The sequence below is a fragment of the Amphibalanus amphitrite genome, unplaced genomic scaffold (assembly GCF_019059575.1).
Source record: "Amphibalanus amphitrite isolate SeventyFive unplaced genomic scaffold, NRLGWU_Aamphi_draft 001318F_arrow, whole genome shotgun sequence".
Lineage (NCBI taxonomy): Eukaryota > Metazoa > Arthropoda > Thecostraca > Balanomorpha > Balanidae > Amphibalanus > Amphibalanus amphitrite.
Window position 1 is genome coordinate 20,989 of NW_024882811.1, and position 144,179 is coordinate 165,167.

The window sequence follows — 144,179 nt, forward strand, 5'->3', positions numbered from 1 at the left end:
GTTTTACCATTATCTTTTGACACCCTTCATGGGTGTTACCAAGCGATTTACACCTATAGGTGTTGACACCAAACAAACACCCCGGGAACTCCCAATGGGAATCTTTTGTTTTTCTCCTAAAAATTCCCATTGGGAATTCACGGGGTGTTTGTTTGGAGTCAACACCCCAAACACGCTTTTAAGTGTGTCAACGAGATAATTGAACACCCCAAAACACCTCTAAGACTCTGGTGAGGTGTTCCCGAAGTGCATCATGATGCACTTCGGGAACACCTCACCAGAGTCTTAGAGGTGTTTTGGGGTGTTCAATTATCTCGTTGACACACTTAAAAGCGTGTTTGGGGTGTTGACTCCAAACAAACACCCCGTGAATTCCCAATGGGAATTTTTTGTTTCCTTCAGTTACACTTTGGGAACACTTCACTGGAGTTTTAGAGGTGATTTCGGGGTGTTCAATGATCTCGTTTACGCACTTAAAGGCGTTTTTGGGGTGTTGACACCAAACAAACGCCCCGTGAATTCCCCATGGGAATTTTTTGTTTTTTCAGTGTACTCGTAAGTGCCGTAAACTCCAGCTAGCGCTGCCAAATCCTATTTACGGCATTGGTAAGATTGGGCCCTGTATTCACCAGTGCTGCCATATAAGGTCGATGGCCAGGAGTACTATCGTGTTGTTTGCAGTTCGGCCTCCGTGATGAAGTGAGTCACGCGATAACCTTGAAAGGCGACCCGAGACGCTGATACCCAATCGGCCGTGCTTGAAAAGAGGAGCATGTCGGCGATATTCTAACCCTCGCCGGACCTATTGGTTTTCTACAGGGGTGAAAAAAAGCTCCGACTCGCCGACGCACGCAGGTGACAGCTTATGACATTTGATGAGACAGCTGGCGGCTTGTCAAATTGATAGTTGACAACGAAAAGCTATAAACAGTCATCACGTCCGCAACCCCTCACAATTCACATTCATTCCAAAGCATAATACATATCCTACTGTGAAGTCACGTTAAAATCATACCAGCAAAAATATAGCAGGCGCGTCCACCAGCTTCCGACATCCCTGCTGGCCAATGAAAAAGGCCGGCCGTGTCGTGAGTATACCGGTGGGTTCGATGGGTCAGCTACAATTATGGCGCGATTCTTATAAATAGTGGCTAGTGATTTGTTGCACCACATTTTATCACAACGTAAATGACGTCATTAAATTTGTGAACTATTTTTTTTCATCTGTAACAGTCCATGTAAAAGCAGTTATTTGTTACATATTTAGATTGTTTAATCCCAAAGTAATGTTTTCATGTGCTTTTTGAGCTATTTGCTAAAATACTCATAAGTTTTATTTGTCAACGACTCGCGTTTTTCTAGCAAGCAGACCAAGTCAACTAAAGAATGCACGCTGTTTCTAGCAAGTAGGCAGTAGCCAGTAGGTCACATTTTGAATCATCCTGAAGAAATCAACTTATTCAAATGGGGCGACCCGTGCTCACGTGAATGATCGCAGCAGATCGCAGACTCTTTGTCATGTTTGTGTGGCGGGATTGTGGCCGTTGGCGTTTTTGGTAATTTTTGTTCCACGTGGTTGTGCTCCACTGAAGATGGGAAAAGCCAGACATCGGACACCAACACAAACACCACGAATGATGCGAGTGGTGCCTCTGCATCTGTCTTATCTCAATCTCAGTCTGCTGCAAACATGTCATGTCAGGTAAGTCAAAGCATTTGGTTGGCTACCATTTTGCACGAAACCAATTACCAAGCCGATCTTCTAGGGCGTACAGGGTAAATATTTCTCTGCACCCCACCAGCCACATCGCATCTCTCCGGGCCGCGCGGCCCGGGCCCATGTAGCGTAATTGGTAGCGTCTCGGATTACGGATCCGTGGGTCGTGAGTTCGCATCTCGGAGGCGACGCATGTTTATGCGATGAAGTTCGAATCAGGTTTGCATTATAAAGAGGAAAAGTGTTTAACGGTGAACGTATGTTATTTGTAATACCAGCTTGATCCTGAGGTCGATAACAAGTAAAAGTGCTATCTTGTTCAGCAATATCAAACAATCTCGTTACGTTTTTTTTAGCTAATTGTAAATTAAATTAGCGGGGTATTTGTTAACGGTGATTCTATTCCCGGAAAAAAAACACTACAGATGCCCGATATAGGTACTTACGATGTTATACCAATGCGTAGCGCTAGTCACAATTCCTCTGCGCAATACTCGGCCTCACAACCGACACAACGAGGTTCGCTCACTAAGACTTTTCAAATTCGACTGACCAGTAGAATCTTCGGGGAGCCATCGCCGGCCCCATAAACAGGCCTCGGACGTTGTGGGACGGTAGGACTGAGACTCCGCCGAATCGTCATAAACCGTGGGCAAGGCAAGGCCGTATAACAGGGACAGGGGACGGCGATCCTCGCCGCTCGCCATGGGCCTAACAACCGTAGGTATCTATTGGTGTCTCGAACAAGCTGAGGTTGTTGGTGCTACATACTAATCAACTACTCTCTAACCGAACCGAGTTTTAGAAGGAGCATGCTGGACGTCACTCGACGAGAGCCACCCGTGTTTTGAGGATTATGATTTATGATCAACCGTTGTTCCATCTCCTTTTCTGGAAAACATTCACCTAAATGGAATTTTGGATGATCATCTTGTTTGTGATGTTTCTCTTCGTGTCGAAACGACCTCAAGCCATGCATTAAATAGAACGAAAATTTGCTTCCGCTTTGAACGGACAATACACTCAGCGCTCCTCTACAGCTTCTTCCTTTTATCTACGTGTCAGTCAGTAGCGGCGGAACACCTTCAATTAAGGGGGGGGGGGGGCACTGCCGACTTTTGGTACCATTCTTTCTAGTGATGTCAATTTCAGAAAACATATGTGCAGTGTCTGTCCAATGTCCAATACTTACGTCGACCGTCCGTCCAAAAATGTCCAAGCCAGCCATTTGTCCAAAGATGTCCGACATCTACGCAGTAGTTTACGCTCAACACCGTTATTTAATTTGCTTTTAATGTATCGCTACCAACTCAAAAGTGGTAATCATATCGAAAGCTAAGCTTTCTAATAGCCAATCAATGTTAAACACGATTACTTTATAAAAATGTTGAGGTGTAGCAAGCGATTGTCCAAAGTTGTCCAAGACCTGCTGTCATTGTCCAACCGAATTCCGAATTGGACATTGGACAAAATCGGAATTCCGAAGATTCAAGTTCCGATTGACACCACTAATTCTTTCCATGCAACGCCTATAGGGCTAATGTTAAAATGCCAAAATCAAGGGGGGCACGGTGCCCCGGTGCCCCCCCCCCCCGTTCCGCCGCCTATGGTGTCAGTGGTTTGTAATTCCAATAACTGCAGCACAATGATGTGAGTTATGACTGTCAAAAATTGATTATTTCATGATAGGCGTACCTTGAGGTCCTCAGCGCATCTCAAACTTCATTTAGCTACTGCTCAAATGTCAAAATTAGGCGTGAGTCAGCTGGACCTTCCGTCGGTGACAGCCTGAGACATTTTTTCACCCCTGGTTTTCTAGTTACATACGCGCCGGCCGAGGGGGGGGGGGGGGGGGCGGGTACGACCCCCCCTCACCGTTTCGCCCCTGGTGGAGCTAGCGCGTCGCGGAAAAAGAGTGTGTGCGCTGTTACGAGACACAGAGATTGGTACCCGATTTTAAGGTCCTATGTCAACCGGTGACCTCTAAGGTAAGGTCAAGTGCCCCAAGGTACGGTTCTGTTTTTGGTGAATAACTTCGCAAAAAAAACAGCCGCAGAGCCGCGATTTTGGCAGCATCGTGTTCGCCTCGCTCAGGCGCGTCGAATGCTATACTTTTTGTTTGCGTCAGGTCAGCTTAGGGTGTTGACCTCAGGTCACGGTCAGGTCAGCGCCCCCAGGTCACGAAGTTGGCCGAAAGAGGTCATGTCGCATATCATTCGATTCGGCAGGTCTTCCTGAGTCCATTGGTGGCTTTCCCGACTCGCTAGCTCTATTTGATCGGGGATTATTGACTAAAAACGATTATGACCTTGATGACGTCATAAATGACGTCACGCAAGGTCAACATGGCAAAAGTGACGCATTTAACCCGCGCCCCAGTGTCAGTCTGGATTTTCCACGACCTGGGCCTCGTTTCATAAAAGGAATTACTTACGGCGTTCCGTCAATTATGCCAGATTTGGCGTATTTGATGCCAATTCGGTTTCATAAAGCCGGAGACCGGAGTAATTCACGCCATCGAAATTACGGAGCTTCATTTACGGCAAATGCTCGATTCCAGACCAATTGATGCCATTTGGGTTTCATAAAACGACGTAATTAACGCCAAATATTTTATCAAGTTCTTGATATCAGTGGTGTAAACTACGCACAAAAATGTTGCGTGAATTTGAATTAATGTGAAGATTCGAAGCTAATTTTTAATATATTTTATAATGTTGAGCCCGGTGAGGAAGAAAGAACAGCCAAAATGAGAAAAAGAAACTGCAAATCTTCTGTACCAGTCGCTTTTTGTGGCAACTATCGGAATTTTGTTTATTCGCCGCACCGCGCCACTTTCGTAGTAAGGCACTTCTGCTTAGCTGGCTTTCTGCTGTTTTCAATATATTGATTTAATAAAGGATGGTCATCAATATCAATTTTGTTTTTTCATAAATAATTTTTAAGATTAAAATTCAACATAATTATTTTATAATTTCTCGTAAAAAAATAAGTGTTGACACGAAATTGTAATTTGTAGGACGCTTGATAAATTACGGTAACTGCGCAAATGTGCTTAGTTACGGGGTGTAAACAATTCCAGTTGTGGCTTTGTGAAACCGCTTCATTTGCGCTCCGTAGTTTGAAAGGGTGTGAATTACGGAAAGGTGTAAGTTACGGCAGAGTTTTATGAAACGAGGCCCTGGTGTGGGGGGTGTTTGAACACCCCCCCCCCTTCTAACTCGGCTCCTGCAGGCCAGGTAGCGACACGCGGTAAGCGGCAATCGAAAGAAAAGAACGTCAAAAATAAGGACGAAAACACTCCGGTCATTTTTTGGGTCAGGTCAAAGGTCAGGTCACCAGAGGTCACCAAAAGTAAAATGTTGACTATTTCAACATTTTGGAAACTGCCAACGGCTATCTCAGGAACTGATAGAGCTACAGCGCCCCGGAAAAGCGCATTCGATAGCCCTTTTACAGACCTTTCTGAGTAATGTTCTCAGATTTGACCTCAGGTCAACGGTCTAGCCTCCAGAGGGCAAAAGCTCCAAAAAAGCCGTTTTTACGAAAATCGGTTTTTCGGCGATTACTTTTGACTCAAAAGAGCCATGACATTACTTTTGCCAGCTGCGTATTCCTCACGTCGAGACGCGTCGAATGAACTATAAGTTGACCTTTAAAGGTCAACTTGAAAATTTGACCTCAGGTCAAGGTCATGACCTGACCGGAAAAGGTCATGTTGCATATCAGTCGATCCGCAACGTCAAATCGAACACATCTAAGGCGTTTTCAGCGTTCTAGCACGCCTCTATCAGAAGTTATTAGCGAAAAACTGTTAGATTCTGTTCGTGACCTGAGATGACCTCGGGGACATAACGAGGGGTCAGAGTTGCCATTTTCCGGTTCAGTGTGTCAATTTTATCTACATCTAGATGTTTGAGAGTGTCTAGAATAGCGTTCGTGCAAAACAGACGCTTTTCAATTTTCTCCCATTGACTTATAATGGAGAGGCCGCAAAATTGACCTGACCTTAGGTCACCGATATCAAAATTCCGAGATATAAATGTTATAGATACTGTTACCCTCATCAATCGCTGAAAGTTTCAAAGTGATCGGTCACTCGGTGTGTCTATGGCAGACATTGAAACTTTTTATGAGGTGAGGTCACTTCAAGTGACCTGGTGACCTGACCTTGAATGACCTTGGTCTGAAATTTTCACAACATGTGTAGAATTGATGTATGATAAGGTGTACCAAAAACGGCGGCGCGGAGCGCCGCCGTTTTTGAGATATCTGCGAAAAACCGCAGGGGGGGGGGGTGTTCAAACACCCCCCACACTTGGGCGCGGGTTAACCTTGCAAGGAGTGCATCAAATCAACGTTCTGTGTGCTTGAGATAGTTGGAGATCGTTCCCGGCACCAAAATAGCAGTTTGAATTTTTCCCCATTGACTTATAATGATGAGTTTGCGAAAATGACCTGACCTCATATGACCTTTAGGAAAAATCCGAGATAAACAAGTTGTGAGACTCATAATGGATACTAGATCCTGCAAGCTTCATTTCCTTGTGAAAGCTCCTCTGGCAGTGAGGGCGTTGCGAAGTTGCAACATCTGAAGACAGCGCAGAGGTTCACTTATGACGTCATAGGTCAGTGACTTGACCTGACCCGAAAATGCGGTTGGTGTTCAAAGATCCGGCTTGAATATCAAAGGTCAGGTATGCGAAATGTAAGATCTCTATCTCCAGCGTGTTAGGGGCTATCGCAAATAAAAACATATGTGGGGGGGGGGGCGGCACCCGCTCCCCCTCCCTCGGCCGGCGAGGGCTAAGTAAAGGTCCCAGTCAGCCGTACGTACCCACTGTCTGAAAGATGAGGCTCACCAAAGCCATCAGAAAGACTAAGCATCGCAATGGTGGAGCATTTGACAGTGTCGCCAATGGCAGGCTTTGAAAGGAAAAAAATCAATGGCCACAGTGACACCTATAATGTTAGAAACAAGGCTCGATGTTTCCATTTTTGATACTTTTATATCATGTTTTACATGCACTTATTGCAAGCTGTTACCCTTACTAAAACATTGAACATAATTTCAAGTCTTGAACGATATAGGTACATACATACAGTACTTTGGTTCCCTACTGGCAATAACAGCGACGTGAATCAAGAAACTTAGCCGTTTGCTCTCCAGACAAAGACACCGTTCCAAATCATCACTAGCAGAAGCAAGAGTAGCATGGGCAGCATGCATACCTGCCCAATGCCTATTTACGGGGGACGGCTCGCAGGAAAGCCTTGTTCCCCTCCGGTGTCAGCAAGAAGGCTCTCTTGTCGAGCGGCATCGGTGGCTTGGGCGTGTTCGGGCCGGGCTCCAAGCGCGTCTCACGCAGCATCGCAGCCAGCGCTACCTTGGCCTCAAACAGGGCGAACCGCATGGCAATGCAATTGCGCGGCCCGCTGCCGAACGGGATGTAGGCGCAAGGGTGGCGCTTCTCCTTCTCCTCCGGCAGGAAACGGTCCGGGTCGAAGCGCATCGGGTCCGGGTAGTGGTCCGGGTCACGATGTAGAGTGAAGATCGGCATCTGCACCACGGTTCCTTTAGGAATGGTAACGTTCGTTCCCGGCAGCGTGTACTCCTTGCTGGAAAGACGCTCGATGCGCGCAGCTGGCGGATAGAGGCGCAGGGTCTCCGAGATGGCTCGGTCAAGCTGGTACATCTCTCCGAGTGCCTCGTAGGTCAGCTGACCTTTGTGGCGCTCCAGGACCTCGTCAATCTCGGAGAGGATGCCATCCTGCACCTCAGGATTAGTAGCGAGACAGTAAGCGGCGAACGTCAGCAGCTTGGCAGTCGTGTCGTAGCCGACGATGAAGAAGAGCACCGACTGGGCGATGATGCTGGAGTCGGTGAGAATGCGCTTGCCGTCCTTGTCTTTAGTGTCCAACAGTAGCTGGAGGAAGTCCTTGCGCCGGTCCCCCGTTTGGCGCTCATTGATGGTGCGGTTCACCACGCGTGCGAAGAATTGGTTAACAGATTTCAGGGGATCTGGCAGAATCTTCTGCACTATGTTACCCAGAAGCACCAGCAAGGTCAGTCTGACGGCGGCGAAACCCGTCGGTGCCTCGAACAGAACGGCTGCATTTTTCGCGAACTCTGTGTTCGGGTCTTTGAACGAGTTGCAGTTGACACCGAACGCACAGGAGGCGATGTTGTCCATGGTGAAACGACCGAAGCAGTCCTTTATGTCGATCTCCCCTCCTGTTCGCTTCATTTCCGCCTTCACATAGTCATTGAGGTTGGAGGCGTTATCCAGACACAGCTGGTGCATCGCACGAAGCTTGCTTGAGGAGAACGTCGGAGACATAACAGACCTGGTGTCTTTCCACTCTTTTCCGTTGAGCACCTGTAGCATCTCCATGAAATCTTCGCTGATGGCCAGATCTCGCCGGTCGGTGAAGCTCTCAAAGTCCTTGATGGTGATGGCACGGATGAGGTCGAGATCCCCGACGTACAAAACTGGACGCGCCATCTCAATGTAACCACAAAACTTCTTTCCGCCCTGCGTGTTGTAGATCCACTCCTCGAAGCCGATAAAGTCAGCTAGCGGCGGCCCGAACTCGTTGCCGTAGGGGAATGTTGGGGTAGGACCCGGCACGCCACGAGCCTTCCAGAACCCGTAGTCCTTCGTCATCAAGTAGTAGATGGTGGCCATGGTGCAGGCCAGCACCGCCAGAGGCAGTGGAGTAAACACCCATTTCAGAACGGCGCCTAGCACGCCGAGCAGCGTACCGATCATGGCGAGGGCCACCAAAAGAGCTCCAGAAAGCAGAGGAAGAAAGCAGGCTCAGAGAGATGCGCACCGTCCGCCGTCCACAGCACCAATGCGCCGCCGCCGCCGCCGCTCGCGCCCGCCGAGGCCCGCCCCCGTGTGCCAAGGTCACGCACTGAGTGGATCCACAAATGTATGTACTTGAGCGCGGCAGAAGTGCTGCGTCACTGCGGTGTTCGCCGGCTGATGTCACGGCCCGTATTTGGGCTGTGGCGGGCAACGCCACCAGAGGGCCGGGTCCGGGTCTTTGCAGACGTTACACTATTGAGTACTGAGAGCACGCAGACACTGCCCAGTGCCCACAGGTCTCTCTCCTGGAATGGGTTGAAATGATCCTCTGCCTGAAGCTGAGTGCGGGTACTGCCTATGTCGGTCTGTGTGTCAGTGGCTGGTCACACAACTGTAGGCGCGTGTGCGTGAGTGTGTCGTCAGACGCCATGCACGTTTCATCAGCAGTCAGCTCAGCTGGGCACTGGGCAGGATATCCGTGACATCACCCGGGTACACACTGCGGTGATGTACGGCAGTCTGGACATAAATTGCATGTCGTGGCAACCGATAGCTCCTAGTAGCAGAATAAGAGGTAGCAACAGCTCGCCTGCTAGCCCGCGCCCCGTAGAGCTATCGCCCGCGCCCCGTAGGGCTATCGGCGGACCCTACCACCCGTAGGGGGGGGGGGGGGCGTTTCGCCCCCCCCTAAGATCTCGGAAATTTACGGGCCGATTTTCAAAATTTAAACGGTGTTCGATAGCCCCATCGGGGAACTACCGTAAGACCAAATTTCATTGACCTAGGTCAAACGTCACAGGTCAGGTCAAAGGTCGGAGATTCACCGTTCACAGACATTTCAAGAAATGGGTTGTGAAATCGAGTAAATTGGTAAGTTATTGAAAACCATCGATGGTACTTTGTTCTTCAAACACATACTTTGCTATCTGAGGTCACTGATACCAGGTCAGGTCACAGAGGTCAGGTCACAGGGGGTCACAATATGAAAGTGTCGTGTGATATATGTTTAATGGTCTATTTTACATGACAAAGGCGATTATGTGGGTCAGGCAGCCTTTGGGGCCAGTTTAGGTCACGTTTTGGTGAAGGTCAGGTCAAGGTCAGGTCAAATTAGGTCAAATTTCAAAGTTGATATTTTCGCATAAAATGGGAGTCGATTCGATGCAGCTCTACACGGGGAGTCTAATTATGGTCTTTGTTTTGCCCTACGTGGTCTAGAATTGCCAAAATTTGAGTTTGAAAATTTGACGTCATCATTTTTGAAGTTTTTTTTCGCTATAACTTGGCCAAAAAACGAGATATCCCTCTGAAATTTGATATGTAGATAGACGATGGTAGGTACTATCACATATATTCCTTTTTTCGAAAATAAAAAAAAAAGATTTTTTGGGTAATATATAATTTTTTATTTTTAGGGTCGAAACTTAAAAATTTTAAAGATCCGAGATAGCAATTTTGTAGCCCTGTCAAGTGTCAACTCTACACCTTTTATGTCTCGATTATTGTTCTGTATCTTCAAAGCTGTAAGCCTGACAGCTCTTCTCGCGAAAGTCTTTTTTTGGTCGAAAATGGCAGAATATGACGTCATTCTGACGTCATTTGTGGCCAACCTAATACCTATCATAGCCTCTGGAATTTTTTTTTTGTAAAAAATGCAAAATTGTAAAATAAAATCACAACGTGTAAAACTGATGCCCGGAGAGATCCTGAAAGTTTGCTGGGGTGATATCTCCCGCGGTTTAGAAGATATCGACGGAAAAGGACAGTGGGGCCGTTTCGCCCCCCCCCCCCCCCATACGCGGGGCGGGCAAGCCGATATCGCAGCACTCCAATATCATTGGCTCCGATCCGAAAATGTTCCCGATTCCATTAGCTTCCTAGTCTACCAATCTACATAATAGACCTCGTTTATATGAGTGTTTGAAAAGCCTTGTCCAACAGCATGGCTTAACCCTATTAGTGGCAGGCTCCTGGCTACCCCCTATTAGTGGCAGGGGGGGGGGGGCTGTTTACGACCCCCCCTTGATATCTCGAGATCTAACGGGCCGATTTTCAAAATTCAAACGGTATTCGATTTCGCTCAACGAGATCTACATTTCTAAAAAAAAAATAAAATTAAAAAATGTCAATAGGGGGGTAGAGGGGGGTAAAAACGGGCAAATTGCAGATACATTTTAGACTGTTTATCACGGCCAGGTTTCTGAACCAATCTTAACGTAACTTTTGCCGATCGATAGAGAATGAACCAGGAATTCACATGGATCCTAAAAATATGCATTTTCAAAAATCATAGGCGGATACAGATCATTGAGATTGGGGGTACACAAAAAGTATAGTAAATAAGGTTTTTGTTGGTACTGTTTCTAAAAAGGGTGGCAATGGTCTTGTTATGTTACAATTTTCTTATGAGAGAACGACTAAAATTGTATTGGTCATGCATAGGCGGTGTCAGGGCACCTATGTTGGGAGGTAAAAAATAACCCCCTTTTTGGACGCCTGGATCCGCCTATTACAGCAAAAACGTGTCAAAAGAGGATGCACAATAACTTTGTATATGTTATCACATGATACCTTTCATTCACTGTTCGTAAAACTGGTGCAGCATCGTGATCTTCGCCCAAATGACTCGCTTCACGAATAGGACCCCCCAATTCCCAGTGCTCTGGAGCCGCCCCTGGTAAAGTTATGAACTTGAAATTTTCAGGGAATGTGCCCAATTTAGTTTTAGGAAAAGTCAGAAAATTTCAGCATCTGAGCTTCAGCGGTTTCGGAGATATTCCCGAAAAACCTGAGGGGTGGACAAAAACAACCCCCCCCTGCCACTAATAGGGTTAACCCGCGCCCCGTAGGGGAGGGCCGAAACGGCCCCCTCCTGTCCTTTTCCGTCGATATCTCCTAAACGGCTGGAGATATCGCCACCAAACTTTCAGAACCCCTCCGGGCATCCATCAATTTTACACATTGTTACCAAAAAATTTTCCAGAGGCTATGATAGGTTGGCCACAAATGACGTCAGAATGACGTCATGTTCTGCCATTTTCGACCGAAAAAAGGCCTTAGCGAGAAGAGCTGTCAGGCCTACAGCTTTGAAGATACAGAAAAATGATCAAGACATAATAGGTGTATGTAGAATGGACAGGTCTACAAAACTATCATCTCGGATTTTCGAAAGTTTTTAGTTTTGACCCAAAAAAATCAAAAATGCAATTTTTTGGATATAATAGCCAAAAATCCAAAAAGTTTTTTGTGTTTCGAAAAAAACGGAATATATGTGATAGTATCTACCTTCTTCTATCTACATACCAAATTTAAGATCGATATCTCCTTTTTTGGCCAAGGTATAGCGAAAAAACTGTTCAAAAATGATGACGTCAAATTTCCAAACTCAATTTTTGCAATTCTAGACCACGTAGGGCAAAACAAATACCACCATTGGACTCCCCGTGACGAGCTGCATCGAATGGATACCCATTTTATGCAAAAATATCAACTTTGAAATTTGCCTTATTTGACCTGGCCTTGACCTGACCTTGACCTCACCTTCACCGGAACATAATCTAAACTGACCCCAAAGGCTGCCTGACCCCAATTTTCGAAAAGAATCCAAGAAATCTAGATTTTGAATTAGAAAATCCTTGCATCTAGACATTTTTTACATTCTAGAAATTTCGAGATAGACATTTTGTTAACCATGCTTTTTATATCTACGGTTCATTTTTTGAGTCGCTTAATTGAAACTCTGATTTTCTGCGATTTTTCTCCGTGAACAACTTTTTTGACGAAAAATCGCCGAACATAACCTAAGCTTGACCTCTATAGCTCGTGATCTGGGACCTAATTTTTTCAGTTGTTTACAATTTATGTCTGGAGAGGTACTGAAAGTTGCAAGTCGAAATTCGCAGCCGTTTCTGAGTTATCTGCGAAAAACCACAGGAGGGCCCTTTGCCCCCTTCCCCCAACGGGTCGCGGGTGAATAACGGATATGCGCCCACATTATTCTTATTCAGACATTTCAACACTTTTCTTTCAAAAGGGAAGGAGCGAAACTTTTGCTTCATTTGTACGCCGCGCACTGACGGAGGTTGGTTATCCGCTCCCTCATATTTTTCGCAAATGGCGGAAAAAGCGCGGCGATTAGTGCTGCGAATTTCGGTATGCTTATTTCCTCATCGACCTCATACATTTTGTGCAAGTTTCAGCCTCCAACCTTTTAAGGTCAAGTCACCAGGTCACTTTGGATGACCCGACCTCAATTAACTTTTTTTTTAGAAATAGAACCTAACTACGGTGTCAGAGCGAGGGCCACAGTACCTAGAAGACCGAGCTTTCCGAAAGTTGCAAGACGTAATTAGGCACTCGGCGGAAAGTTCAGGCCACCAGCAGGGCGCAGGTTAACGCCATCTTATAATATTTTTGTGTATGTTTTGCTCATTTGTAATGTTGAAAATAAATGTGTATGTGTATGTATTAGAGGTGGCAAAATGTGGACCCGAGGACCCGGTCCAAAGAACCAGTCTGGACCCATATGGGTCCAGACCGGTTCCTGGAAATTTTCTGACGGGTCCAACCGGGTCCTACCATACATACACAAATGATTGCAAAATATGATGTGAATGGAAAGAAAACATTTGCTCATGTATGTATGTTTCTTTGCACACTGTACCTCATGAGTATTTGCAGTGCGAAAAAGGCTATTTTACATGATGTAATTAATGCTACCTACGAATAGTTTGCATTAATTGACTTTTGGGAGACGGGTCCAACTGGTTCCGATTCCAGCTTGGACTGGGTCCGACTGGTTCCAGAAATACCCAGTCGGGTCTGGTTCGAGTCTGGTTCCCACAATTTTCACCTTTTGCCACCTCTAGTATGTATGTATGTATGCCATCAGATTTTCACGCTGTGTCATGTTATTCCTTTTGCCATGGTCGGTCCTGTCCCATGGCCGCTTCCAGTGGGTTTCATCGGGTCCGCATCTGAGCAAGGCAGCCGCCCCTCAGTCGCATGTTGATTCAATCAGCGCATGACCTTGGCGCCCGGACGCGGGGCTCGGTGGGCGCGGGACTCGACGGGCGCCGGCAGCAGCTCCGCATTGGTGCTGTGGACGGCGGACAATGCGCATCTCTCTGAGTTCGCCTTCTTCCTCTGCTTTCTGGAGCCCTTTTGGTGGACCTCGCCATGATCGGCACGCTGCTCGGAGTGCTGGGACTGGGAGCTGTCCTGAAGTGGTTGTTCACTCCGCTGCCGCTGGCGGTGCTGGCCTGCACCATGGCCACCATCTACTACTTGATGACGAAGGACTACGGGTTCTGGAAGGCTCGTGGAGTGCCGGGTCCTACCCCAACGTTCCCCTACGGCAACGAGTTCGGGCGGCCAATGACGGACTTGGCCGGATTTGGTGAGTGGATCTACAACACACAGGGCGGAAAGAAGTTTTGTGGTTATGTACATTGAGATGGCGCGTCCAGTTCTGTACGTCGGAGACCTCGACCTCATTCGTGCCATCACCGTCAAGGACTTTGAGAGTTTCACCGACCGGCGAGACTTTGTCATTAGCGAGGACTTCTTGGAGATGATACAGGTTTTGAACGGAAAAGCGTGGAAGGACACAAGATCAGTGATATCCCCCACATTCTCTTCAAGCAAGCTTCGTGCAATGCACCAGATGTGTCTGGATAACGCCTTCAACCTCAACAACTACCGGGTGTTCATTAATGAATGGAATAAAGTAGGTAGGCACCAGAAAGATATATATTCATCTCACGTTATCAAATCACACAATGCATTTTCAGGAGGGCTTATCATTTATGATGACATCATCGCGATCACCGCTTGCCACTTGTGTCTCCTACAGGACGTGCTCAAAGTAACACCTTCGCTCGCCGCTCGGCCACGCACGGTTCTGCCCGACGCTGAGTGTGCCGGACCATCTTCCTCAGCTGCTCCTTGCTTATGTTCTGGCGAAGTCCTCCACGACCTTCTTCAGTTCTTTGATTGTTTCTCCGGCTCCGATTCCATCACGCGATCCAAAGCTTGGGTCCAGAACGAGAAATCCAGGCAGGACAGGTCGGGACTGTATGCGGGCCAGTGCAGATGGCACTTCCGCGCGAGTTCGTTGAACTTCGATCGAGGAAGGCCATGACAGAATTAGGATCTTCAATACCTTTCCAATGGACATTTAAGCTCTTCGTACGCCAGCCGAGCATGAGCTGTGGCATTTTTCCGGAAGAAATCCTTGGCCTGTTCCATTTCACCAGGGATCATCGGCTGGTGCCCAGAGCGCACACATGGCCGTGTCGCTGCAGCCATCCTAAATCTTTCCACCAAACGCTGAAAAGCATTCAGATGTGGTATTGCTGCTGGTTTTCTCGGAGAGAACTTAAAGGGACTATCCCACCTTTAACATGGGGTTTGAGTTGAGATAGCCAAGTTTGCGGCGAGGTTCAGAAACCACTATCTATCTAGGTTGCAACCCCCGCGGCCTCTTGGTGTTGAAGAAATTCGTTCCCTTCATTTGAAAATGGGCCTTGTACAAGGCCCTATCTTCAACATGGAGCGACCGTTAGTGTGACGTCACCTCGTTTAGTCATTCTGATTTAAATGGGTTTGTTCGTTGAAAAATCGCTTAAAACTTGGTCTGAACTTTGTTGTGGTGCCTACAGAGTAAAAAGAATCAGCTTTATGACAGTAATGTGGCCTGGGGAAGGAGGTAATTTTGGGCTGTGACGTCACATATTTGAAAGTTTGTGTTTGGAATATGGGAAGCCTAAGATGTTTAATGAAAAATAAATGCCAGAATGGTGTTCCTGGTCATCCAATCTATAAAGTCGGGCACAATTTAACTGGTTTTAACAACATTTTAGAAGGTGGGATAGTCCCTTTAAAGGGACCCTCCAACCTTAACATTAGATTTGAGTTGAGATAGCCAAAATGGGGTCCCTGGCTCACAATTACCGGTTTCGGCACTCACAACATCGAGAAATGCCTTAAGTCGGAAATATTGAATTTCAAAATTGCAGCATTTTGATTCAGAGGGGCTAAGGCTTAGGAATACCCCTCTGAATGTGTGACGTCAGCGCTGATATCTAACGATTTTTAAGTGTTTGACTAAAACGTTTTGTAGCACGCGGTGGTATATGCTATTTGCGCGCAACATCTGCCGCAAACGCCGCACTTCTAAAATAAAGTCGCTAGAAACAGCGGAGATCCCAAAAAAGTAAACAAAAGTAAAGGTCTAATATCTTGAAAACCGGTGAATACTTTTCGATGAAATTTGGTAGATATTCGTTTTTGCTCTATCTGAACCGAGCGACATCACTTTCATGCCGATTCATTAACTTTTTTGAAGGTGGGAGGGTCCCTTTAAGGCGGAAAGCCCGCCTAACCACGTTAACCCGCGACCGCCTGGGGGGGGGGGGGGTCGGATCCGACCCCCCCTCCGTTTTTCTTGAATAACTCATGAACCGCTTGCGCTATCAACTTGAAACTTCGCATACCTTGTCCCCCATCAATTTGACGTCTCCTGTGCAATTTTTAAGAAAAAAAAATCAAAAATTTTTGAGATATATCGATTTTAGTGATGTAACTACATGGCGTTTTCAGTCAAAAAATGGTAAATGTTTAAAAAATCGCCAAAAATCGAGGTTTTAAGCAAATTGCAAATTAAGGACATGAAAAGACGCAGCTCAACGAGTTCTTTAACATGGCTATCTCGGATTTTCCATAAAATGCGTTTTTCACCCCTAAAAATTCAAAAAACTGTATTTTTTGGAAAACAGCTAATAAAATCCAAAATTTTGAGTATTTCCAAAAAACCGGAATATATGTTATAGAGCTCTATTAGAACATTAGATGTCCCAAATTTCAACTTTCTATCTTGATTTTTGACCCCCAAATTGTAAAGAATATCTCCAACATGCATAGGGCATGGTGACGTCATAAGCATTTTCGCGAATTAGAGGCATTTCTGAACATCGCATGTGAAAACAAATGGCACCACTAGATTCCTGGGACAAAGCTCGTCTAGAAAAGTGCATTTTGATGTCAAAAATAAAAAGTTGAAAAATTGACTTTTTTTCTTAGCCCTCGTTTAGTTATGTATGGAATTAACGATTTTTTATGCTTTCAATGCACACTTATCACCAGCACAGTGACTTGGGGTCACATATAACCATTACCATCGGATTTGGCGTGAAAAATAAGCCATAAAACATGTGTCGCACGCCCATGTAGCAGAAAGTGAAAACCGTGACCTTTCGTGACCTGACCTGACCTTGACCCGTACTTAGTATGACCCCTATACGCACATGGTGCCTTCAATAGGTCTTTGAGGTCATTTGTGGTGAGTTTCGAGCAGCAGCTATCGATTCCGCTGTCCGTAAGCCTAATCATGCAAAACCCCTGAATTTGACCTTTGACCTGACCTTGACCCGAAAGCTGACCTCAATCTTAAAATCTTAAGAGTGCTTTGGGAAGGTCTCGTAGAGACCTTTCGAACGCCGCCTCGCGGGGCTCGATACGACCATTGGTTCTCGAGATAACAGGGGGGGTCGGATCCGACCCCCCCCAGGCTGATGTGGGTACGGAAATAGCCCAGGCGGTGCCGGGTTAAGACTTTCCAACCCGGCACACTGCTCCACAACCCAACCCGCTTGTTCATAACTGAACGGCGAGTTTGTCTTGAATTGCCGATTTGGGCTCTTCGAAACCAGAGCCATTCACAAGCGTTTGGATGACACCGTGATTAAAGTTATCATGTATCAAAAAATGATAAAGCCAATGCTTCATATTTACAAGGCAAAAAATGCGCGTGCATGATTTATTGTTATCACGTGACGTAGCAACTTTATTCCATTCATTAATGAACACCCGGTATGTGAAGGCGGAAATGAAGCGAACGGGAGGAGAGATCGAATTGAAAGACTGCTTCGGTCGTTTCACCATGGACAACATCGCCTCCTGTGCGTTCGGTGTCAACTGCAACTCATTTAAAGATCCGAACACAGAGTTCGCAAATAATGCCGCGAAGCTGTTCGAGGAACCAACGGGATTCGCTGCGGTGAGACTTATCTTGCTGGTACTGCTGGGTAACGCCGTGCAGAAGATTCTGCCAGACCCTCTGAAGCCTGTTAACCGGTTCTTCTCAAGTGTCATAAAACGCACGATCAATGAGCGTCAAACAAGCAACCAGCGCAAAGACTTCCTCCAGCTCCTTTTGGACACTAAAGACAAGAACGGCAAGCGAGTTCTGACCGACTCCAGCATCATTGCCCAATCAGTGTTGCTCTTCATCGTCGGCTACGACACGACGGCTACGCTGCTGATGTTTGCTGCCTACTGCCTTGCTACTAACCCTAAGGTGCAGGAAGGCATCCATGCCGAGATCGACGAGGTCCTAGAACGCCACGAAGGTCAGCTGACCTACGAGGCACTCGGAGAGATGCAACAGCTTGACCGAGCCATCTCGGAGACCCTGCGCCTCTATCCGCCAGCTGCGCGCATCGAGCGTCTTTCCAGCAAGGAGTACACGCTGCCGGAAACGAACGTCACCATCCCCAAGGGAACCGTGGTGCAGATGCCGATCTTCACTCTACATCGTGACCCGGACCACTACCCGGACCCGATGCGCTTCGACCCGGACCGTTTCCTGCCGGAGGAGAAGGAGAAGCGCCACCCGTGCGCTTACATCCCGTTCGGCAGCGGGCCGTGCAACTGCGTCGCCATGAGGTTCGCCCTGTTCGAGGCCAAGGTGGCGCTGGCTGCGATGCTGCGCGAGACGCGCTTGGAGCCCGGCCCGAACACGCCCAAGCCACCGATGCCGCTCGACAAGAGAGCCTTCTTGCTGACACCGGAGGGAAAAACGGTCTTCCTGCGGGCGACTTCGCGTGACCATGAATCGGGAAAGTCATGAGGTCGCAGGTGCCGCTCTCGCTGACGGTAGTGATGAAAATTTTCGAGATCGTAGTTTTCAATGAATTTTTTAAAAAGAATTAAGCCTTATTTGTTTTAATCCTATTACTGGAGGGGGGGGATCGGCCCCCACCTGTAGTTTTTTTTTTTGCTCTCGACGGAAAACCACTCTAGCTAGGGACTTTAAATTTAGTGACTTTTCCTTGCCATTCATTGGCCACATTGTGTCAAATTTTTGAGTTTCTAGCTTGCGCAGAGGCGTCTCCAGGACGAGTTTCTCAGGGGTAGTTTTAGCCACTAGCTTTGACTGTTTCGACATTTGCCGCTAAGCAGCGACTTACTTAGGTTTATCACGCGCAGTGGAAGGGTTGCGAGTACTACGCCCAGTGGAAGGGGGGCGGATGTCGCCCCCCCCCTAAGATCTCAGCTCCCACTGGAGCTAGAAAGTCGAAATTTGGAGGGTAGGTGGGGGCCATGGGGACCTCTGTTGTGTGTGAATTTCATGACCCTAGGCCAATATCTTCAAGGTCAAATGAGGTCAAATGTGGTCAAATCTGCCATATTAGGGACTTTTTTGCGTTTACACGCCGATACCTCAAAAAGTTACCGGCCGATTTTTTTTAAATCTTTCACTATACGAAAGAGCAAACATTTGTGAGTATTATGGTGAATTTCTAGATAATCCAACAATAAATATGGCAGTTAGAAGCCTGCTAAGGGTAAGATGTCGCCGGCTGAAGCGGCATCGGCCGACGCGGGAAACGCGGCAATCACAATTTTGTGTTTACACACTCATAACTCAATTTGTTACCGGCTGATTTTCAAAATTCTTTGACCATATGATTGCCTGTACATTTCTCAGTCTTCTCACCGAATTTGACGCGAATCTAATATAATCAGCGGTAAGGAGCGCGATGTAAAGACTGAACCGTCCCGCCCCGGCACAGTCTACAATTCAGGCGGCGCGTAACGGCTAGCGCCGGCCGCCGCGCCGCCGCGGCGGCAGGATGTTTGACTTTACACCGCTATTACTAGAAAAGTTGTGAACCGATTTTCTTACTTCTTGCGCGAGAAGATCTGCAATTCAATTCTGGACAGGTAGCCGAAATTTCACATTGATATTATGCTTGCGGCGCGAGTTATTGGCGAAAAACAGGAGGGGTGGGCGAAATCCGCCCCCCCCCCCTTCCACTGCGCGTGTTATACTGGTGACCAGTGGCACCACCGGTCATATGTATGCACCTATAGACTATGTGACGTCATTCTACAATGAAAATATTGGAATAGGCGGACCCAGGTACCTGAGAAAGGGTACCTAATCTCAATGTACTGCCCCCCGTCTTAGCATGCCTGAATCCGCCTATGCTTAACGAAAACGTGTATTTTGTGCTCACGTTGCATATTTTACCTACATGATATATGACACAGGGGGGCGACACGGCTATTCGCGCAATGTATTCAGTTATGGGCCGCGCGGGGCCTCGCGATGACGCGGCTGGAGGCAACTGCTCAGCGCGCTAGGATACTTCTGGCGGGGCCGGGCGCTGAACGGTGTGCAATGAATGGGTTATTGGCGGGCAGACAGAGATGAGGTATTGAATTTGAATTGACATCAGCAATCGGGTGGGGAAGGAGAACGTTTCTAATCGAGCTTGGGATGGGGAAAGCCGAAAATGTCACGATCGGCTCAAAGCTCCGACAGGACCGGGTGCCGTACCATGTGTAGTATATTTAGGCGGGCAGACAGAGATGAGTTAATGGATTTAAATTCACCTTACCGTCGTTTTCTGGTGGGGTTTGAAGACGTTTTTAGTCAAGCTCGGGGTAGGGCAACCCACTGGCAGATCCAGGGGAAGGCGTTTATGGCAAATGTCTTCCCCCACAACCGGGGCAGCGCCCGAAATCGCTTTTCGAGAATAAAAGAAAACTTAACAACTTTTCTGAGGAAATGTTGGCTAATCACACTACACAGCAGTGCGCAAGAAATCGAAATCCGAGTTTTTTTTAGATTAATTCGGAAAAAACCTTTTTGGGGTAAGCCCCCGCAGTGTCCAAGACCGCTTCCTGAGTCCGCCAGTTGTGAATAAGCCACGGTCGATACCGAGCTTCGGCGGGATCAGACGCTGTATACGTTGTGCCTACAATGAAGAGGTTGACAGACACCTGACCCGACATCCAACTGCTATACCCGTGCTTCTGTGGGTGAAGCACTGAAGCATCACGGAATCCCACAGAACCTGCGAGTCGACGAGGTGGGCGCTTTGGCCGCCGGGTACCATGCAGCTCCCTGGAGTTGCCTGGGACCGATGGTAAAACAACAGCTCCGGCGGAGCCCCTATGGGCCTCTGTGAATTAGTAATAAGTGAATTCCCGAAATGTAGAGATCATATTTAATGATCTCTATTACGATTTTATAATCCTAATCAATATGACAGACCAATTATGCTTGCCTACGTTCAGGCATTACCTCTGATGGTTATACGCCCAGTACAACATGTGTTGTCTGTCAAACAACAATCGACGACGGGATCCTTTCTCATCTATTAAACCATCGGTTGTCAATTCACCCACCCCGTTTCCCTAAAAATAGACGGTCAGATTCGGCCTGGGTCCTTACGACCCCTCTAGATTCGCCAGAGACGGGATCAGGTCGCCGTTATTGCACCCGTTTTAGTGCCTTTAGATACATAGACAGCTTCGACCACGGACGTCGGACGGGGTGATCGTTCTACGAATGTACGCACCATCCAGGCCTAGGATGCATCGAGGTTTAAAAGAATGCAGTCTGTAGATCAATCAACCTAACAATGGTGGTATGCAACCACATTAAAATATCTCCCCCGCTCCCGCAGCGTTCCAACGCCCCTCCGTTATGCATTCGCCTATGTGTCCGCCGAGCTGGCTTGCCTCCAATTACGTCATCGGCCGGCCGGCGGCGTTCAAGGTCAAACGGCTGGTGTCCTTACCTGGAGTTCTATAATCTACAGCCTTGATATGACATATCATGCCATGAGACACATGAAATACCATGACAAAAACTCAAAACGTCATCCTAGGAATGCCATAAAAATGCGTACGCAGTTTTATGGCATCTTACCAACACATATTTTGTATGAAGCTATTTTTTACATAGGTTTATCTTTAGGTTCCAAAGCTATGGTCAGTTTCTCGTTTTTTTTTTCTGCTGAAGTTTTTCTTCAGCGCCACCTGTCGGCCCACCCGGCATACTTAGTCCATTCTAGAGATTGCAATCCCGGGATCGGGATCCCGGGATCCCGGCGGGAGTTTAATCCCGATCCCGATCCCGAAATTCCGCCAATCCCGGGATCCCGAAAAAATCAGTTTTTCACGATAAAAAGAATGCAGCCGCTGCATGAATCTTGTTTACACTGTTCATGGTGCTGCGTGACATAAAGCAGAGAAACTATTTAGCTGGCACCCCGTATCGGCCGTCCACAATCGACCGTGTTGGTAGCTCCCGGGTATCACCCACAGCGGATAAGCCGCTTAATGTGTACGAAAAAGGGTCCCGAACGCCAAAAAATGCAGCATCAGTGCTGCAACATCTTTATCAGGATCACGGATCGTTCAGCGATTCTGACTTGTCCGTCCGTGGCCGAAACAAAAGAGGTCATCAAGACAGTCTTTGAGCACGTGTCGCAGAAAAATGTCACAGATGTCACGCTAGTGACGGCAAAGCTCATTGATTCAAACGTTGAAGACGGTAGAGTGGAGCTCTCCCAGTCAGTGGCTCTGCTCTCAAAGTGACATAAGAGCAAAGTCTGAAAAACATTAGTGATGAAAGCGGAACCGGAAGGCGGTGAAGTCGACGTCTTAAAAACATTGTGAAATAGGGAGCTGCCAAATTTGGCGTACACTGGTCGCGAGTTTAAAAAAAAGACAGCAAGTAAAATAGACAGCAATGGCAAACTGTCGCGCTAACTACGAGTAGCGTAGACGAATAGTGAGTGAGGCGTGGATGTGCTGGAACCCGTCTTAACCCTCGCCGGCCGAGGGGGGGGGGGCGGGTGCCGCCCCCCTCCATAGGGTTTTTTCGCGATAGCTCCGAACACGCTGGCGATAGAGAGCTGAAACTTGGCATACCTGACCTTTGATCCAAGCCGCATCTTTTGACACCAGCCGCATTTTTGGGTCAGGTCAGGTCACTGACCTATGACGTCATAGGTGAACCTCTGCACGGTCTTCAGATGTCGCAACTTCGCAACGCCCTCACTGCCAGAGGAGATGTCACAGGGAAATGAAACTTGCAGGATCTAGTATCCATTATGAGTCCCACAACTTGTATATCTCGGATTTTTCCTAAAGGTCATATGAGGTCAGGTCATTTTCGTGAACTCACCATTATAAGTCAATGGGGAAAAATGAAAACTGCTATTCTGGCGACGGGAACGATCTCCAACTATCTCAAGCACACAGAATCGTGATTTGATGCACTCCTTTCAAGGTTAGATGCGTCACTTTTGCAATGTTGACCTTGCGTGACGTCATTTATGACGTCATCAAGGTCATATTAGTTTTTCGTCAATAACTCTTGATCAAATTGAGCTAGCGAGTCGGGAAAGCCACCAATGGACTCAGGAAGACCTGCCGAATCGAATGATATGCAACATGACCCCTTTCGACCAACTTCGTGACCTGGGGATGCTGACCTGACCTTGACCTGAGGTCAACACCCCAAGTTGACCTGACTCGGACAAAAAGTATATCATTCGACGCGCCTGAGCGAGACGAACACGATGCTGCAAAAATCGGCGCTCTGCGGCCGTTTTTTGCGAAGTTATTCACCAAAAACTGAACCGTACCTTGGGGCACTTGACCTGACCTCAGAGGTCACCGGTTGACCTAGGACCTTAAAATCGGGTACCAATCTCTGCGTCTCGTAACGGCGCACACGCTCGTTTTTTCCGCGACGCGCTAGCTCCACCAGGGGCGAAACGGCGAGGGGGGGTCGTACCCGCCCCCCCCCCCCTCGGCCGGCGCGTATGTAGAAAACCAATAGGTCCGGCGAGGGTTAATGACGAGATATTAAACGCATTGGTCGATGCACAGTTTTATAAAGGCCAATTGAGAATACATGCTAATCAAATCGAAACGTTTCCTTCGCAAATTCAATCGTTTTTAATGCAAATGACATGGTCTAAGGATGGCTTTTGGTTGACTCTTTGTGGTAAGCTAAAAGACGCAAAACATGTCAGTAGGAAATCATTCTTACGACCTTCAGTGACAAGACCGGGATCCCGGGATCCCGGGATCCCGAAATAGAAACTTTCGAGATCCCGGGATTGGCAAAACGTTCCGGGATTGCAATCTCTAGTCCATTCTCAAATCTCATATCTGTGGATGCTTAGACAAAGTCTTTGTTTTTATTATTTGCATGTTCCATTACGATAGCACCAATCGACTTTCCGTTTCACTCTTGTACTACACAATGCTAAACCAGGCAGCTTACATAATCATTCACAACGCCTCTCCTATAAGCACATTGTTCACTTTTGACTTTGGTGATCTTTTTTGACCACACCTTCTCACCAGCCAGACGGAAAATGTAAAGAAACACAACGACACCGTACATGCACTGGACAGAAGGAAATCAAGTCCACAAAACATATAGATCATTAGATACCTAATTACATGTGCCAACATCTTGTCGATGCACAAGATACGATGCATTCATTCAACATTGAATATTTCCTGCGTAACATTGTATCGTAGTACATATTCATTTCACACATTCCCATTCGCACCACTGCATACAGTACAGGTATACCTAAGCAGTTATTCATTGATGGAGCGGACTGCTGATCCCTCACTGCTGTTACCACCTGCAGAAAATACCGGTACACAGCATCGTAAGTTAGCATCCGGCCTCTTTCATTGGCTGAACTATCAGCACGACAGCACTTGCTTACATGGCCCAATGACCTAGGCACCCTTAAAAAGGGGGGGGGGGGTAAAACTTTGTCTTTACAGCGGATACCACACTGCCTGCCTAACTTCCTTCAGCAATCTGATGTGACAGCGGACGGACGGCGGTTTCTGCTGATCCTATTTTGCTCGCCATGTTTTGAGCACCAACTCAGCTCAACTGCCATCTGACTCTGAGCCAGATGGCAGCACTTCGTCCTGAGGACTAGCTCGTCTGATTCGGTGGCGGTGTTTTGACGAAAAGTAGTGTCAGATGTGTCATGTAGCTCCTCTCGGTATAGGCTGACTTATGAGTCCGACGCCTTGTTCGAGTTGAGTGTCTGCTGCGGACATGATGTCCCCATGCTCGGAGTCTCTCCCGGCCTGTGACCACGGGACTGCCACCTCATCGACACTTTGGGCTGCCCTTAGATAGGTCATCTAGACCCGGCGTGTGGCAAGCTAAAGAGACAACACCTAAGAGTTGACATATTAGGTCAGGTAACAGGTGACACATTAGGTCAGGTGACAGCTGACACATTCAGTCAGGTGACACATAATGTAGGTGACACATCATCCCGTACGAACAGCATCACTTTGACAGTCAGTCAGTTAGTGCTCTCCTCAATTAGCCATCATGTGTGTACGATTTGCTCACTGAGGAGACAACGCATTAACCCGCGCCCGGCTGGGGGTCCTGGATTTCCACGCCCTGCTGGGGGGGGGGGGGTGTTTGAACACCCCCCCCCCTTGTAACTCGGCTCCTGGGCCACGTAGCGATACGCGGAAGGCGGCGTTCGAAAGAGCGTCAAAAATAATGACGAAATCACTTCGGTCAATTTTTTGGTCAGGTCAAAGGTCAGGTCACCAGAGGTCATTGAAGGCAAAATTTCGCCGATTTCCAGGTCGAATGTCGAAAATTTCCAAGAAGCCGACGCATAACTCGGGAACCAATAGAGCTACAGCGCCGCGGAAAAGCGCATTCGATAGCCCTATTAAAGCCCTTTCTGGGTAATCCTCTCAGATTTGACCTAACGTCTACGGTTTTGCCTGCAGGGAGCAAAAACTGCAAAAATAGCCGATTTTTTCGGAAACAGTTTTTCTGCAATAACTTTTGACCCAAGCCTTGTACGAGCTTACTTTTACCGGCATTGTGTTCCTCTCGTCAAGACGCATCGAATGAACTGTAAGTTGACCTTGAAAGGTCAACTTGAAAATTTGACCTCAGGTCAAGGTCATGACCTGACCGGAAAGGGTCATGTTGCATATCAGTCGATCCGTATCGTCGAGCTGAACACATCTAAGGCGTTTTTATCGCTCTAGCATGCCTCTATCAAAAGTTATTTGCAAAAAAACTGTTAGATACCATTCGTGACCTAAGATGACCTCAGGGCATAAACAAGGGTCACGGACACCAATTTCATGTTCAGTGTGTCTAAACCACTTGTAATTCGGTGTTTGGGAGTGTTTATAATGTCTTTTGTTTAAAAGAGGCGCATTTCAATTTTCTCCCATTGACTTATAATGGGGAGGTCGCAAAATTGACCTGACCTTAGGTCATCGATATCAAAATTCTGAGATATACATGTTGTACATGCTATTGCTCTTAGCAATCGCTGAAAGTTTCAAAGCGATCGGTCACTCGGTGTAGCTATGACAGACATTGAAACTTTTTATGAGGCGAGGTCACTTCAAGTGACCTGGTGACCTGACCTTGAATGACCTTGGTCTGAAATTTTCACAACATGTGTAGAATTGATGTATGATAAGGTGTACCAAAAACGGCGGCGCGGACGCCGCCGTTTTTGAGATATTTGCGAAAAACCACAAGGGGGGGTGTTCAAACACCCCCCCCCCCGCAGGGCGCGGGTTAACTCCTGGGTCATATGTGTCTGTTATATCACCACATATTTGGTATAGCATCATCTCACACGGTCGAACTGACCGGTATCACCACTTACTACTCAGTCTTTTCTCTTTTCTGAACTTTTTGTCATCAGTTCAGCGGCGTAGCTGACTTTTCAGTTAAGAAACAGCTGATTATTCGCGCAGCAGTTCAGAGACAGCTGATTGTCCGCGCAGCAGTTCGCCCGGACTGTCTGAGCGGCAGTTCAGTTCGACACATGTTCACAGCGCGTCCAAACGTTCACAGGCTCGCTCAGGGGTGCTGCTTGACTTCCAGCAGCTGTGGGTGGTTTTCGACGATGTTGAGCAGGATGCCGTCGATGTAGGCTCGCAGCTGCTTGTTGACCTCTTGCTGCTCCAGAAGGGACTTCTTCAGCTGGCGAAAAGAGGGACGCAAATCAGAAATTCCATCCCGGGGGAAAGGAGAGGAGGGAAGGCCAGAATGGTCCAATGAGACCGTTTGTACGTATAGTCACAGGTTCAGCAAGCCAAACGTCTCCATCTGAAATGTACCCACCCATTGCCAATTTAAAGTCGCCTGAAATTAGAACAGTAACACAAATGCCAACGGAAGTTATATGAAATTAGACTGGATGAAGTAGGCTAATGAGGGAAATATAACGACGCTGATTCACAATGCAGCGGCATGAAGGACCAAGATATTGCCGGCCAATTAGAACACAACTTATGCATGCCTTCACGGCATTCCCCTGCCGAATATCATTATGCTGACTTTGAGATGAAATGCAGCGAAGTGCCTGTCTTGAAATTACTACTTCATCTCGATTGCACAAGAACATTCATCAAATACCGACACGCTCAAAGGCTGAAACGTGGGCTTTCCTCTAACAATGCATAATTAATGGAACTTTTAGGAGGCACATACAAACTGAATGCGTAAAAAATAAAGACACAAGCAATTATTGAGAAAAAATAAGCAGCCTAAGTTAGTAACAAAAGAGCCAAGTCCAAGCTGATAAATGATGGGTAAAAGTAACTAGCATCTTTCTTTTACTCAACAGAGAATGAGATACCAGTGAAATGCATCAGTGAAGCGTCTTATATACGTAGGGATTTCTGTTATATATCAGTGATACATAGCCTGTAACCGTGTATGTGCATTGTATTCGTGCATGTTGCCGTTATCAATGTCCTTGTTACTACGCTTATTGCTGTCCAATTTCATGAGCTCCTTGATGTAAGTGCGGATTGTTAGACGTAAAGCCATGCGTTTATCATTGTTGCACGTAGGCATGTGTTTTCAAAGCGTGCAAAGGATTACAAACAAAAGCTAAAATTCATTTTAAGGCATGTTATCATGACCATTAGATTTTGCGTAATGCCATTATCAGCCGGATATATAATGAAAAAATGCGGGCAACGTTCCAAGCACATCCTGTACGTTTTCAGCAATAAAAAGTGCAAGGAAGAAATGCAATATCTAGAACGAGTCAATGTTAGTAGTCATTCGTAGCGTACATTAGTGGTAATTAGCTTTTTACACATTGTAATCGATTAGATCCTCTCACCTTAACTAACGCATCACCAGCATCCACCTTAAAAGAAATGTAGCCATTATTTATTGTCACAGAAGTAGGGAAATGCTAACTAAGAGATACAAGCTGCAAGTCAGTTTATAGGCAGAGCCAATACGCCCAATACGCCAAGAAAGGCGCATTTGTTAGATAATATGTGATCGATGCAAATGTAAACACATCATGTAAGCCGAACCGGCAGAAGACCTGATGTTTTTATTTATTTAATGTTCGGGTGCCCTCAGTAAATGTCATTTTAGCTTTTATTTACTAGGGTGACCCGCGTGCTCCGCAACGCGAAAAGGGGTATTTTCGATCGGCGGGTGTTTGGTTGTTCTTGTGTCGGTTGGGTTATCCATCCATTTCGGTCGATTGCCTTTTGACGGCTAAACGATTTGGTTTGGAAAAAAATATCCATCGCATCGAGGTGCCCGTGTCTGATAAGCATGCTTTCCACTTCAGAATCTGTCAAATGTGCTTTATAATTTAGGCGCGTAGTTTTATGACAAATTAAAGGCGTAGATAATTTTCGCTAAAAATCGTTTTGCAGAAGTTTGAAACATTTATATTTTTAAGAATACTGTTGCTTGTCATGCAAACGTGATGATTGGATCTTGGAGAGAATTGAATGCTCTTTCCAATAATAGCATTTTCAATTGTCAAACGTATCAAGTTAAGCAGCAAAATCCGTGTAATTATTTAGTGGCACATTTTGGACAAATACCATTTAATTCAGCGATTTTTTCCACATTGTTTTTGATCAATTAGCTTTTCACAATTTTTCCATGAGAGACGGTACATTTTTATTGCTAATAGGCGCTGTTTCAACTCATTCCGTCTGACGATCACCTGAAATTAATATAAATTCCAAAATCCGTCCAAAACGTCCATTTTTCAAAAGAAAGTGTCCTCCCCGGTGCACGTGGCGCGTGCCAACCCCTGCACCGCACACCATTCGATAGCCCGTTCGATTCTCTACACGATGCTGTTTTCCCCGTACCGGTCGGGCCCACGGTTACCGAGATATTGCACCGGGACCGGACCCGTGTCGGGCAAATTTGGCTGTTTTCGCCCGTTTTTTTTTTTGCCAGCCGATTAATACATGTAAAGTCTATGACGCGAATTTGCACTTTTTGGGCACGCGCCACGCGCTCGCTATCGATCCGATCGAGCTGAGACCCATCAAAGGCACGTTGTCCATCCTTGTTCTATGAGTTGCGCAAACTTCAGCGCGGTAGGTGCAACGGTGTGACCTGTAACCCGCGCTACGTAGCACCATGTCGCGACCTTCGTAATAGACAGAAACTACGTCACCACAAATAGTAATTTAGATTTAGCTGCAGAATGGAATGTAATCAAAGCGCGTGCCAGTACTTTGCATAAGGACATAATATCTCGTTTTAGCATGTCGTGTGTGCTGGTGTCGTTCAGCAATCGTTGTATCTGTGTCTATACGCAAAACGTTGTGGGGTACGGAAAATAGAAGCAACTAAAATTTTCAACGCAAATAAAAACTAACACATTACAGTGAGTAATACTTCACCATGACAACAATCACGACAAATACTCTCCCATGATTCGCATCTTCACTATAGAATACTTTCCCGAATCAGTTTTCTATCCCACTGACAGTTTTCCAACTATCCTGTCCCTTCTCTTATCGCCCCGTCCCGTCCCGTCCCGTCTCCGTCCCGTGTCCCGTGTCCCGTCCCGTCTCCTTCCCGTCTCCGTCCAGTTCCGTCTCCTTCCCGTCTCCCGTCTCCGTCTCCGTCTCCGTTTCCTTCCCGTCTCCGTCTCCGTCTCCGTCTCCGTCTCCGTCTCCGTCTCCGTCTCCTTTCCGTGTCCCGTCCCGTGTCCCGTTCCGTCTCCTTCCCGTCTCCCGTCTCCGTCTCCGTCTCCGTCCCGTCTCCCGTCCCGTCCCGTCTCCCGTCCCGTCCCGTCCCGTCTCCCGTCCCGTCCCGTCCCGTCTCCGTCCCGTCTCCGACCCGTGTCCCGTCCCGTCCCGTCCCGCCTCCGTCCCGTGTCTCGTCTCCGCCCCGTCTCCCGTCCCCTCTCCGTCCCGTCCCTTCCCGTCTCCGTCCCGTGCCGTGCCGTTATCGCACCTGTTCGCCTGAGAGGTCCTCCAGCTCCAGCGCCAGACTCTTGGGTCCCGACTCCAGCAGCTGTCGTCCTTCCTGGAGTCCACTGGATAGCAGCTGCGCCTGCAGCTCGTCGTGACTCTCCTGCAGCTCTGCAAAGGAAAGGAAGGGTGGTTAGAGACGGGGCGACCGGGTACATCCCCTTTCATCTACCGACTTTTCTTATCGTGGAGCTTGTCCGGTGTTCCTGTTGATATCGACTATAGTCCGTTTTTCTTAAGTTCGACCCTCACTGTAATCATCTCTTTGAACACAGCACGAGAATTGCTAGCTGAATTACTTAGAAAACTGGCTGGCGCACATTGATTTCACAGACAATTAATTTTACTCAAAAATATTTCTTCCTGGCTCTTATTTCCCAGACTCCTAGCTCGTATTTGCCTTTATATACAACCCCACAGGGATAGACATTTTGTCAGAAATTATAACTGAACTGATCAATAGATCGCACGGCGTTTAACAAAACGGAATATCATCGGTGTTTAAAACTTATTGGGAAAATATTATTAATTTCTGCAGTACAATGTGCGCTAACCAGTTTTCTAAGTAATTCAGCTAGCAATTCTCGTGCTATGTTCAGAAAGATGTTTACAGTGAGGGTCGAACTTAGAAAAAACGAACTATAGTAATTAATGGGGAATGTCCTTCTGAGGGCTATGAAGGGGAGCAAGAAAGTATAACAATTTGAAATATGCTAAATTTAGATGAAATGTTCATTAAAATTATGGAAGATTATGCAGGCCTCTGGGCCAGACTTTTGCAATGATGGTTAGTCGATAGATAGCCGTCCTTGATATTTCATGAGGGTAGTGTGTCGACTGTCGAGTTACATCGAGATATGTGTGAATAGATTTTGAGAGTACTGCATTCAGCAGTGTGGCCAGCGTCCCCTTGAGGCAGAGTTCCATTCCACCGACCTCTGTTCTGCTGTCGGAGCTGCCTCAGCTCTGCCTCCAGCTCCGTCTGCCTCAGCCTCATCAGACCTGCCTCGTCCGACTCGGTCTTCAGACGCAGACTGGCCTGCTGGCGCGTGTCCGCCAGCTCACTGGACAGCTCAGACATCATCTGACAGGGTCAGGGGGCGCACGTCAGAGGTCATGGAACAGAGGTCAGTTGTCACAGGTTACAGATCACAGGTCAGATATTATTATTTTCGGAAGTGACGGTATAAAGGCCTGATGTCACGCTACAGGGTACAGACGGTGGAAGGTCAGACCTTCACTGGCGGTCTTGGAGGATGCCATGCCATGACATTATATGCTATGCTGTGTTGTCTGACACAACCCTACCAACACGTTATTACAACTCGCCTGCTCTGCCGTTCCACCGGGTATCTGCCCTCGCCTCCTTCTGTGTGGGCTACGGAAGCTGTTCGCTGCAATTTTGTACGTTTCAACTATTGAATCCTACAATTTTGTACGCTTTGATATGGATCCGTCCCCAGGTACCTGAGACTGAGCGGCCCGCTCCTGCTCCAGCTGCTCGCGGCCGCGCCGCTCCAGCTCCACGGCGCTCCTGCTCTCCTGCCGCGCCGTCTCCAGGCTGGCAGTCAGCTGAGCCAGCCGCTCCTCCTGGGAGGCACGTTCTGCGCACACCGACTCGAGCTGCTGGCGAGCGCGAGCCGCCTCTGTCTCCGCGAACCGGACCTCCTTCTCCAGGCTCTGCAGTCTGAGAGAGAGAAAGAGGGAGGGAGGAGATAGTGATACAGTTACAGACTGACTCTGAAGTCTGCGAGGAAAGAGGGGATTTAGAGGGACTACTCACAGTCTGTGGTCTCTTATGGGAGGGAGGTAAGGACAAAGTTCACTTTTCCAGGGTGATAGGAAAAACGAAGTGATATAGGTTATAGTTTGTGGGAGAGGTTATTGTCTTTGTTTTGTTGGGCTAGGCCCTTACGGTCTGACGAGTCCATATCAGGGCCGGAAGGATGATCGGAATTAGGGGGAGACACTGGTCTGGGCGAGCACCCTGGTGAGTCGCCGGGGCTGAGCCCGTCAAGAGGACAGGCCGACCAGTCCCCCCCCTCCCCCCCAAGCACTCACCGCACCCGGCTACGGGCATGCTCTTACAGGCAATCCCGCATGGGAAAAATTGCCCGTCCAGCCCGGAGCAGGGGAAGAGGGGTGGAGGAGAAGGATTTGTCTGTCTTGAGGATGGAAAACATGGATCGGAGTTGGGAGAGGCGAAAGAATCGAGGATAGCTCCGAATTGTGAGTGGAGACTGGAGTAAGTTTCGACCGATTTAATGTTGTGATACCGGGTGATTCGCATCCTGTGTAGAACCCTGACGCCCGGTGCTGACTCACCTGGCTCAGTACCGGGTGAGGTCTCACCTGATGCTTTGGTTCTCCAGCTCCAGCGCCTTCTCCCGCTCCAGGCGCTGGATTAGCTCCTTGTGTCTCCTTTTCTCCGCATCCAGCTGCTCCGCCGACCGCAGCTCCACCTCACGGAGCTGAAACAGAGTCACGGAGTCACCACGGAGCTGAAACAGAGTCACCGAGTTACATCACGGAGCTGAAACAAAGCCACGGAGTTTGATCACCGAGCTGAAACAAAGCCACGGAGTTTGATCACGGAGCTGAAACAAAAAGTCACGGAGTCACCACGGAGTTGAAACAGAGAGACTCAGTCACGTAGTTTGACCACACATCTGAAAACAGCGATTCGAATCTAGCGCAGTCAAAACACTTCAAGAGAATCAAACCCAGAGACTTGAAAACGAGAGTCAGAGCTCACGAAGAATAAGATGAAAGAGTGTGTCATTGCTCACAAATCTATTACAAAAAAAACATTTCACAGCTTATATATTGCGTTTCGAGTGCGACCAGATAAGGCTTCACGATGTTATTGTTGTTGTTGTTGTAATAACACGTGTACAAGCAATCGTGTATCAAAAACAAATAGCAAACCGGGCCAAGCCACCTCATAATTGTAAAATTGTTTCAACTCATTCCTCAAGTTGTGGAGGCGTTTGAGCCCATACAACTGACCTGCTCCTCGAGCATGATGAGGCGCGCCTGCAGAGCGGCGTTCTCCTCTTTGCTGCGCGTGTAGCGGTCATCGTTATTGTTCTGGTTTTCCGCCAGTACGGTGACTTGTCGCTCCAGCACGTGTACCTGAGGACCGAGGTCAGCTCAGGTCAGGTCAGCTGGCGTACACAAATAATGGGGGAAGGTCAGGCTGCTTGGATTACCTATAAAGACAGTTACTTATACCAAAACAGTCGAAATAGAACGATCACATGCTACGCCCAAGGGAAATAAAGTTATATCATTTCCTAATCTAACAAGCCTGTAGTTCGATTCATAGACATACTCCAAGAAAGTATACCTAAACAGAAGCAAGCTAATAGCCATAGAGATCAGTATTTGACGATTTTATTCGTGTAAATGGCTGTGCAAGTCAGTTTATCGTCTTCAAATAAGCCAAACTAAACACAACTAAACATTCGTTTCCTTAAAAAATAGCTTTGATTGTGAGCTCCGATTCTATTGTCATGACTCCGAGGTTATTCTCGGAGCATTCAGCACCAGACGTTGTTTGTGGCCACGGTATAAGACAACTCCGAGTACCAACGAGTCAATCAAGTGCGACTCAGAGCCCTTGAGACACGTTTAATAACAAAGAAGGCTTATAAGTCGATTTAAACGAACCAGGTCGTCGTTTTTATGAATGAATCATAAACATTATGATATATTATAAAAATAAATCATACCGTGTATTGAGCTTTCGAGTGTTTCGAATTCGCTGTGTTTCGCGATAGAAAACATCCTCGTAGGTAAAGCTAACCAGTGCAAGGCATCATATGAGGATTACATTACACCACCTGTCTGTCCCACGTGCCTTTGGTTTTCATCACGTGTTTCACACGCTCAGTGCTACCCGAGAACGTGGCCCACGTGTGTTCAGCGTTACGCAGCGGTCAGTGTGTGACAGATGAACGAACAGCTGTCCTGTCAGATGAGACAGCTTCAAACAGCCTGTGAGATAGAACGTATAAACATTAGACATGCAGAGGCGTCATCCCAAACGGTCAGAAGAGTAGCTTAACCCTCGCCCGTAAACGGCGATCTGCCACCTTCGCCCATGCAGGGGGGGGGGTTGGTGCGACCCCCCCCCCCTTGGCGTTTGAAAACGGAGCGTCGTAGAGCTTAGCGCAAAAGACCAACGGATTGCTCTCGCCGAGATCTCGCGATTGGTGGTATATTTTTTGGTCCTAGGTCAACATTTGACCTACTTTTGACCGGTCAAAGGTCAAATTTTCGGAAAAATAGACTTTTTCAACTTTTCCGCGGCGATTGCGGCAAAACGGTGGGAGATATCGACTTGAAACCTTCACTATCGTGTTCCTTGATCAATTCTCTATCGTTTGGTATGTATTTCGTTTCCCTAGCTCTAAAAATGGCGCGTTGGGAGCGCCGGAAGTCGGCAAGGTCACAGTCGGCGGCAGAAATTCGAAAAATCAAAATTTAAATTTTTGAAATCTGATTGTATTTTTGGATTTGGGATGTCCATTTGCTCCCTATAGAAGCTAATATTGCTGCATATTCCCATTGAGGTGACAAGAATTAGCAAAATAGTGGTTCGGGAGCTTTTCAAAAATAGTACCGGACGCTGTTCCTCTTGTGACGTCATAGCTCCGTGACCTGACCTGACCCGGTCAAGTTTCTTATACCATATGATAGCCAATACTTGCCCCAACATGCATGGGAAGTTTCATCACGATCCATCTACCGATGTCCGTACCACCGGCAGGAAACCTCGGGCGTTGGCACTCAGTTTGTGAAAATCCGGCCGGAGGCTGTTCCCTTTGTGACGTCATAACTCCGTGACCTGACATGACCCGGTCAAATTTTTTTTATCAAAAGATGCGCAAGGTTTGCCCCATAAGGTACCCAAAATTTGGCGGCGCTGCGCGCCGCCGTTTTTGCACTATTTCCGAAAAACCTCAGGGGGGGGGTTGCACCAACCCCCCCCCTACATGGGCGAGGGTTAACCCTATTAGTGGCAGGCTCCTGGCTACCCCATATTAGTGGCAGGGGGGGGGGGCTGTTTACGACCCCCCCTTGATATCTCGAGATCTAACGGGCCGATTTTCAAAATTTAAACGGCATTCGATTTCACTCAACGAGATCTACATTTCTAAAAAAAAAATAAAATTAGAAAATGTCAATAGGGGGGTAGAGGGGGGTAAAAAAGGGCAAATTGCAGATACATTTTAGACTGTTTATCACGGCCAGGTTTCTGAACCAATCTTAACGCAACTTTTGCCGATCGATAGAGAATGAACCAGGAATTCACATGGATCCTAAAAATATGCATTTTCAAAAATCATAGGCGGATACAGATCATTGAGATTGGGGGTACACAAAAAGTATAGTAAATAAGGTTTTTGTTGGTACTGTTTCTAAAAAGGGTGGCAATGGTCTTGTTATGTTACAATTTTCTTATGAGAGAACGACTAAAATTGTATTGGTCATGCATAGGCGGTGTCAGGGCACCTATGTTGGGAGGTAAAAAATACCCCCCCTTTTTGGACGCCTGGATCCGCCTATTAGAGCAAAAACGTGTCAAAAGAGGATGCACAATAACTTTGTATATGTAATCACATGATACCTTTCATTCACTGTTCGTAAAACTGGTGCAGCATCGTGATCTTCGCCCAAATGACTCGCTTCACGAATAGGACCCCCAATTCCCAGTGCTCTGGAGCCGCCCCTGGTAAAGTTATGAACTTGAAATTTTCAGGGAATGTGCCCAATTTAGTTTTAGGAAAAGTCAGAAAATTTCAGCATCGTAGCTTCAGCGGTTTCGGAGATATTCCCGAAAAACCTGAGGGGTGGATAAAAACACCCCCCCCCCCCTGCCACTAATAGGGTTAAAATGTAAGCATGTTCCCCATATTTTGGCATGTTGCATTTTCTGTTCTGGCGTAGGTTGTGATTGTGTTTGTTGCTGTTGTTGTTTTGCTGTTGTTGGCTCACATAATGTCAACCATTTTCCTTTTCAACATCGCAATTTCGGAACATTTGCAGCAAATGGATCAAGAACACGGCGAAAGCTATGATTCAAGCAGTTTTACCTGCGTGGGTAGACTACACCGGACAGCCCCGCTGCCCTACGGGATAGCCTACCCCCAAGGTTTTCGGCAAACGATGGCTCGAATTGTCAATAGCCGCTTGAGCTGCCGACTTCCGTCATCGCTTGAACATAACAAAGCCCATCATACCGATAAGCAAAGGCAGAAATTGCATTTGATAATGTGAGAGACAGCAATAGCGCCGAAAAGTTATTACAAACTATATATGGATAAGAGTGGACAAATCAGGAGATTTGGCTCAGCTCTCGCTAACCAGCCAATATATTAGATAAAACAAACCCCTGCACCGCGACATCACAGGTCAGTGACATCACCCTTCAGTTGGAAGCAGGTCACGTCACCCGGGCAGCCGCTCTGCAGCATTGCCATGTGCAGAGTTGTTATTCGGGGACGCGGGGGAGCGACCATCACTCCAAAGAACCAGGCAGACCGCCCGTTCTACGAGACTGAGTTAGCGGCAGACAGATAGTCCAGCAGTGCATGCGAACCTTGAAGCTAGCGAACCGGTGTCAAACCCTGGACAAGTAACCACCGATAAGAAAATGCACTGGTGTTAGCAGGATTTATCTGTTTGGCGCTGCGATTATGTCTGATGTAAGTGCAACATTGGTTGTGCAGTATTTTGGCTAGTTGACCACTAATACCAAATGCGTGGTCTAACACTTGCATGTCTCTCAGCCATCCGACGCTGCCTATTGAGCTATAGGCCAAACGGAAACCCCCCATGATGTTCACATACCATGACCGACTACTGTGTGTGAGAAATGAGCATAAAATGATGCTTCTGCTACAACAGCCTTCTCAAGTTCAAAATATTGCATGCATATTAATTGCATTGCTATTTTTCATTTTCGAGTTAAGTCGAAAGTCTTTCCTTTTTCATTCACTGGATGATGAAGTAATTGGCGCCTAACATACCGTCGCTCAGAGGCGGAGACTCACCTTCTCCATCGTATCCAGGTGCCACGAGAAGACGTCTCCCTCGCCCACTCCCGCTCCCAGGAAGCTGCACTGCCCCTCCCACCACTCCCACTCGAGATCCGGCTCTTCGGCCTTCCCTTCACCACCCTCAGCGAGCTCATATCCCCCCTCCGCAGTCCGGCACAGCTTCGGCGTCCTCATCGCGCGCAGGAAGGACTTGAGATGAGGTGACACCGGAGGCGATCGTCGGGCCCGAGTCACCGGCGCCATGTCCAGCTCGAGGTCAGAGACGGAGCGGACGTCCCCCACGGAGGAGACCAGGTCATCCTCCAGACCCGAGTCCAGGTCAGGGTGGTCGACCGAGCTGCATGAGCGGGCCATCCTAGAGAGCTGCTGGCTCGGTCAAGTGATTGACTCTTGGTGAACTTGGTGGCTAGGTGACGTCCTAGATTGAGATTCCACTCTGATATTCCAGGTCAAAACTCTGGCTGAGATAAGCCTGGCCTAGATTACTGTCTTCGATCAGGCTTCCAGCATTCAGACTTCACTGCGCAGACCTCAACAGCTTTTCTCCAGTTGCTCACTTCGACAGCTCACAATTCAGCGGTATCTCACCGCACTTATCACAACTCAGCCTCTCAGCACATCTGCTGATAACTCCTTCACCTCACCACCGCTCAGCGACCGTCTGCTCACCACCCAAGCGCCAGAGATCAGACTCTCCCGACTGGCTACACGCCCCTCTCGGCTCGCTCCGCGCCCCGTCCCTGTGCGGCGCGCACTGTCGACGTCTCAGCCACGTGCCCGGCGGCGCTGGCGCTGCCGACAGCCGCCGCGAGGGCGACGCCAGCGACGAGTGAGTCACTTTTGGCCAGTTGGCCACCCGCGGAAGGCGCGAGAGATGGCGGATGGAGCCGCTGTGCCGGAGGTCTGCGCTTCTGCAAAATGTGGCCTGAAGGCCGGCGCTGGTGGTTGAGTGATCTGGGAGGCGACTGGTGCTTGATTATACCAGCTGGCGACTAATGAGTGATGGTTGATGATTAGCTGGCGACTGATGATTGATGAAATTTCTTGACGACTGTTCAATGGCACGTGGGCGAAGAAGACAGATGAGCCACTTGTTCATGAAGTACCGATCGGTCTCTCTAGTCTCCACTCTCCATCGAGTCGATACCACGCAGAATCCCACCACTATCGCTGGTTCAGCTCGGTATCTCGTCCTTCAATAGCTTCACCACATCACCACCGTCTTCACCGCTGCCTCTTCAGCCTGCCGTGGAAGAAGCGCCAGCGCCTGACGAGCCTGCGATAAACCGGCAGTTCCTAGCTGAGGCCAACCAACAGACCCCACCCGACCCGCGCCGTGGCCCGCCCTCGGTCTAATATTTAGCCGACGATCGTGTGAGGTCACAGCAGGAGGGGAGCCAACTCGACGCGGCACGCTGCCAAGTGCCAGCAAAAGGAAACGGCGGAGTTCCCGCTTAGTTCCCCCTTCCGGTGACGTGGCCAGGTCCAATTCGAAAATGTGGTCATCAGGTAAGGGTAGAACTGATACAGGGTAATAAGGTAGGAGCTCTATTAGAGCACTGGTGAAAGGTTGCCAACAGATGGCTGAGGCACTGAGGCAGGATTACGGGAGAAATGTGCCAATTTTTTGGCAAGCGCTGCGCGGCACGAAAAGCTGGCGCAGATTTCCAGAATGTTCGCAGCTGAGATAGCCTATCACTCGACTGTCAGCGACTGAGCGGTTTGACTTCATTTGGAGTTTATGAAATGTTTACAGAGGGCGCTTTGCCAAATATGTATCTACAGCTCAACGGTAATTATACAGGGTGTTTCACAATAAACGTTAGTTTTGGTAAGCTTTTAAAATGACCTCAACTATTCGTATGCCCATAAATTCTATATTCATTTTGTTGCAAATTCTTTCGGGTTTTTTATCCTTACAAAGACTATGACGAATCATCAACTGCATTCTTTATGTACGTACATGTCCACACCATCAAAACGGGTCAATTCTGTTAAGCTTCAGGGTCCTTCACAATGAATGTTGCTTTTCAAACGACGATGTTTCAGTGACATGTATTACATATGGCTCATGAGTATTACCACATGAGACAGCAGAACAGTAGGACTGATGAACATATAACTTTCAGTTCAGCACCCCTCACGGGTTCTCCAGTATGCCACCCTTCCGTCTGACCTTTTCAAGCAGATTTTCTGGGATCGCCGTCCGGCCAGGAGGCGGGGCTGGTCTCGTGTTTCCAGTCTTCTGGAACCTTTCTACCACCCGTTTGAAAAACATTTTTGACGGAATATCCTTCCTCCTTTTAAAATGGCTACCGAAACTCCGTCGCACTGCGGTCAGACTCCGCAAAGCGCCGTAATGCATGACCACCCATACCGCCTCATCATCTGTACACGGCGAATTGACCCGTTTTGACGGTGTTGGCATTGCACGTTCATACAGATGGAACCGTTGACGGTTTGTAAAAAAAAAATATAAGGACTAAAAACCGCAACAAATTTGCAGCAAACTGCATATAAAATTTACGCGCTTACGAACAAGTAAGATCTTCATTTAAGCTATTCAAAAGTAACATTTATTGTGAAACACCCTAGCTATCCAGCCAATCGCATGTCTACTGAAGATTTCTTATTTTGTTAAACAGTGCAGTTCGCTAAAAGACGACACGCATTGAATAAGTTCTTTTTTGCTCGAGGTTTGTGCTTACACAGGAGCGGGGGATAAGCCTGGGCTACATTCGTAATAACATCACGTGCTTTTTGTTACAAACTGCATTCAATTGTACGGCAGTGACTGAGATCATTGGGTACATCTAACCAATTTGAGCAAGGCCATAATTTGATAAATGTTTCAGCTGCATAGACACAGATGAACGCTGTGATCCATCGTCTGACGTATCGGAATCAATGGTGAGTTTGTCTTGAATGAGTGATATCTTGTAATTATATTATAATTGAAAGTTGAAGTCCGAGTTAATAGTTGCCGAGAAATGGTCATCCTTAACCCTCGCCGGCCGAGGGGGGGGGGGGCGGGTGCCGCCCCCCCCCCCCCCATAGGGTTTTTTCGCGATAGCTCCGAACACGCTGGCGATAGAGAGCTGAAACTTGGCATACCTGACCTTTGATCCAAGCCGGATCTTTTGACACCAACCGCATTTTTGGGTCAGGTCAGGTCACTGACCTATGACGTCATAAGTGAACCTCTGCACGGTCTTCAGATGTCGCAACTTCGCAACGCCCTCACTGCCAGAGGAGATGTCACAGGGAAATGAAACTTGCAGGATCTAGTATCCATTATGAGTCCCACAAATTGTATATCTCGGATTTTTCCTAAAGGTCATATGAGGTCAGGTCATTTTCGTGACCTCACCATTATAAGTCAATGGGGAAAAATGAAAACTGCTATTCTGGCGCCGGGAACGATCTCCAACTATCTCAAGCACACAGAATCGTGATTTGATGCACTCTTTGCAAGGTTAGATGCGTCACTTTTGCAATGTTGACCTTGCGTGACGTCATTTATGACGTCATCAAGGTCAAATTAGTTTTTCGTCAATAACTCTTGATCAAATTGAGCTAGCGAGTCGGGAAAGGCACCAATGGACTCAGGAAGGCCTGCCGAATCGAATGATATGCGACATGACCTCTTTCGGCCAACTTCGTGACCTGGGGGTGCTGACCTGACCTTGACCTGAGGTCAACACCCCAAGTTGACCTGACCCGGACAAAAAGTATATCATTCGACGCGCCTGAGCGAGGCAAACACGATCCTGCCAAAATCGGCGCTCTGCGGCCGTTTTTTGCGAAGTTATTCACCAAAAACTGAACCGTACCCTGGGGCACTTGACCTGACCTCAGAGGTCACCGGTTGACCTAGGACCTTAAAATCGGGTACCAATCTCTGCGTCTCGTAACGGCGCACACGCTCGTTTTTTCCGCGACGCGCTAGCTCCACCAGGGGCGAAACGGCGAGGGGGGGGGTCGTACCCGCCCCCCCCCCCCCCCTCGGCCGGCGCGTATGTAGAAAACCAATAGGTCCGGCGAGGGTTAACCCTCGCCGGACCTATTGGTTTTCTACATACGCGCCGGCCGAGGGGGGGCGGGTACGACCCCCCCTCGCCGTTTCGCCCCTGGTGGAGCTAGCGCGTCGCGGAAAAAACGAGCGTGTGCGCCGTTACGAGACGCAGAGATTGGTACCCGATTTTAAGGTCCTAGGTCAACCGGTGACCTCTGAGGTCAGGTCAAGTGCCCCAAGGTACGGTTCAGTTTTTGGTGAATAACTCCGCTAAAAACGGCCGCAGAGCCGCGATTTTGGCAGCATCGTGTTCGCCTCGCTCAGGCGCGTCGAATGATATACTTTTTGTCCGGGTCAGGTCAACTTGGGGTGTTGACCTCAGGTCAAGGTCAGGTCAGCACCCCCAGGTCACGAAGTTGGTCGAAAGAGGTCATGTCGCATATCATTCGATTCGGCAGGTCTTCCTGAGTCCATTGGTGGCTTTCCCGACTCGCTTGCTCAATTTGATCAGGAGTTATTGACGAAAAACTAATGTGACCTTGATGACGTCATAAATGACGTCACGCAAGGTCAACATTGCAAAAGTGACGCATCTAACCTTGCAAGGAGTGCATAAAATCACGATTATGTGTGCTTGAGATAGTTGGAGATCGTTCCCGGCGCCAGAATAGCAGTTTTCATTTTTCCCCATTGACTTATAATGGTGAGGTCACGAAAATGACCTGACCTCATATGACCTTTAGGAAAAATCCGAGATATACAAGTTGTGAGACTCATAATGGATATTAGATCCTGCAAGTTTCATTTCCCTGTGACATCTCCTCTGGCAGTGAGGGCGTTGCGAAGTTGCGACATCTGGAGACCGTGCAGAGGTTCACTTATGACGTCATAGGTCAGTGACCTGACCTGACCCAAAAATGCGGTTGGTGTCAAAAGATGCGGCTTGGATCAAAGGTCGGGTATGCCAAGTTTCAGCTCTCTATCGCCAGCGTGTTCGGAGCTATCGCGAAAAAAATCCTATGGGGGGGGGGGCGGCACCCGCCCCCCCCCTCGGCCGGCGAGGGTTAATTAAAGTTTTTCCCGCATTCCTGCCTTCTCATCTAACTATGCGGCTTTAGTTTCTGTGTCATACCTATTTGCAGGTTCAACCAAGGTCGTTAGTGGTGCCTAAGAAGGTAACCAGAGATCGGGAACCGTCGACAGGGCCCTGCTCTGCGCCTCCCCTTGCAGATGAGCAAATAAATTTGAGGCACAGCTCGCACGGTATAACATTGCCAGACAAACCTCCCGGGGAAATCTAGCGGGGAGTTTGAAGGGGGAGCGGCAGATGAGATTATCGAACAGGCTGGGGAGTGTCAGAAATGATCGAGCATATCAATACCACAGCGAGAGGGGACAGAGTTATTGCTTACGAACAAAGACTTCTGTTGGATTGGATTTTCATTCACCGCTCATAAATTTTCGCGTGAGATTGAATAGCTTTAGACTACTTGAAATATAAAGTAGAATCTACCTAAAACAACTACAAGTAGATACCCCGAAGCGTTGCAGTTCTCAACCATAACACAGTCATCAGCGGACTGGCAAGGCACTTAAGCCGCCGACACACACACAAAGCCTGTCAGATAACATTTTCGTCGGTAGAATCTTTCGGTGATGTGTGCGAAGGGATCAGATCGAGCCCGAATCGAGGCCGGCTTTATATCACATTGAGGTCAAAACCGATCACACTGCAAAGTGCATACCGAGAAACGGGTAACATGCGGACGCCTGGGGCAAGGGTCAAATTCCAGACGGCAGCGGACATAGTACATATATGAGAGTTGTAGTACGGAGCGCAACGAAAAAAGCGGAATGTAGCAATGGCGTCTAGAGGTGAAAATTTAGGTACGTGGATGTGTCTTTTTAAGTCATAACACATTTTGCATGTGCCTTCTTTGTAGAACAATAGAGATAAATAAGCAACACAAACTGATCAACGAATTGGCGTAACGCTTCTGTCAATATGCGCATCATTTTGTATCACAAAATACTCTGCTCAGTATGAAGAGCGATCGAAAGCATTCCCCTGCCGAGGGATCTCCGTTGCTGCCAGCGACCCCGGCCGCACCCTTTGGCGTCACCTGGACCGGGTCGACCCTGGGCCTCACTCCCACCCCCGCGGTCTCACTGGCTGCCAGTGCCCCACTATAGGGGGGACTGGGCGCCGCCCAGCTCCAGCCGTATGTTTACCGGATCCGTTAAACAGATCCAGCCGACGACAGAGAATGTTTGGGATTAAAGATACGGAGAAGACGGCTCTGCATCCCGAAATCAGGCGCCGGGAGTTGGGTGTGGGGTGAGGTGTGCTCAACAGAAAATATTTAGGCGTCAGGCTGAGAAACTTGGACAAAGAAGTGAGGCGCTGTATGAAGAATGCCCATTTTATTGTTATTTGTTCACAGCAAGAACTCGAGAAAAGTCATATGAAATGTGTTTCATATGAGCACAAGTTTCAGTAGAGAAATTGCCTGCCTAAATAGCCTGCCTATCACCAATGGGTAAAAACTATAATGGTTTTCAAAAATGTATGTAAGTGGTTAATTTAATGTTAATATAAATTCATTGACCCACAGGCCGACAGATGGACATACAGGCCGACAGACAGACACACAAAGACCCACACCCCGACAGACCAATGAACTGGTAGGCCTACAAGTATAAACCGATTGACTGACAGACAGACAGACCTACAGACAAACCAATAGACAGACAGCCCTGCGAACCAACCAAGCAACAGACGGACAGACCAACGGACAGACCGACTGACCAGCAGTGAACAGACCAGCAAACCGACAGACATACAGACCAATAGACGGACAAACCGACAGACCGACAGACCCACAACACCACAAACCGACAGGCGCCCAAACCAACAGACCAACAGACCGACAGACCGACAGGCCGACATTCGTCCCCTCCCCCACATTCCCGCGTCTTCTGAGTCAGGGATGGGCCGCCGTAGAAATAACAAACAACCGCCCCACCTCTGGTAACGTCAGCGCGCCTGACGCGCTGAGAAATGGCCGCTCGGACAGCCGCCGACTGCCGCCGGCGCTGAGCCGACAACATGCTGAGGTGTCTAGATCACTGGACCACCCCTTAGTGACGTCACGGTGACGTCATGTGGGTCAGTGGCGTGGGCGGGGAGTGTGGGTGTGGACTGTGAGATGTGACGAGTGAGTTGTGAGGGGATGGATCAGCGAATTGACGAACAGTCCGAGCTTTTTTTGTAATGTAAGGCATGCTTGCACCATGGGTGAGTGAGCGTGACTAGCTCTGCTATATCTAATAGGGCCACTAGCTTTTCATTCATTGCATATTTATAATAATTCTTATGCACAAACATACAGGGCATTGGGGCAACATGCCTTCAGACCTTCACTTTTCAGCCACGAAGAAAATAAAGAGGTTAAATAAGAATGTCGCCTTCTTACACTGCAACACGGGTCTCAAGGAACGGAATGCGTGTGTCTTTTGGTAAAACTGCCTGATTCAACTGGCTCGTTCTTGAATTCAAAAGGAATATCATTTAGGATAAGCGAAGCAAGTTTTTTGTGGTGGTGGCGGGGGGGGGGGGGGCATGTCAACACCTGCTGTGACCACACAGATGGCGGTCAACTTCCCCTGAAAAAATCACTGATTCCTTCACAGCCCACCATGCATTGACCACTCGGAACTTTACAAAGCTCTCCTCGTCGTCCCACGCACGCACGCACACACAACACAGCCGCACCCATCCAAGACACACCGCAGGCGGCCCCACGCGGCGCCGCGGCCCACTGCATGGTGTCCCGCCTGGCCAGGCCGCTGCTCCCGCCGGCCGCCGCCGCCTGCGGCTATTTTTACTCCGAGTCGCCAGAGGGCCCTGCAGGCCTGTCCGGCTCATGCAGCGGGCCTATGGTGAGGTGGTGATGAGGGTGCCAGATGATGGTGGTGACGATAGTGACGCTGGTGATGGTAGTGATGGTGTAGGTGGAGCTAGTGATATGATGACGATTTGGATATTGGTGACGTTTGTAGACATTGGTGACGCTTGTAAACATTGGTGACGCTTGTAAACATTGGTGACGCTTTGGACATTGGTGACTTTTCGGACATTGGTGACTTGTCGGCACTGAAAGCCTATGGACATTGGTGACGTTGTAAGCATTGGTGACGTTTGAGTTGAACATTGGTAACGTTAGTGACCGATCGGCACCATCCATGTGGGTGATGTTGATGGTGATGACTAATGACGCTGGTGATGAGTCTCCGAATGTGACGGCGGCGGGGAGAGGGGCGGACTCAGAGAGCCGAGATCTCGAGAACGGAGGGAGAGTGAAATTAGAGACGGAACACGTGTTTGGTTTAGCCCGAGTGATGGCAGGCAGATGGTAGTGAGAAAAAGGGGAAGAGGAGGTCACAAATGAGATCCAGATGCCACCTGCTAACGGTGGTATTGAAGTTTGAACCTTCATTTGTCCACTGTGTCAAGGGTGCCGACAAGACGGTAGTTATATATAGAGCCAAAGCAGCTAGGAGCAGCTCGCAGAGCTGTCGCTGTCAAACGGCACTCGTTCCGATCAGGACAACGGTCACCTTTACTGGGCTACCTACCTACCTACAATCTAGCCATTCATCTATCCCCACAAAGCAAAGTGTGTGTGCCAGTGTGATCCCTACCTTCTGGTTGAGGTCGTTGACGTCATCTTCTATGGAGATATCCGAGTACATGTCCTCGCCATCGCAGTTAGAGCTGCGCCCGGACGAGTTGAAGCTGGGAGTCCGGTACACCGGGCTGACGACAGAGACATCTGGTTAGCGGAGCCCTAGACGGAATAGGCAGTAGTGGTATAGATGTCGCCTCGGTCGGCAAGTCAGTCGCAGCGCCGCCGTAGCATTGGACAAATTATGTGACCAAGCGGGTGTGTCATAAATAACAGTATGCTGTAATTAGCCGTACACATAAATTACCGATCTGGATATAGCGTAGGATATTGAAATGCATGGTACAATTAGGTGCTACATATGAGTAACGAGATATGCAGGCTCCGTTCAAACGTTCCCTAAAAACTATGCATGTGCCCGGAGCTCCTTCCGCAGGATTGGACGGAGTCGATAAAAACGAAACTGATGTGACCACCAAAATCCCCAAAATTCCCGCTAATTGAACCAATGGCGTCACTTATTGATAACGTCACTGACCTGCTGATTCCTGAGGTGACCGAGCTCCGCTTAGATCTGCAACGAAAGAGAAGGACGATCAGCGTGGTGCTTATTTTACATAGCGAAAATATGACGAATAAATTTCTTATCTGTACCCATCGGCAAAATGAATCAGACTCGGATACATCCAGTACAAATGCAAGGATCAGTTTGCGCCACGAGGAAAAAATTATAAGGCCGAACTATACTGTCTTGGGCCGAACAACTGTACAGATTGCAACTAAGCGGTAATCGCCACGCCATGTGTGGATCGCTCATGATTATAAAACATACATACATATATAAAATATATTAATGGTAAGGCATTATTTGCTCCAGAAAAATAATTAGCTATTCGTACCGAATGCGGCTATCGGTACGAGGAAACAGCATTCTAAAATCTAAAGTTGCGAATTCGACCTTTACGCTGTTAGTTCAGTGTACGCACACACGCTGACTCCACAATCAAGCTGTCTAAAACACTCCGATCTGAGCTACCCAGTTCTCAGCACGAGCTCTTTGGAAGGGGACGCTGTGGTGCCTCGCTGCATAGGTGCAGATCAATATCCGAGCATCGGCTGGTCTTACAAAATCACCTGAACAATCGAATCAAATGGGATTGAGTCGCACAAGGTCGTCGACTGACTGAACTTCGTACCGACTTCAGGTGATCTAGAAGAGTAGTCCGGCGTAGTCGTGCCGTGGAATCATCGTATTGTAGATAGAACAGTATTAGGTCTGCCAGGTCACGCACATCCGAGGTCGGGGGTGACAGAACAGATGCTCAGGATTCTGTCATTTGTTATTGGCCAGGTGAGGGCGTTCACTCTGGCCACTTTGCTAATTACTACGCAGTACGCACATTTTCCATAGCTTGCTGAGCTAGGGATCAGCATACATAACAAAATTGCATATTAATAGAGAGAATATAAATGCTGATGCATTAACCCTCGCCCTGGCAGGGGGGGGTCGATGCGACCCCCCCCCCTAAGGTTTTTCGAAGATAGCGTAAAAACGGCGGCGCGCAGCGCCGCCAAATTTGGCACAGCCTATGGGGCAAGCTTTTTACATATGACCTGAAAATTTCAGGTCCGTGTGACCTTGGGTCAGGTCACCAGGTCAGAAAAACCGGTACAAGGTCATGGTGAAATTTCAATTTTCTTTTTGCACCTGTCCAACTCACAGTTTTCGACTGATTTCCTTCAAACTTTCAGGATGTGCTAAGTTCACCGAGTTGTATAACATATAGTCCGGCTTTTTTGAGGTCACTGACCTGAGGTCAGTTAGAGGTCATTACGTCGTAATGTTAAGCCTATGGGAAAATACTAAATTCGGAAAATACTGGAGATATCCGCTTCGTTCTATCACTTTTGTGCTTTGAAACCACGGTACTTAACAGCAGGTCACTTGGTGCTTCTTTGTTTGGTGTACTTATCCATGGGTCAGGTCAAATGAGGTCAACTGAGGTCAAATGACGTTTTTGCCAATAACTTGGCACATAATGACGCTAGAGCTTAAAAAATGGTATCATTGTGTTCCTGGTGATCAGCCGAATCGAATGATATGCGATATGATGCAATTTGGTTAACATGAACTTAATTTATTAATTTAAGTTTACTTAAAATTTAAGAAAAACTTTAAGTACACTTAAGCAAGCTGAAAAGTATATCATTCGACGCGCCTTGACGTGCTGAGTTCACTGGTGCTTTTCTTTTTGCTCTATCTTAATTAGATCAAAAGTTATAAGCGAAAAACTTTTGACCTGTTTTTAGCGAAATTTTTACATTTATACCCCCCAAAGGCCAAAACCCCCCTAAATATTGACCTAGAGCAACCAAATTTGCACAGGGGCGAGAACTCCAGGGGGCCCACCTACCTACCAAATTTGGTGTTTCTAGGTGCCATAGGAGCCAATCGCGAGGGGGGGGTCGATGGAGGGGGGGGGGTCGCATCGACCCCCCCCCCCCCCCCCTGCCAGGCCGTGTTATGAAAAATGCCCTGCCAGGGCGAGGGTTAACCCGCGACCTGGTGGGGGGGGCTATTTTTTGCCCCCCCCCCCCTCCAGACTTTTCGATATATCTCCAGAACCGCTGCGCCGATCGTCACCAAACTTTTAGTACCCTCCCGGACATCAATTTTACACATTGTGACCAAAAATTTTTCCAAAGGCTATGATAGGTTGGCCGGAAATGACGTCAGAGTGACGTCATGTTCTGCTGTTTTCGACCCAAAAAAGGGTTTCGCGGGAAGAGCTGTCAGGCCTATAGCTTTGCAAATACAGGAAAATGATAAAGACATAAAAGCTGTAGAATCGTTCGGGCTACAAAACTGCTATCTCGGATTTTTGAAATTTTTGGACTTTGACCCCCAAAAATCAAAAAATATTTTTTTTTGGATGTAATAATTGAAAAATCCAAAAAGTTTTTTGAATTTCGCAAAAACCGGAATATATGTGATAGTCCTTACCGCCTTCCATCCACATACCAAATTTGAGATTGATACCTCTTTTTTTGGCGAAGTTATAGCGAAAAAACTGTTCAAAATTGATGACGTCAAATTTTCAAACTCAATTTTTAGCAATTCTAGACCCCGTAGCGCAAAACAAAGACCACCATTAGACTCCCCGTGACGAGCTGCATCGAATCAATACCCATTTTATGCAAAGCTATCAACTTTAAAATTTGACCTTTTTTGGCCTGACCTTGATCTGACCTTGACCTGAACTTCACCAGAAAGTGACCTAAGCCGTACCTGATAGTCTTGTAACCAGCACCATTGAGTTGGAAATGAAAAATTGGCCATAAAACATGCATCACACAACCTTTGTAAAGTTGGGCTCATGTGACCTGACCTGTGACCCTTGGTGACCTGACCTGTGACCTGACCTGGTATTGTCAGTGACCTCTAATAGCAACATATCTACTAGGCAACTGACGCCCTATCGCTGATTCTCGACAAAATGCGTTTTCCTCGGTGTTATAGCGCATTCCCTAGAAGACCCGTGAACGGTGAAACGTTTCATCTTTGACCTGACCTGTGACGTCATCGGTGACCCCGAGGTCAATGAAATTTGGTTTCCTTCGACAAATTTGACAGGCCTTTCGAACGCCGTTTGAATTTTGCGGATCCGTCCAGTAGTTTCGGAGATACGAGGGGGGGCAAAAAATAGCCCCCCCCCACCAGGTCGCGTTATAAACAGACCCCACCAGGGCGCGGGTTAATGTCTTCCGCGTTTAACGTTTAAAAATAAAGTAAACTCTTCCATGGAAACAATGATAAATATTCCCCTAGCCCTATGTATGTGTGGCATAAATTTATTTACTTGTCCACTCCCTATTTCCAAAATCCAAGCACTGGGCTTTATTCGACGCCTCCATAAAACAATGCTTTCAACACAGCCACAGCCGAGAAATCTATCTATGTACATAGTGTAAACGTGGAATAAGATCTTATTAAGGGTAATCAGCTTACACTCAGCCTTGCTTCGCTGAAGCACCACTTGCAGTTGCATAACGAAATCTGGGGTTACATAACCCTATTGAATGCGCTCACAAAATTAGCATGCTCTAGCGGGCTGCTTTGTTCATAATGCTCGTACTCAAACAAAGGAAAGACGTCTCAGGTAAAACAGCTACCTGCTGCTCGGAAATAGTTGAAACTTGTTCCTTCACAGCCGATCTTTCTAGCTCCAACTGGTGTCTTTAGACTAGAGGTGGCAAAATGTGGACCCGGGGACCCGGTCTATGGAACCGGTCTGGACCCGGATGGGTCCAGACCGGGTCCCCCAAAATATTTGGCCGGGTCCAACCGGGTCCTATCATTTCCCTGTGCTTTATGGTAAACATTTTTATGCTTTGGCAAACATAGTCATAGTTGATGCAGTTTCCAGTTCATAAGTCCCAATTCCACTTTTGAATTTTAATATTCCAGCAGATTGGGCTACCTATTCTATAGCATACTGATACTGGTCAGTCTTGCTTCAATTTCTTATCTTGTCACCTACAACAGAATAAACAAGTTCTAAGTGCTAGCAATCCAGAAAACATTTCACCAAATGTTTGTACGGATCACTTCCATTCAGTTTGCTGTACAGCACCTAGCAATATTTTGAGCTGTAGAAATCAAATACCAATAACATATGTAGGTAAGTAGGTATGACTGAAATCCATTTATAAATGGACACAAATCCAATTGAAGCAAGGCTGACCAGTGGCATTCTCACCTGCCTTTTCAAAGACATTGACGTACTAAAGTCACTATGCCCACCGAAAATCAGAGTTCATGTTTGATATTCAAATGCATTTCATAACTCAAACAGCTTTGAAATTATTTCTATCACGGCCAGAAGACAACTCATAAAACCAACATGCCCTTGCATAAATCCATAAAGCTAAAAACGAATCCAAGGCATTCTCCAGAAACCGTAGTATTGATCAGATTTTAGCCAACTGGCGCCGCATGGTGGCGCTAGCAGAGCGTATTATACATATAGCGCTCTACAGGGTGGGGCAGCATAATCGGGAATGCTTTTTGGGCTCTGGTCATGAGTAGGCATGGCATTATTTTGATAAATTATATCATGGCAATGAAACGCCCAAAAGTTGTGCATCATCTGACATGACTACATCCATGAGCATGCAACTTCCTGGAAAAGAGCAGCAAAATAGTTCGACGGTGCTCCAAGTGCTTTGCGCGCGCCCATAGACACTAATGTTAAACGAGTAAAACAAGAACATTTTGTTTAAAACAATGCCATTCCACGTAAAGGTTGCTGGACAGGTCAACGTGTTATCACGGACGATAAGGATTGTGTGGGGATACTTAGGACAAAAAGTTAACGTAATCGTCGTAAAATAACTCTTAGCAGAGGACATACAAGATGACTCACTTGAATATAAGGAAGAAGCTCTTGAGCATATTAAAAAGAAACAATGTTCAAAACTTCAGCGACCAAAAATCTTATCACCGACTGGAATACGATAAAAAAGAATGGCATGCCATATAGGGGATTGTATCGAGAATATTGCAGCGGTCATGCAAAGTAAACATCCTGTTGAGGTGATGGACCTATGGGTGGTCTTCAAGGGAGGTGCACGTGGTGCACCCTACTTCATCGAGCCCGGATAAAACGAGCACCTCTGGTAAATACATCCACACTCTGGCAGACTCACGTGGAGTCGTCGGAAGAGAGGATCACTGACGGTCCAGATCACGTCTTACGAGGACTCTGTCCGTGCTGGTACTGCAGTGAGGACGACATGTTATTGTGTAGGGCACCTCCACCTGAGATGAACCAAAAACTTCTGGTCCTTCAACTCCGCCGATTTAAATCCGACCAAATTCTTTATATGGAGCGTTTTTTGGTAGAAGTTTAATGAACAACTTATCATCAGTAAAAACGGTCTTCAGTGCAAGGTACGAAGCTGATGGGCGATCATGGACAAGCAGGAGGCTGCACGTGCATGCGCGTGCTTTTGGACCCGCCTTGAGAAGGTCATCGACGCGAAGGGCGGTCAAATAGGATGAGGGATAGGTAAAAGGTGACCGATTGATGGGATGTTGTTAAAATAGTGCTTGGAGCTATATTTTTAAATTCATGACCAAATAATCCCGTTTGATATTTATTCCCGATTATGCTGCCCCACCCTGTACTAGCGCCATCATACGGCAGCAGCTGACAAAAAACTGAGTCAATACCAATGCCCTTCTCCAAGGCCAATGATTCCGTGTTGATGTGAAAATGGCGCATTTGAGCGTCATATATGCTTTACCTTACGCACGCTAATCTACTGCATAAAGGTTACAATTTTGGAACACGTTCGAGAAGAAAGTCTCAGAACCCTTGGTATTTATTCTATGTCTAGGTACTAACAACAAAATGTAGTTTGTTTTCTACGTTAATAAATTGGCACTTCAGTCATGATCGCAACCTACTTAACCAACTTGCAGTACTTAAAAGTTTATTGCCATTACGATTTTGCAGTACTTTAACCCCAACAAAATTTTGCAGTGATTTAACGCCTGTTTTGTCCTTGCATTTCTATCGTGTCGACATTTCTGGCGAACCTCACACAGTTTTCATGTTTCTATTTTGATTTTGAATGTTTTATCGTTTGGGGCCTTTGATAGTTGATAATATTTGTAAGGACTAATGAATTTAATTATAAAAACGAATATATTTTACCAAGAATATTAGAAAAGGTATGTATCAGTATGGTTATCTTGTTCCATGTTGATGTTAGGTTCTTGTTCTGCCTCTGGTGAAGGCACTGGTCCATGGATCCCCAGTTCACATAATTTTTAGCAGCTGTAGTAAAAGTGGCTTAGGTTAGCATGAAATTCATCGGTCTACTTAGGTACTTCTTATATTCTTAAATATGACCTGAATCTGGTTCAAAAATACAAACTGTGAAGCGAAGTGAAATGACCATGGCATGAGTTTTTTACTTTGCAACACAAGTATGCCAAATTGGAAAGAAACTATTTTCTTTTGCTATACCTACAACTGTACACAATTTTCATAATGAATTTCGGGAACGGGTCCATCTGGTTCCAACGCTGACTTAGACCGGGTCTGACCGGTTCCAGAAATGTGCTAGTCAGACCGGGTCCGGGTCCGGGTCCCAAAATTTTCCAGTTTTGCCACCTCTACTTTAGACCGTTAGTGTGGCCAGTGGCCACAAGTAAAACAATGACGCATTAAGACCGAAACAGACCCCGAAGCGTGGGCGTCATCTGGCTACCAGGAGCCGATCAGGTCCCGTCAGTAGAGCGGTGGAGAGCTCCGATCAGGTAAGTGGAACAGAAACACGCTCTGCTCCCATCAGAGAAGCTTCATCCTCCGAGCAGAATTCGTCATCCGTCATCAGTAAATCGGAACTGGCGCGGTTAGCGGATAGGGGCAGCAGGCGCAGAAACGACCAGCGGATACGGACAATTAATATCGGACAACATAACCCGGCCGGGCCCGGGGGGTAATCCCAACCACCGCAGCCCGGGGGGCGTTTTTCGCCCCCCCCCCCCCCTGTCTAACTCCGTAAAAAAGGGAGCTACGGAAACAAAAGCGATACCAAACGAAAGGTTCTTACGAGACGATTCTAAAGCACCCAAAATTTTTGACCTCAGGTCAATTTTCAAGGTCAGAGGTCAAGGTCAAAGGCAAAAACCGGCACATGTGTAGTGATCTCAAAGTAAGCCTCCTAAAGGACGGCAATTGACTGCATCAAACCGGCAAAATTGGGTGTCAAACGAAAGAAGAGAATCTGAGGATTCCGACAATGTGCTCCAAAGCAAAGGTCAAGGTCAAAGTCACGCTCAAAATTGACCTCAAACTTGGCACTTTTTCGCACATCTTGCCTGCTAACTTCCAAGATGTTTTGAAATGTTTTGAGGCTTATCAGTTCCCTATTTGTGGTTCATCTTACGATACAAGGCTGCTCAAAGGTCAAGGTCACAGAAGAGTATCCCTGCTAGAGGCTATTTCACTGATTCAAGTTAGTAATAATAAATAAGACAATTTTGCCATCCGGAAGCTCTAAATGAAGGCTTAGAGGAAAATAGATGCCAGATTCGTGATCAGCGGGTACAAATCCATCATAAACGACTTTTCATGTGTCAAGGTCAACCAGAGGTCATTCGAGGTCACATGAGGTCGACATAAAACTTGACCTTTTACGAACAAAATATATATCATTCGACGCGGCGTGACAAGGCGAATGCGATGGTACTACTGCCGTAGCTCTAGGACCATTTTTGTCGAAGTTATTTGCGAAAAACTAAAACCACATTTCGGGGTCGTTGACCTAACCTCTGACCTCAGGTCGCCAAAACTTTTTTTCTATTTTTATCTAGGTCAAACGCTACACAACCGTGCTCCTCGTAATTTGTCTTTATCTCTAAAACTCTATTTTTAGCAGCTATTTGAAGTTTGCGTCTGTGACGCCGAAGTTTGCCGTGCAGGGGTCTAGAAAAATGGACCTTGTGACGTCATCAAGGGGGCTAGGTCCAATTTTTTTACTTCAGAAGATGTCAAATTGATGGGAGAAAAGGTACTGAAAGTTTCGCTTTCCTAACCCTAAGCGTTCGGGAGCTATCGCAAATATTCTCCAGGGGGGGGGGGGGCGAAAAAACGCCCCCCCCCCGGGCCCGCGAGGGATAATGCACCGATATAGGTGTGCAAATGATCGTCAGCGTAAACAGAGGTTTCTGATACGGTCACAACTCACAACCCACAAGAAATTCTGGCATCCAGCTACCGCTGACATTTCCTGGCCTGTTCAAAAGGCATGGTGTCACCGCTATTATGGTAAAGCATTTTACAATGCACCTGGCTGTGGCCTGTGGTAGACGGTAATAGGCGACAGCACAGTGAAAAACTTTATGTGAGGCGGCTGCCAACTGTCCGGGTGGCTAAAGGACACCTTAGAGATGTCCATGGTTTGGTCTGGCATTTCCGATATTGATGAGCGTGGGAGCCGCGCAACGGCGCAATGGCAGTGACTTCCGAGTCCGACTGGAGCGGAAATGTTTGGAAAATTACTCGAAAAATGTGTATCAATGCAGTGATCAACGAGCGCCTACAATAACAAATGTGTAAAATCGTTTGTTGACATTCAGTTTATGTGTCAGAAATCAGATCCGGCTATGTAAATAAGCGAAGAAGCAGGTAATAAACAAACTACACTGTACCCAATGACTGTAGGTATACGTTGGAACTTTTTCATAAAAAAACATAGAGAACAGGAAAACAAACAAACAAAAATTTCCGGTAAGTAATGAAATCACAAATATTCCTGAAGCAGGCCAAGTTAACGGTCAACATGGCGTAAACTCCATGCTTCCTTTGTAAAAAAAACTGAAGTTCGTAAAACACAACACCATAACTCCTCGTGATCACGCCTGTGAGTTATGCCGGCGATGCCAGGCACGTCACACACTGCTGGACCTGCCGTTCGTCTAGTCACGCCTGTGGGCCGTTACCTCTGTTATGGTGCGACCACAAACCTGAGCCGCCCTCAGTTCCGGCTACCCGATACTGCAGGCCGGGCTGGGTAGGAAAGAGGGGGGGGGGGGGGCTCTCATACCCAGCCGTATTCCCACACTCCACAGCTTACAGTCAACGTGTGGCTCGAATGGTCACATCGCTCGGCAGCCAACCGAAGGAAGAGGTCCAATAGAGCTGACCTTTTGTCGACCTACCACTTGGACCTCGACGTGCGGCAAAGAGCTTATGACCTGAGGATTTGGAACGGCTGACCGTTTTTTTTTTTTTGGAGTAGGTCGATGTCCAGATTCTGAAGATTTTGGTAATCACGGAGTCCCATGACCTGTCGTTGTTGTGTAGGGAAAATGTAGAGAGATAGAGATAGAGAGAGAGAGAGAGAGAGAGAGAGAGAGAGAGAGAGAGGGGGGGGGGAAGAGAGGAGGAGGAGAAGGAGAAGGAAAGAGAGACACAGAGACAGAACGAGAGGGAGAAAGAGAGCCGTGGCTGAATGCGGCCAAACTGACACCAAATCTCATTACTCGATTCTCTGTAGTAGACGTTATTATGCCGCCGGGCGACTGACCTTGACCTCTAGTTAGAAGACGGTACCCAGACTGACCTTTTCAGACCACTACCACGCGGAACTTGTCCGTCTGTTCTGCGAGTTGGAAAGATGAGGACGCGAGACGACGGCAGCACCACCGAGGGAAGCCGAAACACCGCGGGGACATCGCAGTCCCTCCGGGTATGAGTGCATTAGGACTGATTGGGCGAACAAAGCGAACTAACTAAGCTGATAAAGAAAAGGATAAAAGCCAGGGATTTCGACATACCTATCGCTGCAGTTCTTGTCTGTAATTACAAATATCTTTTGAAATGACAGACTTGAAGTTGAAATAGCATTTTCTTTGCTAAACATCCTGGGCAAATTACTTCACCTCCCATTTTAAATTGCAATTCATCAAGTGCATCATCCACTCAAATGTCACATTCAACTACACAACTGGCTATGCCAGGAAAATGAAATTGGAGTTTGGACTCATATTTGGAAGCTATTGCAGAAAAACGGGAGGGGGCTATGAATAGCCCCCCCCCCCAGTGGGGCGCGGGTTAAGTTGAAGCTGGCCCAGAAAAAGGTGTGGAACAATTTCTAGCTCTCAGCTCATTACCCCATAAAAGCGGCACTTCCCGTGGGAAGTTGCGTCGGTTACCGGTCAACATTGTTCACAGGCTATTTGGACGCGCAAGTAACAGCTAAGGTCTTCCTGCAGCGCTTACTGCAGCGCAGCCAGTCGAACACTCTCGCAATCCACTATAAATTCCGCTGTCTACGGAATACCGAAAAGAAATTCTGTGTGATGTATTTATATAGATGAATCGTTTTTAATCATTTAGGTATTGACTAAGACGCAGAGCAGTATGAATGTAATAAAAACGATCGCTTTCGGTGCATATTTAACGTCGTGGGTGGTCCTGGGTACCTCTGAACGTCCCGGGGACTTGTTGTGTCATTGTTGCCATAGCAACAGCGTCGCAGCCGACCTGAGCCACCAGAGGGACCACCTCTGCCCTGAGGGGAGGGGCCAAGCCTATCACCAATAACGACTTCTGTGGAGCTCATCAGGATATCCTGTGTTGGCTCAGCAGTCGTCGACGACGGCCTGACACCCGACGACGACAGCCAGCATCGACGTATGATAATATCAATGGACGACTCAGTTTTGACTTTTTTCAAATAAAGTCCACCATTCCCTTCCAATGATTTATGCAGAGATATTTCTAATAAAGTCACGGGACATTAGTGCATACACTCAGGACACGATGGAAACTCAATTAACTTTTCGGAACCCCACTGCCGAAAGCTCAACATGGCTAGATCTTCTAACTCGCGCTTCCAGTTGAGACAGCGATGCGCTCTGGGGCAGATTAATGAGAACCTATCCATAAATCCAGGTCATCGTATCAGAGAGCTCATTTACCACCAGTCCAGAGCGATGAGGCCCATGGGATCACACGTAGCGTGTTGTGGATAATTACTCCAGGGGCCAGCTTTGGCTACCACCACCACTGCACTGGTGCCCTTGTTTACTGAAAAGGAAGGGTGCTATTCCAGCAGCAGCCCAGTCCGGAGAGTAGATAATGTCGCAGCATCAATTGTCGTTCTCTGCTGGACAAGGGCCGCACGTAGGTCGGACGTCCATGGAACTGCTATAAAACACGGACGAGAAATGGGTCTCAGTCAGTTGAAAGGGTGACCTCCATTATGTGACGACCCGTGACCTCTCTGAACTCGAGGAGATGACCTCTGACCTCCAGGAAGCCCAAAGCTCATGTTGAAACCATGACTCGTGAAGTCGCGTCGCCCGCATGCATGAAATGGGACTCATATGATAGAACCCAGCCGAGCGTGGTTCTTGTTTCGGAGCTACGCAGGAGACTCGAAGGCGGATTGATAAATCCTAGGTAAGATCCCACCTACTCATGCTGAGAAGAGCCTTTATAAAAGGTTCCACTAAAAATGCAGCTGGCGTAGGTACAAACATCACCTCCATGACAAGAAATAACACAGCAGAACAAAAACCCATTACCGTTTTGATTTCAATAACGCTACCAAAGCTACAGACAAAAGATGTGTTGAAGCCCGCGCATCCCAACCAGGCCTCATGTGATTAGTAAACACTCAGCGTAGCTCAGTCAACGTTGATTCTCGGTTCGTCAGGGTAAAATAATGAATTCTTCTAACTCTCGCGGTCGGTAGGTCCGCTTGACTCCGTAAAACTCGGAGAGAACTCGGTCGTTCGTTCGCTTCTGCTACATTAGTTTCCTAATCACGAAAGGTTGATCACGGATGTAAGACGTCTCGTGTTTCTTGGACGGGTGTAAATTGAGCTACCTTTTGTAGCTTGGAACATAGTTATCAAATGTTGGGTGTTTGTTTAGTTCCATGCACGACAGTTCGATTCGGGTTGATTCGATCCCATGCGGTTCGATTCGGTCCAGTCTTTGGTCTGACCACCGGTTTTCAGTTCCGGCCTGCGGTTCCGGTCCGGTCCGGGGCCTCTGCTTTGCTCCGCCATTCACAATGAGACCGGAAGTTGGGCCGATAACAGGTCAGGGACATCAGGAGCCACGCCAACCGCTCTGACACAGCGCTACACTGAAGATGCGGTTATCGCAGGCATGTATGTTATGACAGACAATGCAGATGTTCAGCGAGAGAGAGAGAGAGAGAGCGAGAGAGAGAGAGAGAGAGAGAGAGAGAGAGAGAGAGAGAGAGAGAGAGAGAGAGAGAGAGAGAGAGAGAGAGAGAGAGAGAGAGAGAGAGAGAGAGAGAGAGAGAGAGAGAGAGAGAGGAGAGAGAGAGAGAGAGAGAGAGAGAGAGAGACTATTTTCGACTAGCTTAACCAAGCAACGAATTCTTACAGCAGCCGACTCCAAATCTATTCCAGCAGGCTAAATCTCAGCAGACTGCATGAGCAGTGAGCACGGATTGTATGAGAGGCGCCTTCCATCGAGCGACTATGTTTCAAGTCATCCAGAAATAGCCAGACGTGATTGAGATTCTAAACTTTAGAAAGGGACCCTGAATAAACCAACTTCTGTCGGGGATAATTATATGGAATGAAGGGACTGTATATTGACCTTTGCCAGCTAGGGATACTTTTCTATGTATTTACGTCAAATCATATTTCATCATCAAATGAAAATGCGAAAATAAGTTGTTTTTTATCCAGGTATAGTGTATAGTTCTAATCAGAATTAACAGCATGAAAACCTTTTCCTTTTCAAATATAAGACGAGCACATGTTAATGTTCGCAAATGGAAGGCCATCCGACTACCAGGGCATTTCTGCTTGAAAAGCAATATCGATCAAGCTCCCGCTCCCCCACCCCTCTTCCCCGACATATCGAAGAAATTGTCGTAAAACACCATCGACTCCCCTCCCTGACTTCAGATCTGTAAGCCGGTGGGCGAGCGGGAGCGAGGGACGAAAGAATGAAAAAGTTGGCTGGCGGAGCGGACGTTTTGAGAATCGTGAGTGATTGCGCTGAGGCTAGGACGATCAGTCTTCTGTCAGGAGCTCGTTCAGCCGCAGAAACGTTCCGCTGTTCTTGCTAACGCAACATCGTTGATGTGAAACGAAAAGCGGTAGAGAAACACTGGAGAGGGAAAAAGAATGTTGGCGCTAGAAATACCATGTCGTGAGATATTTGACAACAATGGTAGCAGGTGTTGCATCACCGCCAAAAAAGTTCGCAATCTTCCGACGTAGCAGCCTTTGTATCATCCACTCGCTTCATTAGTGGTCTAAATTCCGCCGTTGTGGTCTCGTAAATCCCGCTCTGCGGGAATCAAAAATCCCGCCTGGCCCGATTGCATGTTTTTTTTTATAATGAGTGTGCAATGCACTTACAGCAAACATCAAGGGCTGATAATTATTACCAAATGGCAAAAATGATGATGATAATAATTATAATAAAACCCCAAACAACAATTATTTATTGCAATTATGGTTTTACATATACTTTCCAAAAGTCGTTATCCCCACTCAGCATTGCGCCGTCATGGTCAGCCTTCCGTCATCCCAAGACCCAGTTCCAACCCTTCGCTTGGTGCGCCCCTCCCCAGTCCCCATCTGCCCCAACCCCATCTTGGCACTCTGCCAGCGGACAACGAAACGAGCCTGGTAAAGCCCTGGACGCCTCTGACAAATCATGATGTAGTGCACCGAGCGCCGGACACTAATGCGACAGTAATGGCGCCTAATCCTGCCACGATTTTGCGCCATCTTGACATCCGCCAACACGTCACAGATTTTTACGGTACACAGCTCTGGGTTGGACTAACATTTGCACTTCTGTCAGCATTTGTTGCCGCTTGCGTCTGCTGATACACCCATATTCGTGCAAAAAGTAACGAATTTTGATGCCATTTATATGCGCATTTTTGGGGCACAGTTCACAGCGACCTGAATAATGCTGACTAAAAGGATTCGAGTGAGATTCATGAGATCTCTGATCCATCAATTCGTGCAACACAAAATATAACTTCACATTTGTATCATGTGTGTAAACCAGTATAACGCCTTTTGGGGCGACTAACGGAGCGAGCGAGAGGGTGAGCCTTGCACGTGCGAAATTTCGAGGGGGTACCTCCAGCTGACTTGTGCACGGCACCCTACTAACCGGTCTCTAGCGATGTGCCAAATTTGAGCACAATCGGCCCAGCCGTTCTCGAGATCTGGAAGCGGCACCGTGCACGTGCGCACGTGCAAAATGGGTCCCAACTGACTTTTGCACGGCACCCTACTAACCGGTCCCTAGCCATGTACCAAATTTGAGCGCCATCGGTCCAGCCGTTCTCGAGATCTGGAATCGACCCCTGCACGTGCGCACGTGCAGCAGCACCCCAACTCCGGCACATGGATGTGCATTGCCTAGTGGGTGCCTACCTGCATGCCAACTTTCAGCGCAATCGGCCAAGTAGTTACCGAGATATTGCAACAATTACAAAAGTGACACCTCTTCGTTTTGCACGTGGCACGTGCATAAGGGGTCACCCACATGCATCGGGAATAGTCCAATACTTGGTAGAAGGAATGAAGCTACCCTACAAAAATTACCGCATGTAAATCGGTCAAGTGGTTGCTGAGATATAAGCGTCGCAGAATCGTGACCACGGCCGGCCGGCCGGCCGCTCATACTCAGAAATTTCCGTTATTCTACGCAAGACTCCGCTCGCTTCGCTCGCTCCGTAATCAATACCAGTATAACGCCTTTTGGGGCGATTAACGGAGCGAGCGAGAGGGTGGGCCTTGCACGTGCGAAATTGCGAGGGGGTACCTCCAACTGACTTGTGCACGGCGCCCTACTAACCGGTCTCTAGCGATGTGCCAAATTTGAGCACAATCGGCTCAGCCGTTCTCGAGATCTGGAAGCGGCACCCTGCACGTGCGCACGTGCAAAATGGGTCCCAACTGACTTGTGCACGGCACCCTACTAACTGCTCCGTAACCGTGTACCAAATTTGAGCGCAATCGGTCCAGCCGTTCTCGAGATCTGGAATCGACCCCTGCACGTGCGCACGTGCAGCAGCACCCGAACTCTGGCACATGGATATGCATTGCCTAGTGGGTGCCTATACCTACATGCCAACTTTCAGCGCAATCGGCCCAGTAGTTACCGAGATATTGCAACTATTACAAAAGTGACACCTCTTCGTTTTGCACGTGGCACGTGCATAAGGGGTCACCCACATGCATCGGGAATAGTCCAATACTTGGTAGAAGGAATGAAGCTATACCCTACAAAAATTACCGCATGTAAATCGGTCAAGTGGTTGCTGAGATATAAGCGTCGCAGAATCGTGACCACGGCCGGCCGGCCGGCCGGCCGCTCATACTCAGAAATTTCCGTTATTCTACGTAAGACTCCGCTCGCTTCGCTCGCTCCGTAACAAGTTCCACAGCGAAGTACGAACAAAATAGCCGTTTTCACGACGGAACTTTCGCAGAGGAACCTATTTGATACCTGAAAAGTACCTACCCTTTGAGGCCTTAACATCCCTCCAACTGAAATATTTTATGTTCAAAATAATTTTAGAAGTTTAAATCCGGGCATTATGTGCCCTCAAATCACTTATTTATTTACCAGAGGTGAAAAAACCCTGCTACTCGCCTGCGTGCGTAGGTGATAGCCATAGGAATAACGAGACAGATTCAAGCATCTCAGTTGATGCATCTAAAATTGATAACTAGTTCGTTTCCGCTAAAATCAAAGCTGTCTTCCCATAGAGGGCCACTATGGACCACGGCACAAAAATTTAGCAGCGTCATCTCTTTGTAGACAGCTTGGGCTGAAAAATCCCGCCGGTACGACAGCCGGTGCGTTGTGAAGCGCCATAGACAACGCAGGAAAAACGGCGACAGCGCGACAGCTCGTCCCCGCTCGTCGCCGGTTGAACGGTGGCGGGGACCGGCGCGGCCTTGGCCACCGCTGGAGTAGGGAGGGACCGGGCGACTGGGACGGGGGACGTCACATCTGGGCCGCAACTGTGGGGTGAGGTCCATGACCATCGGTCCCAGAAACTTGGTAGGAGCGTTGATAATTGGTTCTGACTACTGAAGCAAAGCTAAGTGAATCAGTGACAACTGACAATCCTTTCCTGAGTTCTGATTAAACTGGGCCCATAGCCCATACTAGGGTTTACATAGCCTTGGAACTGGGTCAGGAAGCCAGGATGAGCTAGGAAGTCCATCAGACCTATAGGTAAGTTGGATTTATTTTGCTGTTGTTGTGTCACTGAAATGTGGTGATGCGTTGTAATGCCCAGAGGCCGAAATTTGAAAAGTCAGCTTCTTTCTAACATTCTAGCCTCATTTTCAATTTTTGTAGGCCTTCAGGTGATGAGGAAACGTAAAAATATGGCACCTACTGTTTCAAGATGACTTGTAAAAAGTCGTGACAGCTAGACATCGCGTAGGTGACAGCTTTTGAGTTTTATTCACCTCTGTTATTTACAAACACAGCAATTTTCGGTTCTAGTAGCCCACCTTTCGACTATGAGGTATCAAATCAGCGTGGCAACTTGCTCCCTCTTTGCTCCCTCGGGTATCTAATTCCGGAATTCTTAAAAACAAGGAAAGTATATATCGAGTTCTCTTTTATACCTATTCAGTTATGTTTTGATGGTGATTAAAATATGGCAAATTTTTTAATTACATTTCATATAAGAAAACACGCAAAACAATGAAACAAAAATAACTACGGCGGATAATTACCTTCAGGTATCTAATTCCGACCAATCAGCACCTCGGTAGGATATGACGTCATATAAGAATGGTGTTGTAGGCCGTTTGCAGTCCCGGCCGGTAGGTCACGTGACCGCCGGGGCCTCGGGTCACGCAGCGGCCGGGAGTCGGACGCGGGACGTGGTCGCGGGCGGACGCGCGGGGCATCATGCTTTGATTTGTTTGCTTTGTCAACTTAATGTAACTTACGATCGCATACGTGTGAAACCCAAACACTGCTCAGTGCCCTTAGAAATTGAGTTTTGGAAAGCTCAAGTCCCTATAGCTCCTCAGGTCGGCAACAGTTGAAGCCTCATCTGAACCCATCTGAAAAAAGCGAGGGTAAGGAACCTTGTGTTGCTTTTTCTTTTACCGTCATAATTATCTCAAACCATCACAGTTTTGAGTTGCCACATTGTCTGGCTCACTACATTCGTGTAAAACTTGGGTGAAGGCTGGTGGCTCAAAGAAAGGTGAAGATATTTCTTTAAGTGCCTAATCCGTGAAATATCCCGGCTTTACAAATCTACACTTTTTATTTTCTCCACGATACATTTGTTAAAATTGTTAAAATTTAATCTACATTTGTTAAAATCGGGGCTTTGGTTTTGTGTCAACTAGATCATAAAGTTTACTATAGTTTTGTTTAAAACCTGGTGGCTGAAGAAAATAGTGATTTTGCTAAAATGATTTTCGGAAATTTGTTGCTTTCCAAATCAAATAACTTATACCTATATTTCATTCAAAATTAGGAGGCATTATTACTGTTTTTTTTTGTAACATGAACTGAGTTTGGGTACAGTGCTCCGGAAACGTTGTGGAACTTTAAGCTAGCTAGAGCAGTTTCAAAAAAATTGTTTAGATAGTTGACATGGCTTGTTGACAACTGTTTTGATGTTTCTAAAAAAGTGAAAAATATTTTCCTGCATTACGCAGACAAGGCATGTTATTCTCATAAGCTATCGAATGTATGTGCGTGTGTGTGTGTTTTTTTTTTAAGCTGTCAATTGTAACTTCAGTTACTTCACTTTAGAACATATTGCCCAGAATGCGTCACTGATCATATCATATCATATGTAGCAAATACATAAATGAGAATAGTGTGTCATGAATTTTTGTGCATGCTTCTGGATCATCTGTAATTACATCAAAGGCTCGGCTCAAGAGTGTCCTGCCGACCAGCTTGTGCCCAACCCTCTCTGTCCGCAGAACGTCTTCCGTCGCCTGCGACTCCCACACGCCGTTTGCGCCCCGTCCGTCCGTACCGGTCTTCGCGCTGCGAGCCGCGCTGCTGGAGTTCGCGGCAGCGTCGTGGAGCTCCCATCGGGACGGCGTGTGATGCCCGCGTCGAGCTTATAAGCCGTGAGCTTCGATTGGCGGCTCACGCGGTCACCAGCTGTATGTACAGCCTCGGCCCCGACGACCTCGCTAATGGCCGAGACCGGCATACCCCCGGCATGGGTCCGCCGTCCGGCGCAGCGCTGGCCGCCCGCATGTTACGTTTGGCTGTATCGCTGCCCAGCGGGAGCGCGCTCCACGCTGCGGTAGAGGTACACGTTGCGACCCGACTGAGGACCGCAATCGGATGGTGAGACGTCGGCCTCTGCGCCCTGGCCGGGGCAGGCGTGACCGACGTCACAGGGGAGGAACGCCCAAACAAGACCAGTCCACCGTCGGAGCAGCATGGAAATATCATGTTCTGCCTGGACGTCGGACCCGGCGGCCGCAGAGCACCTGCACACGTGCGGAGAGGGGCGCTGGAGGCTACTCTAGAGCTTCTGCCATCCCGCGGCGCGGCTGCTGGCAACACCTGACAACGGCGGCGATGGAGGCGGTTGGGAACAGCTGCAGCAATGGTGATGGCGGTGATGGCGACATGGCGGTTTGGGATTTCATCTCAGCGCGGCCGCCGCCCAGGCGCCGCTGCGCCCGGCTGCTCAGCCACCTACCGGATGGCGGGGTGGCCCTTACGGCTCTCACGCCCGTTCGGTCTGTGGCCACGTTCTGGGGTGGCGGTCGCGGGGTTAGCGGCGTTGGACTTCGTCCTTTATCCACACTGCACCGCACCATCTGGACGGATGGATCTGCCAAGAAAGATGACATCCAAGGCGGCTATGAGGCGATCACAAAGCTTCACTAAGAGCTTCTCCTTCATGGGGCCGGCCGGCCGTTAAGTCGCAACACCGGCTGCCGAGTGCCAACAGCTGCGGCGTGCGCTGGCGCCGACGCGTTGTGGGCCGCGCTGCTGACGCCCAAGCTGTGATATCAACCATCTATGAATAAGTGGAGGCTCCGAATCGGCCATACATATGCCACGCATGGCCACCTCCTCCGCGGAGACGAGCAGGCCATTTGCAACGGTTGTTCCGCGCCTCTTACCGTCGCTCACGTGCTCTTATCTTGTCCACTTTTAGAACCAGACCGGACGCGCTACCTCGGCCGCATCGCTCCGGGTACCACTGTCCGCCACCTGCTGGGTGACGAGTCACCCTGGGTTTTATCTGGCAACATCTTTTCCTTTATCCGCGCAGTCAAATTCCAAGCGATTTACTCGACCTGACCCAAATCCTCTCTAGTCTCCTTGTCCAGTCAGTTGTCTATTACGACGCTCTTGCGTTGTTTTATTTTACCCTGTCTTTTTTTATAAAGTCTTTTACTTTCTAGTCTTGATATCTAGAAAGTTTCTTCTTTTGAAACACTTGTTTTACCAGCGCGACGTTATGGGCGCAAAATGACCTTTGCAGTCGACACGCCCTAAAGCCCCAATAAACAAACAACAAACAACTATGAATAAGTGGCAGCGGTGGCGGCTTGTCAGTTGTTAACGTGTCTTTGCAGACGTTGTGAATAGCCCGCGTTGGAATCGCATGGTTTGCAACACCACGCAAGTTAAAATGGGCTTCCTTGATGAACCTACTTTTTAAGCATTGTAGCCTCTGTAATTTTGGATGTTTTGCCGTAGGTATTATTTTCTACATATATACTACATAGGCACTCACGTGCTTTAACCCGCGCGGGGCTGGGGTCTCCAGCCGAACGCGCGGGGCTGGGGGGGGGGGGGTAAATTTTACCCCCCTGTTATCTCCCGAACTAATGGTCCGATTTGGAAAATTCAAACGGCAATCGAAAGATCTCATCACGAACAACTAAAAACATGTACCTAATTTTAAGTTTGAGGTCAAGGTCAAGGTCAGGTCAAGGGTACAAATTGCAAGTTCCTACAGTATCGGCCTTGCACCGTAGTTGCCGAAGAATGGAGTCATGGACTGAGACTGATCGCCCAAAACGTGTTCTTAGGCTACCAAGACAATATTCGTTGCATAAAATATCATTCAGAGGTCAAGGTCAAGGTCAGGTCAGGTCAGGTCAGGTCACCAAAAACAAAATATAGAAAAGGGCATGTGCGACACAAGTTTTATGGGTCATTTTACTCATAGAATTCAATAGGCACACTCAATAAGTGATATGGACCACCTCTGGATGAATTTCAGGCCGAGGTCAGGTCAAGGTCAGGTCAAGTGAGGTCAAATTTTGAAGTTGGTTGTTAAGGCCTAAAAAGGTGTCTATCTGATGCAGTTTTTCACGGCGAATCGAATGGTGCTATTTTTTTCGTTTCCGTACGAGGTCTAGAACTTCCAAAAAAGTCATTTTTCAAAAAAATTGTGTGTCGTGACGTCATACAATTTTGAATAACTCCCACATTTTTGAACCGATTCTTCTAAAACTTGGTATGTAGGTGCAAATAGACCACTTCTCTTACATATATTCCGGTTTTTTCGATACACTCAAAATTTTGGATTTTATAGTTATTTTCCCAAAAAAGTCAGTTTTTTGAAAAAATTTGGGCCAAAATCCAAAATTTTCAAAAAACCGAGATAGCCATTTGATAGACAAAGTAGAATTACGTATATCCTTTTTTGTTACGTCTCGATTCCTTTAAAAATGAAGATGTTAGCGGCGTTTGAACTTTTGCCGTTTTTGAGGCGAAAATGGCGAACATGACGTCACTAAAACGTCAATTTCTCAAAAATTTTCCGACGGATTTCGCTCAAATTTTCAGGGAACGTGTCAAATTGATGTAAGAAAAGGTACTGAAAGTTTGGCGGCGCTGCGCGCCGCCGTTTTTGAGATATTGCAAATATTCGCGAGGGGGGGTAAAATTTACCCCCCCAGCCCCGCGCGGGTTAAATCGCGCAATGCAATTGAACCATGGTAAAGACAATGAAAAATGAACTGAGAGCTGACATGCCCCATGCTTTGTGTGTGTGTGTGTGTGTGTGTGTGTGTGTGTGTGTGTGTGTGTGTGTGTGTGTGTGTGTGTGTGTTTTTTTTTGGCGAGTCGATAAAAGTGGTTTTGGACACTGGATGAGTTTTTAGGGGTATGGCGAGGGGGGATGTAATTTCACAGACCTTTTGTCAGATTCACTAATGCAGTAGGTCTGTGCGGTATTTAGTTATCGGAGCATTCTTTGAAAGTCGTGAATAGGGCCACTGAGTACCTATAGCCGTGATATTCCCCCACAAAAACTTCTTTTAAATAACCGGGGATAGGTACATGAGCCGAGTAAATGCTATTACGAACGCCTATCACAATACTGAGCGAATAGGAAAATCCATAGATGGAGAATTGTGCCGCGTTACGGGTGCTCGGGCGCAGCCAATCCACCGTTACCCCAGCGGCGACCTTGACCCGCATCGTCTGTCTCGGCTCCAAAGCCAAGCCGGCGTGGAATTGGGAGCGCTCGAGCACTCATGGTCCAGCGCAATTCTCCACATAAATCCATTCCTGATACACATTTGCTTGCTCATAGTCATGTAACCCAGGTAAATTCACCCAACTTTCATATTGGTCGCTCCATAGACAGATGGCCACAGAGATCAACTTAAAAGGCCATTGTTGCATTCATTTAGAGGAGATCATTAAAGAGCCGTGATAGGCCACAAGTCGCGTGACATCATACGTGTAACAACCAATGACGTCGGCCTGCAAAATCCAATGGAAGCGGCAGAGGTGAATAAAACTCAAAAGCTGTCACCTACGCGATGTCTAGCTGTCACCAATTTTTTACAAGTAATCTTGAAACAGAAAGTACTTTTTTGACGTTTTCTCATCACCTTTTTAGGCCTAAAAATTTAAAATGAGGCTAGAATGTTAGAAAGAAACTGGCCTTTCAAATTTCGGCCTCTGGGCATTACAACGCATCACCACATTTCAGTGACACAACAAAAATAAATCACTACCATCCAACTTATCTATAGGTCTGATCGACGTCCTAGCTCGTCCTGGCTTCCTGATCCAGTTCAATCAGAACTCACGAAAGGTTTGTCAGTAGTCACTTATTCACTTGCCTTTACTTCAGAAGTCAGAACCAATTATCAACGCTCCTACCAAGTTTCTGGGACCGATGGTCATGGACCTCACCCCACAGTTGCGGCCCAGATGTGACGTCCCCCGTCCCAGTCGCCCGGTCCTTCCCTACTCCGGCGGCGGCCAAGGCCGCGCCGGCCGCGCCGCGCGGTCCCCGCCGCCGTTCAACCGGCGACGAGCGGAGACGAGCTGTCGCGCTGTCTCCGTTTTTCCTCCGTTGTCTATGGCGCTTCACAACGCACCGGCCGTCGCACCGGCGGGATTTTTCAGCCCCAGCTGTCTACGAAGAGATGACGCTGTTAAATTTTTGTGCCGTGGTCCATAGTGGCCCTCTATGGGAAGACAGCTCTGATTTGAGCGGAAACGGCTTGTTATCTATTTTAAATGCATTAACTGAGATGCTCGAATCTGTCTCTTTATTCCTATGGCTGTCACCTACGCACGCAGGCGAGTAGCAGGGTTTTTTCACCTCTGGGAAGCGGCTAGCAGCGTGCAATAAAACAGGGCGCTGCTTTCTAAATGTCTGTCGTGCGCCGTAAATGAATATATTCTTTGTAGCGTGGCAACTCAGTATCTTTTTTCAACTATTGTACTAGTATTTAATAATTTCATAATTTTATAATTGTGCTTACGCTTTATGTTGATATTGGTGATAAATCTTTAGATAAAGTAAATCGATGTGATATTTAATAGAAAAATAGCAAACTAACGCACCATTCATTCGAAAGCTGGGAAAGCTACTAAAAAGAACTACTAAAATTCCTGAGGAACCAAAGGATCAAACGGGTATCAAATAGATGCCTGCTATTCCGTCGTGAAAACGGCCAATATGACTCAATAATGAAAAAAAAGTTATCTTGACTCATTCTATATCATAGATGGCGTCCCAGGACCGCTATATTTCCATTTATATCAGACCAACCATTTCCTAGTGTTCTATGACCCGCATTCAATATTCTCCATTCCACATTCCACATCCCACATTTCATTGCTCCACTTCACGCCCTACCCCCTCCACCAGCCGTCCCGGATTGCACTGGTCCAACCCCCGGGACGTATCCACGATAGCCTGGCTGTGGCCACAGCCACAGCTGAGAATGGGCCCGTGTCGGGCGGGTGGACCGCTATGCTATACTGGAACGGTAGCGGCCGCTGTTTTGTGGCCGGAATACTCACTTCCGGATGGCAGGAGATACTGGCGGTGCTTCTTCCGGCCCACCGTGAACATAAGGTAGCGTATTCCAGCTCAAAGCGTACAGGATAGGCGAGGCTGAGAGACGTTCTCGGTCTCGCGATGCGCTTGGTAGCTAGCGCTCCAAATTTTGATGAAATGCGTTTTATATCATAATCTTGCCGAATGCGGGCGGAAGAATTCGGATGGCCAACTGGTCACTGGACAGTGGACGAGGCATGCATGTTATATATCATCGTCCCTGCGGTTGCATGGACGAGGTGCCATGTCATTCCAGTTAACAACGCGGCGGTCACTTCCCGGTTCCCATTCTAGTGCTCCTGTCTGGGAAAATTAGCTAGCCTTCCCATGGCGCGTGGCGTAAGCGTTGGGAAAGTGTCGCGATGCCTGCCCGCGCGTTTTAGCAGTGCACTCAAGACTCCATAGCCATCGGAGATTCTAACCTCCAGCTTCGTCAAACTTCCTTTTTATCAAAAGAAACAGCGATATACTTAAAATTAAATGTAAGCAGCCCCCACAGCTTATTGAAAAAGCACAGAAACAATCTCGGACCCAGCCCAAATACCAAGCTAAGCTAACTCCCCTATCTTAGCAGATGTCAGATGATACGATTCCTAAGAAAATTCAGAGCAAGTGGCAACATTTTTTTTACGAAATTACCGATGGTGCTTCAAAATTTGCATTCAATGATTACCGTGCCCACAAGCAGTCCATCCAATCTGGATAAACTCCCAGAACATTTTGATAAATTGTCCGAATCCATCAGGCCGCCCGCGGTCGTACTCACTCACTCAGCTGCTATAAAACTGTGTCGTAAAACCGGGAGGAATTTACGGTGACCCACAGGGTAAGTACGTCGTAGAGACGTCCCAGCTCTCCCATAATTTTATAGGGAGAGCACTTAAATAATTTAACACTCAAAACTTACTCGTCTGTGCAAAGTGGGCTAAAATGATGACTTTTTCGTCCAAAAATGTGTTTTCCTGTGCGTTTCTCACTACAAAAGTATCAGTTCGTTGAATGATAAATTACAATACTTTTTTCCCTAATAAATTTTCTACCTCCCCGTTCTCCGTGGTGCAGCCTATATATCCATCCCACTAAACCAGAGCGTCATGAGGGGACGTCGCGCTGGGCCATATCTCCCGGTCGATGGCTCCTAACTCAGGTCAGCTGCAGCTGGCAGCTCGCTGCGACGCACCGACGGTGTTCTGTGGAGCTTCTGCAATCGATGGCTCCCCTCCCACGCGACAGAACCCCCCTCCCCCCCCCCCCGGGCGAGTGGCTGGTTACGCCGACGGCCGGGTGTGGGTAGTCATGCACAACAGTAGCCCAGCCCAGACATTCCCGATCAATAGCCTCAGAGCGACACGCTTAGTGGCGCCACGATGGCCACGTGATGTCGCAGGGTTTATATTTAGTGGCGGCGTGGGCAGGTCATGTGAACGGCAGTATGCGTTCTTATCCCAGAGCAAATAAATCAATCAAAATTCTACCACTCTCAGTCAGTATCAGTCAAAAGAATTTCTATAACAGTAGTGAAATTTATTTCCCATGCTATTTAGTACAATTTATTAAATAAGTGGAATTTTTAAATGCAGGATTACGGACGTTAATAAAATCGGTAGGGGTCCATCGCGTGTTGAGCTAAGGAAAATGTTAAGTAGGTACTTGTAGGGCAGAGGACGGATTAGGTAGGTACTCGTGATTAAAATCTACCTTGGAAGCATAGGTAAGGGAACAATCCATCACAAAGATGAGACTGACGATAGATCATTCTCGACTGAGCGCCATCATCACACTTCACGAGGAACAACGATAAGTGCCGCCTGAGTTTTGATCTGAGCCACATCAGGCAATTGAAAACCAGCTTCACAGCCAAGTATTTCTGATGTCACATCGACTGATTTTGTGACGTCATTGAGCTCCAGTGAGCCGATGTTACAACTCAAACCAGCCCGATACGGTACGTCTACGGTTTGCTACCGCGTGTTAATCTGGGTGATTTTAAAAATTGCAGACACAGTCACGTGAGCAAAAGTGGGAAAGTCATTAAGCAAGACATTTTAGGTGCCATTTGACATTTTGCTGGACCGTGTAACTATCTGCGTATTCACAATTATCCACCTATGTGCGGAGTACCAATGATTATAGTCAATAGTCATGACTTCTGCTATTTATAGTAATAACTTCGTGCAACTGGTCGGTGGCAGGTGTTCCAGTATTGGTATCAACCTTTGTGCGTCGTATAGGTATCGACCCCGTGGCCGGTATCAGACTAAAAACATGATACACCCGTGTGCGGGACCGTGCACACTGCAGCAAACACACTGGTAATAGGATAGGCCAGTGTGGTGCACGACTCTGGTGCATATTAGCTGTGCCAGGCGGGAGGCGGTGATTGAAATGTGATTTAGTGCCCACAAACTGTGCTGCCATTTCCTTTGTGAGAAGAGCTCAACGTTTACAACCCCTGAATGCTTTCTTAACCTTCCAGGCGGTGGGGGGGCATTTTTTGCCCCACCTTTAGTTTTTTCGATATATCTCGAGAACCGCTACGCCGATCGTCACCAAACTTTCAGTACCCTCCCGGGAGCAGCTAGCGCACATGGTGACCAAAAAATTTACCAAAGGCTATGATAGGTTGGCCGCTAATGACGTCAGAGTGACGTCATTTTTGCCATTTTCGACCCAAAAAAAGGTTTCGCGGGAAGAGCTGTCAGGCCTACAGCTTTAGAGATACAGAAAAATGTTTCAGCCATAAAAGGTGTGGAATTAAGAGGGCTACAAAACTGCTATTTCGGTTTTTTCGAATTTTTTTATTTTGACCCCTAAAAATCAAAAAATAGATTTTTTGAATATAATAGCCAAAACATCCAAAAAGTTTTTTGAATTTCGAAAAAAACCGGAACATATGTGATAGCCCCTACCGCCTTCTATCTACATACCAAATTTGAGATCGATACCTCTTTTTTTGGCCAAGTTATAGCGAAAAAAACTGTTCAAAATTGATGACTTCAAATTTTCAAACTCAATTTTTAGCCATTCTAGACCTCGTAGCGCAAAACAAAGACCACCATTAGACTCCCCGTGACGAGCTGCATCGAATCAATACCCATTTTATGCAAAAATATCAACTTTCAAATTTGACCTTTTTTGACCTGACCTTGACCTGACCTCCACCAGAAAGTGACCTAAACCGTACCTGATGGTCTTATAACCAACACCATTGAGTTGGAAATGAAAAACTGGCCATAAAACATGCATCGCATAACCTTAGTAAAGCTGGGCTCATGTGGTGACCCTTGGTGACCTTTGGTGACCTGACCTGTGACCTGACCTGGTATGACCAGTGACCTCTAATAGCAACATATGTACTAGACAACTGACGCCTTATCGCTGATTTTCGACAAAATGCGTTTTACTCGGTGTTATAGCGCTTTCCCTAGAAGCCCCGTGAACGGTGAAACATTTTATCTTTGACCTGACCTGTGACGTCATCGGTGACCCCGAGGTCAATGAAATTTGGTTTCCTTCGACAAATTTGACAGGGCTATCGAACGCCGTTTGAATTTTCCGGATCCGTCCAGTAGTTTCGGAGATACGGGGGGGGGCAAAAAAGTGCCCCCCCCCCCACACCGCGCGGAAGGTGGCTGGTAGGCCCACCGCCTGCCGGGTTAAATATATGTTCTGTATGAAAATAGATTTGACAAAAAAATAAAACAGTTGATTTCAAAGACTCTCAACCTTGCAACCTCTCAGACAAATACGAGAGCTACGAAGAAAGTGTTGTGACTTGTTGTAAATGTTGTAAATGTAAACCAAATTGGGACAGCACAGGTTTTGATCGTGCGTCGCACGAAGAGCAGCGATGTTTTTCAACTAAATCAGTTTTCGTACAAATCTTAGGTTATAAAATTTCACCACACCTATCACAAATGTGATCAACATTATCCAGCATGCGTACCTTTCAGCTGAGATTTAGAAAGAATATTCAGAAGACCGCTGCAAACGAGAATAACTGAAGCACCTCTGGCTTTTCACTAAGCGTTCCTCAGTCCTCCGCGCCTCACACCACACTTTCCCTGATATTTGGAAACTCACACCACACAAACGTCCCAAAGCACGTGTCAGTCTCTCCAGAAACACCGTCTAATGCCGACGATTTACGACTGAGCTGCTATGGGCTCATCGAGAAGGCCCTTCGTCACTCCACGATAGCGTCTCAGCCCACGGGAGTGGGTCTGCAGATAGGGCGCAGAGTCACAGGTATTGAGGACAATGGTCAAGTGGTCTGGTCACATGCGATTTGGCATTTAAGTCGACACTTGACACTCTGGTCTGAGGTGGGGCTCACGAGCAATTGATAAGGACGGATACAATGGCAAGGGTGATACATCAGTCAGTTGTCTGTTCAGCTTATCAACAGTGGATTTCTTTCAATCGATTGATGATCAAGCAATCAATTAACCTAGCTTGCCTGCTTAGTTTATACAAATTTTAGGACGTGAAGGGAAAAACTGTAGCATGCGGAAGATGAGTAGTGCATCAGCCCAGTCAATTTTTACTTCTGTTTTAAATGACCAAGGTTGAAGTATAGTTACTAAGGTCTTGAAACAAAGATGCAAACTTCTCACTACGGTCTTTTAGGTCACGCCCCCCCCCCCCCCCCCAGCACCCATCCCCCTCACCTCTGCCAGTTGCCATTCCTGTACATGGCCTCCCCCGACGTCACCTGACGTGGACGTCACCACGTCACAGCGCCGGCACGAGACGGCCGCCCGTCCCCGGTAGCACCCACAACCACACACCCGCCTCGGCACACTTTCTAACGGAACTGAGCCGACGGGCGGTGAACGAGAGCGGAGGCCCGGCTCGGCGACGCTAGCGACGCGTGGTGGTGGCTGGTTGCGGAGTATGGAGGTGAGACATAGATGTCGCTAGGGAATGAAGTGATGGCAGTGTGGCCACTCGGGACGAGCCTTTAGCTGAGGCCCGGCTTGAGGCCCGTTCGTAGGAAACACCTACGGGCTACGTTACACAAGGCACACTTTCTCATTGTTCAGTAACGCTGTCAGTGAACCCGTCCAAATGAGAACCGATCGCCCAATGCGGCGCAGATCCACGCACCACCACGGCATAAACGGCGCAGTATCACCAATGGCACGGCCCATTTAGCGACCGACAGTGTCACGCGAATAAATCACGCTGTGACCGACATGACGACCCAATGGCTGAGCGGCCAACGCCCCAGAGCCGTGTGTTTCACTCTGACCTGACGCGATGGCTGAATAGCCGCTGGGCGTGGCGACTGGGCTGACCTTTTGACCTCTGATCGTTCAATGAGCCCCCACCCCCGCGCTCAGCCCCCTCGCGAACGGCGCCCCGCCCAGTGACGACCACACGCGCATTCCGTGATGGCGGTGACTGTGGCGGTAACTGGCAGATTCCGTGACGGTGATTTATACCTCGACATGAACTTCCTACTAATTCACTACTGAAAACAGAAAGCCGCCTTGCTGTTCGTCTGAGCAGTGGACAAACGCTAATATCACTGATACTTCAAAAAAGGATAAGCAATGAAATAGATTGCACCTGCAATGCATCTCTAGCCTTAGGATAAGTCGCCAATTTTAGCGACAAAAAAGTCAAGACTGTTGCGATTACGGGGAGCCAATTGCAGGTCACATGTCGCGGATTATGTGCCACGGGTCATGGGTCATGTGTCACGTGTCACGTGTCACGGGTCACGGATCACACGGATCGTGTGTCACGGGTCTCGCGGCTCAGCCGTGTGTCTCTGGGAAGATGAGCTGTCGGCTCGGCGGACCAGACCTGCATTCTTGAGGAATAATGGCAGTGATGCGGCTTGGTGATGGCACTAATCGACTCAAGGGATTATATTTCAAATCTTATTTTTATTTTACGGCATTACCCGATTGGTACAGTCCATAAAAAAACAATAAAGCCCACAGCTACCACAAGCTGCTGACGCTTGAAGGCAGTGGCGTAGCCAGAGATTAGCGAAAGGGGGGGCCATGGTGCTCGAGGGGGCGACTTTTTCCCTTAACAGGGGCGCCATTGTCAGCTAGTGACAGGAGCGTCAGTCTAAAATGTAACGTCATGTTCATGCATGATTTACTAGGTGTTGCAAAATACTCGTACATAAGAACCAGCTTTCGCTGATTTTCATAAAATCCAATTAATGCAATTTGCAGCCTGGTGTTTTTTTATAAAAAAAAACTTGATCTAGATGAATTTTTAGCATGATATAGGAAACGAGCTCAGGCTACGGACATTTTATTCTCAAACGCATCCATGCGAATTCGAAACGATAAAATAATTATACGTTGATCGATAGGCACAATCTTTATTCTTTGCAAAAAAAGAAAAATATACGGGCTCACTCACAGATCCGAAGTGACCTGTGGGCTGCAGCCGGTGGTCGACCGGGGTTGCCGTGTTTAGAATCTCAGAGCGCACGCATGTAGGATTCACGCTGCGACTTATTGCCTAAATTGGAATCAAGGAAAGACTTGAACATTTAAGACCATGAGATCCACCATGAGATCTCAACTCATTGTCATACCAGCAGCGACTGCAGTCAGAGGCGACCGAACACTGACATACGTTCTGGATTTTTTCTCCACACAGCACCTTTACAATTCGATGTCTAGTGCGTGCAGCCCCTACTTGTGGACATGCATGACTGCCTCCAGTGACTGACTGCCACTAGCCTCCAGAGGGCAGCAACTCCAAAAATAGCAGTTTTTTATTAAAATCGTTTTCTGCAATAACTTTTGACTCAAGACAGTGACGACATTTATTTTGCCAGCATCGTGCTCCTCTCGTCGAAACGCGTCGAATGTTGACCTTGAAAGGTCATTTTGAAAAGTTGACCTCAGGTCAAGGTCATGACCTTGACGGAAAGGGTCATGCTGCATATCACTCGATCCGTACCGTCGAGCTGAACACATCTGACGTGTTTTCACCGCTTTAGCACGTCTCTATCAAAAGGTATAGCGAAAGAAATGCTGGTGACCGTTCATGACCTGAGATGACCTCAGGGGCACACAGAAGGGTCACAGGTGCATTTTGTCGATTCAGTGTGTTATGTTTACCTATGAACCGATGTTTGAGAGGGTTTTGAACCACATTCGTCCAAAAGAGGCGCATTTCAATTTGCTCCAATAGAAGTCGCAAAATTGACCTGACCTTAGGTCATGGATATCAAAAGTCCGAGAAAAACATTTTATACATGTTGTTAGTCTTATCAATCTCTGAAAGTTTCAAAAGTGATCGTTCCGTCGGTGTAGCGTACGCTGGGGCGGCACCGCACTGCTAGGTGGGGGCGGCATCGCAATAATAGGCGGCAATGCGCTGGGGGGCACCACTTGCATTGAGGGGTGGCATTGTACGGTGAAGGGGCGGCGTCGCATTGAGGGGCGGTATCGCAACGAGGGGTGGCACTAACGAAGCTGCCTTATAAGAAACGCTTGGCACATCCTAGCCCAGCTCGGCGCCGCCTGGCTGCTGCATCTTGAAAAGGGTCCTTGGTGTCGATGAGACAGCCCCATTGTCAAATAATTACCTACCTAGCGTCAGTGGTTTCGGGGGGGGGGGGCGCTATCGATCTTGAATGGGGCGGGGCGACTGAAGTCTCCATTCAGATGGGCGTCAGTGACTACTGGAGGGCGCCAACGAACTCGGATAGGGAGAATGTGATCTTCAGAAGGGCACCGGGTGATCTAGAGGGGTGTAATGCTTACATAGCTCGGGGTTACATGAGCAGAGTTAATACGCATTACAAACGGACTACAATGGTGAGCGAATAGGAAAATCCGTTCCTGATACGCATTTACTTGCTCATGTAACCCCGGTAATAGATGGGGTCACTGCTGCCTTCAGTAGGGCGTCGGACGCTCTGAAGGAGCGCCATTGATCTCGGATGATTCGACTGTTTTTTCATAGGGGCACCAGTGGTTTCAGAGAGGCGCCATTGATTTAGGATGGGGAGACTGAAGTCCCGGTTCAGGTGGGCGCCAGTGGCTCTTGAGGGGCGCCAGCGACCTTGGATTGATGACGACCGTGATCTTTAGAAGGGCGTTGAGGGGCGTCATTGGGCATGGATGGGGCCGCTGTTGCCTTCAGCAGGACGCCGGACGCTCTAGAGGGGCGCCTTGAGCTTGGATGGGTGACTGTAGTCTCAAGGGGCGTTGTCTCGGATGGGGCGAATATGATTTTCAGAGGGGCGCCGGGTACTCTAGAAGGGCGCCATTGGTTTCAGAGGGTTGCCATCGATCTTAAGATGGGGCAGCTGTGATCTCCGTTTAGGTGGGCGCCAGTGACTTTTGAGGGGCGCCAGCGACCTCGGGTGAGGACGACTGTGATCTTCAGAAGCGCACCGGACGCTCTGGAGGGACGTCATTGGGCTTGAATGGGACGACTTTAGTCTCAAGCGGGACGACTTCAGTCTCAAGGGGGGCGCTAGTGGCTCTCTTGAGGGCGCTATTGATCTCGGATAGGGCGACTGTGATCTTGAGAAGAATGCGGGTGCTTTAGAGGGGCGCCAGTGGTTTCAGGGGGCGCCATCGATCTTGGATGGGGCCGAATGGGGCAGCTGTGAACTTTCAGAGGGGCGCAATCAACCTTTAATGGGGCGACTGTTCCGTTCAGGTGGGTGCCAGCGGCTTTCAGGGGCGCCATCGACCCTGGGGGTTCGGAATATTCTGGTTTCCGGAGGGGCGCCCTTAAACATTGGGGGGCTCAGGTCCTATTTGGGGGTGCCTTGGAGAACATTGTGGTGTTCAGGTACCCCCAAAGAGATATTGAGTTCGATCCCTGCCTGCACATCACTTTTTAATTCATGTTCCCTCTGTAAAACGGCATCAGCCTAGTCGGCGCTAATTGGGGCGCCATCTGGGCGGCTGGGCGGAAAGGGGGGGCCATGGCCCCCATGGCCCCCCCCTGTCTACGCCACTGCTTGAAGGGCTATGGAAAGGTACTGCGCATGAAAGGCTTTTTCCGGCGGGCTATATCCCCTTTATTCCTATATTTTAGCAGATGCACTGTGCCATTTCCATAAAGTCGTGCACGGTGCTATTTGTGCAGCGGCCCGTAAGCATCAAGAACCAAGAACCAAGAACCAGGCTTGGTGCTGCCCTCTGGGGAAGGTTGGTGGCTGTGACAGGTGGCGCTCCAGTCGTATAGAGAGTGGTGGTTGACCGTCTTTGCGCCGTACCCACTACCCTGGTAGTGGGTATGGTATGGTAGGCGTATGGTAGTGGGTATGGTATGGTAGTGGGTATGGTAGGCGGTATAGCGTCAGCTTCTCAACAGCAAGGGCTGTGTGGTGCTGAGTTCAGCTGGCTCCAGCTAGTCAGTAGCTCCATGGTGCTCCGCCATGTGGCCGTTTGAGTGGCGTAGTGGCCTGTCCCACCGGGACACAACCATGTCCCGATGGGACAGTGATCGCCTCTGCGGTGCACCGCCCGTGTTCGAATCAGCTCAGCATGTCTCCCCATTACGCTCTTATCCTAATCTCAACCTACACCCATGAATACGTCAGAATAAAAGCTCTTCAACCAACGGGAAAAGGGCACCATCTTTATCTTCGTTTTCATGCGCATTTTTTCATGATAAGTATGATGCATTCATTCACTTCACTTACTGTTTCATGGATCCGTAGCGGCGGAAATGTGATGGAAGCTCACTAGCGTTGTTCCTGAAACAAAAGACAGGTATAAGATTAGACTGAGAAAATAAAACTTGAAAAACAAAACTGTTTAACAAGCTCTCCCGTTGGAATCCATGGTATATTTTCCTTTTCGCTCTCACCTCGCAGCGCTTCGAGCTTCGAGTTGGAAGTGAAAAGAATGTGTCATGCATTTCAATGGGAGGAGCAAGACTGCAATTTGCACCCTAAGCTACAGATTTAACACAAGCATGTACTCGTAATATAGTTGGTCAAACTCTTGAGCAACTTATCTCCCCTTTTGCCTTCTCTCGACCTCTCGTAACCATTTAGCATCTGATTTTTAGCACTCTCTAACACCGGCTCCTATGGTAGAGAGCGTGTGTAGCACGCAGCCACCCCTCTGACCTGGGGTTGCGTCGAAGGCTGGTTCGCAGCCAGGTGGTCCTCTTACTGAAGTCCACGTCGGGCAAACCGAGGTCACGGCTCCTGTTCAGGTGACTGTGAAAGACACAAATCACGCGAATTAGTACCTATAAGGGCAAGGCGGAAATGGAATGTTACCCAGCTTACAGCTATCAGCAAATGAGCGAAAAGGGTGGACCAGAATTCACAGGGATTCCTCCGACTTCCGAGAGATATCCATATACATGTAATGCTGATAATCAAATAATGAAAAATTATAATGTCGGGAAAGGTGGATTCCAAAAAGTCAGGACGATTGTGCAGCTTCTGGGGAAGGGAATGAAAGGGAGGCTGAGAGAGAGAGAGAGAGAGAGAGAGAGAGAGAGAGAGAGAGAGAGAGAGAGAGAGAGAGAGAGAGCTGGGGAAGGGAATGAAAGGGAGGCTGAGAGAGAGAGAGAGAGAGAGAGAGAGAGAGAGAGAGAGAGAGAGAGAGAGAGAGAGAGAGAGACGACAGACAGACAGACAGACAGACAGACAGACAGACAGACAGACAGACAGACAGACAGACAGACAGACAGACAGACAGACAGACAGACAGACAGACAGACAGACAGACAGACAGACAGACAGACAGACAGACAGACAGACAGACAGACAGACAGACAGACAGACAGACAGACAGACAGACAGACAGACAGACAGACAGACAGACAGACAGACAGACAGACAGACAGACAGACAGACAGACAGACAGACAGACAGACAGACAGACAGACAGACAGACAGACAGACAGACAGACAGACAGACAGACAGACAGACAGACAGACAGACAGACAGACAGACAGACAGACAGACAGACAGACAGACAGACAGACAGACAGACAGACAGACAGACACTAGACAGAGAGGGGAGAGTGAGAGACAGCAAGAGAGAAATAGAGAGAGAGAGAGAGAGAGAGAGAGAGAGAGAGAGAGAGAGAGAGAGAGAGAGAGAGAGTGAGAGAGAGAGAGAGAGAGAGGAGAGAGAGAGAGAGAGAGAGAGAGAGAGAGAGAGAGAGAGAGAGAGAGAGAGAGAGAGAGAGAGAGAGAGAGAGAGAGAGAGAGAGAGAGAGAGAGAGAGAGAGAGAGGATATAGCCCGCACGTGAAGCTCCACTCACAAAACGGTTCGCTGCACCTATCTCGGTTTCCCTCACTCTATCCGCACGTGACACGTGACACCGCGTCACGTCACGTGACACGGGTCGTGACACGCGGCTGATCGGGGCGTGACGTGTCACTGTCGTGTGGCACGCTCGGGTCGGTTTCACTGCGGTCGCCATAGGACGGGGATCAGGACGGGGATCGAATTATGTAGCGTCAGGTCTAAATTGCACGGCGCACGGTCCGGTCCGCAATGGCCGGTGAGTTTACTCGTGACTGGTCTATCAGCGCCAGTCGCGACAAACTCTGATGTGGAAAGGACTATAACTAACGTGAAAAGCCAGAAATAATGGCGTGCTGATGCTTTACAAAATAACTGCATCTGTTGTTTGATGTTTGTGCATTTGTGCAGAAATGAATGCCATTGTTCTATAATTTGAGGAGCGAGTGACGAGCTGCAGAGAGCAAAATATTTCTTAATGCGAGGTCGATTCCTTCCCGCGAGAAATAGTTGGTCTCTATGAGAAGATCTTGTCCACTATCTGAAGGACATAAAAGGCAAGATTACCTGAACATTGCATACAGCTGTGTCGTAATACTTAACATTTATTTGCCTGATATTCATATAAGGTAATTCAGGCGAGACGATTCTGAGCTTATAAATATTATGAGATGCTGGATATTGAGGGATGAGTCCATCTAGCTCTATAATCTATTAGGCATTTCATTTTCAATTGCTATAGTCGACGCTTACCTATTGGTTCCGCTGTCTGCTTCTCCGAGACACTCAAAGCTTTCCTCCTTGTCCAAACTGCTGTTACAGGGGCTGAAAACATACGAAAGGTAGGATTGTCAGAGAGATGCCATCAAATTGCCATCTTACCGCGAGGTGCGGTTATATGGCAATGATTTTCAACTTCATATGGTCGTTCATGATTGTTTCATGATAAGATCACTGTTTCAAACTCAAATCTATCATAAGTGGTGTGACAATTTCTGTTGGTGCTGACAAAAATCTATTTAACTGTCGCCAGGCCAGGGCCTTTTTTATAACCCTCGCCCGGTGAGGGGGGTTGATGCACCCCCCCCCCCCAAGTTTTTCGCAAATAACGTAAAAACGGCGGCGCGTAGTGCTACCAAAGTTGGCATACCTTCTGGGGCAACATTTTTGCACCTATCCTAAAAATTTCAAGTCTAAATCTTTTCAGGTCAGGTCACCAGGTGACAAAAACCGATACAAGGTCAGGGAAAATTGGACTATAAAAAGGTCACCGCTAAACACCAAAGGTCAATGACCTGACCTGACCTTCAGGTGACCTTGACACCCATCCTAATGCATGGGAGCAACATCAAATCACATGTTTGAACGTTTGAAACCACGAAAAGCTGCAAACGCGCGGCTAAAGCGAGCAGACATACGCCGAATCGCGATTTCGGCCAAACATGGTTCAGTTCAGTTCAGTTCGTGTATTCACATTAAATCCGCTGGTATGCGGCTCTTCATTAAATGCAATGTCAATTGATGAGACCAGTATAACGCCTTTTGGGGCGACTAACGGAGCGAGCGAGAGGGTGGACCTTGCACGTGCGAAGTTGCGAGGGGGTACCTCCAACTGACTTGTGCACGGCACCCTACTGACTGGTCTCTAGCGATGTGCCAAATTCTGGCACAATCGGCCCAGCCGTTCTCGAGATTTGGAAGCGGCACACTGCACGTGCGCACGTGCAAAATGGGTCCCAACTGACTTGTGCACGGCACCCTACTAACCGGTCCCTAACTGTGTACCAAATTTGAGCGCAATCGGTCGAGCCGTTCTCAAGATCTGGAAACGACCCCTGCACGTGCGCACGTGCAGCAGCACCCCATTTCTGGCACATGGATATGCAGTGCCTAGTGGGTGCCTACCTACATGCCAACTTTCAGCGCAATCGGCCAAGTAGTTACAGAGATATTGCAACAATTACAAAACTGAAACCTCTTCGTTTTGCACGTGGCACGTGCATAAGGGGTCACCCACATGCATCAGGAATAGTCCAATACTTGGTAGAAGGGATGAAGCTACCCTACAAAAATTACCGCATGTAAATCGGTCAAGTGGTTGCTGAGATATAAGCGTCGTAGAATCGTGACCACGGCCGGCCGCTCATACTCAGAAATTTCCGTTATTCTACGTAAGACTCCGCTCGCTTCGCTCGCTCCGTAATAAGAACAGGCTAAGACATACACCATTCATCGTATCACACATTCATCACAATGAATCGTTAAACCGTGTCTACCTACCGTGCCGTGATTTTGTAACAAGTGAAGTTTGACTGCTCGTTTAACCCGCGACCTGGTGGGGGGGGGCTATTTTTTGCCCCCCTCCCCTCCAGACTTTTCGATATATCTCCAGAACCGCTGCGCTGATCGTCACCAAACTTTCAGTACCCTCCCGGACATCAATTTTACACATTGTGACCAAATATTTTTCCAAAGGCTATGATAGGCTTGCCGGAAATGACTTCAGAATGACGTCATGTTCTGCCGTTTTCGACCCAAAAAAGGGTTTCGCGGGAAGAGCTGTCAGGCCTATAGCTTTGCAAATACAGAAAAATGATAAGGACATAAAAGCTGTAAAATCGACTGGGCTACAAAACGGCTATCTCGGATTTTTGAAATTTTTTGATTTTGACACCAAAAAATCAAAAAATAATTTTTTCGGAAATAAGAATCGAAAAATCCAAAACGTTTTTTGAATTTCGCAAAAACCGGAATATATGTGATAGTCCTTACCGCCTTCCATCCACATACCAAATTTGAAATTGATACCTCTTTTTTTGGCGAAGGTATAGCGAAAAAACTGTTCAAAATTAATGACGTCAAATTTTCAAACTCAATTTTTTAGCAATTCTAGACCCCGTAGCGCAAAAATAAGGCCACCATTAGACTCCCCGTGACGAGCTGCATCGAATTAATACCCATTTTATGCAAAACTATCAACTTTAAAATTTGACCTATTTTGGCCTGACCTTGACCTGACCTTGACCTGAACTTCACCAGAAAGTGGCCTAAGCCGTACCTGATAGTCTTATAACCAACACCATTGAGTTGGAAATGAAAATTTGGCCATAAAACATGCATCACACAGCCTTAGTAAAGTTGGGCTCATGTGACCTGACCTGTGACCCTTGGTGACCTGACCTGTGACCTGACCTGGTATTGTCAGTGACCTCTAATAGCAACATATCTATTAAGTTACTGACGCCCTATCGCTGATTCTCGACAAAATGCGTTTGCCTCGGTGTTATAGCGCATTCCCTAGAAGACCCGTGAACGGTGAAACATTTCATCTTTGACCTGACCTGTGACGTCATCGGTGACCCCGAGGTCGATGAAATTTGGTTTCCGTCGACAAATTTGACAGGCCTTTCGAACGCCGTTTGAATTTTGCGGATCCGTCCAGTAGTTTCGGAGATACGAGGGGGGGGGGGCAAAAAATACCCCCCCCCCCCCACCAGAGGCCTGTTTCACTAAAAACTTGTATTTACAAGTGTTTGTAGTTTACAATTCATAAGTTTTTTTACCAACTACGTAAAAACCGATTTCACTAAGCTTCATCGCCAGTGGCACCTCCGATATCTATGGATAAGAAAATGTTTGCAAATAAACTTGTAAACAGTAAAAATGTTTTTAATCAAGAACTATAGCATGTTAAAGATATTGCTTCTTTGTATCAAATATTGTCTAGTATTCATGTCAAAAGCTGCGTAATAAAATTATAAATAATGATGCTGTTGGAAAAAGATATAAATGATAGTTCACATTGTCCTATTATTGAAAGAAAATAACACGCAAAACATTTGACAGCAGAAGACTGTTGAATGCAATTATGGCGCGCGAATGACAAAACATGACGATATTTTAATACCGATTATTTTGCTTCTTAGGGTGTGTGCTAAGTAAAAATTGAGCATGAAACGACTCAACAAAGCATAGTTGTTCTAAATATATGACTGTTTTGCATTATTGCACAAAAAGTATCAAAATTCCGAACGTCAGGACTACTGGAATTTCAGGTTTGTAATTACGATGTTTTCTTTCAAGTTTCTGGTCTTCGTGAAACAGAAAGTTTGCGATTCCCATGTTTTCTAGCAAACTTTTTCTTGTAAAAAAGTTTGCAAATTTTAAACTCAAAATTCATGTTCAAAGGTTTCGTGAAATCCAAATCTCAAATGTTGGTAATTATTTCTTGTAAACTCAAGCTTTTTCTTTGTAAATACAAGTTTTATTTGTTAGTGAAACAGGCCTCTGGTCGCGTTATAAACAGACCCCACCAGGGCGCGGGTTAAAAGACACTCGCCCTTCGTAGGTGGCACAGAACACATTGTACGCATCGACTCCGCTATATAGTAGCTGCCTTCGTCCCGCCTCAGTGCGTATCCGAGGAAGCCTGAGTCGCTCGGCGTTACGGGTGTTGTGGCCGTGATCGGTTGCGCTTTCCAGGGAACTGGCAATAGCGGAAGGCTGGCCAGTCTGAGCAATGGCTCGCACGTTACATATTCTGTGGTACAGTACCAAATTTGTCGCGCTGAGCCACTTCAGATCTCTGAGGACATCGGTCACGTGGCTATACCTTCGCCGGCCACTTACAACCCGCGCACAAAAGTTAAGCACTTTTTGCACCCGATGAAGTTCAGTGGTGCCGCATGTACCATAGATCGATATACAATAGCGCAGTGTAGACACAACAAGAGATGTCACAATCGGTCTCAGTGTGGCAGGCGGTAGCACGTGCTTCGTATGGTTGCCCCTGTGCACTTTGATACCACATGGTTGACATGGTCATGGTACGTAAGATGCTTGTCCATGAAAACGCCGAGATTTTTAACAGTTTGGGACTCGTGAACGGTAGCACCAGCAAATCTAATGCAAACGGGTGGCAGTCCTTTGAGCATCTGGCGTGTACCGAGCACTATCACGGAAAGCACTATGGTCACGGAAAAGAGGTTACAGGTCAAAGGTCATTGGGGTCAGGGTCATGAAATTTTCAGGGTAGGTGTAAAATTGGTCAATGCGAGGGTACGGAAAGTTTCGTCGCGATCGGCCGCTTTTTACGCGAGTTATTTGCGAAAAAACTTAGGGGGAGTTGCATCAACCCCCCGTGCCGGCGAGGGTTACTTAGCTAATTACTTTATGTTCACTTAATTCTTAAGAAAATGTTAAATTCACCTAAATTGGTAACAACGTTTATCATTCGATGCGCACGGGTGCCCTGAGTTCACTGGTGCTTTTATTTTTGCTGTATCTTTACTAGGTAAAAAAGTTATGAGCGAAAAAAATTTTGACATGTTTTAGCGAATTGTTTTGCACTTATACCCCAAAAAAACCCTAAATATTGACATAGAGTCACCAAATTTTCACGGGGGCAAGATCTTTTATGGACCCATCTACCCTGTAAATTTGGCGTTACTAAGTGCCATAGGAGCCAATCGCCAGGGGGGTCGTACCCCCTCTGGCCGTCCGTGTTATGGAAGAGGTCCTCGCCTGGCGAGGGTTATGTTTCAACGTATGTCATCGTATCTGCGACACAGATAACCAGATGACACGCCCCAATTCATCCCACGCTTGCAGTAACAGATGTTGCCGATTTAAAGAGACTGCAAATGTAGTCAGAACCCGTTATTCTATTTAAGCATCCACGATAATGTCGTTCACTTGTTGCCTCGCCTTAGTAACTCCGCTGCAAGGTAGAAACGAAGCTGTAACCTCTGTCACCGAAACTTACAAGTGATAGTTCGTAAAAGATCAAGAACCAGCATTTATGCCAGATCTGTTGTCACTTTAACCCGCGCCCCGTTGGGCTCTGCCAAGCAACGCGCCCCGTTGGGGGAGGCCATTTTGCCCCCCCCCCCTAAGATCTCGAGAACCACGCAACCTAGCGACAAGCGGCAAACGGTGTTGGATAGCCCTATCAGGGAACTACCTTGTGACCCGATTTTATTGACCTAGGTCAAACCGATGACGTCACAGGTCAGGTCAAAGGTCGAATTTTCACCGTTTACAGGCATTTCAAGAAATGCGTTGTAAAATCGAGTAAAATTGACCTCACCTTGCGGCGGTGACCTTGAAGGTCGGGTCGGGGCTGGTCGAGCTCCTGCCGATGGCTGAGTCGTTGTCCATGTCAGTCACGTGACTCTCGTCTCGCGGTGACTCGACCAGGTTGGGCATGTTGTTGAGTCTCTCAGGTAGGGCGTTGTTCAGCGGAGTCAATCGGGTGCTGTCCTGAGGGAAAAACAAAAACAGAATGTGTAAAAAATAAAATGCAATCACTATTGTTTTTCCGCTCTCGTAGCTTTGTGGTAAGAGTAAGTACAAGCAGCGGTGGTAAAGTTGCAAAACTCAATCATGCTTCAACGTTTACCTACCTCGTCAATTTGTTTCGTAAAACACTTGAGGGTCGGCTGAAACAGTTTCTCCTTCATCCTCCACGCACGTTTTCTGTCCATCACAGGAGTCGCACAGCGTGACACCAGAGGTCACAGAGCTCCCACCACGCACACCACTCCCGTCCACAGTTCGAGCAACACTAAACGAGTGGCAAATGCTCCTCTCTCGCACCCGCCCCTCGCGGGATCCGCTCCCCTCCCCCCTTCCCCTCCCCTCCAGACTGACGGGGTGCGTCGCGCCGACGTCGGGGACGACAGTGACGTCATCAAAGTGACGTCATCCGTCTTCATCGGGCCAGGTGGCTGGGACGGCCGTGGAGACGGCGCGTGGCAGACAGAAAGGACGCGCTGTTTGCCAGGCATTCAGGCCAGACGAGAGGGTCCCGGCTGAGTCTCCTGTTACTAACAAGCCTTTCATGCATCCTCAGACGCCCCCAGTGCGTGTCTGAACGCCCTGGGGCGAGCAGAGGTCAGCGCCGAGTGGTGTCAGGTCATGACCCTGCCACACTCTCAGCCAATCACAGACGGTGCTGCTTGTGCAGGGCACGTGCGCACGTGTGAATGCCGATACAACTGTCCAGCGTGTTTCCTTCATTCCTTCTTCATCCTCCCTGGCAGGATGTGGGCCTGAAGTGTTCCAGCAGCACGGCACGGGCCACGGGCTGTAGTGACCCTGGGTTTCCGCTCGACGGGAGAGAGTAATGAGCCTCCGGTGAGAGAGCGCCACCTCGGAGAGAGTGGGGAGAGTGGTGGTGCCAGGTGGCCTTCGTGTCAATAGCTGTCGACCGGCTGCAGACCGGAAAGACTCGATTGTCTATCATCGCTCTATTCGCGTGTCTCTATTCTCGTGGCTCTATTCTCCGGCAAGATAATGGAACACAGCGGTGTGTTCGATTAAATGGTTGAATGGGTGAACCTTATCTGGATGTCCCCGCTTTTGTACGAAAGAGCTGAGAACAAGAGCATAGTCAGCGGTTGCGTTGCGTGTTTTTTTCAGAAATGAATGCAGGCTCCATGCTTAAAGGGACTATCCCACCTTTAACATGGGGTTTGAGTTGAGATAGCCAAGTTTGCGGCGAGGTTCAGAAACCGCTATCTATCTAGGTTGCAACCCCCGCAGCCTCTTGGTGTTGAAGAAATTCGTTCCCTTCATTTGAAAATGGGCCTTGTACAAGGCCCTATCTTCAACATGGAGCGACCGTTAGTGTGACGTCACCTCGTTTAGTCATTCTGATTTAAATGGGTTTGTTCGTTGAAAAATCGCTTAAAACTTGGTCTGAACTTTGTTGTGGTGCCTACAGAGTAAAAAGAATCAGCTTTATGACAGTAATGTGGCCTGGGGAAGGAGGTAATTTTGGGCTGTGACGTCACATATTTGAAAGTTTGTGTTTGGAATATGGGAAGCCTAAGATGTTTCATGAAAAATAAATGCCAGAACTGTGTTCCTGGTCATCCAATCTATAAAGTCGGGCACAATTTAACTGGTTTTAACAACATTTTAGAAGGTGGGATAGTCCCTTTAAAGCAATGTATGATCTAAGAATTATTTTTTCCATATAAGCAGTCAATACACGGCTGGTAATTCGTACAATTTGCTATTTTGAAGTTCTGATCTGATGCATCGCATAAGTTGTTCACTCTTTACATGAGATGGTATCTACTCGCAATTTATCCGTACTAAGTTTTTCAAAGTCCATTGGTGTTTCACCGGACAGTTGCCAAGACCATCCATAGGAAACCATGCCGGAAACCAATCATATCCTACCACAGCAAGTTTTCCGTTCGTATCCGACCAGGCCCATCAACTCCTTTGCCCATCTCCCTCGTTCCGCCATCCCATAAGTGACATATTCTTCTCTCGATTAGCCTCTTCCTTCACCACCTTCATCCCAGCCGCCATTTCCGTCGCTGCCGTCGCTGCCGCCATTTCCGTCGACGATGACGACAGTAGTGTCGTCGCGACGTTTTCCGAAAACACACCGGAGACATCTCTGCGCCAGGAGCGTCTCTGCGCGCCGGAGACGCCGGAATTGTCGCGCTTTTTGTCCGGAAACTGACGGGCGTCTGGTGAGAGCGCGGCCATGGGGAGGCGGCAGCTGCAGGGGCGTCGGGTCACACAGCGGAGGGGAGAACGGCTTCCGCCGGAGGAGGCTTGGCTAGGGGGCATTTCTTGGGGGAATCTTTGTCTTCGGATAAAGCGAGATTAGAGACGGTTTATCTAACTATGCACAACATTTTGCGAATCTGAATTAACTGCCTGTCATGCTTCCATACAGCGCGATGTGTCTTTTATAGCTGTACTTTCTTTTGCCAGCCATATTTCATATAGAAAGGCTACGGTGCTTTTGCAAGCAAGATTTTCGAAAGCCAACGAAATTACATTTAAAAGGGTTAGTGTATGTGTAGCGCGTAAACACGCACTATGACCCATCGTCATGTTTTCTACCCGGCTTGGAAATGCATTTCGATGAATGACGGCACGTGCAGACGACAAAAACTCCTGAGATTGGTGAGGTTTATGAACTCTCACAAATCAAAATTAGCGCTACCGTTTTTGCTGAGCGTCGCCTCCTCTAAAAACCCCTCAGTGGAGATCACCGTGACGTTTCATAAAACACTATGAGTCCCGTTTCCAGTCATCTGATTCGAGTGTTATGCATCTGGCATTCACGCTGAAAGACTGAGTGGAGTGCGTGCTGTTTATGAACCATCATGTACAGTGGTTGTGTATCTGGCTTCAGTATTTTGAGGCTAGATAAAAAGTGAGCCGCGTTGCTGTCCCCGGCAGTGCTAAATTTGATAGTTGAGTCGACGCTGACGTTTCTGTTGCTTTTGTCAGACACGTTTGCTGATATGATGTTAGTTAGTTCGTTTGATCTCCACTGACAATGGTCAGAGCTGGGCCAATTTCCATGGGACTGGACTGACATCGCTGGATAAATGACCAGCCGACATGCCCGTCATTTCCAAGGTCCAGCTCTCGGCGTGGGACGCTGCGGGTTACGCTCCGGTGCCTGTGTCGGTGACCGCGTTCAGACTCAGCGCAATCTGACTGTTCGCCTTATCTGACCACGTTCAGACTCAGCGGAATCTGACTGTCATATTTAACCGTGTTCAGACTCACAGCGGGGTCTGACAGTGCGGCATATCTGACCGTGTTCAGAGTTCAGACTCACAGAGCGGGATCTGACAGTGCGGCATCGCTGACCAACAGACCGCGGCACCGCGCGAGATACAGAACAGAGTACTAGTCGCTGCACCATAGAAACGGCGCAGGATATCAGTTCCAAACTACAGCACCAGACCGCAGCACCAGTGCAATCGCGGCCAAACACACGGTACCACTATGCAATCTGCTTATCACCAATCTCTGTGCCAACTGGAGCACAATCGCACATTACGAAACCGCGACACATAACGCACTCATCTCGACGCCAATGGTGCACTATCAACCAGAGTATCAACTAGGGCATCAACCGTGACACAACCTCGGCACTAACCACGGATCGGTACCTCCTGTGGCGGTCCTCCACCACCAGCCGTGCCACCCGGTGGTCCGAGCCTCACGCGCTCCTATTTTTCCGCCGCGAAACCCTTGCTCTGAGCCGTTATGGAAAACATGAGCGCGGCGCTAATGGCGCGAGCACCTGCGCCGCGTTTGTGTGTGTTCTGTGGGTGTGCGCCATGTCTGTGGCGCCAGCTGTTTCCCGGCGCGTGGCCCCACATCCTGTCCCGGTCTCCTCCTTCTGAATCCCCTCACTTCCCCTCGGCCTGGTAGAAAAAGCCTGCTGAAATGGAGACGCCCCGCCTGGGGTGGGGTGGGGAGTGGCAGCAAAGTAAATAACGGAGTGCAGCAGAGCGAGGGATGATACTTTCGTAATTTAGCTGCCCGTCATACGCTGTTTTTGTTCCTTGTTGAGACGTTTGCTGAAGGCGGCAAATACGACTGCGAGGAAATGGTAAACGTGAGTGATAGGTACACAGAACTACTTTACAAGACGACTATGATTCTGATCAGTGATCAGTCTTTCAACAATAAGTCTGGTCAGGGCATTGGAGTCTGGATTGTTCCGACATTATTTGAGAAAAGTAAAATTCGAGCAATGCTTAGAGGTAGTGCTGTCAATTACGGAAAATCTTGATACCGATAGCAAACCAAATACCAACAATAACCACGGAAGAATACCGAAACCGAACCAACTTGGTAAACTCAGGAAAATACCAACTTTTTACCAAATTCACAGCCTCTTTTACAGTAGGGCTGATTCACAATACCAACAAAATACCAAATGCATTAGCCTTGAAATACCAAATACCAAGTTGGTATCGGTTTGGTATCGGTATACCAAAAACTTGGTATCTGATTGACATCTCTACTTAGAGGCGCAGAACAGCCATATATGGCTGTTCATATATGGCTGTTAAAGATTGCATGTTTTTTGCTCATTTTTGCTCGAACATGACCTCAGTTTGACCTCAATAACTCCTGACGTAAGGTGACCTAAGACTTGAAATTTGGTGTGAAGGTGTCAAATTGATGCCCGGGAAGGTACTGAAAATTTGGCGGCGCTGCGCGCCACCGTTTTCTTGCTATTCAGGAAAAACCACAGGGGGGAGGGGCAAAATGCCCCCCCCCCAACGGGGCGAGGGTCTCACGCTCAACAGCTGCCTTGCTTATAAGCAAGGCAGCCTTGCTTGTAAGCAAGGCAGCTATTGAGCGTGAGACCCTCGCCCCGTTGGGGGGGGCATTTTGCCCCTCCCCCCTGTGGTTTTTCCTGAATAGCAAGAAAACGGTGGCGCGCAGCGCCGCCAAATTTTCAGTACCTTCCCGGGCATCAATTTGACACCTTCACACCAAATTTCAAGTCTTAGGTCACCTTACGTCAGGAGTTATTGAGGTCAAACTGAGGTCATGTTCGAGCAAAAATGAGCAAAAAACATGCAATCTTTAAACGCTCACCAAATCTAGAGTTATCAAGCAATTTCAAAGTTCTTTATATGTTCTAGTAGACAAAAAGCGACGCTACAAAACTGCTATCTCGGATTTTCAAAATTTGTGGTATTTGACCTAAAAAAATTCAAAAAATTGATTTTTTTAGAAAAATTAAAAAAAACAAAAACTTTCCGAATTTCGAAAAACCGGAATACATGTGATAGTCCCTGTGCTCTTCTATATACATACCAAATTTCAGATCGATATCTCGTTTTTTGGCCAAGTTATAGCGAAAAAACTGTTCAAAATTGATGACGTCAAATTTTCAAACGCAATTTTTAGCAATTCTAGATCTCGTAGCGCAAAACAAAGGCCACCATTGAACTCCCCGTGACGAGCTGCATCGATTCGATACCCTATGCAAAAATATCAACTTTGAAATTTGACCTTTTTTGACCTGACCTTGACCTGACCTTGACCAAAACGTGACCTAAGCTGGCCCCAAAGGCTGCCTGACCCACATAATCGCATATGTCATGTAAAATGGACCATAAAACATGTATCACGCGACACTTTCATATTGTGACCCCCCCGTGACCTGACCTCTGTGACCTGACCTGGTATCAATGACCTCAGATAGCAAAATACCTGTTTGAAGAACATTTCCCCATCGATTATTTTCAATGAAATGCATTTTACTCGATTTTACAACGCATTTCTTGAAATGCCTGTAAACGGTGAAAATTGGACCTTTGACCTGACCTGTGACGTCATCGGTTTGACCTAGGTCAATAAAATTGGGTCACAAGGTAGTTCCCTGATAGGGCTATCCAACACCGTTTGCAGCTTGTCGCTAGGTTGCGTGGTTCTCGAGATCTTAGCCCTCGCACGACCAGGCCATTTCTCATAACACGAACGACCAGGGGGGGGGGGGGTTGTTACGACCCCCCCCCCTGGCGTTTCGAAACGGAAGGTCGTAGAGCTTAGCGGAAAAAACCAACGGATTGCTCTCAACGAGATCTCGCGATTGGTGGTATATTTTTTGGTCCTAGGTCAACATTTGACCTACTTATGACCGGTCAAAGGTCAAATTTTCCGAAAAAATCAAACTTTTTCAACTTTCCGCGGCGATTGCGGCAAAACGGTGGGAGATATCGACTTGAAACCTTCACTATCGTGTTCCTTGATCAATTCTCTATCGTTTGATATGTATTTCGTTTCCCTAGCTCTAAAAATGGCGCGTTGGGAGCGCCGGAAGTCGGCAAGGTCACAGTCGGCGGCAGAAATTCGAAAAATCAAAATTTAAATTTTTGAAATCTGATTGTATTTTTGGATTTGGGAGGTCCATTTGCTCCCTATAGAAGCTAATATTGCTGCATATTCCCATTGAGGTGACAAGAATTAGCAAAATAGTGGTTCGGGCGCTTTTCAAAAATAGTACCGGACGCTGTTCCTCTTGTGACGTCATAGCTCCGTGACCTGACCTGACCCGGTCAATTTTCTTGCACCACACGATAGCCAATGCTTGCCCCAACATGCATGGGAAGTTTCATCATGATCCATCAAACAATGTGGGTATCACCGGCAGAAAACCTAGGGATTCGGCGCACACGTTTGGTAACTGTCGGCCGGAGGCTGTACCTCTTATGACGTCATAACTCCGTGACCTGACATGACCCTATCAATTTTTTTTCGGCAAAAGATGCGCAAAGGCTGCCCCAGAGGGTATTGAAAATTTCAGCCCGCTACGACGAGCCGTTTAGCGTGCACTTCGAAAAAACCTCAGGGGGGGGGGGGGTTGATACAACCCCCCCCCCCTAGGCGCTCTAGGGTTAGGGGGGGCCAAAATGCCACCCCCCCCCCCCCAACGGGGCGCGCTGCTCGGCAGAGCCCAACGGGGCGCGGGATAATAGATTATGCCAATGCACATATATATCATCAGATAACAGTAACCTAAGTTCATGACAGAATTTATAACGGAGCCTTGTTTTGTGTGTTTTACTTTCTCCGCGCTTGCTTTTACATGCGGATTGCGGATATATGTGACCAGCTGTGTCGCTCGCAGCGGAAATGCGTCCACAGTCCACTTATCACCACATACCCAACCAGACCATCAGACCGAGAGGTGAATCCAGAATCCAGAGGTGACCAGTGGACCATGCAGTCGTCAAACCACCGGCCGGTCCTCTGCAATCGGCTCACTGGTCATCTGGACTACAGACTACAGTTGGTCCACCAGGCCAATGGGCAGTGGTCCTCGGTCCAGCGGGATACTGGGGCATCCTCTGGTCCAATGGGTCACTGGTCTGAGCCTTGGTCACGTATTTGACCTCGTTTGTTGCCCGACCTCCTGTCGGATGCAGCTGGCCAACAGCTGGCTAAAATCTGGTGTCACAGCCGGTTTTTGCTCTCAACGGTACTGTGCAAAGGAATCATAAAAAAAAATGGGAACGAGTTTCACAGCGAAAGCTTGTCTGGTGGCAAGTTCCAGAGGTCTGCGAGAGATTTGCAACCTGAAATGGTCGTTGAACTCCGAGAATGTACATGGTACTACAATAACTGAATGGTTTACATCATCCACAGCAACATATACCAAGCTGTCCTAAGAGTAGAATGGCATTTTGAGTGCCCGAGGGGGCACGCCAATGATCAAAAATAGGCAATTAATAGGAAAAGCCAGTGCCGTGCGTTTGCATTGCCAATTTGAATGCAACTTTGCTCTCGGTCTGCAATATATGTGCCAACAAAATTCAAAATTATGCAACTTTCTTTTATCCTAAAAAAAAATCATGTCTCCCGCAACGCCCAGCCAAATCAGGCGTCAGGAAAATCGATCAAATTAAGATGCCTAGCGGAGCAGCAAAGTCACGTTACGCACAGTAACGTGCCGTTACAGCGGCTCCGCTCTGCCGTGACAGCTCGTCACGTTTCGTGACGCACCGTGGCGCCTCGTGACGCGCCGTGACCGTGACGTCTGTCTGTGACGTGACGAGCGATAAGAGGACGGAAGAATGGCGAACCGTGTCCTTATCACTGTGGCCGTGAGTGACTGTGGTCTTTGAAAAGAGCGTGGCCTAAAACGGATAAAAAGCTTCTCTTTGAACTGCTGGGCCGGCTGCCTTTGCCACTTCTCACTTTTCATTTTTAGCAAATGTTCTTGAAAATGCGGGAACGTTGTTTCCTATTATTAGAAACATGCTAGACTTAGGTATCAGAGGCATTTCCTAGACTATATGGATGAGTCCAAGTCTGGCACTTTTTTGTGTCATCTCGCATTCTTGCACTTTTTGGCACTACGTGACTGCCTCCCTACCTAGCAGTAATAGCACGTGACTTTGCCGGGGTCACTCGAAGTCACGTGGCTCAGCGAGGTCACGTGACCGCGGCGTCGTGCTGGTAGCCCGTCGCGCCCCGTGTGGTGTCCAGTTTTTGCGATCCTTTGGTGGGAGAACCGTTACCAGTGGTCTGTGCAGCTGGCTCAGCCTTCGCGGAGTTGAGACGGCAAACGTGCAGACGTTTTAAACGCCAGGAGTCGTGTATATTGTGGCCTTGGGGGGCCGCTCTCAGCAATGATGCTACACTTTATTGTTAGCAGCGTTTTGCATTTTTGACTTATCAGTCTTATCTGCAGCTTGTTGTTGTTGTTGTTATTTCAGCAACATAATACATCATGGCATAGACCCCTGTCCTGTCTGCCGTAGGTAGTCTATTGATATTAGTTGGGAAATTAATTGAATATCCTCAGAACATCATTTTTTTAGAGCAGCATAGAGCCAAATAGATAAGTTACCGACACAGTACTTAGCCTCATGGTGAGCGTCTGTTTTCAGCATCTCACTTGGAATAATCATCACTGTATTATTTTCACCGCACATCCGTCAACTTTCGCATGCAGATACTCCCACACAATCTTTCATTATAAGTTGGTCACTGCTCTGTGCTGTGTCTACTGGATCCAGTATCCCAGTGTCCATTTCAGTGTCCATTTCAGTGGCCACTACGCGTCCAATGATCCATGACGCGGGGTGCCCCCCCCCCTCTCCTCCCTCCCACAGCTGCCATTCGCCGGCCGACCAGAGACTGGTACGGCGGCGGCCTGCTAGTGGGGGAGAGGGGAGGGAAAGGGAGGGGAGGGAGGGGAGAGTGGCGGCGAACCAGAACACCCTGACCAGGTGACTGGACTCTCCCCAACACCGAGGGGAGGGGTAGGGGAGAGGCACGTGGCTAAAAGAATCCCATGAGCGCAGGCCTCAATATAACAGGCAGGAGTTTCAAAACAAGCGAACAGGTAAACAAAAGATGGAAGCGAATCGATTAATGCACTAATTGAGGGCTCAATAGTGTCGAGCTGCGATAAAATAGCAAGTTCTCATGCAATTGATTCCAGAAATATAATGACCTAATAAACAGCAGTGAACCGTTTTTGATTATGCTTTAAGCATAGAAGTATTATATGCAGCTGTTAAACAAAATATGTATCACTGCCGTCTTTATTGGGTTTGAAAAGAAATGTGATCATTTCGGGTAAGGAAACAACTAACGATGATAGAAAGGAATTGGAGTAGAATGAGGAAACAGAATTTCCAGTGATGATGGGAGCTTCGAATATTTTTCCCAAAAAAAACGACTTAGCCAAGCCAAAGAAAATTTGGGAAAACCCGGTCGTTTCAATAGCCATTAAGTGCCTCCAACATAAGAAACAACAACGTCCCCTTCAGTACTCGCGCCGTCACCACTGAGACGGACACGATGGATCGACCAACAGGTGCGGCACCGTCCTCGGGTGGTGTGACGAACCATGACAGCGGGAGCGTCACCTGCCACCCCCTGCGGCAGCCTCGTTTCGCGGCGGGTGGTGTAGAAAAGACAAAGAAGACAGAGATGAGGCCTGGGTGACGCTGCTGATAGGGAGGAGATGATGCCAGCAGATGGTGCTTACTACAGATGGTCAACTGGGAGAGAGAGAGAGAGAGAGAGAGAGAGAGAGAGAGAGAGAGAGAGAGAGAGAGAGAGAGAGAGAGAGAGAGAGAGAGAGAGAGAGAGAGAGAGGGAGAGGTGATGGTGCATCTCCTTAGCAGGGTTGTATACCAATCAAGTCGATTGAATTGATTGATTTGTTTCAACGCGTATTTTGAGTTGATTGGATTGAGTCGATTGACTTTTCGAGATGACTGGTTGACTGACTCGTTTGACTTTAGCGACTGGTTGACTGATTTGATTCCCGAAAATTAGAGTGACTCGTATGATTGAGTCGATTGAATGGAAAGTTCAAATAAGTTTTAGTTGACGAAAAATAATGACACCAATTGATGACATCAAAAATCACAAAACTACACTGAAAACTACTTGTCATCACAACTGCAATACGGGGTAGATGGCCAAATAAAGAACAGGGCCTAAACATGAACAGCCAACTTTGACTTTCAACTGCAATAACTGCTCCAATCCTGGTGATAGAACCTGGCGATGCACCTACACACAGAAAAATAATTACCCCTCTATGGGATTTTTTTACATATGAGGAGTACCAGTACCCTTATTTCTCAGGTATGAAAACCTGAATAGGAATAGTTACACACCGTTTATTTGGGGTTCCCGTACACCAATGGTTCTTTTTACACACATACTAGTAAATGTACCTTCAAGGTTCACAGTACCCTGCAAATTCGGGGTATCATTAACAAACAGAGTGGTATCTTTACCCGAAAAATCAGAATCGGTCGTGATAGAGCTACTCTGGCAGCATGTTTTTTTACTACTTGTCACTGAAAAGCAGGTACCTGTAACATGCATCAACTCATAAGGGTGTATAAGTACTTAAATGTGGTTTTCTGACTACTTATTTTTAGGTAGTTACCTTTTTGGTAGTAATTTTACCTGATGCTGTCAGAAACTCAGGGGGCGTGACCTAAGTCGCGCATGCGCAGAAGGGTGTTGCTCTCCACCAATCATCGTTCCACGTTTGACTGTTTTGGCGCGCAGGCTTTCAGTTTGTGCCGCCGTGGCCGGCGTGATGGGTGTGTGTGTGAGGCTGGGAGCCGCACGGCGAGTGCTAATGGCGTTTCACGCGTTTTATTGTGCAAGTGAGCTGCGCGACTTTCTTTCCCGGTCGAGTGTGGTGGTGGATCGTGTTTTGCAAGGGCACCAAGCCGTCAAGTCAACAAGAAACAGCACTGGGATGTCAAGAAACGCCGTCTGCAGTACCAGACACCAGGTGAGTGCAAACGAGTGTGGCTGAAATAAAGCCAAATGACCATGTCACATGTGACAACACATGCATGTGTTTGGAAAGTCAAGTACGATTTTTTAAAATTGCTTGCGACGCAAGAAAAAACGAAAAATTTTCGATTCCATCCCCACCTCTGCTAGGATAACGAATATACCAACGTTGGTATATAACAGATGGCGCAACTAAGCGACACGAAATACAAATATTTTGTCGTGCAAGACGCCTTTATTCTCAACGAATAATTCATTTAAGCGATTCTGTAAAGGAAAATTATTTTAAAACATCATACTTTTCAATTTACAAAAATGCCTACCAGCTTCCTACCAACTAAGCGCTCGACCAAACAGATCGCTGGAATCGCCGGCCGTCCCGGCGCCGGCGTTTTCCCCGTCTTTCTACGACCATCGGTTCGGAAGTTAGACAGGGGGGGGCAGAATCTGCCCCCCCCCCCCCCCCCAGCAGGGCGCGTATGGCTGAATAGCCCAGCGGGGCGCGGGATATACTGCGGTGTGCGTATATTTTAGCAGGTTGTTCCGGTGAACTGCGTAGCGGAATGTAGCAGAACCGACGCGTGGTGTACAAGTACCTGATGACACTGGATACGAGCACCTGGTTACGAAACCCTCAGAACCATGGTACCCGCAAAAATGGTACAGATTTGGCACTCTGCAGAGCGATTGGCGTACATTTACACCACATTGGGTTATCCGACCCATATTTATGCGCTCATAATAGGTTACACTACCCCAAAATACGAGGTAAATGAACCTGGGGCATGGTACAAAAACCCGAAAGTAGTGTATTACTACCCGTAATAATTGCGTAGCGTTACCTCAAATAGCGGTGTACCCTGAAAAGCGTCTTCGAATGAACAGAAAATCAAGAGTAGGAAAAAGATGTAATGGAATTCGGGTACCTTGATTATGGTGGTAGCAAGACACGACTGGGATGGGATTACCTGCATTTTTAAGGTAAACATACCCGAAATAGTAGTGCAGAATCGGTACTCTGGAGTACCCTATTTTTGGGGGTGATTTTTTCTCTGTGTGTACCTACCTTTCTGCACACAGAAAAATAATTACCCCTCTATGGGATTTTTTTACATATGAGGAGTACCAGTACCCTTATTTCTCAGGTATGAAAACCTGAATAGGAATAGTTACACACCGTTTATTTGGGGTTCCCGTACACCAATGGTTCTTTTTACACACATACTAGTAAATGTACCTTCAAGGTTCACAGTACCCTGCAAATTCGGGGTATCATTAACAAACAGAGTGGTATCTTTACCCGAAAAATCAGAATCGGTCGTGATAGAGCTACTCTGGCAGCATGTTTTTTTACTACTTGTCACTGAAAAGCAGGTACCTGTAACATGCATCAACTCATAAGGGTGTATAAGTACTTAAATGCGGTTTTCTGACTACTTATTTTTAGGTAGTTACCTTTTTGTTAGTAATTTTACCTGATGCTGTCAGAAACTCAGGGGGCGTGACCTAAGTCGCGCATGCGCAGAAGGGTGTTGCTCTCCACCAATCATCGTTCCACGTTTGACTGTTTTGGCGCGCAGGCTTTCAGTTTGTGCCGCCGTGGCCGGCGTGATGGGTGTGTGTGTGAGGCTGGGAGCCGCACGGCGAGTGCTAATGGCGTTTCACGCGTTTTATTGTGCAAGTGAGCTGCGCGACTTTCTTTCCCGGTCGAGTGTGGTGGTGGATCGTGTTTTGCAAGGGCACCAAGCCGTCAAGTCAACAAGAAACAGCACTGGGATGTCAAGAAACGCCGTCTGCAGTACCAGACACCAGGTGAGTGCAAACGAGTGTGGCTGAAATAAAGCCAAATGACCATGACAACACATGCATGTGTTTGGAAAGTCAAGTACGATTTTTTAAAATTGCTTGCGACGCAAGAAAAAACGAAAAATTTTCGATTCCATCCCCACCTCTGCTAGGATAACTAATATACCAACGTTGGTATATAACAGATGGCGCAACTAAGCGACACGAAATACAAATATTTTGTCGTGCAAGACGCCTTTATTCTCAACGAATAATTCATTTAAGCGATTCTGTAAAGGAAAATTATTTTAAAACATCATACTTTTCAATTTACAAAAATGCCTACCAGCTTCCTACCAACTAAGCGCTCGACCAAACAGATCGCTGGAATCGCCGGCCGTCCCGGCGCCGGCGTTTTCCCCGTCTTTCTACGACAATCGGTTCGGAAGTTAGACAGGGGGGGGGGGCAGAATCTGCCCCCCCCCCCCCCCCCAGCAGGGCGCGTATGGCTGAATAGCCCAGCGGGGCGCGGGATATACTGCGGTGTGCGTATATTTTAGCAGATTGTTCCGGTGAACTGCGTAGCGGAATGTAGCAGAACCGACGCGTGGTGTACAAGTACCTGATGACACTGGATACGAGCACCTGGTTACGAAACCCTCAGAACCGTGGTACCCGCAAAAATGGTACAGATTTGGCACTCTGCAGAGCGATTGGCGTACATTTACACCACATTGGGTTATCCGACCCATATTTATGCGCTCATAATAGGTTACACTACCCCAAAATACGAGGTAAATGAACCTGGGGCATGGTACAAAAACCCGAAAGTAGTGTATTACTACCCGTAATAATTGCGTAGCGTTACCTCAAATAGCGGTGTACCCTGAAAAGCGTCTTCGAATGAACGGAAAATCAAGAGTAGGAAAAAGATGTAATGGAATTCGGGTACCTTGATTATGGTGGTAGCAAGACACGACTGGGATGGGATTACCTGCATTTTTAAGGTAAACATACCCGAAATAGTAGTGCAGAATCGGTACTCTGTAGTACCCTATTTTTTGGGGTGATTTTTTCTCTGTGTGTGCACTCAGCAGGAAACGTTTTTTTTTATTCCAGATGATTTAATTAAGTGTAAGGCCCTATATACTAAAAAGTGTGATTAATTAATAATTCACATCTCCACATCTCCTTAGAAACAACCCACTGAACTCTATAAATATCTGAAACCCCTACAAAAATAACTGAAACAAAAGCGCCGTTTTCGTCTCGCTAATTACGTTTACGTACCTAATTAATAGCTAATTTGCTGCATTGTTTAATTTGCAGCAGAACGTTTCTTGATCCCTTTCTCCTGAGAGCCGAAGCATAACATATCAAATATATTTCATTTTCCTTAAAATATTTTACCGAATATTATTAAGTGGTTTTATTTCAAATGAAATAATAATTAAAACGAAATTGGTGTTGTACAACCGATTTATTTTATGATGATCTACCATACTACATGATAATCAATGACGTCATCTTACCAAAAAATCAAAAGACGTAGAATAAGGATTTATAAAAGCTTAGCATACTTATTGGCAAAACGTTTTCTTTGTTTCGCAGTCGCACCCTTTTTAATCCTCATCCCTATCCCCCAGTCCTAACAGTTTTGTATTGCAATAAAATGTTTTGAATTCTTCACATATAACCTATCTACCTTCTTTGGTACTGTTGGTAGCCACTAGCCAGTGACACATCTAGGCAGGTAAGTAGGTCCTACCTACCTGCTTTCCTGCTGTCTTCATAAAGCATACCTAATGAAGTTGTCAAATTTGTAGCACATTTTCAACACTTTCATATGGTGTCAGTGTGGCATGAAACCTAGCTAGGTTCATTATGTTCAGGATTCATTTCAGAAGAGCTCCGCATAACTCACATAAGAGACAGACAGGGGCTTTACATGGGGTAGATGGCCTGATGACTTAGCTGGAATATGGCCAAAATTAAATTGACAACTTTAAGGTGAAAGGTGGTGATTTGGGTTAAGGGGCGAGTCAACTACTGGGTTATTTTGCACCCATTAAATGAAACTTCTGCTCCAATTCTACCCATTGAACCTCAATATCATGATCCACCTGTCCATCACTAGGTATCCTTCCTTATTACATAGAAACTTTGAATGGCATCGCCATTTATAATTTTAAATGACAATATTTTTATGTTTCTTCTGTAGGTAGGTAGGTAGGTAGGTACACCAGACTGCTATGGACACTTTTCCAAGTTGGTAGGGCAAAAAAACCTAATGTATGTCTTGGTTTGAGTCGTTTGATTGAGTTGAATGATTCCTTTCATTGTCGTGTTTGAGTCGATTGAATCAATTCCCGAAGACTGCTCTGACTTGATTGATTTGATTGGTTTCCCAAATTTGTCGTGATTGAATTGATTGCTATTGATTGAGTCGTATACAACCCTGCTCCTTAGATGCATCGTCCTAGCATGTACCTGGGCCCATCGTACCCTCAACTCTGTATGGTCCAGATCTCTTTCCTGTCGCTGTGGCATTGTTATTCCGCACTAATTCGCCAAGGATTACTTGTATTGTTCGGAGCCAGGCGCTGTGACATTATCTGGGATTCATCTTAGTAGCTTTCGCACATTCGTTATACTCGCTTCATGCTTCGTGTTCGCAGTGGAAGCTAAGTTTCACAGCTTTCCTACATTTGATGGGATTTCGAGGAACTTATGAAAAGGCATGTTTTGATTATCGCATCGTGTATTTCAGAACTGAAAATAAGGCAATTGTCTTTCTGTGACATCATGCTCCGTACGACTACAATACAGCTACCAACTACCGCAATTGTCCCAAGACGCCACAAACCACCGTTCCAGGTCTTCTAAAACCAGGGTCTCATCGTCTGGCTCTCATCGACGGGGCGTTGTGGCGTAAAACACCACGAATTACACCAAAAACGTCAGTCGAGTCTCGCTGTAAGCACCGCCTTCAGCACCGCCTTCAGCACCGCCCCAGGCATCACCCCAGGGCGTGGCGCCGACGCGCCGCGAATGTCTGCGGGGCGCCGCTTCCGCTCGCCTCACGTGACCGGGAACGGTCCGTTCCGGTCCGAGGGTCCGGTCCCGTTCTGGTCCGAGGGTCCGGTCCCGATCTGGTTCGGCAGATCCCGTCCGGCTTGGCGAAAATCGCAAACTATAGAGGCACTCCGCCCGAAGGTAAGACGTTGACAGATAGGTATAGGTGCTTGTTGACATGTGCTTGCACGAGTAGTAAAGTAGTCTTCCTTGCACGCGTTGCATAAAATAAGATCGCATGAGTTGCCGTAGCTGAATATTGCAGATGCTCTTTCAATACACTATAGTGCGTGCATGATTGTAAAATACAAAACGTTGAAAGGCTGTTGCTTGGAATGATGAAGAGTCCTGTCATGGCAGAAGCAAAGGAAGGCGACCGAAACAAAAAGCCACAGCTGTGTGCTATTCATGTGTCCCGTATCGAGCTGTCCATTGTGTGTAATTTTTTAATTCATTTAGGCGTATTCGAGCAATTTTTCGTCCTGCACTTTGACCCAAGACAGCGTGGATGCATTTTCCGCGATTCAGATATGACCTTTGGACCTCTGAATTGCCAAAAATGCCCAGGTCATGCATTGTCGTGTATGATTACACTCATATTAGATTGTTTTAGTTAATCGTTTCTGTTCGGTGAACTCAATGTGAATAGAAAAGTTGTCCAATGAATGTGGAAAACGTGAAATCTGCTACGTGCAAAATGTGCGTTTACAGCAAAACCATGCCAAAAAAAAGGAATGTGATATAGGAAAATGATAGGTAATCTCTTGCAGCATGTTCCTATATTTTCATTCAAATATCGCAAATATAGGTACACACAAAGCGAGCTGCTATCCTGTATAAAGAAAAACCTCGTCACGAGCAGGCTAGGAGGTGTGGTGAGTTGTTCGTACAAGGAGCCACCGCAAATGATATAATGATCAAATGAGCTAATCTGCGGTATCCGGTTCTCATATATCTAATATCGATCAGACTCACGGCGCCTGGGTGAGTGACACTATACAATGCATACTGACGCAAAAAAGACGTCGTCGAAAAGGCGTGTCAATTGCAAAGGAGCAGAGAAGTAGGAGCTGAATTTTTGCGTCGATAATTTACGATGCTGAATACATAACCATTCTCACGCTGACGTTAGATCTAAAATAAGTCTTCTTTACATTTTACAAATATCAGTTCCAAGTTCTGCCGAGAAATTATATAATAACGATACAATTAGGCGGCTTTGCCGTTGCGCTACACAGTGAACTGGATGAAATTTCCTATACCAACAGGTCAAGTGGCACCACCGTGCGGCGCTGTCAAGCACCAGGTGTTGGTCCTCACAGCAACTATATCCTGCTGCGACTGTCAGCTACAATCAATACCTTCCCTACCTGTCACAGGGTGGGGAGATGACAGGGGGAGTGACAGGTGGAGAGAGGGAGAGAGAGAGGGAGAGAGAGAGGGAGAGAGAGAGAGAGAGAGAGAGAGAGAGAGAGAGAGAGAGAGAGAGAGAGAGAGAGAGAGAGAGAGAGAGAGAAAGAGAGATGGGGAGAGGGCGACAGGTGGAAGAGGAGTCGTAGCAAGCAAGTCACCACACGAGAGTGGCTGGCATCAGAACAGGATCCCGCACCAGAAGACTTGGTCAAATCGAAACCAGACGGCCAACACGACTAGGCAGCTCCAGACACCGGACAGGCAGCCGTGAGCCAGAAAGTCATGCATAGCGAGATATGTAGATGCCTACAACCATGCATAAGATGCAGCAGGATACAGGCAACAAACCAGGCACAGACAGTCGGAGAGACGCCAGGCCACTCACACCTGGAGATACATACCCACTGGACAGACAGACACACCGGTGACTCCAACCCCACCCCGTCGTGAAACTCGCCAGTGGAAAGTCGTCGGGTCACCAAACCCCGGGCACAATCTCCAGGCTGGTTTCCGCTAGCTCGCCGAGAGCGACATGGCATAACTCAGCGGTGGAAAGGCGCACGATCTGAACTCAGCCGCAGAACGCAGTAACTGGCTCTGGTGCCAGTCGTGGGCGGCCGCATGATGCGAATGCCTATCTCGCAAGGCTGACTCTAAACCAATGGATCCCTCTCACCTGACATTCTCTTATGCAATCTGCTCTGAACTCCTCGCTTCGTCGGCGCTCAAAACAAGTCACTTTTCCCTGTGCCAGTGCTTTGATACAGCTAACTAATGTGGCGCATGGAGACCAGGATTGGCATTTATATCGTTGATCAACGTGAAGTTTTCTTCTTTTCTTCTTATGTTTTGTGTTTTCCCTAAAAAGAATATCGATGCACAAGTTAGGCTAAATCATAATGGAAATACACCTATAATATGCATTAACCCGCGCCCCACTGGGGGGGGGGCTATTTATAGCCCCCCCCCCTCCCGTTTTTCTGCAATAACTTCCAATTCGCTTGACGAATCGACGCCAAACTTTCAGTACCTTCGGCTGCATCAATTTGACACCTTGTGTCAAAATTTGAACTTCGTAGCTACCATAGGTCGGCCGGAAATGATGTCAGAGTGACGTCATGTTCGTCCGATTTCGACGCAAAACATTGAACCACGGCAATCGCTCCCAAGAGCTCAGTTTTTAAGCTAGATCCAATTTCTTTGCATGAAAGGACTCAGAATTGACCGCGCTATCAAACTGCTATCTCGGATTTTCAAAATTTTGAAAATTTCGAAAATTGTATATAATAATATTCAAAATTTATATTTTTATATTTTTTTCAAAAAGTTTTTGATTTTTCGAAAAAACCGGAATATATGTGACAGAACGCATGATTATGACTAACTCTAGCAAGTTTTAGCTAAATATCTTCAAAAATGGCCAAGTTATACGCATTATTGCAAAAAATTCACAATTATTAATTTTTCAAATCAATTTTTCAGTACGTATTTGGCATCGTACACCAATATAAATGGCACCATCGTGTTCCTGAGCTCAAACTGCATCCAATAGACACCTTTTTTGTTGAAAAATTTCAACTTCAAAATTTGACCTTTTTTGACCTGAAAGTGACCTGACCTAAGCTAATTTCGACTCAAAATGACCTTGAATGACACAGACGACATCAAATTCGAAATCTATGGCCTAAATGGACCATAAAACATGTGTCACGTGACCGACGCATGATATAATATTTTCGTGACCTGTGATGACCTGACCCTGACCTGAAAATCAAAGTACAAGTTTGGTACCCTCAAGGTATCTAGAGCATCTGTTCACGAGTGTGGAAACCAAAAATGATCCTGATCTGACTTGTAAGACGGCGGCCAGAGCCCAAAATGTGAACAAGCCAAAGTGCTAATAATTTTTACTTTGACCTGACCTGTGACGTCATCGGTGACCTCGAGGTCAATGAAATTAGGTTTCGCTCGACAGTTTTTCCGGGGCTATCAGACGCCGTTTGAATTTTGACGATCGGCCCAGTAGTTTCGGAGTTAGGAGGGGGGCTATGAATAGCCCCCCCCCCCCAGTAGGGCGTGTTATACACAGACCCCAGTGGGGCGCGGGTTAAAAGCGTTCAATGAACTACAACAACGGGTCAGAAACTTCCAAACATGACAGATCAGAGTATTTCGCCGAGTTCAGACACATTTCCTTTCCAGTGCTGCTCTCTTGAACCGGCTTTCGCTCCTGATATCACAAAGGAGGCGGCCCGTCTCGTTATAACAGGGGGACAGACACGACAGGCCATTGTTCTACGGCTTCGGACACTGCCACGAGGTCACGGGGGGGGGGAGGAAGTAGGCTGCTGACCTGGTGACACAGGCACGAGCGTGACCCCTGGGACTGTGGGTTGACTGTGGGTGAGTTGTGGTGGGGCTGTGGGTCAACTATAGGCCAAACATGGGTAACCGCGGGCGGGCTGTGGGCGATGTGGGCCAACTTTGGGATGATTGTAGGATGGGGTGGACTCTGAGATTGATAGGCCTGTTGTGAAGATGATAGAGGTGGACTGGGTCGATTTTTCTCCCGTTCAGGGATGCGCTGGAAAAGCTGCGTGGTGGGACGCTGTTTGGTCTTCATGTCACCCAGGATAAATGTTCGCAGTCGGCGTATTTCAGGGCTTCGGAGTCAATGCATTTTCGGTGACTCCGACTCCGAGAGTCCAACTCCGGCTTCCAAAAATCGACTCCGACTCCGACACTGGGAAGAGTTGTCGTCTCCGAGCAGCTCCGACTCAGACTCTAAATCCGGCTCTGCAGCCCTGACACATTTTATCACCAACATATCTCATATGTAAAATCAAACTAAATCAGCAAACACATATCCAGCTGGTCAAGCATGCAATCAGGCGCAGGTCAATCCAGGACCGTCCGTCTAGTACAAATACAGTGTTCTTCATTGATTGTCTGCTATCGTCAATCACTCTGGTTCACCATCTGCCGTCAGTCCGTCCGTCGCCGTGTCGTCGCCATTGTCTGTGCCGCCGAAACTGGGCACGGTTCGCGAACGGAAGCGGCCGTACCGTTAGGACAGCGCGTGGGAGGGCAGGGGCCGAGGAGTGTCAGGCGCATCCCACGGGAATAGAGAGAGAGAGAGAGAGAGAGAGAGAGAGAGAGAGAGAGAGAGAGAGAGAGAGAGAGAGAGAGAGAGAGAGAGAGAGAGAGAGAGAGAGAGAGAGAGAGAGAGAGAGAGAGAGAGGAATGGGGAGGAAGGAAGGAGGGAGGAGTGAAGAAGAGAGGAGGGAGTAGGGAGAAGTGAGGGAGAGAAAATGGAGGAGGGGGGGGGGGGTGAAGGAGAGAGGAAGGAGGGAGGAATACAGAGGGAGGAGGGAAGGCTGACAGGCTTACAGTTTGTCATTCTCGGTATGCCAGATCTATGGCTCTTTTAGGCCTTGCTGTTTTTTTTTTTTCGTTTCACTTTATGAGCGCGCACGTTCCGTTACAAATCTGTCAGACAATGGCGCTAAAACAGCGCACAATGCAGACGGGCGCGTCATTTGTCCTAGCCACGCTGTTTGCCAGAGAGCGTGTCTGCACGCATCTCTAGAGGAAAAGGTCACACTGGCAGTAGATTTTTCCGTTCAACGCATACGATGCACATAGCTAAGTCACAGAAAAATATCATAAACGTTTTTGCTTCCCGGGAAAACATTATATAAATGTGGATGTGTGTGATGCCTGCAACATGGGATTCCTCAGTGACTCAGTGCATTTCTTTGGTGCTATAAGACTAAACCGTTTGCCTCTTGAACTGTAGTTAATAGCTGGTTTACCAGTTTCCATAACACAATGCGCTTCGAAACACAATCCAATCGCACTGCCTCCCCTTCTTAGACATTAGAGTTCAGACCTAACCGCGACGGAAGGTCTTTGTGCCGAAGATGGAGGGACAGGGCGTCGGATCGAGACGGCGATTCAACCCTCCCGGCTTCACAGACTAGAGTGGGGGAGGAGTTTGAGATTAGACGATGCATCCCAACCTTAGAAAAGAGGTAGCATGGCGCTAGGACAGCGCATTTTCCATCCCTCCCCCCCCCCCCCCCACACACACACACTCACCTACACATATTCACCAAGCAAGGAAGGAACGCATTGGATTACTCTGCTTCCCTTACGTTACAGCCCTAATACGGTCCGTGTCATAAGAGACTGGACCAACCAGCCTTGTGTTTTCCATACACAACAAGTGTTGATCGCACATGACTCATGGCTTGCAATGCCAGGTCATCTAGGTGTTGCTTGTAGGGCCCTCCCAGACCACCGGTTTCAGGGGCCTCCTGTGGCCAGTATGAACAGAAGGGCCTCGGTTTTCAAGAAGTATGTGCATTTAACACAATTCACTAGACAAAGTGTCAATTGTTGTATTCATCAGCGATCAGGCATCCGGTCACCATCAAAAATTCTGAATGTCTGAGAGCCTTGAAGACACCTCAAGGACTGCTTCAGCCTGATTCATGCTCAACCATGCACCTTGACTCATCGTGGTGCATGCAGCGTCACGGTAGCTTGCACGCTGCTTTAAGTCGAGCTAGTTATTAAGCAGTGTGATTGTAACTGGACCACAAAGAGCACCAGGAAACATTGCTAAATGGTTTGCATCGGTTTGTGCGGACGTTTAGGACAATGCAATGTAATTATGGGTAGGAAATAGAGAGCGGCGGCCTGTTGTAATCGGGCTGTTCTGTAAGTAAAAAACAGACCAAGTAAACATAAAAAGATATTCATTAAAAGCAACGAAGCAAGTATCTATGTACGTCATGATAGACATACTAGGTAATCACCTGAAGTAATGACGTATTTTCGGATATCTGTATGTAGGTATTGTAGGCACAATGTTCATCAACGTTCAAGCCAGGCCGCGAGGTTTGAAACGTATCAAAAGTAACGAATCGGATATTTCGAATAACACATTCATCGAGTAAGATCTACAGAAGTTGCTTCTGTAATCAAATTGAGGACGGAAAAGGAAAAGAAATGCAGTAATTACGGAGCGAGCGAAGCGAGCGGAGTCTTACGTAGAATAACGGAAATTTCTGAGTATGAGCGGCCGGCCGGCCGGCCGGCCGTGGTCACGATTGTGCGACGCTTATATCTCAGCAACCACTTGACCGATTTACATGCGGTAATTTTTGTAGGGTAGCTTCATTCCTTCTACCAAGTATTGGACTATTCCTGATGCATGTGGGTGACCCCTAATGCACGTGCCACGTGCAAAACGAAGAGGTGTCCGTTTTGTAATTGTTGCAACATCTCTGTAACTACTTGGCCGATTGCGCTGAAAGTTGGCATGTAGGTAGGCACCCACTAGGCACTGCATATCCATGTGCCAGAGTTGGGGTGCTGCTGCACGTGCGCACGTGCAGGGGTCGTTTCCAGATCTCGAGAACGGCTCGACCGATTGCGCTCAAATTTGGTACACAGTTAGGGACCGGTTAGTAGGGTGCCGTGCACAAGTCAGTTGGGACCCATTTTGCACGTGCGCACGTGCAGGGTGCCGCTTCCAGATCTCGAGAACGGCTGGGCCGATTGTGCTCAAATTTGGCACATCGCTAGAAACCGGTCAGTAGGGTGCCGTGCACAAGTCAGTTGGAGGTACCCCCTCGAAAGTTCGCACGTGCAAGACTCACCCCCTCGCTCGCTCCGTTAGTCGCCCCAAAAGGCGCTATACTGGTGTTACGCAATAAAAGCAATCAGAGCTGATTGGTGCTTTATTATCGTTCTTAGACTCCCCCAAATGTTGGTGTGCGCACCTTGCTGCTGCGTTCCCCAACCCAAGGGATAGTGGAAACAACGGCTTACCGTTTACTTCACCGTCTCTCCTCGTCGTAAGCAGGCACTCTATTTTCGATGTTAGTTCGGTAAAAATGGCTATGAAATCACGAACCGACCGTTCTTTCAGCGTTTACACTCACGGCTGCCTAACTCGAAACACTGCAGAGTCTCGTAAAATGTGGGATTCGACTCTCAGTGACACTTGCTGACACTTGACACTCGATGACACAATCTGCTGAGCTTTGACACTCTGACGCCCGCTGCCACACCTACTTTGTGACACTTAATGACACGTTATCGTTCTTCTGTGACACACCGCCTTTTGCTCACCTCCCTCTGCGTCTCACCGCACCTCTCACCCCCGGCACAACCACCTGACTGTCCCACCTGCTGCCGGGACTCTCACTCGGCACCGGTGAGCTCCAGGTGAGCCACCAGGTGGCGCCCACAGGGCCGGCTGTGACGTCATCAACATACTGGTGACGTCATCCCTGATAGAGAGGGGAGTGTGGAGGAGGGGTGACGTGATGACTGATGACAGAGGTAGCGTGCAGAGAAGTTAACCCGGGCGGGCCTGGGGGGTAATCCCAACCACCGCAGCCCGGGGGGGGGGGCGTTTTCGTCTCCCCCCTGTCTAACTCCGTAAATAAGGGAGCTACGGAAACAAAAGCGATACCAAACGTAAGGTCCTTACGAGACAATTCTAAAGCACCTTAAACTTTTGACCTCAGTTCAATTTTCAAGGTCAAGGTCAAAGGCAAAAACCGGCACATGTGTAGTGATATCAAAGTAAGCGTTCTAGAGGACGGCAGGACGCATAAAACCGGCAAAATTGGGTGTCAAACGAAATAAGAGAATCTGAGGATTCCGTAAATGCGCTCAAAATCAAAGGTCAAGGTCAAGGTCATGCTCAAAATTGGCCTCAAACTTTGCAATTTATCGTACATCTTGCGTGCTAATTTCCAAGATATTTTGAAATGTTTTGAGGCCTATCAGGTCCCTTTTTGTGCTTCATCTTACGATACAAGGCTGCTCAAAGGTCAAGGTCACAGAAGAGTATCCTTGCTAGATGCTATTTCACTGATTCAAGTTAGTAATGATAAATAAGATAATTTTGCCATCCGGAGGCTCTAAATAAAGAGTTAGAGGAAAATGGATGCCAGATTCGTGATCAGCGGGTACGAATCCATCATAAACGACCTTTCATGTGTAAAGGTCAACCGAAAGTCAATCGAGGTCATATGAGGTCAACATAAAAATTGACCTTTCCCAAACAAAATATATATCATTCAACGCGGCTTGACAAGGCAAATGCGATGGTACCACTGCCGTAGCTCTAGGGCCATTTTTGTCGAAGTTATTTGCGAAAAACTAAAACCACATTTCGGCGTCGTTGACCTGACCCCTGACCTCAGGTCACCAAAATATTTTTTTTTTCTATATTCTCTAGGTCGAATGCTACACAACCGTGTTCGTAATTTGTCTTTATCTCTAATACTCTATTTTTAGCGGCTATTTGAAATTTGCGTCTGTGACGCCGAAGTTTGCCGTGCAGGGGTCTAGAAAAATCGACCCTGTGACGTCATCAAGGGGGCTAGGTACAATTTTTTTACTTCAGAAGATGTAAAATTGATAGGAGAAAAGGTACTGAAAGTTTCGCTTTCCTATCCCTAGGCGTTCGGGAGCTATCGCAAATATTCGCCAGGAGCGGGGGGGGGGGGCGAAAAACGCCGGGCCCGCGAGGATTTTTTTCACTGGTGGATCCAAGGGAGCCAGCCGGTTTTAAAGGCTTGGTCGGCCCTCTTGGAGGGGTGTGACAAAAATGGACCCTCCCCCTTCCCTCTTCAGTATGACAGCAAACAAGGTCCACCATGCAAAACCTATGCATCGGACCTTGCAAAGTGGTTTGAAATTACGATTTCATGCAATACCTATGTAATTGAGGCAACTTGAAAATTGAAACATATTTCCCTCATTACATTTAAACCGAAAGGCAGCGGCGATTTCATATGCCCAACTTGACCTCAGGTAGGTACTGTCGCTTATAGAGTACGGACTTATGAGATAGACACCTTGTGAGGCCATGGGAGCTTGCTACTTTATGTACTTAGGTTTTATCATCCTGTGAAGGATTCCCTGGTGTATAGTCGACTACAGAATGATGTTCCACTCCTCAGAAGTTGTCAGTTGACCGGAGCGCTAAGTTGTGCCGTTTATTACGCAATTAAGCGTGTCGTTTGTGAGCATTGGGACAAAGCTATAATTTGTGAACTCAGCCCGTGTGATGCGGCACAGCCTACCACTCCAGGCAAATAATTGCCTGTGAAAAGTGGAACATCATTCTGTAGTTGACTATACTGTTGGTGTAAGTACCTACCTACTTATAGGATACAGCAGAGGTTTACTTATGACGTCATATGTCAGTGACCTGACCTGACCTGAAAATGCGGTTGATGTCACAAGACTTGGCTTAAATGTTCAACCTCGAAAGCGTGCTCCGAGGAATCGCGAAAAACGTATTGGGAGCAGCAACCCTTTGGTCCGCGCTGTTCAAATAATCGCGATCTCCTATCATTCCATGGAATGATATCCCGCGCCCCGCTGGGCTATTCAGGAATACGCGCACTGCTGGGGGGGGGGGGGGGAGGCAGATTCTGCTCCCCCTGTCTAACTTCCGAACCAATGGTCGTAGAAAGACAGGGAAAACGGCGATCGAAAGCTCTCAACAAGGCGGAACTTAAGAGCCCAACTTTTTTTGCTTAAGTAGGTCAGAGGTCAGGTCAAGGTCAGGTCAACCGTCAAGGGTACAAAATGTAAGTTTCTAGTTTCTACAGTATCGGCCTTGCACGGTAGTTGCCGAAGAATGGACGGAGACTGATTGCCCAAAACGTGTTCTTCGGCTACCAAGACAATATTCGTTGCATAAAATATCATTTAAATGTCAAGGTCAGGTCAGGTCAGGACAGGTCACCGAAAACAAAATATAGAAAAGGGCATGCGCGACACGTTTTATGGGACATTTTATTCATGGAATTCAATAGGCACACTCAATAAGTGATATGGACCACATCTGGATGAATTTCAGGTCGAGGTCAGGTCAAGGTCAGGTCAAGTGAGGTCAAATTTTGAAGTTGGTTGTTAAGGCCTAAAAAGGTGTCTATCTGATGCAGTTTTCACGGCGAATCGAATGGTGCTATTTTTGTTTCCGTACGAGGTCTAAAACTTCAAATTATTATTTTGTAAAATTTTTAATTATTTTTCAAAAATTTTGTATTTCATGACGTCATAAAATTTTAAATAACTTCCACATTTTTTAACCGATTTTTCTAAAAATTAGTATGTAGATGCACATAGACCACTTCTCTGACGAATATTATGTTTTGTCGATACACTAAAAATTTTGGATTTTATAATTATTTTCCCAAAAAAGGACGTCACTAAAACGTCATTTTCTCAAAAAAAAAAATCGACGGATTTCGCTCAAATTTTCAGGGAACGTGTCAAATTGATGTATGATAAGGTACTGAAAGTTTGACGTCGCTGGGTTAACGCGTTTAGAAGTTAGGGGAGAGTCGGGTAATTTGGCCGGTGGTGTAAATTGGCCGCCCCCACCTGTACGAAAGCTGATAAAAGTGAATGAAATAACTTTAGTCTCTATTCATTTGTCATCGGCAGAACTAACTCGAGAACAAATGTCAAAGTTTTCCCCCTCTTAGTTTTATTCAAAATTAACAAAAGGTGAATTACGTTAGAAAATGGTAATTTTTACTTCCGTTTAAAAATTTGTATAACATGTAGTATTTGGGCTGTAAACGAATTCCAACATTATAGCGCCATTTTTGAGGGTGTTCAGTGGTTCCAAGAGCAATTTCATCTAGTTCTGTACAGCCATGACGACTTTATAGACAAAAATTTTCAGAATGGCAGCGTGGGGTTATTTGGCCGGGACTAGCGGGGCAACTTGGCCGGTGCGCTCAGAGTCACTATGCTGGGACGGCCGAGTTGTCATGGTCAATTATACCATAAAGGATATAATTCATGACCAACTTTGACTACCTTGATGCCATATTTCCTATTGGACAGCTGTAAGGGCATGTGACGTCATCAAAGGTTTCCTAACGCTTTTTTGCTAATAAATACTTACAGAAAAAAGATACAGCCGCGCAAGTGGTCTCATTGTGTTCAGCTCGTCAAGGCGCATCGAATGATATACATGATGACCTTGAACTCACGTAACCTTGAGGTCAAGCGACCTGAGGTAACGTGACCTGAAGCCAACCTTGACCTTGACCTTGACCTTGACCTTTCGAGGTCAACACAAACATGTTTCGATGCGGAATGAGTAGAGAATTACGATGGTACTTTTAGTTTTGGCCTAACTTGATTACTTCAAAAGTTATTCGTAAAAAACTGTCATCGCATCTAGAGCCGCTATTATGACTATTTTCGACCCCTGTGACGGCTGAGTCAACCTCCAAAATGCTTCAAATGCGTCATAGGACACGCGTCATTGCTGAATGTGAAGCTGACTCGCCTATAACCAAAATCATGGCCTCAAACTAACACCGGCCAAATTGCCCCACACCCCCGGCCAAATAACCCTGCTAGTGGGGCAATTTGGCCGCTTTGCAGACCTTTGTAATACGCCACAATTTCAATATAAGTAGTTACTCAATCATTTCAAGTTTACTGTCCAAGGAAGTAAAATGTATGCCAAACCTGTCAGCGTTGAGAAAATGCAGAAATGTGTTGTCGATTTTTAGTTGCATCGTTTTCTAAAAAAAAGCGGCCAAATTACCCCACTCTCCCCTATTGGCGAAAAACGGAAGGGGGCAGATTCTGCCCCCCCCCCCATCGGGGCGCGGGATATGAATGAATGATACGATATGAATGACGAGTGCAGCTCAACTCGTAGCCAATAGGTATTTAGGTACCTATGTGGTCAGATAAGCGAACTAAAGGCCTTGGGACCATATTTTTTGTCTTTGGGACCATCTCTTACTAAAGAAATTCGGGCGATAATACAATACCAGTAGGTAGGCTGTTCATAATACAGTTTAATTCTTGCATGATATTCATATGTAATAGGTATTACCTATCAACACATCCTCATTCTTGAAGCTGGCGAATAATTAGTAGGTACGGCTTCTATGTACTGACATAACCATGCGTGCATTGATTGAGCACTCACTCAGCAGCTCTTGCGTGACACTGCCACCTGGTGCCGATTGAGAGCAACTACTAGTCGATAGGCTCACCACGATGCCCTTGAGGCGCTGAGCAGCTGGGAAAGTGGACCTAGCTGTTGTATACTACTGCCACCTAGCAGGAATTCATGAAGCAGCGCTTATAAATAATTTTTATAGATGACGTGGTGTCATCGGATTTGCCTGGATTTATCAGTGAGAGCTATCGCATGGGTTGAGAGAACAAAAGATGGATCAGCTCAAGTATGTAATACAAAAGTAGACACGGTAACCCTGGCCCGTATAGGTGTTTCCCAAACATTGTTTAGTTTTCGTTTTATTGTCGAATAAACTCAATTTTTGTCGACATCTCGCCTCGGGCGCTACGGTTGGGGGGGGGGGGGGGGAGGCAGTTGCCCAAAATGCCTACCACCCCTCCCCTGGTTTCAACAGTGGGCAGTGACTGTTTTATGAGCATATTAAAGCATGAGTCTTACATTTTTAATAACATTATTTTTTACTTCTATCCGTTTTTTTTCGGCTGCGTACCGTATACCATAACCACTCAAGCAAAATTTTGTCGTCAATAATAGGTACCTAGAAGATGAGTCTTAAAATCACTATGAAAATAAGTTTTAACACATTTCACGCACAATATGTCCAAATAAACCGTAAATGACGTCCGAAGAGAGTCCTCGAACCAATACCTCATTCACACTAAGAGGTGTCTCTGAATGATCAGTTTGGGCCAGTGGCGGCGGAACACCTTCAATTAAAGGGGGGGGGGGGCACTGCCGACTTTTGGTCCCATTGCATAGGCGGCGGAAGGATTTGAGACAAGGGGGGCACCAGCTCAAGGAGCCAAACCTAGGGTACCCCCAAATCCTGTTTTCTCATCGGATTTAGGCCACTTATTTTTCGTCACAACCCTGACACGATGATTTTATTATTTTTTTTTTTGCCAAACAAAAATGGCAGTTCACCCCCACCACCTGGTTCACCACATGGCAGTATGTGTGGTTAAATTTAAGCTGATCCTCACCCAGTAAACATGCCGACGTCGGCCCGACATCGGCTGGACGTCGGGTACGCCCGCATGTACCGACGTCCAGCCGAAGTCCAGCCGACGTCGAGCCGACGTCGGGCCGAGCCGTCGTCTGCCGAGGTTGACGAGATCGTTTGTCGTTGGACCGACGGGGCCGACGTCGGCATGTTTGTTGGGACAACGCGCCAAAAATACCAACCGGCGGCGGGATTCGAGCCCCCCAGTCGCCGACGTCGGCATGTTCACTGGGACCACACGCCAAAAGCATCAGCCGGCGATGGGATTCGAACACCGTGTCATTTGAACGCGAGGTTAGTGCGCTAAGCACTACACCACGCAGCCAGATGGCGAATTTAGTTTGTTTTGTTGGGTTCAGTTGGGTTATGCCCTTTCGGTCTGACAAGACCATTTCAGAGCCGGAAGGATGATAGGATGGAGACATTGGTCTTCTTGGCGAGCACCCTGGGTCCAGTCCATTGAGTCCCATTGCTGTTAGGTGACACTTATTGGAAAGGGCGACCCCACAAATGGATTCATATAGCCACCCTTACACACGTCCTGCACCAACGTTTCCCAAAGTGTCCCTTTGATAAGTGGCACTTTGGCAAAGTGACACTTCATGCCGACTGGCCTTTCTATATGAACTGGGCCCGGCCCTGGTGAGTTGCCGGGGCTGAGCCTGACCAAAGGGTAGGTCGAGCAGCCCCCAAGCACTCACTGCACCCGGCTACGGGCGAGCTCGGCTTACGGGCAATCCTAAATGGGATTAAGTTTCCCGTCCAGTCCGGATCAGGGGGTTGCGGCGTGGAGGAAGATTTGAGTTTCCTGAGGATATTTTGAATACAGAAGCTCTTTATGAAACACGAAACATGCATTTTATATTATTTTAACGGTCAAAACAGCGGCCGATGTCGGTCCGACATCGCCCCGACGTCGACCCGACGTCGGCTGGACCTCAGCAATTGATCTCGGTCCGACGTCGGCCCGACGTCGGCTGGACCTCGGCTGGACGTCGGTACATGCGGGCATACCCGACATCCAGCCGACGTCGTGCCGAGGTTGGACCGACGTCAGGCCGACGTCGGCATGCCGATGCTGAGATGCCGACGTCACCCCGACGTCGGCCGACGTCGGTATGTTTACTGGGTCAAGTACAGGTCTCGCGAATCTTTTTGATTTCCTGGATACTGGCCATGTCAATTAAGGAGCCCCGAGCTTACGGGCACCAGCCGCCGCCGCGGGGACCATTGGCACGCGGCGGCGGGCTCCTCTGCCCCCCATCTGCTTGGAGAAAGAGGTGTCGGCACTATGCCGTCCGCAACGACCCGTTTAATGGATTGCTACGTCACTGGAGTCCACACTGAAACGTCAGTTCTCTCATCATACCAGTCAGCACTTGGTGGGGGTTTTGTAGGAGCCCCGAGCTTACGGGCACCAGCCGCCGCCGCGGGGACCATTGGCACGCGGCGGTGGGCTCCTCCCCCAACTCCTTGGACACATGATTTTCTCTTGGTTTTTCTTGGTTTTTCTTGGTTTCTCTTGGTTTCTCTCGTGGTTTCATCGTAATTGTTTTTGTTTCCATTGTTCTTGTTGCGCCGTGATTTCGTCTATGTTTGCGAGCGCGCGCGTTTGCGTCCCTCCGGCGGCGGCGGCGGCAATCGGCACCTGCCCATCCCTCTCGCGGTTCTCGACAGGGATCCCTCTTAAAGGTTGAGGCCCACTCGACAGTGTTGCCAGGTCTAGAGGTAAACCTCCAGATCTAGAGGTTTTAGGGGACCGTTTCGGGGCTCCTGGAGGTTCATGAAAAATGCCGGATTCTAGAGGGTTTTCTAGAGGTAATCTGAAAATGCGAGGAAAGGCAATTAAATTAGCGTCAAAGTCTCTTGAGAACTATTTAGGTACATAATTTCATGTTATTATCCTTAAGTATTGCATGTTAAACACACTTTTTACAGATTGATGGAAATGAATAACCTACTTTTGGCTTGTTCACTATTGAGGCTCTGGCCGCCGGCTGCAGCTAAAAGTTCTCGATATACCGTGGGCACCGTGGGCATCAAGGCTATGTACACGTGGGCACCAAAGCTATGTAAACCTGGTGCCCACGGTGGGCACCAAGTCCACCAAGTTATGTGGACAAATGCGAAGGCATGCGAAGGATGAGTGAATTATCTTGATTGGGGATACAACCGGGTGTTTCAAAGCCCGCTGCCAGCTGCTGCCAGCGCGCTGACGTCACACTTTGGGTCTGTTCCAGTCGCACTTCCTAACACCTCTAAACTCCTCCAAGAGCAAGATACAGGAGGCTGGAGCAGGAACCTCCTGATTTGTAGGGGCTAGAGCTGACACTGGAACAGGGAAGCAATCTTGGAGGAGCTTAGAGGTGTTAGGAAGTGCGACTGGAACAGACCCTTTGGCAGTGTTGGAGCAATGGGCTTGATGATGTCATCACGCGCTGGCAGCGGATGGCAGCGTGCTTTGAAACAGCGCCACAGTTTGTGATACGGAAGTAGGTATGGAGGTATATATACATCATAATCAGCGGCAATGGAACAGAGGTTTCTAGAGGTTTTTACAACATTTTCTGGAGGTATTGGCATCACTCGACCTGGCAACACTGCCACTCGAGACACAGAAGCTATCTGGCCGGACACCCCGGGCGTGGCCTAGGTGGCTTGCATCCATGGCCCCCGGGAGTGGATGAAGGCGATAGCTCCACAAACAGACTTACACATTAGCGATATAACGTAACGTAATATCAAAGCAAAGGGATTTTTCCTGTGCAATTTGGCAAAAGCGCACAGGTTTTGCCCTCTAAGATAGGCACCAGGTTTTTCTAGTTAGGACTTTCCTGGTGGAACTCACAACACAACAACAGCACACATTGCAACACTACCACATTTCAGCATCAAGATTCAGCAGCAAGAAATGTAAGTACTCAAAATCCCTCTCGGCACTGCCACTCTGGCACCCTTTCTGGCTTTCCCTTGCACTTGCTCCCACCGGACGTCACATGAGCCGGTCTAACGTAAACTTTGCTCTTGATATTGCCTTGGGCCGGAATAACATAGCCGGCATTAAAGTAAAGTAAAACGGAAGATCTGGCTAATTGCCAGCTAGTAACTTCCCCCTACCCCGACCAGGGCCTCGGCCTGTCGGGAGCAAAATTCAAAAAAAAAAAAGAAAAAAAAAGGTTTTAAGGGTAGGTTTTGCCTTTCCGGCTATATCTTTTTCGTCTTCAGCTTTGCAGGCTTAAAGATGTGACCGATTTATTCGTATAGCTCCCTACCATGATCATGGAAAAAGGTTTGATCGTATGCCGGCTAGTTTCGGAGAAATTTAAAGAAAACCTCAAAATCTGCCGTTTGGGGCATTCTGGCCGCGGCTTCCCTGCAGTCGCCTATGACTACAGTGGTGCCACCCAACGAGTAGGACGCTGAAACACAGAGGCATGAATGAATCCAGCGCGTGGTGAACGGTGGATAGAGACGGGACTCGGCAGAGGCTATCACTGCGGCCCGCCGCGCAGGGCGTCCTTGGACAGCGGCCGAGCCCTCGGGCGGTGAGGCCAGAGGTCACGAGAGCCCGGCGCACATGAAGGGGAGGCGCTCGCCTCAGCCTTGTAACTCAGCTGGTGTGGTGGTGGTGGTGGTGGGGGGGGGGGGGGACGGCAGGCGGGAGGGGCTAGAACGAACGGGATGGTGGTTTAGGTTTAAAATAGATTGGAAATGTCGTGCCATGGTCAACTAAGATTATAATTTTTTTTACCTAATAAACATTTATTAACACCAGTATAACGCCTTTTGGGGCGACTAACGGAGCGAGCGACAGGGTGGGCCTTGCACGTGCGAAATTGCGAGGGGTACCTCCAAGTGACCTGTGCACGGCACCCTACTAACCGGTCTCTAGCGATGTCCCAAATTTGGGCACAATCGGCCCAGCCGTTCTCGAGATCTGGAAGCGGCACCCTGCACGTGCGCACGTGCAGAGTGGGTCCCAACTGACTTGTGCACGGCACCCTACTAACCGGTCCCTAACTGTGTACCAAATTTGAGCGCAATCGGTCGAGCCGTTCTCGAGATCTGGAAACGACCCCTGCACGTGCGCACGTGCAGCAGCGCCCCAATTCTGGCACATGGATATGCAGTGCCTAGTGGGTGCCTACCTACATGCCAACTTTCAGCGCAATCGGCCAAGTAGTTACCGAGATATTGCAACAATTACAAAACGGACATCTCTTCGTTTTGCACGTGGCACGTGCATAAGGGGTCACCCACATGCATCAGGAATAGTCCAATACTTGGTAGAAGGAATGAAGCTACCCTACAAAAATTACCGCGTGTAAATCGGTCAAGTGGTTGCTGAGATATAAGCCTCGCAAAAGCGTGACCACGGCCGGCCGGCCGGCCGCTCATACTCAGAAATTTCCGTTAATCTAAGGAAAGACTACGCTCGCTTCGCTCGCTCCGTAATTACCAGTATAACGCCTTTTGGGGCGACTAACGGAGCGAGCGAGAGGGTGGGCCTTGCACGTGCGAAATTGCGAGGGGGTACCTCCAACTGACTTGTGCACGGCACCCTACTAACTGGTCTCTAGCGATGTGCCAAATTTGGGCACAATCGGCCCAGCCGTTCTCGAGATCTGGAAGCGGCACCTTGCACGTGCGCACGTGCAAGATGGGTCCCAACTGACTTGTGCACGGCACCCTACTAACCGGTCCCTAACCGTGTACCAAATTTGAGCGCAATCGGTCCAGTCGTTCCCGAGATCTGGAAACGACCCCTGCACGTGCGCACGTGCAGCAGCACCCCAACTCTGGCACATGTATATGCAGTGCCTAGTGGGTGCCTACCTACATGCCAACTTTCAGCGCAATCGGCCAAGTAGTTACCGAGATATTGCAACAATTACAAAACTGACACCCCTTCGTTTTGCACGTGGCACGTGCATAAGGGGTCACCCACATGCATCGGGAATAGTCCAATACTTGGTAGAAGGAATGAAGCTACCCTACAAAAATTACCGCGTGTAAATCGGTCAAGTGGTTACTGAGATATAAGCCTCGCAAAAGCGTGACCACGGCCGGCCGGCCGGCCGGCCGGCCGGCCGCTCATACTCAGAATTTTCCGTTAATCTAAGGAAAGACTACGCTCGCTTCGCTCGCTCCGTAACGAAAGAACCCACCATTTTTATTGAGAAATATAAAAGAAATGCTATTTTTTGATGTTACCGTTTACTTTTAATGGAATTCAAACCCTACCTTTTACTAGGGGTGATAAAATAAACCCCTCTCCTCAGTTTTTCCTGAATAACTGGCGTATAGGAAGTGGCGGATAGCTGCGAAGCTTTCAGTGCCGTAAGTTATTTTTTCACCATAAGTAAATAAATATCCATGCGGTCAGGAGCCGGGATAAGTTCAGGCCATCCGCAATTTGATATTTTACACCTACCCTGAAAATTTAAAGACCCTTGTGACCACTTTTTAGAGCCCATTACGTTTAGGCCAGAATGGGCATTCGGCGTGTCAGGTCTCATTACCCCGGCGGCCGCTGCACTGGGCCTTCGCGCCACCCGCCGGCCGCTGGGGGGGGGGGGGGGAGGGGGGCAACAGTTGCCCCCCCTTTACTTCTGCGACGATATCGTCGCAACATGAAGAGAAAGAGAAGAGAAACTTTGCACACATCTTCCTGAATACCTAGCCGAGGTTGTGTTCCAATTTGGTGTCAATCCCATGTGAATTGCCGGTCCCGTAGCTCAGTTGGTTAGAGCGTTGGACTCCGCGTGGTGAGAGCACGCGTTCCCGGTTATGACAGTCCAGGTTCGAAGCGCGACGGGCGCTCGACATTTATGGGCCTCCTGACAGGTATGGTTGCGGTTGGTGGCAGGCCGTAGCCAGGCGAAGTCAGCGAGGGGACGGGCCGTCCGCGGCTTTGTGCGCACGTAAAACTTTGGACTCTAAATTCTGCCATAGAATCGGAATTGCGCGATCGGAGGGTAGAGGGCAGGGTCATCGCAACAAGCTTCGCTCAGCGGTGGCTCTGTCCTTGTGAATCCTTCCCATCAAAAGGTTCGGACTAAATTTATAAAAAAAAATGACATGCCAAGTTTTGCCAATTGTTTCACGTTCGTAGCTCATCAGGTTTCGGAGATATTCACAAAACGTGAAGGGGGGAGCAGCTTTATTCCACCCCCCTCCCAGCGGCTCGTGGGTTAACCGCTCATTTCTAGACTTGTGATTAGAAACGTCCTAGCATGTGAAATGATGTTTGGTCCCTTGTGGCTTACTTGGCCGGTGCCTTCAGGGCTGTTTAACTACAAATTTGCCGATCTGCTGAGCGCATGGAGCCGATCTAGCCAGGTTTATAACCACTAGGGGTGACATTGCGGCACAGTCAATCTTCAATGTTTCCACGCCCCAAGAATATCCGCAGTTTAGCTGCCGGTTTCTGGTCACATGGCCTAAAGGCCACGTTTCCATTTCTTTAACATTAGCGATATAGAAATGGAAACACTTGAACAGGCTAGCTGTGAGAAGGATAAAGGTTCATTTTAATTTTATGTATTGTCGCATAAATACATATACCGACCGTTTTCTAAGAAGGCTAATTTATCTCTCTCTCTCTCTCTCTCTCTCTCTCTCTCTCTCTCTCTCTCTCTCTCTCCCCCTCTCCCTTTCTCTCTAAAAGCTCACAACAAAAACTTCTAGGCAGGTCTCGATCCCTCCGACCTTTGGGTCATTAACCTGACTTGGAAGGTCAACGTATGACCTATGGTTAACGATTGACGTATGGTCTAAAAATTGGGTATCATCGGCTTCCTCTCGTCACGTGCAACATGTTCCTTCTTTTCATGAAGCTCTAGTTTGATCAGAAGCCGATCAACTGTGAGGTCTGATCCACCCCGCCCATACGTTAGTGCCTGCGAAAACACCGATATGGGTGCGAGTTATGGAATATTCCATTTTATTTTTTGCTTTTTTAGCGGCTCACATTGGTTTTGTTCCAAAAACAATGAAAAAAAAAAAAAAAAACAGATTTCAGTAATGTCCAGACTCAAATTTTTACGCCTAGTTTCCTTTTGAAAGTGATGTAATTTCATTCATAGGTACAACTATATCTTGGTCAGTTTTGTGACAAAGTTTTGAAAATACAGTGCAGCAGAAAACAAAACGGTGTTAAACGACCTCCAGTCTCAGCAGGTCACGGTTAAATGACAGAACTGTTCCCATGAAATAGGCAATAGCATTACAGTCGTCTCCCGGCCTCCATGGTAAGCGGCTAAAACTTTGGACCACTATGGATCGGCACGCTGTCGGCTCGCCCCGCCCGCTGGCTACTGGTGGCCTTGGCCGTTCAATGCCGATTGGCCAACGGCCGAGGTCGTGCGCTGGTCAGCACGCAGAAGGACGGGACGCGGTACTGCACATTGTGAGTGACCTCTGACCTTTCCCCGTCCCCTGACCGTATGCCGTGTCGCCAGCCCAGACGATAGAAACCGGTTCTAGCCTCAACGCAGGCTGCCACTCTGACCCTTCCCTCCCCACTTTACTATGTGCCGTAGTACGCACTCGCGAGTAACTGGGTGGAGCAAATGGTCACCGATACAGAGGCGGAACTGGTTGCCCTCCCGCTCGCCGAGTCACCTACCGCTAAAACCCGCGAGACCTGTACCTATGTGTGCTGGGCTGTGCCCACACGGGGCACGGGCTGACCGGCTGACCGTCCGTGACGTCAGAGGTCAGCGGGGTCACGGTGGCGGGCGGCCGGATCGAGTGTGGAAAATACAGAACGCGAACCGCAGCACGCGCGTGTGGACGTGGAGCCGGGACGCAGAGGGCACATGGCGCAGCCTGCAGGATTTGTAAAGACATACGGTTGAAGATTTTGTGCGGTACATTCAGAAGAGGTCAAATGGCATTCAAGGCACCAGACTCGTTTGATTTTTCAACTCCGTCCGTGTGGCCTCAGTGGCGAGACAGATGGACGAGATTCAAGATGGCATCGAAGCTCTACAAGGACCCCCAGGAGGTACAGGTCAGTGCACTCATTTATTCGATGGGACCCGCTGCCGAGCAGCTGCTGAATAGCTTTGCTATGCGAGAAGAGGATAAGAAACTGATTGAGCCCGTCACGGAGGCATTTAACCGGTATTTCATGCCAAAGACAAATATCATTGCAGAAAGACAGGCATTCGAGTTACGAGCTCAGAAGCGTGGAGAAACAAATGAAGCATTTATTCGCGCGGTCCTATTGCTGGCTGAAAAATGTGGTTTTGGTGACACCAAAGCAGAACGGATCAGGGACAGGCTAATAGCCGGGATGTCAAGCAAAGAGTTAGCTAGAAAAATTCAAATCCAGGCACTGGAGATTGACATGACGCTTGAGAAAGTAATCGATATGTTACGAAGTAGTGACCTCGTTGATGTGAATAATGAGGTTGATGTCGACAGTGCCCAGGCAGACGCTGCCCAGCAGCAGCGCTGTGATCCTCAGCAGTCTCAGCAGCAGGAGCAGCGTCCGCAGTATCGGCCGCAGGGTCGGCAGTACCGGCCGATGTATCGGTCGAATCAGCAGCGCCAGCACTACCAGCCTCGCCCCCCGCAGCCGTGGCGCTCGCAGCGGCAGGCGTTTCGGCAGTCGCCGGAGCACGGAACATGCAGGTACTGCGGCCGAGGACGCCACCGGACTCCAAGTGAGTGTCCTGCCCTAGGGGCAAACTGCTTCTCTTGTGGTGGTATGGATCACTTCCAGTCGGTATGCATGAGCCGCCAACGTACTGTGAACGAGGTCACAGCAGAGGACGAACTGTTCTTGGGTGATGTGCAGGATGGCAGATGTCGGAGATGGATGATTGACGCTATAGTAGAGGGAACCCAGATGACGTTTAAAGTTGATACTGATGCTGATATCAATGTAATTACAAAAAGGCAATTCGATCAGATGGCAAACAAGCCTGCACTGAGCCCATGTAAACCAAAAGTAACAAGTGTGGGTGGTCCATTGAAAGTTCTTGGACTGTTCAAGGGTCAGATGTCATATAAGAGCACAGTCGTTCAAGATTTCTACGTTGTAGACACACTGAAAAAAATTTTTACTCACTTTTCTGAGTAATGACTGAGTTGCCATTTTGTCCAATGGTAGAACTCACTCTAAATCCGCGTACTCAGGTAAAACTCAGGGCGGAACGCAGGTAAAACTCGGGCAAAACTCATTGCAAGTGAGTAGCATGTGAGTAACAAAGTGAGTTGCCATTTTGTCCGACGGTAAAACTCAGATAAAACTCATTAAGTACTCATGCGTAACTCATGTCCTACTCAAACAACTCAGGCCAAACTCAGGTAATAGTAAGTCATTACTCATGAAAAACTAGGAAGTAACTCATATGTAACTCAGCTGGTACTAATGTATAACTCAGGTGGTAGTTCGGCCATAACTCAGGTGGAACTCATCGGTTATTCAGTGAAAACTAGGGCTGTACTCAGGACGTACTCACATCGATAACTCATACGACACTCGGGTGTTACTCAGGCGCCGCCTGAAACGGCCGATCTGATTCGTTTTATATTGGCTCAAGCCAATGTATAGGCTCGCCGCCCATGATAACAGCTGCCGCATCAGCATTATGCAATGTGCATGCATGATGCTGATACAACAGCCACAACCAGGCAGCTAGCCTATATATTGGGATTGGCCAATATATAACGAATCATTGCCCAAAACCAGCATACATATCTGTATTATACCATGCCCGACCAACGTCTAGTCTTGCACTATTCGCCCCAGCCCTTACAAGGAATACATGTTTGTAGAAACGGTCGCATTGCGCTGTATTTCAATTCTGACACACGCCAAACTGCGTCGGGGGAGGGATCGACTCCACGTCAGCTCAGCTTCGCTCTTTTGCCAGCTTCTCGACCTCAGTCTTCGCGGCTACAGGTGGCTGGCGCTCAGCATTGAATGGTGTGTGGAGTACATGGATACACACAAACCACAGCGTGTTTCGCACTTCGTGCGCCGTTTGTTGATTGAGCACAAAGTGCGCCGTCGCCCACAGCAAAAGACTCCCTTCCAAACCATGGATCCCCACAAGACTTCCGTTCGCTCCACGATGAGGCGGCACCGTTCGTTTCCTTCGGACTTGTTATGATGGGGGTGATCCAAATTTTCGTCACCCGTGTACGCCACCACTGACGCCTTCTCCGCCAAGATGCAGAGGAGGCTCAATGGGCCGTTCCCTGAAAACACAATAAAAAAGTCAGATTTTCTTTTGCCAGTTAGAGAAACGGAAGTTATAGGGCATGCAAGTTGATTGAAATATCAAAAGTTATCAAGTTACTTCAGCTCAAAATTAATGTTAAACCGCGCCGTGCTGGTGCTCTGAGTTTACCGTGATGTACTGGGGGGGGGGGGGGAGGGGTCGTCTTCACGTCCCCTCTTCTAACTCGGCTGTTGGGCCACGTAGCGACACGCAGTAAGCGGCATTCGAAAAAGCATAACAGATATTTAAGGAAATACTTGGGTAATTTTTAAGGTCAAGTCAAATGCCAGGTCACCAGAGGTCAGGAAAGGCCAAATTTTGCTTATTTCAATATTTTCGAAAAACTGGTGCTTAACTCGGAACCAAAAGAGCTGCCCGCGGAAAAATGCAGTCAAAAGCCCTTTCGACAATTTTTTTTTTGCTGGCGTTTGTTCTCAGATTTGACCTCAGGTCAACAATTAAGCCTCCAGAGAGCAAAAACTCTAAAAAATCCGTTTTTACGAAAATGTTTTCCACTCAATAAAAAATACTTTCCACTCAAGGGTCACGACATTTATTTTGCCGTTAGCGTAGTGTTCCTCTCGTCGGGACGAATGAACTATAATTTACTATAATAATGACCTTGAAAGACCATTTTTAAAACTTGACCTCAGGTTGACCTGACCAGGTCATGTTGCATATCAGTCGATCCAAACCGTCAAGCTGAACACATATGAGGTGTTTTATTGCACTAGCAAATATATTTTATACATGCCGTAAGGTTGATACTTGAGACATGGGACAGTATCAAAAACGCTATAAAATGAAATCCGTTCGATATTTTTTTGACATTTTACCTCAAACTGGTGTGAAATCGAGCGGTGAATTCCCTGAGCGAAAATGACAAAAATATCGAACCGTTTCCATGGCACGTTGCGAACGGTGCGACCGTCAGCGACCATTGAAAATTTTCTTATGTTAAGTCATTTGACGTGACCTGACCTTGAACGACCTGGGTCTAAAATTTCTTCCATATGCAGAAAAAATGTATGAGCAGGTGTGCCGAAAATGGTGGCGCTGCGCGCCGCCGTTCTTAGATATTCGCGAAAAACCTGAGGGGGCGGGGGGGGGGGGGGCGTAAAACGCCACCCAGCACAGCGCGGGTCAAGGTGGGATGGTCACCTTAACAGACGGGTTTTAGTCTCGCAAAACACTTCCATGGGCGTCCAATATTAAAATCAACTTGAAACAATCACATAAAATGTGTTATACTTAAAGGGACACTCCCACCTTAACATTAGTTTTGAGTTGAGATAGCCAAATTGGTGGCCATGGCCTGCAAATACCGGTTTGGGCACTCACAACATCGACAAATGCTTTAATTAGGAAATATGGAATTTCAAACTTGCAGTTTTCGGATTCTAAGGGGCTAGTGCATTGGTATGCCCCCTTAGAATTTGTGACGTCAGCGGAGATCTAACGATTTTTAAATCTTTTACTAAAACGTTTGGTAGCACGCGGTGGTATATGCTGCTTTGCGCGCAACAAATGCCGCACTTTCAAATAAAGTCGCTAGGAACAGCGGAGGTCCCAAAAAGTAAACAAAAGTAAAAGTCTAATATCTTGAAAACCGGTGAATATTTTTCGATGAAATTTGGTAGATATTCGTTTTCGCTCTTTCTGAACCAAGCGACATCACTTTCGTGCCAATTCATTAACTTTTTTGAAGGTGGGAGGGTCCCTTTAACAGTAATGGAAATGATTATGTCACGTTCAAACGCGTCTCGCCGTATATTATAAATTATATTATATTATATATATATATATATATATATATATATATATATATATATATATATTATATTTATATATATATTTAATATATTGTATAATCTAAACAATCACAGTGTATAATAATAATAATCTTCATCAGTTAATGTGCAAATGATACACGCAATTAATGTTTGTATATTGGTGCATGTATAATATTGAAGCACGTTCACATACTTAATTGCTAGTTACGTTGCTTTTCCTTATTTTATTGTGTAAAAATGAACAGATAATGAAACACAAACCTTTTGTGCTGAAGCATGCCGCCTGAACTCGGCTTAGCCATGATTTAAGCCGGTGCATCGAGGCCTCGTAGTGGTCAGTGCCGGCTTCGAGCCGGCTGAGCAACCCACCACCACCCGGTCGAACTCGCACCAGAACTGTAAGAAAGGTTGAAAATGCTCGCTGAAATCGAATAGTGTACGAAAATATGTGTGTAGGCATTAAGAAAAAAAAACAGTCGGAAAAAATAATAACAGTCGGAAAAATAATAAGCACAAACGAGACAAAAAATCTTAACCCGCGCCCCGTAGGGGGGGGGCCGAAACGGCCCCTCCCTGTCCTTTTCGGTCGATATCTCCTAAACGGCTGGAGATATCGCCACCAAACTTTCAGGACCCCTCCGGGCATCAATTTTACACATTGTGACAAAAAATTTTTCCAGAGGCTATGATAGGTTGGCCACAAATGACGTCAGAGTGACGTCATGTTCTGTCATTTTCGACCGAAAAAAGACCTTCGCGAGAAGACCTGTCAGGACTACAGCTTTGAAGATACAGAAAAATGATCAAGACATAAAAGATGTAGAATTGACAGGGCTACAAAACTGCTATCTCGAATTTTTGAAATTTTTGAGTTTTGACCCCCAAAAATCAAAAAAGCAATTTTTTGGATATATTCGCCAAAAAATCCAAAAAGTTTTTTGAATTTCGAAAAAACCGGAATGTATGTGATAGTGCCTACCGTCTTCTATCTACATACCAAATTTCAGATCGATACCTCGTTTTTTGGCCAAGTTATAGCGAAAAAACTGTTCAAAAATTATGACGTCAAATTTTCAAACTCAATTTTTGGCAATTCTAGAACTCGTAGAGCAAAACGAAGACCACCATTAGACTCCCCGTGACGAGCTGCATCAAATCGATACCCATTTTATGCAAAAATATCAACTTTGAAATTTGACCTAATTTGACCTGACCTTGACCTGACCTTCACAAAAACGTGACCTAGGCTGGCCCCAAAGGCTGCCTAACCCACATAATCGCATTTGTCATGTAAAATGGACCATAAAACATGTATCACACGACACATTCATATTGTGACCCCCGGTGACCTGACCTCGCTGTGACCTGACCTGGTATCAGTGACCTCAGATAGCAAAGTATGTGTTTGACGAACAATGTACCATCGATGGTTTTCAATAAATTACCCATTTACTCGCTTTCACAGCACATTTCTTGAATTGCCTGTGAACGGTGAAAATCTGACCTTTGACCTGACCTGTGACGTCATCGGTTTGACCTAGGTCAATGAAATTTGGTCACAAGGTAGTTCCCGGGTGGGGCTATCGAACGCCGTTTGAATTTTGAAAATCGGCCGGTAACTTTCCGAGATCTTAGGGGGGGGCCGAAACGGCCCCCCCCTACGGGTGGTAGGGTCCGCCGGTAGCCCTACGGGGCGCGGGTTAAACGGTTCAGCGAGCGGAATTAAGATCATGGGCTCCACCACCGGGGGGGGGGGGGTACGGGGGACGTGTCCCCCAATATTTTACATTTTTAACATTGTGCCTATGGGTGCTGCATGGAAAGAATCGACTTCAAACAACCTGCGCCCCCCCCCCAAAAAAAAAACATCGGGTCGTGACGGAGCTCTTGTTTAAAGAAGTAAAAAGGGTCAAATGAACGTTCTTTTAGGATAAGGACAACATTATCCCACAAACATGTTTTTTTTTAACCCTCGCCCGTATTGGTGTTTTTCCAGCCGCGAACGTATAAGGGGGGGGGGGGGGGTCCGTTGGACCCCCCCTTGCCGTTTCGCCCCTGATCGAGCTAGAGCTTCGCGGAAAAAACGAGCGTGTTGCCCGTGACGAGAGGAAGCCGATGATACCCAACTTTAAGGTCCTAGGTCATTGGTTGACCTTGCAGGTCAGGTCAATGACCCCAAAGGCGGGAAAATCGGGACCTGTTAGAACGTCGTAAAGTGTGGCTGCTATGAGGTTTTTAGGGGTGCTGATCACGAATATCATGTTAGTTTTGATCACAGATGATGTCTTCATGTATTTAGGCCAGGTCGGGTCAGGTCAGGTCAGGTCAACCAGTAAGGGTATTCGTAGTAGGTGGCAACCGCCTCTGACAGCTTCGTAACATGTTACGAAGGCACCAAAACTACTTCGTAAATGTTCATATGGTTGCTAAATTCGAATTCAGCTCCAAAAACTGGCCTAGAAGCATGTACAACTCGAAAAAGTGAACCGAGGTCATCAAAGGTCAATGACCTGACCTGACCTTCAGGTGACCTTGACACGCACCCTAATGCATGGGGGCAACATCATATCACATGTTTGAACGCTTGAAACCACGAAAAGACTGCAAACGCGCGGCTAATGCGAGCCGACACACGCCGAATCGCGATTCCAGCCAAACATGGTCTCGAAAAGTAGGTCACAGGTCAAAGGTCATTTGGGTCAGGGTCATGAAATTTTCAGGGTAGGTGTGAAATTGATGAACGCGAGGGTACTGAAAGTTTCGTCGCGATCGGCCGCTTTTTACGCGAGTTATTTGCGAAAAATCATGGGGGGGGGTCCGTTCGACCCCCCCCCCCTATACGGGCGAGGGTTAATTTAAAGATAACATAACTCACCTCTTCTTTCTCGAACTATGCCGGGTAGGTATCCCTCAGTTTCTCGATCGATCTGCTCCGTCGTTCACGGTTGGCACCGACCTCTTGACGCCGGCGGGGAATGTCTGCTGGTCCATCAGTTCACCTCCCTGTTCTCCGCGGCGCATGCGATTGATAAAAGCTTCATCGACAATCACCGAGTTCTTCACAGATAACTTACCCATCCTTCGCTGCACGCCTTCCCCGCTCCTGCACTCTCCTGCACAATTTCACAATAGCCTCAACAATTCAACGTGAACTACGCGAGTCACCGCGCCACAACGGACTGAAGCGCGCGCCGCGGTTTTCGAACGCAACGGCTATAATACTCATCACGCGAACTCACGCATCACGCAGGAAACTCACCCTGCCGCGCATGCGCGCATCTTCAAGCTGGGGGTACCTCACGCACAACTGCACGTGAATTCGCGAGAACTCATGCATTGCGCAGGAAACTAGATTTGCCCAAGCAAAACTCATTTCCGACTCAGTTCGAATTCACGAAACTAAGCACTCAGAACTCACGCATAACGAAGTCACCCTGGTGATGTGAGTTAGATCAGCCAATAAGTGAGCACCACTATCGTATTCACTGAGTTTCTTCATGAGTTATTAGTGAGTAATGCCTGGCCTGAGTAAAAATTTTTTTCAGTGCACAGAAATGTCGTACAACCTGTTGTCTCGATCGACTAGCAGCATGCTGGGCGTGGTTCAGTTTGTTGACGCTGATGGTGTTGTTGCCCACTCCGATGTGTTTGGCACGACAGGCTTGATGCAGACCAGTCCCATCAATATTGAGCTCACTGACAACGCCGTTCCAGCAGCGGTGACGACTGCAAGAGGCGTGCCGCTCCCACTGATGAAGCAGATCCGTGAGGAGCTGGAACGGATGGAGGCCTGCGGTATCATCCAGACAGTCACCGGGCCGACGGACTGGTGTGCTCCGATGGTGCCGATCAAGAAACCCAACGGTGGAGTGCGCATCTGCGTGGACTTCAAGCAGCTGAACAGGTCGGTGAAGAGGGAGGTCCACCCCATCCCGACCCTTGAGCAGCTGTCGAGTCAGTTCGCTGGATCCACTCAGTTCAGCAAACTTGATGCATCATCTGGGTTCTTTCAAATGCCACTTTCCGAGGACTCAAAACCATTGACCACATTTCTCACTCCCTTTGGAAGGAAGATGTTCTCTCGCCTTCCCATGGGTATCAACTTGGCACCCGAGGTATTCCAAAGAAAAATGGAAGAAATGCTCCAAGGGCTCGAGGGCGTGATTTGTTACATGGATAATATCGTCGTGCATGGAACTGACGCTGACCATGATACACGCCTAGCAGCTGTCCTTGACAGGATCCGCCAGTCAGGGCTGAAGCTGAACAGGAAGAAATGTGTGCTGAAACAGAGGAAGATCCAGTTCCTGGGCAATGCTGTGAGCAGTGCTGGGATCCAGGCTGACCCAGACAAGGTGGCTGCCATCCAGAAGCTGAGCGCACCCCGAAATGTGAAAGAGCTGAAACAGCAGCTCGGTATGATAAACTACCTGTGTAAGTTCGTTCCAGGACTGCAAGGAGTGCTGAAGCCCATGACCGACCTACTCAAGAGTGACGCGGCGTGGCAGTGGACTCCGGTGCAGCAGCAGTCACTTCAAAAGGCGAAGGCGATGCTGCAGGAGGCTCCTGTTCTAGCCTTCTACGACAGCACTCGTGAGACGGTGGTCAGCGCCGATGCGTCCAGCTACGGCATTGGAGGCTGTCTTCTGCAACGGCACGATGGCCAGCTCAGACCGGTGGCGTACGCGAGCAGACTCCTCACTCCTACGGAACAAAGGTACGCCATGATTGAGAAAGAACTGCTGGGTCTGACGTGGGCGTGTGAAAAGTTTCACACATATCTTTATGGTCTCCCTGAGTTTACAGCACATGTTGACCATAAGCCGATCGTCCCATTGGTTAATTCGAAACCACTCACTGACTCACCCATTAGGTGTCAACGCATGCTGATGAGGCTGATGAGATACAACGTTCGAGTACAGTACATCCCAGGCTCTCAGCACTGTGTCCCAGACTGTTTGTCGCGTCAGCCGATGCCCTGTGTCGACGACACATGCTTGCAGTTGCAGCAAGATGTTGATGACTACGTGACTGGCACCTTTCAAGCGCTGCCCATGACTGACCGCAGGCTGACGGAGGTCCGACGGGCTAAGCAGGAGGATGACAACATCCGGACAGCCATGGAGTACACAACGAGCGAGTGGACGGCGAGAGCCAGGTCACACCCGCTGTACGGGGTAAGAGATCAGCTCAGTGTCGCCAATGGCGTACTAATGTATGCAAGTCGGCTAGTGATTCCTTACCAGATGAGGATGCAAATGCTGAGTAGATTGCATGACGATGGACATTTGGGCCTATCAAAATGTCGTGACAGGGCTAGAAGTTCAATCTGGTGGCCCAGCATTAGCACAGATTTGAAAGAGTATCTGAAGTGTTGTCAGTTCTGTCAGATTCACTCACCTGTCCAAAGGAAAGAGCCGTTGATACCAACGCCAGCGCCTGAAAAACCGTGGTCACACATAGCGACCGATATTTGTCAGCACGCTTCGCACAGCTACTTGGTCACCGTTGACATTTTCAGTCGATTTCTAGAGGTTCAACAACTGGGAAACATCACCAGCGGTAGCGTTATAGAGAAAATGAAGTGTCTTTTTGCCAGATATGGCATTCCTGATCTAGTAACTTCAGATGGGGGAAGACAATTCGTCTCACAAGAGTTCAAGGACTTTGCCACTGCATACGGGTTCAGTCATCGCGTAACTGATCCTTACTGCCCTCAGGCAAATGGAGCAGCTGAGAAAGCAGTGCAGCAGGCAAAATGGTGCCTGAAGCAGCGTGACCCACATCTCGCACTGATGGCCTACAGGACTACTCCAGTCGAGCCCACGGGTCTGGCACCGGCGCAGCTCCTGATGGGGCGCACGCTGCAAACTCGTCTCCCGAGCCCGCCGAGTCCGGTAAGGGATATTTGGCGGGTGGCAAACAGGCGGGACATTGAAGCCAAAAGGCGAATGAAGAGAAAATTTGATAAATGTCACGGTGCTAAGCCTCTTGTTGAGCTGGACAGGGGTGAACGTGTGCGTGTTCGGACCAGCAATGATAGTGACTGGGGCGTTCTCGGACGCGTAGTTGATCGGAGACCGGGAGGACGGAGCTATGTGATCGCCACTGACAACGGTTTGTACGTCCGGAATCGACGCCACCTGGCGAGCGCGCCAACATCGCTAACGCATCTTTCCCGTCCCGTAGATGGTCACACAGCCGGGAGCCCGCAGTCGGAGGATCTGGACAGAGGGGATCGGTGGACCAGCCAGGGGGCGGCCGCATCACAGCCAGGCGACTCACTGAGCAGACAACGGCAGCAGATCGGCGAGGGCGCAGCTGGGCTGCAACCAGACGCGTCACTCCCGCCCGCTTTGACCCAGCCTCCCGCGTCTCCAAAGAAGACCCGGAGTGGGAGGATCTATTGACGGACTGGGTGGAGCGCTCGCTGGGATGAGTCGCTACTTGGTCTCTCCGCAATGATTCAATGCAGGAATTCGTGAGTGTCTTGCTGTGTCGTTATTTTCCCTGTTCTCATTGCTTGTTTATACTGTTGTTGTTGTTTTTTTTTTTTGAAGGGGGAGATGTGCTGGGCTGTGCCCACACGGGGCACGGGCTGACCGGCTGACCGTCCGTGACGTCAGAGGTCAGCGGGGTCACGATGGCGGGCGGCCGGATCGAGTGTGGAAAATACAGAACGCGAACCGCAGCACGCGCGTGTGGACGTGGAGCCGGGACGCAGAGGGCACACTATGTGTTTGCCTCTTCCTTATTCTCGTTTGATAAATTCCATTAATCCTACATGTATCAAATTACCAAGAAGCCATCGCAGTACTTATCAGTGGCGAATCCCAGGGGGGAGGTCACATGGGTCATGACTTTGGGCCTGGGGTCACCACATGCCTGCCAGGAGCACCACAGGCCTGACAGCCGACAGGGGCACCACAGGCCCGCCAGGGGTACCACAGGCCTAGCAGGGGCACCACGGGCCTGTCAGTGGCACCACAGACCTGTCAGGAGCACCATCGGCCTAGTAAAAGCACTACAGGTCTTCCAGGGGCACCACAGACCTGCCAGGGGCACCAGAGGCCTGCCAGGGGCACTATCCGCTTCGCAGGGGAACCACCGGCCTCGCAAGGGCACCATGGGCCTGTCAAGGGCATCACAAGCTTGTCGTTGGCACTTAAGGATTGTCAGGGGCACCACAAACCTGTCAAGGGCACCTGCGTTCTAACAGGGACACCACAGGCTCGCCAGGGGCACCACAGACCTGCCAAGGCCCAGGGACACCACAGGCCTAGCAAGGACACCACAGGCCTGTCAGGGGCACCACGGGCCTGTCAGGGCCCATGGGCACCTAAGTAATGTGCAGGGCCCACCGTAGGCTTGTCAGGGGGCAGGGTAGGTAGGTACCACAGTCTTTCCAGGGGCACCAGCGGCCTAGCAGGGGCACCAGTCATCACACGACTAACCAAAAATAAAGAAAATAAAAAAAACTGAAAATGGACACCACCAAAATTAAGTGGCCGAAATCCGTTGAGGTTTTAATTTTGGGTATACATAGGTAGGGGCACCACTTCGATTCATGACCCTCCCCTTGAAGTTTTCCCGAATCCGCCCCTGGTACTAATACATCAAATTTAAGGGGGCACCTTGCTATTGGTGCCCCCCTTGCAGAATTCAAGGGGGCACGGGGCCCCGGTGCCCCCCCCCCCCCCGTTCCGCCGCCTATGTCCCATTGGCCCATTCTTGTCATGCAATAGGTACCCATAGGGCTAATGTTAAAATACCAAAATCAAAGGGGGCACGTTGCCCCAGTGCCCCGCCGTTCCGCCGCCTATGGTTTGGGCTGCACGCCTGCACGTGTGCCCGTTATGTTGTTTACCTACCCCAACTTCGCTTCCACTCCGAGCTCTACAGAGCAGTGACCACGTTCATGAATCTTCAACAAGTACCTAATTTGAACTCGAACTTCGAAGTTCGAATTACTCCGATCACCGATGTATTGTAATTTGTAAAACTATCATACCTACGGCGGAGCAACTAACGCTTACAGTTTACACTCAAAGTCAAATGCATGGTCCATGGAAGACACCGGTTACACCGGCTGGCCGTGTATACGGATCCAGTTGTGTACTGCATTCTGATTGGTCGCAGGAGCCGGCGTGGCTCTACCGAGCGCTCTGATTGGCTGCCGGTGGCTGTAGCAGAAGACCGGCTGGACGCCACGCTAGTTGTGAGTCGGTAGTGAAAGTGTGGGGTGTCGCTCCGCGTCGCTGGAATTTACCGCTCAGGTAAGCCATCTGCCGCCCCTCCCACCCTCTTTCTCTCCCACCGATACTCTCTCCCCGACGGCCAGAGAGAGTGGTGCACTGACCCTTCCCTCTGCCGACGCCGAGGGGGGGGGGGGGGGGCGAAGCGCTACGTGTCTGTCTCCCCGTCCCGACCAGTTGCTCGAACCCCGCGGCGGTTTTCCTGGTACCCTATCATCACCCGACTCCGGAATACATCCATCCGAGGTCTGTCCATCCAGAGAGATGCAGCAGCGTCGTTCCGCGCCACCGACTGCGGCCATGACGCCGAGTAGCGGTCCCTGCCGGCCCCGCCAGGTCCGGTTCGCTCCAGGCAGCCCAGGTCCAGCCCAGCCCAGGCCGGCCGGCCGGTCGATCGATTCAACCCCAGGCCGGCGCGGCGGCTGGGGCAGTGGCATTCCGCTCGCCACCTGTGCTGGGCATGTCTTCTGGGCCGCCGTGGACATTAGGATTTCAAGGGGTGATGTTTAGCCGGTGAAATACCGGGGAATGCTTCCAGTCTGGCGTTGAGACGTCGCAATTGAGACTGAAGTTTTCGACGCTATTAGTGGCTGCAATACCTTCATCGACTTGAAGTTACATGGCTACCGAAAGCTGCCGCAGCCTCTCTCCTGTTCTTCCAAGTCCCATGTTATTCTTATCCTTGTGAGACATTTGTGCCCTCAGTCGGTAATTCGTGACGGCCTGCGTGAAAGCCCCTTCCCCCCCCCCTCCGTAGTTTCTGCCCTTGTGTGTAAATACCCACGGGATACGAGGGCGACACCCTCGCCCCTGTGGACCGGGGGGTGACCCCAGCGGTGGAGGGTCGTCCGCGGAGGGGAGGGGTGTCGGAGGAGGGGAGAAACAGCACAGATGGACTCGCGCCCTGCCACAGTGGACAGGAACCAGAGACCGGCCTGGGGTAGCTCCGCAGAGCTCGCAAACATTCGCTGACCAAGCATTTCCTGATGGTTCCACGGTGTTTTCAAAGTGGTATTTTCTTGCGTGTACGGGTTATCGACTGTTGATTCTTGTTCACAGTGGCGGATCCAGGGGGGGGGGGGGGGGCAAAATGGGCATTTGCCCCTCCCAAACGGCATAATTTTAACATTTCGCCTATGGACGAGGCATGGAAAGAATCGATAAATTGTTATGGTTTGCCCCCCCCCCCCCAAAAAAAACTGAGCTGGATCCGCCTCTGCATGTTCATAACTAATTTACGCAGACGTCTGCCGAACGCTATCGATTGATGTACCTGTTGTTTTCGTCGGTCGGAGGGTGAGGGTAGCTCCGCATTATTTACCATGCCTGCCGTCGCCCTGCGGTGATGGTGGGGCTGAGCGAAGGGATGGAGGATGATTGGGGGATGGAAGTGGAGCCCATGCAGTGTAGGGACGATCTTACTGAATACTGAGTATGATATCGTGTGGTGGCTTGTATGGCCGCCTGCCGCGCCCCGTCTCCCTCTAAAATTCGGTTCACATTGAGATAGAGGCAGCGAATCCGCTTCTCTGTTTTCAATCACTCATTGTTTATATTTCGCCACGACGTCTACGTTTTGTGTCCCTATCCTAGAGCTGAAAACAAACCGCCGCTTCTTCAGCCTACAAAATGATAAACATATTACAGTTACATATATTGCAGTCTTTATTCTGACATTCGCATCCAATCATCGATGGCATTTACACTGACCTCTGACGTCACCAAACCTTGTATCCGAGCTATGCCAGACACTCCGGGCCGCCACTGCCGAGCACCCTATCTCCAGTAAACAAACACGGTGCCGCTAATTACTGCAGAGGCAGCCGGCCAGTCTGTGGGGCCTGGTTAGTGTTATCAGAAGGCCTTGTGCAGAAGTGACTGGTAATGGAGAAACAGGATCTGATGTCTGGGTGGTGTCTGGAATCAAAAACGCCTTAGTAGGATGCATTTTGAATTTTTGACCGTCCTTATCCCGAGACTTGTGTATTCAACGTTGAGTTTGCATGTCAGTGCTATATTACTATAATTACACTATGCAACAGTCATTTTGTTCCTGAGTAACGACCGATTTTTTTGGACTCATTGGGTCCCATTATAACCGAAATGGGCATTTGTTTTGATCTGAAAATGCTTTTCCGGTTTTCAGAGACGATTTTCGATTTTTGGCCCCGAAATTCGGTTTTTGGCCCACTGTGTCCGGTGTAATTGAGTAATCGACTCGCGGTAACTTTCATCGCCCTTCCTATGCCACAAGCTTTCGAATGATATCCGGTTTTGCATATTTGCGTGTAAAAATAACGTCATAAATCTATGTTAAAGTAAGAAAATATTGAAATTTTGTAAAAATTTGACATTTTTTCGATTTCATTTCAAAATAGGGAAAAACTAAAGGCCCTATCCAAATTCTGAGCCCAGTTCCTTGAAGAGCATTCAATTTCCGTTCGGAAGGTACTATTTTAGTGCATTTTATCGGTTTACTGTGGCGTCCAGATTGAGTCACTTGAAAAACGGGCCCCCAACAGATCAAGATTCTGAGCGACAGGACTGCTCAAAAGTAAGTTCCTGCGTGTGACCCGAGGTCACAAGGGGTCAACAAAATGACCTCAGTTGACCCCTCGTTGATCCTATGGCGTTAACATACGTTATCAGGTTAATGCTATGTGATATGACTTAGGATATGTGTTTAGGTTAACTCAATCTGGACGCCACAGGAATCCGATAAAATGCACTAAAAAGGTACCTTCCGAACGGAAATTGAATGCTCTTCAAGGAACTGGGCTCAGAATTTGGATGGGGCCTTTAGTTTTTCCTCTATTTTGAAATGAAATCGAAAAAATGTCAAATTTTTACAAAATTTCAACATTTTCTTACTTTAACATAGATTTGTGACGTTATTTTTGCACGCAAATATGCAAAACCAGATATCATTCGAAAGCTTGTGGCATAGGAAAGGCGATGAAAGTTACCGCGAGTCGATTACTCAATTACATCGGACACGGTGGGCCAAAAACCGAATTTCGGGGCTAAAAATCGAAAATCGTCTCTGAAAACCGGAAAAGCATTTTCAGATCAAAACTAATGCCCATTTCGGTTATAATAGGACCCAATGAATAAGAAAAATTCGGTCGCTTTCCAGGAACAGAAAATTTTTCATTTTTTGTTGCATAGTGTTATATGTCCATCATAAGTAACCACGCTAGGAGCCTTGTGTGGCTTCCTATACCACAAGTTGCCACCACAAAATGGTATAGGGTGCTGTTTTCAGTAGGGACTATGCTCTAATGTGGGGTGAGCACAGTGTGCAGCAAACACTCAAAGCAATGTTGAGAAGCTGCAAGCAAATGCACATTGCACATCCATCTGTTTACCTTCCTACCGCGTAACTACATAATCGCTTCCACAACCCTGACTGGGTTCCTGACTTACTGGCTATGTCGAGCCAATTCCCACTGCGCCTGATTTGTGAACCCCTGGTAACTTCCGGTGAGCCTGTGCCGGGGAGGGGCGGGGAGCGGGAGGGAGTGGGAACAGGTGGGAGCGCCCGGCCGCCCCAGAGTCCCACGGGGTGTCCGTGCTCCCGCCGGTACGAGCCCTGGGCGACAGCGGGGCGCCCGGAGAATAACAACCGATTAACGAGCTGCTAATGCGGAAACAATGAGAAACAGCGGCCAACCCGGCGATCTCGAGTCTCAACTTTTGCTCATTGATTCATGACGGAAACCCAGGCACGAGGAAATCAATTGATACTCCGTTATGAGTGCTATGGAAGACAGATAAAGTCAAACGATGAGGACAACTAGCAAACCGCTCAACAACAAAAACTGAATTCGACTGCTTGAGTGGGATCCTAGGAGACGATTACTACCACTTGTAAGCTATACGCACGGCAGTGATAGTCGAAACGGTGGCGACATTGTATTCTCTATGTAGTTCCAATCTCATACTGAGTTTGTTGTCTTTTAGCGTCTCCGTCGTCGTCCTGATGCCTCGGTTGCTATCCAGGATGTCTGTCTTGTCTCAGTTCTGATGTCTCAGTTGCCGTCCTGTTATCGCTGCTGCTATCGTGATCGTCCTACCTGGTTACATTATGATCCACACTCCACAGTGACGCCCGAGGTGACGCCTTCTCGGCGGTTGTTGGGAAGGGGCGGCGACGATAATTCGATATCCTGTCGCCGACTTCCCGCAGTCGGGAACGTCTGTGGGAAAGCAGGGCGATTAGGCGGCGTTCGATTTCTGAGCTGCCACATACCAATATGGCTTCAGGAATGTCATTATCAGTTTCGTTGTCTTCCTTTGCAGCGGCACACCAAGACGACTGATGCGGTGATGAGAGCCTCGGCGCAGTGCTTACCCACCGCCGCGCTGAGGCCATCACTTCTGCTAATTATATAATCTATATGGTGGCTTAGCAGTTTTTATTTATTTCTTTGGCATCAGGTGCATTGCGCGTGGTCGCTAAGGCAACAGGCTGTTACATCGATTTGTTTGTCCGTTTTTGTCGGTAATAATTGTCCGTTTTTAATTGTCCGTTTTTGCACGGATGTGAATGCGCACACGGCTGCGACGATCTTGGAAATTCTTCAATAAAGATACAGCTGATGCAAGGTTATGTTATATGCATTTTCATAGACCACTTTATTACGGAGTAGTCTATGGCATTTTCAATGATCATGCACATGGCATCATTATTCAGTAAGCTGCGCCGGGTTCGAACTTAGCACACAGGCCAGCTGCATATTATCGTTGGCGGTGGTTTTGAGACTTTCCGGCGTCTAGCGTCTGGAATTCGGATTACGCAATTGCCGGCAATACCCATGGGCTTTGAGCCAACACATGTGATATGCCGACAAGCACCGATGCTACGGTGGTTAAGTTTCCAACCATTGGATCCGGCAGCGCAGGCAAGAGACATTCTTTGACTATTAGAGTCGAGCTAGAGTTCACCAACCCTTTTTATCGAAGTCTGTGATTGTAACGACTAACGCAAACCGTGCAAAGTGGTTGAAGTTCGGGCAGAATTCAGCGTTTTCCGAGTTCTTGTGCTGTCAAAGTCGTAGGGTAGGCGTAGGAACAGGGGGGGGGGGGGGGGTGGCATGCCCCCCACTTTTCAGCCATTTTAAAGTAAAAGTCTTTATCTTTGATGTAAGTACAAAACTAAGAGCAGGAAATGGTTCAGCAAGGTGATATGAGCACAAAACTGCGAAAAATTTCTTCATAGGGATATTGGGGCCCCCACAAAGTGACATTGAAGTTTCGCTGCACTCCCCCCCCCCTCACACTTTTCGTGAGGTTCCTACGCTCATGAAAGTCTTCCGAAATTGTGCAGCTAAAGGAGTCGAAACTTGATTCACCCGGCTAAGACGATGGAGAGGGTGTAAAGGTGGAGAGGCGAGCAGGGGTGTCGTTTTCCGAAAATGATTGGTAGTGCCCAAAGGCGGCGGCTGGCCATATATGACGGGGCTTACAAGGTAGGGTACCCCCAAATCTGCCTTTCTCATCGGACTTCGGCCACTTGTTTTTCGCCCTGGTCATTGACAAGACTAACCGAAATATTAAAAAAAAACACAAAAAAACTTTGGAAATCTGGGTCCACACCGGACGCCATGCACAAAACGTGCAGTTATATAGGCAATAGTGTCGGAGGAATGCACGCCATTCTGAAAGAGGCCCACATCGACTTAAAAGGACGGCTGTGCTGAAAGGGGACAGGAACAGCTTTGAGGGCCCAAGCCGACTAAAAAAGACGGCTGCGGGGCCAGGAACGGTTTTGAAGACCCACGCCAATTGAAGGGTTCGACAACTAACGAGGACTGGAAACACAACGATAGTTAGAAAGACCTGCTTGCCAAAATAAAAGGATGACAGTACGAGGGGCGTTCAGAAAGCTACGGGCCCGACCATGAAGGAGCAGAGAGATACAGCATCGACTCATTAGACCAAAAAGTTCATTTATTCAAATAAACACCGTTAAGACAAACACATTTCGCGCAGCGCTTCGCGAGAGCCCTCAAGGCCTCCATAACCAAGTGGGTTTTGGACCCATCCTGCACGTCCAAGACGGCTGATTTCGTCTCCCTGCTGTTGGCGAGGTTGCCGCTGCTAATTTTCTTATGTTGGGGAAGAGGTGGCAACCACTAACCAGAGTGTGCAAGGTTCGGAGAGAAAAAAGTGGATGCGACAACAACTCGAAGCTCATCGCTTCACTGTTCGTCATCCCGCCCATGTACGCAGGTGCGTGGTCGCGGATCAGGTGCACACTTTACGTCAGCTTCCCTATAGCCTCTCCTCGATGTTTATCGAATGAACGCACATCATCAATTGTGTGCCCCTGTTTTGGAAAGTTGACGAGCGGAGGGGGGTCGCATCGACCCCTCCCCCCTGCCAGGCCGTGTTATGAAAAATGCCCAGGGCGAGGGTTAACGCTTGGTGCCTTTTCTGCACTAACTACTATGAAACGAATCACTGCTCTCTTCTGGGCGTCGCCCATCCTATCCGAAATGGCGAACTAATCTACGAATACAAGCCCGAATCAATCACAGAAGAGACTTAATTAACCCGCGCGGGGCTGGGGGGGGGGTAAATTTTACCCCCCCCCCCTCGCGAATATCGCCAAACTTTCAGTACCTTTTCTTACATCAATTTGACACGTTCCCTGAAAATGTGAGCGAAATCCGTCGGAAAATTTTTGAGAAATTGACGTTTTAGTGACGCCATGTTCGCCATTTTCACCTCAAAAACGGCAAAAATTCAAACGCCGCTAACATCTTCATTTTCAAAGGAATCAAGACGTAACAAAAAATGATATACGTAATTCTACTTTGTCTATCAAATGGCTATCTCGGTTTTTTGATAATTTTGGATTTTGGCCCAAATTTTTTTCAAAAAACTGACTTTTTTTGGAAAATAACTATAAAATCCAAAATTTTGAGTGTATCGAAAAAACCGGAATATATGTCAGAGAAGTGGTCTATGTGCACCTACATACCAATTTTTAGAAGAATCGGTTCAAAAATGTGGAAGTTATTCAAAATTTTATGACGTCACGACACACAAAATTTTTGAAAAATGATTTTTTGGAAGTTCTAGACCTTGTACGGAAACAAAAATAGCACCATTCGATTCGCCGTGAAAAACTGCATCAGATAGACACCTTTTTAGGCCTTAACA

The 144,179-nt window shown here is 47.9% G+C and overlaps 3 protein-coding genes and 1 long non-coding RNA gene across 10 annotated transcripts; 1 reads left to right on the top strand and 3 right to left on the bottom strand.

Annotated features, from left to right (window-relative positions):
• Nucleotides 1–6,700: 6,700 nt before the first annotated feature.
• Nucleotides 6,701–8,595, bottom strand: LOC122372114 (probable cytochrome P450 6a13). The gene has a single exon (XM_043348993.1). The coding sequence runs from the start codon at nucleotides 8,488–8,490 to the stop codon at nucleotides 6,961–6,963; it is 1,530 nt and encodes a 509-aa protein (XP_043204928.1). The 5' UTR covers nucleotides 8,491–8,595; the 3' UTR covers nucleotides 6,701–6,960.
• Nucleotides 8,596–13,639: 5,044 nt separating this feature from the next.
• On the top strand, nucleotides 13,640–18,442 carry LOC122372112 (probable cytochrome P450 6a13). Its single transcript, XM_043348983.1, has 3 exons — nucleotides 13,640–13,977; nucleotides 14,387–14,398; nucleotides 17,414–18,442. Exons 1-3 carry the CDS (start codon nucleotides 13,711–13,713, stop codon nucleotides 18,440–18,442), a joined length of 1,308 nt encoding a protein of 435 aa, XP_043204918.1. The 5' UTR covers nucleotides 13,640–13,710.
• Nucleotides 18,443–23,811: 5,369 nt separating this feature from the next.
• On the bottom strand, nucleotides 23,812–110,858 carry LOC122372113 (rab11 family-interacting protein 4-like). 7 transcript variants are annotated; one of them, XM_043348986.1, is made up of 14 exons: nucleotides 110,500–110,748; nucleotides 86,897–87,069; nucleotides 81,562–81,633; nucleotides 79,669–79,761; nucleotides 79,237–79,290; nucleotides 46,234–46,269; nucleotides 45,712–45,826; nucleotides 32,935–33,060; nucleotides 32,278–32,396; nucleotides 31,393–31,612; nucleotides 30,862–31,009; nucleotides 29,909–30,036; nucleotides 27,801–27,827; nucleotides 23,812–26,647 (listed from the first exon to the last, which is right to left on the bottom strand). In XM_043348986.1, the coding sequence occupies exons 2-14, from the start codon at nucleotides 87,013–87,015 to the stop codon at nucleotides 26,525–26,527; spliced, it is 1,380 nt and encodes a 459-aa protein (XP_043204921.1). In that variant the 5' UTR covers nucleotides 87,016–87,069; nucleotides 110,500–110,748; the 3' UTR covers nucleotides 23,812–26,524. The 7 variants fall into 7 exon arrangements, with proteins under 7 accessions (XP_043204921.1, XP_043204919.1, XP_043204924.1 ...); XM_043348984.1 differs by lacking the exon at nucleotides 110,500–110,748 and adding an exon at nucleotides 87,213–87,354; XM_043348989.1 differs by lacking the exon at nucleotides 27,801–27,827 and having other exon boundaries at nucleotides 110,500–110,858.
• A 15,666-nt stretch (nucleotides 110,859–126,524) lies between these two features.
• Nucleotides 126,525–131,659, bottom strand: LOC122372115. The gene is made up of 3 exons (XR_006254823.1): nucleotides 131,630–131,659; nucleotides 129,016–129,150; nucleotides 126,525–126,938 (listed from the first exon to the last, which is right to left on the bottom strand). It is a non-coding gene; the product is annotated as an uncharacterized LOC122372115 (long non-coding RNA).
• Nucleotides 131,660–144,179: the final 12,520 nt, after the last annotated feature.

Coding starts and splice junctions, on each gene's coding strand:
- LOC122372112 (XM_043348983.1), top strand. CDS start 13,711: ATGATCGGCACGCTGCTCGGAGTGCTGGGACTGGGAGCTGTCCTGAAG.
- LOC122372114 (XM_043348993.1), bottom strand. CDS start 8,490: ATGATCGGTACGCTGCTCGGCGTGCTAGGCGCCGTTCTGAAATGGGTG.
- LOC122372113 (XM_043348984.1), bottom strand. CDS start 87,293: ATGGACAGAAAACGTGCGTGGAGGATGAAGGAGAAACTGTTTCAGCCG. Junction 31,010..31,392: donor AGCGGGCCGCTCAGTCTCAG/GTACCTGGGGAC, acceptor TGACCCTGTCAG/ATGATGTCTGAGCTGTCCAG. Junction 27,828..29,908: donor AGGACCTCTCAGGCGAACAG/GTGCGATAACGG, acceptor ATTTCTTTTAAG/GTGGATGCTGGTGATGCGTT.